The sequence below is a fragment of the Podarcis tiliguerta genome (genome assembly GCF_965153285.1).
Source record: "Podarcis tiliguerta genome assembly, chromosome: Z".
NCBI classification, from domain to species: domain Eukaryota; kingdom Metazoa; phylum Chordata; class Lepidosauria; order Squamata; family Lacertidae; genus Podarcis; species Podarcis tiliguerta.
Window position 1 is genome coordinate 19,069,697 of NC_139553.1, and position 141,677 is coordinate 19,211,373.

The following is a 141,677-nucleotide window of genomic DNA, read 5'->3' on the forward strand; positions in this document are numbered from 1 at the left end:
CTTGGTCTCTTCTTCTCAAAGCTGAACATCAGCTAAACAATGTCTCTTGGTTTCTCAGTTGCACTCCAGGTGGGGCTTGACAAAGGCAGAATAATAGTGGCACTATTCTGTCCCCCGATCTGGGCACTTGATTTGGATGTAGCCTAGAATAGCATTTGCTTTATTTGCTGCTGCATCACACTGTTGCCTCAGTGTGAGCTTGGGGTCTTCTTAGAGCCCTGGATCCTTTTCATATCTCCTGCTGTTTGCAGGGCTTCTCTTTGGGGCATCTGGTTGGCCACTGTGAGAAGAGGATGCTGGGATAGATGGGCCTCAGGCAGGTTCTTCTTACAGGGCCCTGTGTACAGAACGCCCCCCTCCACTGGGTGGGAGAAGCCAAGGCGGGGTAGTGGGATGTTGCAGCTTTGGTAAATTGTGCACAGGACGCGGGTGGCGCTGTGGGTTAAACCACAGAGCCTAGGGCTTGCCAATCAGAAGGTCGGCGGTTCAAATCCCCACGATGGGGCGTGCCAACCTAGCAGTTCGAAAGCACGTCAAAGTGCAAGTAGATAAATAGGTACCACTCCAGCGGGAAGGTAAACAGCGTTTCTGTGAGCTCCTCTGGTTCGCCAGAAGCGGCTTAGTCATGCTGGCCACATGACCCGGAAGCTGTACGCCGGCTCCCTCGGCCAATAAAGAGAGATGAGCGCCGCAACCCCAGAGTCGGTCAGGACTGGACCTAATGGTCAGGGGTCCCTTTACTTTTTACATAGGAAGCTGCCTTATACCAAGTCAAACCCTCACTCTGTCTAGCTCAGTACTGCCAACACCGACTGGCAACAATCCCTTCCAGCTCTACGATTCTATGATTCAAAGCCTATTGTTAGTTTAAAACATTTGGATTTTTTTTTTAAAGACTTTCCAGATAATGAATCATATTCTTTTCCTTTTCGACAGGTAGGGGGTGATTTTTGTTTATTTACTTTGGTTTTAATGTGGAGTCCGTTCAGGCAGGTCCCAACCTGGCTGCCCTTCCAATCTCCTGTGGTGACAGATGGTGGTCACTGCTCATCTGTAATTAATTGAACTCTCTTGACTGCAGTCTTCCTAATGCAGCTTGAATTATCTCCTGGGCAGGCCGGCTGCAAAGGCCTCGCCCCATCCAGCCCTTACATAAGGATTTCCCAACACCAGCTTAGTTCCACAGCTGATCTTTGTGTACCACTCGTCAACCTGGGAAGGAAGCCCATCTAGGAGAAGGAAAGCGCTAATCCTAAACCTTCGCTGCCTTGCGGGATATCTTCAGGTGAAGAAAAGGCTAAGGAGTAAACCCTACACAAGTCCAGAGTGGAGTCCCTAAACTGGCTGGATGACCCCTTGTATGCCTCCTTCCGGCAACTCGTGCAGCCAAGCTGGTGGCAAACATATAGTTCTGCTTTTCTTTGGACTACATCAGCGCAGCCAAGAGGGGAGGTTTTGTTGTTTCAGCAGCCTAGGACTGTTAATAGTGTTTTATAGACAGGAATTATTTTATTCATGATTTGTTGATTACCATATTTTTCGCCCTATAGGACGCACTTTTCCCCCTCCAAAAATGAAGGGGAAATCTGGGTGCGTCCTATGGGGCGAATGCAGGCTTTCGCTGAAGCTTGGAGAGCGAGAGGGGTCGGTGCGCACCGACCCCTCTCGCTCTCCAGGCTTCAGGAAGACATCCGCAGCCCAGGCAGCCCTGCGGGAGGTTTCTGCGGGAGGTTAACTGGATACAGAGTCAATTGGTAGGTATCCCCAAAAGCCAGCTAGTCAAACCTCCTGCAATTAAGTCTCTCCTATATATACCATTAAAGGGGACGCAGGTGGCGCTGTGGGTAAAAGCCTCAGTGCCTAGGACTTGCCGATCGAAATGTCGCGGTTCGAATCCCTGCGGTGGGGTGCGCTCCCGTTGCTCGGTCCCAGCGCCTGCCAACTTAGCAATTCGAAAGCACCCCGGGTGCAAGTAGATAAATAGGGACCGCTTACTGGCGGGAAGGTAAACGGCGTTTCCGTGCGCTGGCTCACCAGATGCAGCTTTGTCACGCTGGCCACGTGACCCGGAAGTGTCTCCGGACAGCACTGGCCCCCGGCCTCTTAAGTGAGATGGGCGCACAACCCTAGAGTCGGACACGACTGGCCCGTATGGGCAGGGGTACCTTTACCTTTACCTATATATACCATTCTGCTCTTTTGCCTTTCTCTTATTTTTATTGTATCTGTTTGTTTGTTTGTTTGTTTGTTTGTTTGTTTGTTTGATTCACTTCAAGAACGCCCCCCTGCTTAAGTGATAAACTGAGGAAGGCATTTCATGTTACTTTATTTAAATACAGAAAGAATAAGTTACAGCAACTACGAGTTAACTCCATAAGGCTTATCCACTCAGCTTGCTGAGGATTCCTTTAGGAAACAGGGATAACCAACTTCTCCATAGGGATCGTCCATCTGGGGGAAGATGCTTTCACTACTTCCAGATTCCTGGCCAGGGGAACCTGACACAAGCCCCCCCCCCCCAACAAAAAAACCCCTTCTCTTTTTGAAAACCTTCTCCTCTGGAGAGAGAGAGGGGTCCGCAGGGTGTGGGGCTCAATCCTCTGGTTCTTGTGGAGGGCGCTCGGGTCACAGGCTCCTCCTCTTGAGGAGGCACTTGGTCAGCCCATGTTCTTGCGGTTGCCGTAGCCCCTGGGGTGAAGTTCCTTCCACTCATCCCACTCCCGGGCTTTGCGCAAAGCTTCATCGTCATCCTTCTCCTCCGCTTTCTTCTCTTCTTCCTTCTGCTTTTCTGCAGCTGCTGCAGGACCGAAAAAGGGAAAAGCCAGACTGAGAGCACAGTAGGGAGGAAAACTCTGAATGCACTATGATTCCTGTATTGCAGGGTGTTGGGCTATATTACCCTTCTGGGTTCTTTTCAACCCAACAGTTCTGTGATTCTATGAACAACCACAACAGTTCTCTTACACTGTAGGATTTTAAACAGAGGGTGGGTGCGTGGGGATTCTTTCCTGCATCGCAGGGGGTTGGACTAGAGGACCCCATGGAGTTCCTTCCAATTCTGCTATTCTAAATCCTCAGCCTACTCTTATCTGCTGCTGCTGGAAGGCAGCAGGGAGACATTGTGGGGGAGACATTAATCAGGGCTTTGGCTAATTAATTTTCTTCAGCCTTTTAAATGTGTTTGTGGGAAGGGGGGGCATTATTTTGTTGTTTCTGTTGTAACTATTTATATGTGCTTTTATCTTATATTTTTATCAAATCAAATCAATCAATCAATCAATAAACAAATAAAACAAAGATATTCAGAGTGGGGGATTCCCAGTCTATGCTGCTCATAGACACAACTTATTTATCGCAATTCTGTCCCACCTCTGTTCTTCCAGGATCTCAAGGTGGCATACACAGTTTTCTCTCCATCTGCATTTCATCCCCACAACAACCCTGCGAGGTAGGTGATACTGAGAGGCAGTGACTGGTCCCCACAGTCACACCCAGGGAGCTTCACAGCCAAGTGGGGATTTGAACCCTGTCTCTCCCGGGCCCTAGTCTCTCACCATTACAAGAGGCATCCATCCCCAACACCCCTGACCCAGATAAATACCTGAGGCCGCTTGTGATATGCCCTGATCAGGAAGGGCTCCTTGCTTTCGATGCTGCTCATACCAGTCATCCACTGTCATTGTCGCCAGGCTTGGGTAGCCAGCGCCAAACACCCTATAAGAAAGGAATGAACATTTTTATCATTTAACCATTCAGCACAGTGGTGGAGCAGAGCTGTGCTCTAGTCCTAGCAAGATGGGAGTCTCTTTGGCTGCGGGGTTCCCATGTTCAGGAGACAGGTCTAGGATGGTACTCTGAAGGAACAAGTGTAGAGCTACAGGGTACTCCTGGATACATATTTGTCACTTACAGAATCACAGAACTGCAGAGTTGGAAGGTGTCCCTGAGAGTCAATGCATGAATTACAGTTCAAGAATACATGAAAGGCAGTCATCCAAGTGTCACTTAAAAATGTTCAGTGAAGGAAGATTGTGGTTGTTTTTGTTATTGCCAACATCATCACCATTATTCATAGAATCAGTTGTTTATTATTATGTTTATTATTATTAAAATTTGTATACCGCCCTTCATCTGTAGAGTGCAGAGTGGTTCACATGATTAAAATAACAAAAGCAAACCAATCCCACCACCACAACAACACATTTAAAAGAGCATTGGATGTCACCTAGCACTTAAAGGTGTATAATGAAGACACCAGGCGAACCTCCACAAACGGGGAGCCACTGTAGAAAAGGCCTGTTTTCATGTTGCCACATGAGGCACACAAAGAAGGGCCTCAGAATGGTGACTGGAGGGTGCAAGTAGGTTCCCATGGAAAGAGATGGTCCTTGAAGTACTGTGGTCCCAAGGCATTTAAGGCTTTATAAGTCAAAACCAGCACTTTGAATTGGGCCCGGACGCTAATGGGCAGCCAGTGCAATCAGGCCAGGATCGGTGCATTATGCTCAAATCATCTTGCCCTGGTGAGTAACCTGGCTGCCAAGTTCTGCACCAGCTGAAGTTTCTGAACTGTCTTCAGAACACATTGCATCAATCTAACCTAGAGGTTACCTGGAAAAATCCCCCAGAGCCATCTGGAAACCCATTGGGTCCATCAGCCTCTGAGAACGGACCATCCTCATAGGTTCCCCACCTCTGCAGAATCGTAGAGCTGGAGGGGGCCCCAAGTGTCATCCAGTCCAACCCCCTGTGATGCAGGAATCGTAACCAGCATCACACACCTGGAAGGAGCCAGCCCCCCCCGAATGCCCCCCCTGAAAAGAGCAGAGCACCCATACTTTGCCTGGGCACTATCCCGGGTCAGGATGAAGGGCTTCAACGGAGGCCCAAGCGGGCGTGGAGGCTGCGTCCCTGTACCCTAGAGAAGATAAAAAACACATTTCAGCACACAATCCAAAAGACACATTCTACCCTCCACAGCCAACTGAAGGGCCCCACCTCATGACACCCACCCAGTGACCACCCACCCAGTGACAGGTCACCTCAGATTCTCCCAAGTGGGGAAGGACCATAGGTCAGTGGTGGAGAATTTGCCTTGCAAGCAAAAGGTCCTGGGTTCAGTCCCATCGCCATCTGCAGGTAGGGCTGGAAGCCACTGCTGCCAGTCAGTGTTGGTGGTACTGAGTTGAACGGAGCAAGGGTCTGACTCAGTATAAGGCAGCTTCCTATGCTCCTACATACAATTTACCAAAGCTGCAACATTCAACTATCTGCCCTGCCCTGCCTCTGGCCGGATCTGGAAGAGGGGGCTGTTCTGTACACAGGGCCCTGTAAGAGGAGCTGGCCATCTCACCCAGCCAACCAGGTGCCAAAGGGAAGCCGGCAAGCAGGACACAAGCATTACAGAACTCTCCCCTCCTGCAGCTTCCAGCAACTGATATTCAGCGCAAAGTTAAACTGTGGAACTCGCTTCCATAGGGGGCAGCGATGGCCACCAATCTTTAGAACAGGATTAGGGAAATTCATGGAGGAGAGGGCTGTCGATGGCTAAGAGCCACAATGGCTCTGCCCTGCCTGCACATTCAGAGGCTGCAATGCTACTCTTGTGCTCTGAGTCTGCTTGCATGGGTTCCCTTTGGGGCACCCAGCTGGCCCCTGTGAGAAGAGGAGGGTGGACTAGATGGGCCATTGGCCTGATCCAGAAGGTTCTTCTTATCTTCTCTTGTGTGTGGGTCCTGCTTGCAGGCTTTCCGTAGCAGACATCTGAGTGGCCGCTGCGATGGGATGCTGGGCAAGATGGGCCCCTGGCCTAATCCAGCAGGGCTCTTCTTATGTCTTCATGGGTGTGGTCAAAGGGCATCTGGGGAGCCCCACTCTGTGGGGTGGGGAGTGGCATTCTGATAGAGGGCTCCCCTGTTTTTCACATGTAAGGGGTCACATCGCTACCACCACAACCACAGGGGACCACTCAGATGCTATCTCCCCATTGTAGAACCATATAATTGAAGAGCAGGAACAGATCCCAAGGGGCATCTAGTCCAACCCACTGCAATGCCTGAAGTGCTTTCAGGCCCCACAAACGCAGAGAGGGCGGTCCCCTCCCCCTGTCCCACCACCCTACCTGCTTCAAGGCATCCCGCCGAATGAGGATAGCAACTTCCTGATCAATGCTCTCGATTTCCTCCAGACTTGTGCTAATCCACTTCTTGATCTGGAGCAAGTAGAACTCCCGGATCTGCTCCTCCTCTGCCTGGCCACCGTCGATGAAGGGCTTCAGGGTGGCTAGCTGGTTCTCGAGCTCCTTCTTCTGCTTATATCTGTTTGGCGAAAGGACATGGAGGGGTTGGCTAGATGACTCTCAGGAGTCCCTTCTAACTCTAAAGATAGGTTGGTTAGGCATTTGTCAAGGATTCCTGCTTTGCTGGGGGCTGGACCGGATGATCCCTGAGGTGTCTTCCAGGATTCAAGGGATAAGGCTTTGAAAAACATTTATGTTGTCTGTGCGGGCCAGAGAGGGTGCCCCCGACTCGCCGAAGGGCCTCGCCGGCTTTCCGAGGAGGAGCGAGGCATCTCGGCCACTGTTCCGACCCCTCTTCCTCCGCCCAGATTGAAATGCCCTTATGAAACAGCTGTAGAACTCGCTGCTTTGTGTCTCCAAGGGGAAAGAGCCCTGCACAGGCAGAAATGTGCTACTTGAACAAAGCCAAATGGCTAGAAATGTATGGGGTGGATATGCATGTAGTTAAGGGAAGAGATGGTTGTGACTATGCTCTTGGGTTGACACCAACAGGGATCTTGATCTTTGAAGGGGCAAACAAAATAGGTTTGTTTTTTTTTTGGCCTAAAAGCACAAAAATGGACTTCAAAAAGAGCAAGCTGACCCTTGTGGTGGTCGAAGATGATGATCAGGGTAGAGAGCAAGAGCACACATTTGTTTTCAGATTAGACAATGCTAAAACGTGCAAGCATCTCTGGAAATGTGCAGTGGAGCACCATGCCTTCTTCCGGTTGCGCACACCTGCAAACAGTAAATCTAGCCGGTCAGATTTTATCAGGCTGGGATCCCGCTTCTGATTCAGTGATCGAACAGAATACCAGGCAACACGTGGATACAGACTATGCAGAGCCAGTACCTTTGAAAGGAGGCCCAGCAAGCGATACCCATCCCGAAGGCATTCAACTTTCAAAGCAAGCAACACTCTCAAAGCACCCCAGATTTGCACTAAAAATAACCAAGAAGTCCATAACTATCAGCCTCCGTATCACCCCAATATGCACCCTGGCCAATCACACTGGCACTCACATCCTCCTGTAAATCTAAGGCAACCCTATCAGGATGACAGGCTCTGTTGGAAACAATCCCCAAATGGAGAGGACAGCAATTTGTGGTATATTCAGGACCAGAACCAGAAGAACTTAGTTGGGATCCAGAGCCTGTTGTATCAGGATAAGCTCATGACAACCCTTTGAGAAAGAACCATCTCTCACCGGTTTATGCACCATCTCACATACTCATTGCATTCCAAATAAGTTTTTAAAATTGTGTCATAATCCATAGAGCATAAGGTGTAGTAGACAAAGACTTGCAAGCTGTAGTTCCATTACTTTGGAAAAAGCTAAGAAATATGCCCAAAATCCTGGGCTAGATTTGACAGGTAGTTTATAAAACTGTCATTATTTTTTGACTACTGTAGCCTTTGCATTTTTGTTTTGTTTCATTTACACACAGTTGCAGCTGTTCTGTGGTTTCATTTATGAATAAAATCCAGCAATGATAGTCTTTCGCTTTTTTTCTTTTGAGTTATACTGAAATCAGGAGTCAATATAATTGTAGTTATTAAATATGACTTAATGGCCAGTGATAGTCTTTCGCTTTTTTTCTTTTGAGTTATACTGAAATCAGGAGTCAATATAATTGTAGTTATTAAATATGACTTAATGGCCAGTGATAAAGGGATCCAGATGACTAATAATGAAATGCTTTTAAAAATTCTGTTTATCCCTGAAACAAATAGGTTTTTGCACCAGGTTAACAATTATACAAAAATCACTAGAGTTTATCTATATATATTTATATAGCGCATCTGACTCTTTGGATTTTATTGATCAGCTTATAAAGTAATGAACGGGTGTTAAGATGGTGCCTTAATAACTGGTGGTGCTGTCTTTCAGTAGACTTGTGTTCTTAGATGAAAGAAAAACCACCTTAGCCTGGTGATGCTTCTGGTGCTACTTCTTCTCTGTCCCAAATTTATTTGGCCTACATGTTCAGGAATCCCAGGCTCACACATTCCATTCCAACCACAGTTCCTGTCTGTAGTCATTCATTTTTGCCTTGGGTTGTGTGAGGAGCAGAGAGAGGGTTTATATGAGCACCTAAGACCCAATCCTGAGCTCATCATGCAAGGACATTAGCTGTCTGAATGCATCCCAAGATTTTGGTTCTAAAAGATAGTTTAGACCTATGTATTTTGACATGAGATATGGATAAACAAGTTCAGCTTCTACAGTTGGATATACATTCTTTAGCTACACACTCAGGTTCCTTAAACAAGACAGGCTAAACTTGTGATAGTTTTGGTTTTCTTGGTTTTCTTGAATATGGAGATAACAGTGCCAGCTTTGGTTCACTTGTTGATTTGGCCTTCAAGCTGTGATCTTTGAAATTGATTGAAATAAGGAATATCTTGCTATTTGGGGGTTATTTTAAAGTGCTAGTGTTGTTCATATGATTTTACAGAATCTAACTTTATAAATGAGGGTAAGTCTACTTCTCCTTCAGAGCAAATACATGATAGTTTAATTTTTTTAATTTAAAGTACGTTTACAAATGCTATTACATTTGTTTTGATCTTTGTATGTGCTGAGTACAAAAAAATAAATATGAATATTTTTTAAAAAAGAAAAACATTTATGTTCCTGTCTATTTTAAATTTGAGCACTTTGCTTTCCCTGTTTTACAAAACAGCTTCTTTGAGCCTGTTTTCTAAACTGCTGTCTTAAGTTTAGGTATTCAACCCCCTGCATTATTTTATAATTATGGTTTTTCCAATGAAATTATTGTTTTATTTCTGGCTTAATTTAATTATTGTTTATTCTGAAACATACCAGAATTTAAATATTACCTAAAAGGTATCATAGTAACTGAAAATATTTAAAATCAAAATGACTTGAAACTGACATTTGCCATCTATTATCCAGGAAGGCCTCCCCACTCACCTTTCGATCTTCGCCTGCCTGTTGGATGCCATGGCAAGGATAGCCGTCTGCTGATCAGTCCCCAGAACGGAGTTGATGTTGCTACCGGAGGACTCACTTTCATCCCCGCTCTCCACCTCCACCTCCACCTCCCGTGGGAGTTGGAAGCGCCCAATCCCATAGTCTTTGCAGACCTTCAGGAAGTCCATGAAGCCAGCACGGGCCCTCTGTACATGCTCCAGGCGCTTGCTGGGGTTGACCTGCTTCAAGATGAGGGCCGCCAACAGAGCAGGGACCAGCATGAACTTCAGATCAGCTGAGGAGATCTCCTCCAGCTCTTCGTTGCGGCTGAAAGGAGAGAGCAGAGTAAAAATCATAGAGTTGGAAGAGATGCCCCAAGGGCCATCTAGTCCAGCCCCGCTGCAATGCTGGAATTAGAGCTAGAGAATCTGGCCAAGCTCTGCAGAAAAAAACTCCAATGGAGGGGAGTCAACCACCAGTTTCCCTCCCTCTCTCATAATAATAATAATAATAATAATTTTTTATTTATACCCCACCCATCTGGCTAAGTTTCCCCAGCCACTCTGAGCGGCTCCCAATCAAGTGTTAAAAACAGTACAGCATTAAATATTAAAACCCACCCTATACAGGGCTGCCTTCAGATGTATTTTAAAGATAGGATAGCTGCTTATTTCCTTCACATCTGAAAGGAGGGTGTTCCACAGGGTGGGCGCCACTACCGAGAAGGCCCTCTGTCTGGTTCCCTGTAACCTCACTTCTCTCATATCACTGGAATGCATGGACAATTTTTTCAAAGTCCTTCTTCACACAGCACATAGCTAATTCGTGGAGTTCCCTACCACAGCGGAACACAGGTGGCTTTACAAGAGGACAGGTTCATGGAAGAGGAGAGGGCTATGAATGGCTACTAGTCACAATGGCTTAGGTAGCCCTCAGTGAAGCCTACACAGGGCGGCCATTGAGGCTCCCAGCCTCTGTGTGTGTGTACACAAATGCGTGTGGGGGTGCCAAACTGGGTCTTTGACATGGGCAAAATAAATCCTAGTTTTGCCCCTGTGGGCCACTGTGAGAACAAGATGCAGAACTAGATGGGCGATTGGCCTGATCCAGCAGCCAGGCTCTTAGAATTATATAACTGTAGGGACCATGAGGGTCAACTTGTCCAACCCAGGGAAGGGACCATGAGGGTCAACTTGTCCAACCCAGCGCAACATAGGAGTCTTTTGCCCAATGCTAAGAATCTCATGCACTATTTGCTGAACTATTTTAAAAACGGGGAAAAGCAATTTGTTGTTGTTGTTTAGTCGTTCAGTCGTGTCCAACTCATCGTGACCCCATGGACCAGAGCACGCCAGGCACTCCTGTCTTCCACTGCCACCCGCAGTTTGGTCAGATTCATGTTTGTAGCTTCGAGAACACTGTCTAACCATCTCGTCTTCTGTCGTCCAGAAGAACCAAATCAAACAGCTTTTATTCCATAAATTGGGGAAAACTGCATATGAAATGTCAGGATCTGAGCAGAGAATGCATGGTGGGGGTGGGCACCTCCCTCTTCTATTGTGAAGGGGTGAGATCCAGCCCAAGCAAAAGCTTGTGGCGGCGAGGAGCTGAAGGTGCCTCTGGGCAGATGCAGAGTGCCTCTCGAGCCAGAAGCTGAAGATTGGACTGCAGCACTGCCGGTTTCTAAAGGTCATCGGGCAGGCGCTGCCATCCCGAGTTAGACTGTGAGCCATGGACAGCCCCCCCCCATGGGGTGTACATGTGGCGCCCTCTGCACATGCTCTACGGCACCTGAAGAGCTGAAGCTCGGCGACGGCGCTGGCGGCGCGTTCCAGGAGGCCGATCCCGCGCTGCACCTTCCGCTGCACAGCGGGCGCCCCCGACGAAGGTTCCGCGGTGCTGCCATCCTCCACCTCCTCCAGCAGTCGCCAGCCGGACTCCAGCAGCTCCGACAGCCGAAGCGGCTCCTCCGTAGTTGTGCTCGCCGCCATCATGGGAGAGGCGGATGTGGAGGGAAAGGAGCGGACGGAAGTGGTACCGTCTTGCGGCTGAAGGAGGTGCCGCCATCTTTAACGAGGGCCTGCAGAGTGGGCGCCGTGACGCCCACGGTTTCCACCGGCGGAAGGAGGAAGAGAGGGTTCGGGCGGAAGCGGCGACACCGTACCGCTGAAGACGGCGGCGCCATGCTGAAAGAGGGCAGCAGAAGTGACAGCCGGCGCCATCTTGGTTTGGGGCTATTTCCCCGCCCCCCGGAGCGGCGCCGCCTCCTCGCTTTGCAGGCCCCGCCTTCCCCTCAGCAAGCGGAGGAGCCAATGGCGGAGTGGGAAAGGGCAGGGACTACCCTGCAGGGCTGTTGTGTCAGCTGATAGGAGGGTTCCAGAGAAAGGGGGGCTGGGGGGCGGGGTCCTGGCACTTGTTCCGCTCCCGGTTCATCATCATTACATTACTTATCATTATTGATGACGATGTTATGGGGGAAATTGGGGTTACGCTTTTACTGCCCCCCATCAAGGAAATGATAACACAATGAGACAACAAAAGAAAGCAAGGCCAGCGTTTGATCTTTACTGACCTGTTGCAACACACACCCCGCAGCCCTTGCAAGAAGGTGAGGGAATCCAGAACAAAAGCATGTTACAATTTTTTAACCCTTGGGTGGTACCTTCCTCTGTCACAGAAAGACCACTCCAAAAACGCCACAGATGCATCGTAAAACGGGTTGTCCATGTAAATCCGATCATGCTCAGGGTTCATGTTTCTCCAACATATTTGCAAGTCTGCCAATCAAGATGACCAACAATACCTGATAATTGCCCTTCCTGGTCTGTCTGAGAGATCCTTTTGAAATGGGGAATACCTTGACTCCAGAATCTGTTATCAATGACCTGTTTCATTCATGCAGATAGATATCTGCTCCTTTGACAAGTCTGCTTGGACAGATATCAGTACTTGTTAAACCAGGGGAGGCTCAGGAAGAATTTCCTGCTATGTGACTGGAGGAGTCTTGAGCTTGGCTTGGGGTTAAGCATGGCTCCTGTATTGCCCTCCGTTCTTTTTCAGCTCAGGTTTTACTGTTAAAAGTGATATCTCATTAATTTTTCTATAACAATAATGATGGACATTATTACGGTATTAATCACTGTGCTTGTTCACAGTGCTGTTGTTCATTTTTATTATTCATTGTTGCTGCTGTTATTGGTATTAATCATTTTTTTAATTATTTTTATATTTTATTGGATTTTAGGAGTTTAGAAAGATAGAAATGAAAATATTAAGTTGCTGGTGTTCTTGGCTGCATCTGCATCCCCACCATAATCTCAATTAACCCTCACAGCAACCCTGTGATGTAGGACTTATTGAGAGGCACCAATTGGCCAAAGGTCACCCAGTAGGCTCGATGGCCAAGTGGGAATTTGATGTCTATTTGCCCACATGGTATTTAGGCTTTAATATACCCCCAAATCTAAAACAAATCGAGCCAATTTTATATCCCTTAAAAAGTTGTTGTTGTTGTTTTTAAGAAAAATGTATTAAAACTGCCCAAAACTTAACATATCAAACTTGGGGAAAACAGCAGAAGTTAAAATGCATTCTTTCTTGAAAATGATGCATTTTTTCCAGGTGCCAGCTGTGCCCTCTGCCAGCTGATGAGGATGCACCTTCATCTAAGCCAAGGGAGTTGGACTTGATGACCCTTGGGGGTCCCTTCCAACTCTACAGTTCTGTAATTCTGAAAGATGTGGAAAAACTCGTAAGCCGTTTTTTAAAAAAATCAGTTTTCTGATTGAAAGATACATTTGACAAATCGCACCAGCGAAATCTCCTAAACCAGTAAGCTGATTGACAAGAGAGAAGGTCAGTCTGGTGAGATTTTAGCCTTGGCAAACCCAGTCTGTTTCGGCTAATTGTTTGTAAGAAGCTTGCAGATGATAAATGAGTCAGATCTGACCAAGAACCTCCTCTTGACTGCCCAAATTCAGAGAATTGTAGAGTTGGAAGGGACCCCAATGGTCACCTAGTCCAACTCTCCCCCTGAAATGCGGAAATGGCAGCAAAAGGAATCCCTGACTGACTGGCAGCCGACCTCTGTTGAAAAGCCTCTGAAAATTCATCGCATTGTAGGGTGGGAAGGGACTCCAAGGGCCATCTAGTCCAACCCCCTGCAACGCAGAGGGCTGTTAACAGTGGTAATAAAGGCCATTTTTAAAAAAGATAAAATTATTATTTATTGTTTACTTTGCTTGCTCCTGCACTTTTGGGTTGTTTAAAATGGTAATAAATGGCTAGATATTTGTTCATCTGGAGTTCTCTGCATTACTCCAGAAGAGCAAATGAAGATTTTGAAACGGGCTTAAATGGACAGAAGATTGGTCAAGCTAGTATTGTTAATATTATGAGCTCACAAGACAAGATGAGCACATAGTGAAAATATTTTTGGAGCATCAAAGCCGTTATATTGGGGGTCACAAGCTTGACCTAAAGTCAATTGTTTTGTTTTGAACCTTATCAGAATCTCATTGTTTGATAAATGCTGATACTTCATTACTTAAAAGAGTGATGAGCCGCAGCATTCTTAAAATTAGGTATTATTTCTGTAACAACTGTAATAATTTTGGTATATATACTTTGACACAACTTTGATAATATAATCAGAAACATTTATCTGAGTGTTGGTTGTAGTTCTACTTTTATTTTTATGTAATTGTCACGTGTCATATGCGGTAATAAGGTATATCTCAATGCCACCATGTTAAACAGTTGAAAAATGAAAATGAATTTAAAAAAAATTATGAAAAGAAATAAAATTAGATGCTGTTGCTGAAAAAAGTAAATGAAATACTGCCGTTTATAAAAAGTTACGGTAACTGTGATTTTAAATCTAAAAGAAATTTGAAAAAAATAAAATTAAATTAAATTACTATTTTTAAATATATATATAATTATGTATAAAATTATATATATAAATATATCTGTTTCTCTCTCTGTATATGAACCCTCTCGGTGGAAAGGGGTATAGCCTCTGGTCACTTGCAGATGCCCAGCCTCTGGTCACTTGCAGACGTGCTTTTCAACCACCTGCTGGCACTTCTTGCAGGTAACGTAGCAGCACCAGTGGTACCTGCAGCGGCACTTCTCCTCCACCTTCTCTACATATGTGTTGTAGCCCCGGCCGCAGCAGAGGAGGCGGCACCCGCCACTGCCCAATGAAGTCTTGTTGCAAGGCCTGTTGGGGGGTGAGAGAACATAAGAATCTGAGAAGAGAGCCTGGATGCCGGATCAGGCCAAAAGGGACTAATCCCGCCCAACATTCTCTTTTCACAAGTAGCCAAACACCCCTAAGAGCCTAGGAATCTAGGCAGACTGCCTCTGGGCCCATTGGTTCCATAAGAACATGAGAAAAGCCCTGTCAGATTTGGCCCAACATAAACAAAGCAAAATCAAAGAATCGTAGAGACGAAAGGGATCTCCAACTAATCCAACCCCCTGCGCTGGCAGTGGGATGACAGAGGTTCAGGGAATCAAGGCTTCTGTATGTATCATGCAAGGATTTACTCACCTATCCTGAGTCCCCAAGGAGCCCAGCTTGGGGTTCTTCAGACAATAAGTGGGGGAATGTACAAGGTAGGCCAGTTCGTCTGCCTTCAGGGGCCGGAGTCTGCCTCCTCTGGGTGCCAGCTGCCTTCTGCTGCCCACAAGCCAAGGCATCACCTGCGTGGCCTCCAGGTACTTGGATTTGAGCTCTGAGCCAATAGTGGCTAAATCCCGTAAGCCTTTCCAGCAGGTCTTGACAGTGCAAGATCCAGACACCCCATGGCACTTGCACGTAGTCTCTAGGGAGTCTGACAGGACCTGGGAGGGGAGGAGGAGGAGGAAAGATAAAGAGAAGGACTGTCAGGCACCCCAGTGGGGAGAATTGAACCTCCTGCACCCACAATTCTCTCACCTGGATTCTCCAGTACCAGATAATAAAATCAGGAACCCAGGGGTCATCTAGCCCAATCCCCTGCAGTGCAGGAATGACCCTACTCACCTGCCGGCCCACTGCATTGTTATGGAGGTTTAGGACCCTGGAGATCTGCCTCCCCGCCTTGCTGAACTTCATGGGGCCGTCAACAAAGGCAGAGCCCAGCTGGAGTCCGAAGGGGAGATTGTCCCCACAGCCACCCCACTGAAAGCTGGGGTGGGGTGCCTCAGAAGGAGTGGAGCCACAGAAGCAGAAAGGGACCTGCCCAGAAGCGCAGGCCCGGGCAATGGAGTGGCTGGCGGCGGAAGATGCCAGGGCGTAAACAAAGGCGGACTCCCTGGTGCCTGCAAGAAAAAGAGTCAATGAAATTTGTTTTATAAAGCAATGCACAGCATGGAGGAAGTGGAAAGAGGCAAGTATTATTTATTATCTTAATTAAATTGCTAGGAGGCAGCAAAGGCTACCAAAGAGGAGATGTAGTAGAAGTTTTAAAAATTAGGCATGACATGGAGGAAGTGGACAAAGGAATGTTTTCCTCCCTCTCTCAAACTTGTGGACCTCCAATGAAGCTGAAGTGGTGCATGATTGAGGACAGATAAAAGGAAGGACATATTAGTTAAAACTATGGAACTCACTCCTGCAGGAAGCAGTAAGGTAAAGGTAAAGGGGACCCCTGACCATTAGGTCCAGTCGTGACCGACTCTGGGGTTGCGGCCCTCATCTCACTTTATTGGCCAAGGGAGCCGGCTTACAGCTTCCGGGGCATGTGGCCAGCATGACCAAGCCGCTTCTGGCAAACCAGAGCAGCGCACAGAAACGCCATTTACCTTCCCGCCAGAGCGGCACCTATTTATCTACTTGCACTTTGACGTGCTTTCAAACTGCTTGGTTTGCAGGAGCAGGGACTGAGCAATGGGAGCTCACCCCGCCGCGGGGATTCGAACCACCGACCTTCTGATTGGCAAGTCACAGCGCCACCCGCAGCAGGAAGCAGTAATGACCACTAAACTGGATGGCTCTAAAAGAGGATTGGTCAAATTCAGGGAGAAGAGGGCTATCAAGGCAGCTAGCCACAATGGCTATGTTCTGATACCACAGAAATGGTACTGAACCCCTGTTTCTGGAGGGGAAGAGTTTCGCTTGTGCTCAGGTTGTAGGCTTCCTATAATGGGCATCAGGTCAGTCAGTATGAGAACAGAATGTGGGACTAGGTGCCCTTGACCTGATCCAGTAGGGCTCTTATGGAACCTTGAAGGGGGTTGAATTAGATGACCCCTGGGGTCCCTTCCAACCAATTCTATGATTCTAACTGGGGAGGGGGAACTGTCTAAGTGGCCCACGTTCCCACCTGGGCAAAGGAGGCTGGATCCAGCCATGGGGGCTTTCCTCAGAGAAAGGGACGAAGGGATGAAGATGGAATAAAGGTTGATCATTACCCCTCTGTAGGTCTGGGGCCAAGTGAGGCGCCCCCTCGACGGACGAGCAGTTCCACCGGGAGCTGGCAAAGGTCTGTTGGCAGACAGCCTTGGTCTGGCGTGCTGCTTCCACCAGGCTGGGCATCGCCTCCAGGTGCCTCCGGCATAGCCGGGCGAGGGCGTCCGATGCTAGAAGGCGGCAGTCCTGGGGGTTATCCCAGGCCACTTGAGTCCCATTGGCTGCCAGGCTCCTGAAGGGTGGGAGAGAAAAAGAATGAGAGCTGTCATGACACCTGTAGAAGACACCTGGTTTCCACTGCCCGCAACGGACCCGCAACGGACCCACAAGTGGACCCACCCATCTGTGGGTGGCGTCAGGGAACCTCCCCAGTCCCTGGGGGTAGGATGGCGAGGGAAGCTCCCTGCAGATGGCGCTGTCGCCTTTAGAAACCTAGGTGGGGGGCATAAAGGAGGCATCAGAGAGGCTTTGTGTTGATCCTGCAAGGCTGGCTGGCATTGGAGGGGCTGTGCCATCTGCCAGGGGTTCTTTAGCTCTGGTTGCTGCCTTGTGCTGGATTGGGCTACTCCCTTCCATCTCTGCAATTCTGCGCTTCTATGGCCTCGGAGTGCAGCGGCCTCACCCCTTCCCTTGAGGTTTTGAAGCAGAGGTTGGACGGCCATCTGCCAGGGCGATTTCAGCTGTGATTCTCGCATTGCGGGCATGCGATGGGCGGGGGGGGCGGGGTAGAGGGTTTGGACTGGATGACCCATTGGGTCCTGGGCTGTGTTTGCAAGGGGGGCTGGTGTGGAGGCAAATCCCCGGGACCTGGCGTCGTCGTCGGGGCTTCCCTGAACCCTGCAGAGCGGGCTGGTGAGGCAGTCCTTGGTCCCCCGCTGGGCTTGGGGACAGAGAAGACGCACCCCTGCCAGGACCCCCCTCACCCCAACCCACCTACCCACCCACCCCAACGGGACTCACAACCACTGGATGGCGGCGCAGAGGCCAAGGCTGGGAAGCAGCAGGGCAAGCCCCATCCAGGAGCAGCGCATGGCTGGCGGAAAGAAAGGCCGGGGAAGGGCGCAGAGGCCTCTTAAAAGGGCTGCTCCCCGACGCAATGGGCGGTCACCAGGCCCAGGTGGCGACTGGGAGGGTCGCCAGCCTTGCCGTAGGCAACTTTTGCCGTCGGGCCACTTTGGCGACGCTACTGCAGTTCTTCCGTGGCCCACTAGATGGGGTCCGTCTCCGCTTCCTCCCGCGAGCGTGGCGCTCCCGGGAAAAGTGTACGAAGGATTGGAACGCAGCCCAGGCCGGGTGTGGATTGAAGTGACCTGGGAGGGGAGTGAAACGGGGTGGGGGCACCCTCTTGGAAAGTGAAGATCCTAGAAATGTAGAGATTATGTATTTGTATTTGCATTTATACTCCATCATTTTTTCTTTTCTTTCAAGGAGCCTAAGGTTGTTGGTGTCCATCTGTCTGGAGAGACAATGGAGTGCACCTCCAGGGGTGAAGTCAAACTGCTCTCCAGGGAGCAAGACTGGGCAGTGTGTATGGATTGCGACTACCGAGAAGGCCCTCTGCCTGGTTCCCTGTAACTTCACTTCTTGCAGTGAGGGAACCACCAGCAGACCCTCGGAGGAGGATCTCAGTGTCCAGGCTGAGCAATGGGGGTGGAGACGCTGCTTCAGGTATACTGGGCCGAGGCCGTTTAAGGCTTTAAAGGTCAGCACCAACACTTTGAATTGTGCTCGGAAATGTACTGAGAGCCAGTGAAGATCCTTTGGACCAATGTTACATGGTCCCAGCAGCCACTCCCAGTCTCTCAGCTGCATTTTGGATCAGTTGTAGTTTACGGGTCACCTTCAAAGGTAGCCCCACGTAGAGCGCATTGCAGTAGTCCAAGAGGGAGATAACTAGAGCATGCGCCACTCTGGTGAGACAGTCTGTGGGCAGGTAAGGTCTCAGCCTGCGTACCAGATGGAGCTGGTAAACAGCTGCCCTGAACACAGAATTGGCCAGCGCCTCCATGGACAGCTGTGAGTCCAAAATGACCCCCAGGTATCACACCTGGTCCTTCAGGGGCACAGTTACCCCATTCAGAACCAAGGAATATGCCCCCCACCTGCCCCCTGTCCCCAGACAAAGTACTTCTCTATTGTCAGATTCAGTCTGTTGACTGCCACCACCACCACTCTAGACGCTCGCACAGGACATTTATCACCTTCCCTGGTTCTTCCACTGTGCCCTCAGTATGCAACGATTGGAAAGTTGTAAGACTACACTGAATATTTACGCATTCCAGGGACCTTTTAAAACAAATAGCCATTGAAATGCATCAAAATGGGCTCTGGTTCTGCTCCCCGGCCTGAAAACAGTCAGGATCTGGTCCATTAAGTTAAAGGAAGGATGAAGTATACAGAGGTTGGTGGGTCATCAGTCAGGGATGGTTTAGCTGTGGTTCCAGCATTGCAGGGGGTTGTGCTAGGTGCACTCAGAGCTTCCTTCCAACCCTAAAATCCTATGATTTTCACAGATGGACATTCAGCCCTGAGGGAATCATCTGAGCCTCAACATGTAAAGAAAAGCTGGATTTTGGGATCGGTAGGAACTCCCATCCCTCTGTGTGCTTCTAGGTGCTCTACCAGTGATGCAAAATCCCCCCCTGGAAGCCAGTGGGTTTTCCAGCTGGGGGATTACCTGAGAAATCCCTTGGGCTCCCTTCCCTCAAATAGCCGATTTCCCTTTGGGGCTAAGAGGCTCTCCCAGGTCCTCTGAGGTCCTTCCTTGGTTTTGCTTTCCCTTCTGGACTCTTCCCCCACTCCCCATTAAGCCTCCCAGTGCCTAGTCTGTGGCTTCTGTGGTCCTGAGAAATGCACAGCCCTTATCATCTCCCTGCAGACACCCAGGTCTATTTATACACCAAACCTCCTTCCTTTGGGACAGTGGAAGAGGCACTGCAGGGTGGCTTTTAGAAGCTGCGATGGGCTTCCTCCAGGTACACCTCCTGTTTTGGGTGCTGCTGCCTGTTTTTCTGAGAGCATGGCCTCGCCAAAAGGAGACCCCCAAACTTCTGCCCTGCTGGAAGGTAAGGCACCTAGAATCACAGGATTGTAGAGTTGGAAGGGGACAGTCATCCAGTCCAACCACTCATTGGAGTTTTTTAATACAGAGGTTGGGTCTGTATATATTAGAATCTTTCAAGAGGGCTGGGGACATCTATGGCCCTCCAGATGTCCTTGGACTCCAGCCAGCATGGCCAATGGTCAAGACTGATGGGATTTGTAGTCACGGGTTCCCTAGGCTTGCTCTAACCTATTGGACACACAGCCCTCTCAAGGGTGAGCTTTCACCTCTGTCAAAATTAAATCCCAAAAATATTGTACCAAATTAGATTTTGCCATCAATATGTACTGAGTTTATTGCAACCCGTCTGACAATTAGCTGATATGGAAGAAAACATATTTTGAAAAATGTATGGATTAACTGTATAAATAATGAATCTCTATAAAGAATAATTTAAAACAAAAAACACCATTATTATTTTTTACATTTACAAAGGGGTATGATGCCATCTGTGAATCAATTTCATTGAGCTTTCCCTAAGAAAGCTGGAAACAGATTTTTGGCAGTTCCCAAATTTTATTCCAATCCTCAGGGAATAATTTTTGTGCCGATATCCAGCTCCCGTATCTTTTTATGGGGTTCCATAGATCTGTAAGTTAAATTAAGCAATATGGAATACAATTTAGAAACTAATCTTCTTCCACCCATTGTGTTTAATAAATTTATAAATTGTGTTAAGGGTCTCAGAGTTTGCGTTTTTATGTTCTTTTGTAATAAAACTATGAATTTGATTAAAAGAAGCCATTTTGACTCTCCCAAAGGGACCTCAAATATTTATCTGCAGTGGGAATTACATTGTCCTAGTAGCAGGGCCATTCCTTTGAAATGGTAAATAGATTAGTTCCTAAATCTCTTATTTACTAGTTTACACCTATTGACAGTTTGCTCAGCTTAACAGAAACTTGCCAGACTGGATTTGCAGGAAGGGGGTAAGCCCCATAGATTCCAGACAGTTTTGTTAATGGGATTTGCAAGTGAAAAGACAATTGGAAGGTTTTCCCCATCCTCCTCCTACTACAGAGAAATATTTGAGGTCCCTTTGGGAGAGTCCAAATGGCTTCAAGGATTGCTCTCCTGTACTATTTCAGACATGTGGTTTATATACTTATGTATGTGTGTTTATCTTGTGCATTTATGAACATTTATTCTATATTAGAGACCTTAGAATTCTTATAACATTGGCTACTAGCCCTGATGGCTATGCTCTGCTTCTACAATGAGAGGCATCAGTGCTTCTGAACATCAGTTGCTAGAAACCAGAGGAAGGGAGAAGACTGAAATGTTGCTGTTTATGTGTTATTATATTTGTTATTGTGTGGTTTTACTATGTTATTATGAAAATGCTCTTTGCACTGTTTGATTTTGAAGCACTTTCTTATTAGCTTTGTTATAAGTCACTTTGAGTTTGATTTTTTGGGGGGTGGAAAAGGGGCATAAAAATGAAATGTATGAATGAATGAGAGAGCTCTTGTGCTTGGGTTCTGCTTACTGGTTTGCCTTTGGGACATCTGATTGGTCCTTGTAACTACAGGATGGTGCACTAGTTGGACCGTTGGCCTGATTGAGCAGACACTTCTGATGCTCTTCTGGAACTTCCAGGTCCAGAGGTATTTGACCACTGTGAAAACAGGATGCTGGACTAGACGGATCACTGGCCTGATCCAGCAGGGCTATTCTTATGTTCTCATGTTTGTCTGACTTCCTTCTTCTTACTCCTCCTCTCTCCAGACCTGGATTTCTGTCTCTTGCAGAGGCAGAGGCTTGACCACGTTTCCACAAGGACTCAGCTATGAAATCAAGCAGATTGACCTCTCCCACAATGCCATCTCAAACCTGACAGACCATGACACATCTGCTTTGGAACAGTTGGAGCAGCTGGACCTGTCATACAACCACCTGCACTCACTGTCCGGGGGAGCCCTGGGGCACCTTGCCCATCTTCGCTCCCTGATTCTGGCCGGGAACCAACTCCACCAAGACCATTTCTCCAATGGAAATGCCTTCCTGTCACTGGTGAGCCTGGCAGCCCTTGATGTCTCAGCCAACGGCTTAGACAACCAGATGGTGGCCTCATACCTCCACCACCTCCCAGCTCTGGAGTGGCTAGACCTGTCGGAGAACCACTTGACCTGTCTGGCAAATGGCATCTTCCAGGGGGTGCCCAGGCTGAGGGAACTGCACTTGAGGCGCAACTCCCTTGTTGAGATCGAGGAAGGGGCCTTGTCCCAGCTCAGGGCCCTGGAGGTCCTTGACTTGTCCATGAATTCCCTCCACTGCATCACAGGCTTCGGCCTAGCCCAGCTGCGAGTCCTGAACCTTAGCTACAACGCACTGGAGTCCTTTGACGGGGCAGGAGAAGAGGCTCCTTGCCGCCTCCATGCCTTGGACCTGAGCCACAACCGGCTGAATGCCCTCCCGCTGCTCCCCAGGAGGAACTGGCTTCGGTACCTCAACCTCTCCCACAACGCCATCACCACAGCGACTAACGAGAGCCAGAACGTCACTCAGAATGTCTCTCAGAGCTTTGCAAAACTGATGGACCTGAATCTCAGCAGCAACCGCCTGGGATCATTCCCAGTTGCGCTTCTTCGTGGTTTGGCTTCCCTTCGGACTCTAAGCCTGGCAAGGAATTGCCTCAGTGACATTGCCGTGGAGCTGCCCATGGATCACAGTTCACCAGGTCCCATTGCTGACAGGGCATGGCAAAAACAAACCTCACTGTCTGTACGGATGCTGGACCTCCAAGGGAACTCCATCAGACACTTGCCGCCACGTTTTTTCGACCTGCTTCCTGACCTGGAGGAGATGGACCTTGGCCTCAACCACATCCAGCTCTGTCGAGCAAGGAACTCCTCTAAGGGAGAGTGCCTCCATGCCAAAACAGAGGACTGCACTACCTTCCACTGCCTTCCACACCTCAGGCACCTCAGCTTACGCGGGAACAACCTCGGGCTGGTGCACGGATGCCTGTTCCACCGAACGCCCTTGGCCTCCCTGGATCTGTCAGAGAACCAGGGTCTGGTCCTGCCCAGTTATGCTTTGGAGGGTCTGGAAGCATCTTTGCAGGAGCTCTCTTTGAGAGGGAACCAAATGAAGACCGCCAGCCTGAATTTCCCTTGCCTGGTGTCCCTGAGCATGCTGGACATGTCAGGGAATGACCTGAGTGCCATCCCTCCCAGCTTGCTTTGCTCCCTGCTGGAGAAACTGGACATCCAAGGAAACCAGCTGGAGAGCATAGAAGAAGCCACAGCAAAGCAGCTAAGAAAGAGCCTCCGGTCTTTGTCTGTGGCTGGAAACCCCTTCAGCTGCTGCGAGCGAAAGTGGCTGCAAATCCTGGGCACTTCCGTGCTGGACTTGGGTGAGACGCTGTGTTATTACCGCAATGGGGAGGAAAGCTTCACAACTCAAATCAGTGGTGAACAGGCTGGGCAGCTTTGCCCTCGCAATGCGTACAAGGTCTATCTGGCTGTAACTGCATTTTTGGTGTGCACTGTGGGCCTCCTCTGCGCCAGTGTGCGCTGGTTCCTGAAAAGGGCTAAGACCTGCATGCTACTCTGCCTGGGCTCCCTAAGAAACAAAGTGGAGCCTGCTCCATCTCCAAGCAAGGAAGCAGACTCTACAATTTTATAATCTTTAAATATTCATCCTGCCCTTGTAAATGGCCTGTAGGATTTCTGCCTCTGCTTTCCCCTCTGGAGTGAGCAGTTGCTGTTTATTACACAACCAACTTTACATCTTTGCAAGCAGCAAAATTAATTTTTTTAAATTAAATTAAAATTTAAAATTAAATTAAAAATACTTCGTGCTTCTGAAAACATTTACAGAATATCAAATATGCTCATGGCCATAATTTCAAAGTAGCCGAGGATGGTACATTTCAGCCATAAAATACCTGGGTAAGATGTAATGAGCTGTGAGGTAGAGAAGGTTTCTGGTAAGAGGGGATAAAAGAAAAGGAGGGAAAAGGCAAATCTGAATTGAGGCAGGTAAGTGTAAAGTGATGCACATTGGGACAGTCTCCTCCCTCTCCTTATTTGCAACTCCTGCATTGCAGGGGATTGGACTAAAAATGCCTCTTGTGGGTTCCTTACATCTCTTTATGCATTATCCATCAGCAATAGCCTTCTGCAAACATCCCTGAGTTTGCAGTTCTGTTGTTGGCATGGTGAGAGTGGGGGATCCCAAACCCAAACCTCTACTCCCGCAACTCCAGGGAAAGGCTGCTGGCTGCCTCTATTTATAGCACTGTTTATGTACCTTCTAGATAGGAGCTAGAGAGGAAGTTGTAGTGCAGGTTCTCAGAGGGTGTTTCCTGCATAGCAAAGAGAAGCAGAATCCTGGGTGCTCCAATAAAGAAGGGGGAAAGGGAACAATGCTCAGGGAAGTCCAATGGAGCCCTGTTTAGAAAGGACTTCAAGGCGGAGGGAGGGGGCGGTCCTTCCTAGCTTTGGCATCCCATCTTTGCCCACCACTGGACCCAACGTAGCAGCAGCAGCAGAGAGGAAGGAGGCCAGGTGGCCACCCAGGCAGACCTTGGCCCAAGTCATGCCACCACCCCGTTTTATTCTGTTTTGAGGCAAGTAAAGAAATGTACACTTACTCCCTGGGAGGAGCTAACTGTAGAAAGATCCAAGGCAGGTAAAATAAAGCACTTCTTAGCAAACGGAAATCTTTCCCACAGGAGGTAGTAAGAGCCACCAACTTGGACGGCTTTAAAACAGGATTGGACACATTCATGGAGGAAGAGACAGTTATTGATGGCTACTAGCCATGATGGCTATGTTCTGCCTCCACAGTTGAAGGTATTCATGCTTCTGAATACCAGTTTCTGGAAACTGCGGGTGGTGTGTGTGTGCTCTTGCTCTCAGGGCTTGCTTGCGGGTTTCCCATTTCAGCATCTAGTTGGCCACTGTGAGGAAAGGATGCTGGACTCAGTGGCTTGATCCATCAGGCTCTTCTTACACTCCTAAGGAACATCCATGTCCAGGGGTAGTCTGTCTAGCTTCCTAGTCTCTTAGGGGCATTTGGTCCCTGTGAGAACAGGATGCTGGATTCGGATGGGCCATTGGCATGATCAAGCAAGGCTCTTCTCATGATCTTTAGGCCTCTGGCATCCCTCAGCCCACCCAGATTGAGCAGACCATTGTTTCCGCTCTGAGGAAACTGGTAGCCCTTGGGCAACAAAACTGTGGGTGGCCCAATGGGATGGTCTGGGTCAGTCCCGACCCCCTCCCGACATCAGGAACATACAATGGGCCCCCAGGCTCTCATCTAAACGATCCAAGCTCCCTGGGGTCCTTGAGGGCCAGTCACTGCCTCTCAGCATAATCTTATCTCACAGGGTTGTTGCTATTGTGGGGATTTATTTATCACATGCATATCTCACCTTTTCTTTCAAGCTCAAGCTGGATTACATGCTGTGAGGAAGGTTGGGTTGAGATGCATTGACAGACCCCCCACAGTCTCCCAGTGAGTTTCTTGGCTGAGCAAGGACTTGAACTCCACACAACAACCCTGTCTAGTAAATTAGGCAGAGTCAGTGACTGATCCCAAAGGTCACCTGGTGAGCTTTATGTCTGAGTGGGGATTCGAACCCTGGTCTCTTCAAGGTCATAGTCCAACAGTCTTTAACCGTTACGCCACCCTGGCTCTCAGTGAGGAGGGAGAGAACAAAGGATTCTTGGGAGGAAAATGCTGGGATACAAATGCAATCAACAGATGTGCCATCCTAGAGTGCAGGTAGCCACTGGTGGAAGATCTGTCTGCCTGGCCAAAGTCCAAAGATGTTCTTCTAGAGCTGAAGGTTGTGGTGGTGGGGGAAGCTGCACCCCTTCTGAGTTGAATTACTTTTTATTATCTTTCTGTATTTTAACTGTGCCATTTTCTCTTGAGTCCCAGTCTGGGAAAAAGGCAAGATATAAATAAATGTAATAATAATTGTAATTGGCAGCTGAAGCAACAACAGCAGATATGTTCCAATGTCTAAGACAATATTCTCCTGCTAATTGTGCTTCTAAATACATATTCTACATTTGACCCCCTTTAGAACAGCTTTACTTTGAAATGTTTTGCTTTTTTTTGTTGTTAATTTTGCTGTGTTAAATGTGCATTCTATACTTGACCTTTGTGTGTTATGTCCTACAGTGGTACCTCGGGTTAAGTACTTAATTCGTTCCGGAGGTCCGTTCTTAACCTGAAGCACCACTTTTAGCTAATGGGCCCTCCTGCTGCTGCCGCTCCGCTAGAGCACTTTTTCTGTTCTCATCCTGAAGCAAAGTTCTTAACCTGAGGTACTATTTCTGGGTTAGCAGAGTCTGCAACCTGAAGCGTCTGTAACTCGAGGTACCACTGTATTTTGAAACCTTTAACCCAAGATTATATTTTCCTCTTAGTTTTGAATGTATATTTTATCTTTTTCTGTGATGTTTTATTTTGGAATATTTTATTGGATGTTTGAATGTACCTTGCAAACCACCAAGAGATTATTTTGCTTAAAATCATAAAGCAGTCTAGGAAATAAATAAAAATAATGCAGGGATGGTTTTTTGTTGCGATTTCTGCATTGCAGACTAAGTGTTCCTTGGGGCTTCGTTCCAAATCCACAGTTCTATGATTCTAATGAATCCAATTCCTCTACAAACCTGATGAGCTGACTGAAAAGTTTTACATTGAAAAATGCTTCTTCCGCCAGGCATTTAAGGATAAAATTATTTGTAGGAGTTGTCATGAAGGGTCTGATGCTTCCTGAAACTCATTTCATGAAGAGGAATAGAATAAAATGGTGTGAGGATGGACTGAAGAGACTCAGAAAGCCTGTGAGGGAAATTATGTCACCACAGACAACAAATTTGCAAGTTGTACCATAGATTAAGAGTCTTACACCAAGGTGGTGCATGGAAGGGACACAGGTTTATGTCATGCTTGGGGCTCCAAACCAATGGATTCAAAACTGCTTTTAAAGATAGGTCAGATAGCCACCTGTCAAGGCTTCTTCTGCTGTGGTTCCTGCATTGCAGGGTGTTGGACTGAATCTTGGGGACGGGCCCTTTCAACTACGGGATCAGTGAAGGCAAGTCAGCATGGATCCCACTGGTCTGCCATCTGTTTCAAGGTTTTAGGATTATAGAAGCGTTAACTCCATACAAGTGATGGTCAGATTCTCTAGCTGGGATTCCTGCATCGCAGTGGGGTTAGACTAAATGAATTTTGGGGGTTACATCCAACCCTACAATTCTGATCTTTGACTCACTGGAGGTTTGTCAGCAGATGACGGATGGCCACCTGTCAAGGATTATTGAACTGTGGTTCTTGCCTTGCCGGGAGTTCAAACATCTAAAGGGCTGTCACATGGAAGATAAACCAATGGCTTCAAGTGACAACAAAGGAGACAAAACCTTAGGATGAACTTTCTGATGGTAAGCGCTGCTTGACCGTGGAACGGACTCCATCAAAAGGAGGTGAACTCTCCCTCATTGGAGGTTTTTAAACTGAGATTGGATGGTCACCTGTTGCTTCCACTGCTACAATCTAGTGGTTTCCGCATTGTAGTGGGCTGGATGAGATACCTTTCTATGATTTCCCCACACTCCGACTGAAGGCCTGACCATTCCAAACACAGCATCCAAAATCAGGTTGGAAAAAGTTTTATTTGCAATGGAAAATATCGACAATTCACGTAAACTTACATCCCTGTCTATGTACATTATGTATATTCTATATACAGACCATACAGTGGAGAACATGCCCGCCTGGCCGTTTCCCCTGTGCCCGTGGACCCTTCTGGCCACCCTAAGCTGCATTGGGGAGCTGAACCACCACTCTACCAGCATGGTCAAAACCCGAGGAATTTGCAGGGGAGGAACAATTTTTCATTAATCTATGGAATTCCCTCCCGCAGGAGGCAGTGATGGCCAACAACCTGGATGGCATTTACAAGAGGACTGGACAAATATGTAGAGCAGGAGGGGGCTATCAACGGCTACTAACAACTGTGGTTATGTTCCACCTCCACATCTGGAGGCAGCAGTGTTTCTTAATGTCACTTGCTGGGATGGTGGAGGTCCTTCTGAGTGGGCGGCAACTTTTGAGTACCAGAGTTAGAATTAAAAATATTTCCCCACAAATTGGGTAAAAGGTAAGCATCCAACCCATGTGCAGTGTCCTCGAGCACCAATTCTTTTCTGGGATCCTTACCAATTGCAGCCTGTTCAATATCTGACTATATCTGAACATGAAAAAGGTGTTCAGCAACCTCCTATTGAAGTACTGGCTTCTCTGTTTGTTTCCCCAGCTTAGGGTTGGTGATGCTGACACAAGTCTGCCTGCTTAGCCTGCAAAGGTCTGCATTCCCTCTTAAACTCAACTCGGGGGGGGGGCAGTGAATGGACTTAGGGGGCAGTGAACTGACTTAGGGACAAGTTACTGAGCACAGGGCACCTGAATATTCCACGACAATTGGCACAGATGGGCCATGGATCACAGGGCTCTATATCCAGGAGTCTCATTTTAAGATCCAACGTTTGCTTGTCAAAGAGAACCGAGTGATATGATCCCACCCCAGCCTCAGTTTTTCCTAGTGAATGCTAGGGGATCTCCTTTTCCCTAATGCAAAACCCAGAGGGGACCCCCTTTTTATGCCCTTCCTTCCTGCTGCCGCACCAATGAATAAATATCCCTTGTCCGTTCTCCCTGTCCAAGTCCCCTCTAGGATGCTGGAGCATCTCCCAGCCGTATGGCCCCAAAGAAGGTGGTGTGCTTGCTCATGTTGATGGAGATGTCTGCGTGGACCATCTTCACGGCGATTTTCTGCCGGGCTTTCAGGAGGCAAACCCCGGCTGTGTAGCAGGTGTTGAAGTTGGTCTTGCCCGTCTCGAGGCTCCGCGTGCACTGCAGGAAGGGCCTCTCGTCCACCACCACCTCGTAGCTGGCAAAGTCCGTGAAGTTGATATAATATACCTAGACAGGGGGGAAAGGGCATTATTTTAGGAAGGCAAGGGGGCCAGGCTACATGACCCCTGGTGTGCCTTCCAACTCTACAATTCTACCTCTGTTTCCAAGGGCAATTGAAATGCCCAAGTGACCTTCAATCAGCACATTCCTTGTTCAAACAAATGAAGAGCCCTAAGAGTATTTCATAAGAACGTAAGATTAGCCTGCTGAATCAGGCCCATGGCTCCTCTAGCCTGACATCCTGTTTTCATAGAGGCTGAACAGTTCCTTGTGGGAAGCAGGACAAGAACACAAGAGCAATACTGCCCCTTCTGCGGTTTCCAGCAACTGGTGTTCAGAAGCACTGCAACAGCATAGCCCAGCAATTGTGGCTTGTAGGCATCAAAAGTCCTCCAAGCTTCCTTGAATCTGCCTAATCCTCTTTTAAAGCCAAGTTGGTGCCCATCAACTGCCTCTTGTGGGGTGTGAATGTCACAGTTTAACTATAAACTGTGCCAAAAAGGTACTTTTAAAAACCTGTTCTAAACCTTCCAACATTCAGATTCATTGGATGTCCATGAGTTTCCAGTGTTAGGAGAGCGGGAGAAAAGCTTTTCTCCTTGCACTGTATCCATGCTAGGCATCATTTATAAACTCCTATAATGGTTGCCTCTTACTCGCTGTTTCTCCAAACTAATAAGCCGCAAACAACTGCAACTTTTCCTCACAAGAGAGTTGCCCTACCCTCTTGATCATTTCCTTTGTATTGCCCTACATTGCGGCAAGAGGAGCAAGAATGGCTGGGAGTCTTGCACCGCTGTGATAAAGCACGAAAACGTTTAGAAAGCCAGCCATAAAAAGAATGCCTCGGCAAGCATCGCTACCTCTCCCCTTTCAGAAAAAGCAAGAGGGTCTGATTCCGCTTGCAGAAGGGAAGCAACTGTTTTAAAACTCTAGGAAGGATGCAAGGACATGGCAGGCAGAACCTAGCAGATGTTGGAGGGTAATGCCTGATAGCCGTCTTCCAACATCCCTGGAAGGTGGAGCCAGCTTTTTTCCTGCTGCTCCAGAGAAGACCCAAACCAATGGAGTCAAATGACAAAACCTTATGAAGAACTTTCTGAAGGTAAGAGCTGTTCGAGAGTGGAATAAATGACCTTGGAAGGTGCTGGACTCTCCCTCATGGGAGGTTTTTTTAAACAAAGGTTGGATTGCCATTGGTGATTCCTGCACTGCAGGGGGCTAGACTAGATGTCCTCTGGGGGTTCCTTCCAACCCTACAATGCTTTGAGACCTGTCTTTGTACGCAAGCAACTGGACTGAAAACAAAGCACCTCCTTCTGTCACGGGATTCTCTCTCTGCCACCCTATTTTGGGAATAGGAACAGAAGGCCTTTTCCAGCGGGATAGCAGCATGGAAGCAACATGTCCCAGACTGGGAGGAAAAGGATTTGGTTAATTGGCCGAAAACCTTTCTGAAAAGCATTTCATAATCTAAAAGCATAATCTAAAAGGGCAGAGCTTGAATGAGCATTAAAAGAACTGTACTCCCCAGGGTCATCTAATTCACCCCCTGTAATGAGGAAACAACAGCTAACGTACTGCATAGTGTCTATGCAAATGTTTGGCTCGTCCAAGACTACACAGAGTCTTTATTCTTGCTAGTGATGGAACTCAGAGATGGAGAATACTTTTTATGTTTTAGAAAGCTTTATTACTTGTAAATTGGATCTTTGCATGAGTGATACTTTACTATCCCTTCAGAGCTGTGTTGGATACTTCTGTCCTTCCAGGCTGTGATGCTTTAAAATGTTCCATTTTTGTTTTAAGAAAACAAAAATGTTCCATTCTTGTATTAATTCTTTTTGTTATGTTTGCACCTTTTTTTGTTAACAAGCCAACAAAGTATTATTTTAATTTTTTTTAAAAAGGATGTTAACATTTCTTTATCTATCAAATTTATATCCCATCTTTTTCTCCAAGGAGATCAAAGTGGCGTACACGGTGTATTCTTCATTAAATCCCCCACAACAACCCTGAGAGGTAGGTGAGGCTGAGACTGGCCCTGCAAGGTCACCACTGAGTGAGCACCTTCGGCTGCATGGGTAAAGAGCACTAGGACCCAGGAGAGAAAAGGGTTCATATCCCCCAATTGCCTATTAAGTTCACTGGGTAAGACCTTGGGTGCCAGTCACTCTCAGTCCAACCTGCCTTTGCAGGGTTGTTGTGAGGATAAAATGGGGAAATATATGCATGCCACCTTGAGACCCCTGGAGGAAAGGTAGAATAGAAATAGATTTAAAAAGTAAGTAATAAAGACACATTCTGCTTGCTCCAAAGCCTCCCCCGCCCCGGACGACCCAGGCGGTTTGCATTTCAGAGGTACCATACTCAGACCGTACTCACTTCTACCTGACTATAGACGAAGTAGGTGCCGTCCACCAGCACCTCCAGCTCCCCGCTACGGGCATGCAGCTTGAAGACACGGGGGTTCAGGGCGAGGCGGGACCAGTCGTTGAGGACTCCCCCTGAAAGATCTCAGTATGAGAAAATGGCAGTCACTCAGTACCCGTTGGGATGAGGAGAGACAAAATACCAGAGCAACGTGAACACAGGCAACAGCCGCTTGGCAGGCAAGCGGATGGGGGCTTGGAAGGAAGAGGTTTTTAACCGGGGTCGGGGGGCCACCTGTTAGGAATACTTTAGATGCATTGCAGGGGGTTGGACTGGAAGACCCTTGGGGCTCCTTCCAACATCACAATTCTATGCTTCGTTGGAGGTTTTTAAATAGGTTGGGTGGCCATCTGTCGGGTTTTCTTGAGCTGTGACTCCTGAACTTGCAGAGAGTTGGACTAGATGACCCTGTGGGTCCCTTCCAACTCTACAATTCTGATTCATTGGAGGCTTTTAAGCAGAAGGTGGTTAATGACCTGTCTGGAGATTCTCTAGCTGGGATACCTACGTTTGCAGTGGGTTGGACTGGATGACCCTTGGTGGTTCCTTCCAACCCTATGATTCAATCATTCACATGATGTTTTTAAGGGATTTTTCAGCTGTGAGGCCTGCCTTGCAGGGGGTGAAACTAGATGACCCCTGGGATCCCTTCCAACTCTACAATACTAGGATGCTATGGCCACGTGGGATGGGCCTTTTCTCCCCACACCCACCTTGTTAGAAGATATGGAACCAAAGAAGGAAGAAGGGGTGCAGTTTCCAAAGTCCAGTTCCTCAGGATTCTTACCATTCTTGACTTGAATCGCTGATCCCTGCCCTTGAAGGTGAACAACAGCCGGCTGCAAATTAAAAGAGGACCGCTTGAAATTACTTTTGCTAGGCACACATAAAGCTGCTGTGCCAAAGATTCCTGTGTTGCTTGTGATTCCTGCACTTGAGAACTAGACAACTCTTTGGGTCCCTTCCATCTCGGCAACTCTAGGATTATATTAGAGGTTCTGGGTGACCAAGGAAAAGGTTCTTTGGGATTCAGATAGGCAAAGAGTACCACCAAAGTTGCTCTTCAACAATTTTTAGCTACAGGAAGAGTCTGTGTGCTTGTAACCTTCAGGAGAGGCTGCTGTTTCAGATCAGTGGGGCCCTACCTAGTCTAGTATGCTGTTCTTGCAGCAGCCAAATACCCTGAAGAGCCTAGGAATTGAGATAGACTGCCTCTGGACTTGGAAGTTCCATAAGAGCACTGGAAGAGCCTAGCTGGATGAGGCTCTCAGCCCACCTAGTCCAGCATCCTGTTCTCATAGTGGCTGACAAGATGCCCTAAAGGGAAATCAGCAAACAGAATTCAAGCATAAAAGCCCCCTCCCCTCCTGTGGTTTTCAACAACTAGCATTCATAAGTACTGCTGCCTCCAACTGTGCAGAGAGAACACAGCCATCATGGCTAGTGTCCATCAATAACTCTCTCCTCCTCCGCTAATTTGTCTGATCCTCTTTTACAGCTATCCAGGCTGGTAGCCATCATTGCCTCCTTTGCTAAGAAGGGCTTTTTTGTTGTTGTTCAATAAAGGCTAGCTTTCCATGTTAAGAAGGGAGAGCTTTTCTAGATGAGGATTCATTGTCATTCTTCCCTCAGGATAGATATCTCACCTGTACATCTCTAGGTCCTGCTTTATCCATGGCACCTGCAAAACAGAATGTGTATTAATATCGGGTGGCGCTGTGGATTAAACCACAGGGCCTAGGACTTGTCAATCAGAAGGTCGGCGGTTCGAATCCCCGCAACGGGGTGAGCTCCCATTGCTCGGTCCCTGCTCCTGCCAACCTAGCAGTTCGAAAGCATGTCAACGTGCAAGTAGATAAATAGATACCGTTCCGGCGGGAAGGTAAATGGCGTTTTCGTGCGCTGCTCTGGTTCGCCAGAAGCGGCTTAGTCATGCTGGCCACATGACCCGGAAGCTGTACGCCGGCTCCCTCGGCCAATAAAGCGAGATGAGCACCGCAACCCCAGAGTCAGCCATGACTGGACCTAATGGTCAGGGGTTCCTTTACCATTCTATTCTATTCTATTCTATTCTATTCTATTCTATTCTATTCTATTCTATTCTATTACAGCCAGGGATAGCCAGGTGGTTCAGCATTTGAACCACCATGACTGGCCTTTCCCCTTTGCCCAAATGTTCAATATCGACCCACCAGAAGCTCCAGTTTTGCCTGTGAGGCCATCTCCCCCCATTTGTGGTATCAGCTGATGGATGGAAGGATGGAGTTAATCCTGCCCTAGCTACACAGGCCTGTTTTGCTCTTATGATTGCCCTTTGCTGAAGCAGCACTTACCAGTGGGGCCTTGCAGGCCAGGGGGGCCTTGGGGGCCAGGAGGTCCTGGAGGGCCGGGAGGTCCCATCACGGCGGTGCCAGGAATCCCAGGGATCCCTGGGATTCCGGGGGGGCCAGGAGGTCCATGTGGGCCAGGCGGTCCTGGGGGGCCATGTTTTTTGCCTGTGGAAACAGTGCGTGTTAATTTTCGCTTCTGAACAGGCACCCACCTTTCTTCCAACACACAAACTGGAACTGATTGGCCACTACTCTCCCCTGCCACAGACTCTGGCCAACATAGGTTTTTTTCTTTGTTTCCTTTTTTTTAAAGGTTATATGAGATTCTGCAAAATACTATGTAATCAAGTAGCATCTAATGACAATATACACAGTCCATATACAATTATAGAGCACTGCCGAATAAAAATAGACATAAAATAAAACCAAAATAAATAAACCACAAGTACATGAATGCGTGGAATGTAGTGATTGGAACTATTTACAGCTTAGACATAATGGTTAAACAAGGCACCGTTGCAAAACATGGGCCCTATCATGCTACGGAAAAGGAATTCAAGAATTCAATGCCCTGAGTCACTGTTTCAGCCATATTCATTTGTGGGCCAAGCAGGGTCTTTTGCTACGTTCCTCCTTGCTTACAAATAAGATGAAGACCGACAAAACAGGTACAAAATCATCTGTTTTCTTTAGCCTCTGAGGACTCTCAGCTTATTAGTTAGTTTTTCCAGCAGGGCAATATCCATCAGTTTAGTGCACTAAGGAGTACGATCAGCCCCCTCTAAATTTTTCGACACAGCTCTTAAAATCTTAGAATCTTAGAATCATAGAGTTGGAAGGACCCTGAGGGTCATCTAGTCCTGCCCCTTGCAATGCAGGAGTTGCATCTAGATCATACATGACAGATGGCCATCCAACCTCTGCTTCAAAACCTCCACTGAAGGAGAGTCTACTCCTCTCGTGGGAGTTTATTCTACTTCTGAACAGTTCTTACTGTCAGGAAGTTCTTTCTGATGTTTATAGTCATAATCTCATTTCCTGTAACTGGAATCCATTGCTTTGGGTCCTTGATCTGGACACTATACTTATGTTGATGCAGCCGAGAATAACATTAGGGGTTTTTTTTGCTGCTGCATCACACTGTTGACTTATGTTAAGCTTGTGGTCCACAAAGACCCCTAGATCCTTTTCACATATACAACTGGCAAACCAGATGTCCCTTATCTTATATTTGAGCAGCTGGTTATTCCTGCCTAAGTGCACAACCTGACATTTGTCCCTGTTGAAATTCATTTTGTTGGTTTGGGCCCAGTTTTCCCATCTGTTAAGGTCTACTGTGGCATTAGCTAGCTCTTCCAGTTTGGTGTCATCTGCAAATTGGGTGAGCATCCCCTCAATACCTTCATCAAAGTTATTTATAAAGATGTTGAATAACAACAACTGGCCCAGGACAGAATCCTGCAGTACCTCACTTGCCCTTTTCCCCCAGGATGACGGGGAATCATTAGTAAACCTTCTTTGGGTTCCGTCAGCCAGCCAGCTACAAATCCACCTAACAGTTACTGTACTTTGTCCAGCCTACAGTTTACCAGCTTCTCCACAATAATACCAAGGAGGCCTTTGTAAAAAAAAACAAAACTAAAAACCTTTGAAGAGAAGCGGTAATAGCAATAGAGCTCTTGATTGGGCCTAGCATGAGTTTGAAAGGTTTCAACATTTGTGCTTCCTACAATTCCATGGAGGCCTTTGTAAAAAAAAACCCAAAAACCTTTGAAAAGAGGTGGAAATAGCAAGAGAGCTCTTGGTTGGGCCTAGCATGAGTTTGAAAGCTTTCAACATTTGTGCTTCCTACAATTCTTCATTTGGCATGGAAAAATCCAGTCAGAAGGCCAATCTGGCTCCACCAGGAGATACAACTTTGCCTGTGAAGACATTTTCACCTCAAGCCATGCTAGTCTGTCAGGATGTTCTGCTCACTAGCCTCCCTCTTGAGGGAGAGGGGCAGAGAATGTGGAAGCAGTGGCCTGGCCAAGACCTTTGTATGCCTCTGGGTTTGACCTCAAGGGAGAGGGGCCCTGGTTTTGCCCTGCTTATTTCTCTCCAGGTCTCCTGGGGTAAGGCGAGCATGGAGCGTAAAGCTCAGAGGCAGCTGTGGTTAGGGTTAAGGTCAAGGCAGAGGGGTTTCAGTCTGCAAAGGAGCTAAGCACAACCACCAGGAATCAACAGCTCTAATTCATGCATTGTAGGGGGGGCACTATGTGACCCTTGGGAGTTCTTTCCAAGCCTCCAATTCTAGGATTTTAGCAGCTATTCTTCCTGCTGGATCAATCATAGGCTATGACCGCTGTCTTACTGCGTTTGTTTATTTATTGCATTTGTAATTCACCTTTCTTTTCCTCCAGTGAGCTCAGGGAGTTCTCTCCCCTTCCTTATTTAATTCCCCACAACAACCCTGTGAGGTGGGTTAGAAAGAGAGGCAGTGACTGGCCCCCAGCGGCACCCTGTGAGCTTCATGACTGAGAGAGAGGATTTGAACCGTGGTCTCTCCTAGGTCCTTGTCCAACACTCTATAACTGCAACACAGTGGCTTGTCTCCCCCTTCCCATTTAATCCCCACAAGACTGTGAGGTAGGCCAGGCTGAGAGGCAACAACCAGCCCAAGGTCACCCATGGAGCTTCAAAGCTGAGTTGGGAATTCAAACCCTGGTCTCCCAGCTCCTAGTCCTCATTTAATCCCTACAACAACCTTGTAAGGTAGGTTAGCCTAAGAGGCAGTGACTGGCCCAAAGCAGGACAGAAGAGGTCTGAATTTCTGCTTACCTTTTTTCTTTTTTGTTGGGCTTGCACCTGCAAAAGAACAAGAAGAGATATTTTAGTCATGGGGAGACAGAATGACAGAATTCTGGAGTTGGAAGGGATCCCCAAAGGTCATCAAGTTCAATCCCTACAATGCGGGAATCACAGCTGAAGAGTCCCTGACAGAAGGCCTTAAAAACCGCAAATGAATCCTAGAATGCTATTAATGTGACTAAGTCCTTTTGATGATACCAGTGTAGATGTACTGTCGAAAGAGCTGGTCTTATAAATCATCTTAGCAGCTCATTGGATCTCGATGGAAGACAGCCCCAAATCTTACACTGGGTACTTGGTACCACTCACTCTGGAACAGAGCTAGAATTGAGAAAATGACACATAACTTGAGATTACGACAAGGCCCAGAGAACCTCCAGATGCTTTTTATAGGATTTGGCATTACTTTATTATGCACCCAGTGGAAGCATAGTTTTGAAGATAATCCTCCTCACCAGCCTAGCAAATTAATTTTCAACTACAAGTAGGAATGAATGATGAGATTTTGGTGCATTCATGCAGACATCTATCCATACAGTGGACATACTTTTTGTATCATCTATTAAGGATCACACTCTGGAAGGTTCCTGGTTTTCAAGTCAAATAAAGACCTCTGAGGGTGGCTGATGCCTTCTGTTGTGTGAAAGAGAAAGGGGGCACCGTCCCCATCTCTCCCCTCCCCCCATCAGTTAAGAGCCGGCTCTGGTTCCCCTTTGGCAAAAGTCATTCTAGTAAATGAAGCTTTTAGTGAAGCGTCTTGTGAAACGGCTTGACATCGCCTTCCAGGGAAAGGTGGCTTTAATTACCTGGCATTAAAGGAGCCCCTCTGACCTCCTTCGCAAAATGAGAAGGATAGTTTTCCAATTTTCCAGACACCCGGCGCCAGGGGAGAAGCTCTTCCTATTGTAAGTAAGTCGCTGGGCGAAAACCTGGCATCTTGTTTAGATTGGACTAGATGACCACTGGGGTTCATTCTAACTCTATGATTCTATGAAAGCAGATTCCTGCTAAATGTTAGGAAGGACTTTCTGGTGGCAAGAACCATTTTGACAGTGGCATGTTCTCCCTCGGAAGGTGGTGGGCTCTCCTTCCTTGAAGGTTTTCAGCAGAGGTTGGATAGCTATCTGCCAGGGCTTTTTTTAGTTGTGATTCCTGCATTACAAAGGGTCAGAGTAGATGACCCTTGGTGTCCCTTTACAATCATATGATTCCACAGAACTGGCAGTTCCCCAAGACCATATTGGCTATGAGTCCTGGGAGACCCACTCCCTTTTTTGCAGGCCTTTCCCATCTGGCCAGGGAGGATGGAGCTTTGACTCATTCCAGCTACAAAAGCTGAGGCTGCTGAACAGAATCTTGGGCTGGGGTGTTGTAGAGGGTTGTGTTTTGGGTGGCAGCAGGGGGGCTTTTTGCTGGTTTCTTCCTTCCTTCCTTCCTTCCTTCCTTCCTTCCTTCCTTTCTTTCTGTATCTTTATCTTAGATCTTGTAGTGATTCATGTGGACATTGTACAGCTTGTTGTGTATTTTTAAATGTTCTATTTATTGTTTATGACTACTTTTGCTATGTTGTATTTATGTATGGTGTGTTAGGGAGGGGTAATACCACTGGCGGAGGACACTTCATGCTCCTTCTGGGGTAGTTTGTCCACCTTGGGGCCCCACCCTGCACTCAGCTCTCACTTGTGGCTCCTAGAAGCTGTCAGCATATGACAGTGGCCACACACTGGGAAACAGCTCCAACTGGCTAGCTAAACCAAGTGAGGGTAGCCGATGGGTCTCAAACCCCCAGTAAGTTAGGGATTTCCCTTGTGTGCGAAGACAGCCTCTGGAGGATTGAGCGGATGAGACCAATAATCAGTCCAAGGGTCAAGAAGGCAGTTTCTGCATGTGCTGTAAAGGAAAGCAAGGGCCAGATAGGGCTCATCAACCTGGGAAGGTAGCCCATCCAGGAGAAGGAAAACTACAATCCTAAACCTTTGCTGCCTTGCAGGACATCTTTGGAGGAATAAAATGCTAAGGAGTAAACCCAACACAAATCCAGTGTGGGGTCCCTAAGACAGTTGGGTGTTGCCTTTTTAGCCTCCTTCAGGCAACTCCTGCAGCCAAGTTGGTGGCAGACATATTCCTCTGTTTTCCTTTGGACCACATCAGTGCAGCCGGAAGGACAGCTCGGGACCTCCATACACACTGCCCAGGGCTGTGCCCCAGAGAGGTTACCTGGGTACTGCTAACACAGCGATTTGACTTGACCGCTGGATGCGCACTCCATTGTCTCCCGAGACAGATGGATGGCAACAACATATGTATTTTTGCATGTTGTAAGTTGCCTTGAGCATGGGTTGAACAGTGGAAAGATGGCATACAAATGAATCTATGTGTGTATGTAATTCAGCCAGCTGTACAATATTCTGCATTTAGGCACTTCCTCATATTTCAAAGGCTACATTAAGACACAGCTATCAGTCCTTTATCTTTCACTGCCGTTTTCTGGTCTAGCACTCAGCAAAAACCTTTCAGATGGAGATTCTGGGGGACAAAAACAAAAAAACACAAAAAACACAACCCTCTTTTGTGGCCCACAAGCTTTGTTTTCCTAACTTCCAGTGAAGGAAGGGGACCCTTCTTCAAAGACCCACAGGCTATTTCCTCTCACATGTTTTGCTGTAGCATGGCCATGGATGTTCAGCCTCATTGGAAATTGATGGTAGGGCTGAGTTCACAAGAATAAAAGCAGTCAAATTTGGGTGCAGGAGTTCTTTAAGATACCCTGCTCACCCACCCCAACACCAATATCATGGTCAGTGAATTCCCAATGCAGGTCCTCAAGTCAACAGGGGGATGTATCCCTCTTAGAAAGGAGTTTATCTTCTGGTGGACCTCTCATTCACATGAACAATCTGACACTGGTAGGTCTGAATGGCCATGAATAAGGAAAATCCACTGGGAAGATCCATTGGGCAAGATCTCTTAGAAATATGGAATTGCATTGTTTGAAGAGACCCCATCTAGGCCAATCCCATGCAATACAGGAATCACAGAATTGCAGGGTTTGAAGGGATTAACAGGGCCCTCTCCTCTAATCACCTGCAATACAGGAATCACACTGAAGAATCCCTGACAGGCAGACATCTGACCTGTTTAAAAACCTCCAAGGAAGGAGAGCCCACAAACCTTCTGAGGGAGTCCATTCCGCTGATAAACAGCTCTTACTATCAGGAGGTTCTTCCTAATGTTTAGTTCTTGCCATTTGAATTCATTGGTTTAAGTCCTACCCCTCCAGAACAGTAGAAAACAAGCATGTTCCATCTTCTCTGTGATAGCCCTTCAGATATTTGAAGGTGGATAATAAATCTCCTCTCTGTCCTCCCTTCTCCACGCACCTCCAGGTAACATTTCAGCAATTTGTATCAGACTCCAATTATACCACCTGATTGCATAAGAACGTAAGAAGAAGAACTGCTGGATCAAGCAAAAGGGGGCTTGTCTAGTTCTCACACTGGCCGATAAGATGCCCCAAATGGAAATCCCACAATCAAAACTTGAACACAAATGCACTCTCCAGTTGTAGCCCCACCATCTGGTACACTGAGTATCAGGAACTGGCAGGACCATAAGGAATGGTGGGAGGCTCCAGCTGGAGAATCCCTTAGGGAAGTCTCAGAAGAAGAGGGCTCAGAGCCAGGGAAGGGGTGGGGGGACACGGAAGGCAGGTCAGAGGATGAAGTTGGGGCAGAATGGTTGGGTGTTGAACAAGCAACAGGCTTGAGTGAGAGTGAGGAAGAAGAGGGAGAAAGCACAACAGTTGAATGACAGACAAGCTCCAGGGGAGGTAGGAGCTGAGGTTGCAACAGATTCATATGAGCCTGCTGGTTCTACTGTATTCAACTCCCCACTTGTTCAGTGCTAGAAACTCAGATATATAAGCTAGGCGTCAAAGGCTCCTTTAACCAGGGTTATGGTCGCCAAAACAGGCATCTTCACTTGGGCTCAAGTAGCTGATAGCCAGGTGCAAAATGTGCCTGGCGAATTTCAAACACTGCCCTTGTAGCTAAGGACCTTTACATATAGCAGAACATTGAGGTTGCTGGGGCGGGAGGGGGCGCTCCCTGGTGGAATTTAAGACTGCAGGGAAAACAGCTGGACGTGGAGGAGACTTAAGAGGAAAGAGGGAGGACCAGATTGTCAGTTCTGGCAACTGCTTTACTTGGGCCAGTCTCGCTGTGTTTCTCTGTTTGTATTCTGTTTCCTTGAATGAAGAATCAACTTTACCGCTTGTCTCTTGAGTCTCTGTGCTGACATGCAGCTGAACCAGTCCTGGCATTGAGCTAGACTACCCCTGGCATAAAAGTTTCTGCTTTCACAGTCAATGTCCAGGCGAATGGACACCTATCTAGTCCAGCATCCTGTTCTCACAGTGGCCAACCAGATGCCCATTACAGGAAACGTGCAAGCAGGATTCAAGCACAAGACCAACTCTTCCCCGCCTGCGATTTCCAGCAAATGTGATTCAGAAGCACTGGAGACAGAGCACAGCTTTCATGGCTAATGGCCACCAATAGTCCTCTCCTCCTACATGAATTTGTCCAGTCCTCTTTTAAAGCCATTGAAGTTGGTGGCCATCGCTGACTCCTCCAACATTCAACTTCATTGGATGCCCATCACCATGAATTGGTCCGGACAGGTCCCCTTTTGGCCTGATCCTGTAGGATGTTCTTCAGATGTTCTTATGAACTTGAAGGCAGCAGGGGTTTCCCCAACCCAATAACCCGACATGGAAACAGAGTGCTGCAAACCTGTCCGTTCAGCCTGTCAGTGTTATGAAATTATATATGTGTGTGTTTATGTGCATAGATCACATCACACCGCAAGAATTATAAACAGAAGGAAAGCAGAAATAACTGTGAGGCAAATGCATCTGAAACGGACGGAGCCAATTCGCTTCAAAGGCAAGCTGAGGGGGAATGAGAACCATATGGGGGGGACGTCTATTACAAGATGTACATCTGTGCCAAGTGCGGTTGAGGGAAACTCTTGGACGGGGCAGGAGATTCTTCCCACAAACACATTTTTTAAACCCCAGAAGATGCAGGGAGCATGCCTGTGACAACCTCAGATGCCCGCGAGAGTTTGTGGAAATCCATAGAATTGTGGAACACAAGTCATCTAGTCCAACCCTCTGCAATGTAGGAACCATGGCTAAAGAATCACAGAATTGTAGAGTTAGAAGAGATCCCCGAGGGCCATCCAGTCCAACCCCCTGAAATGCAGGAATCCCACTTACGGTGGTAAATCTCCTCTCAGACTGGGGCACTTCAACCTGTAACAGAGGAGCAACTGACTTAGCCCTAGCAGGGCCCATTTCAAAGGGTGCTGCTGGCCACATGTGAGCATCCCACAGTTCCTTAATGAAGTGTTTCAAGATCAATGCAAAGGGAGCCTTAAAAACATGTGCTGCACCAATCCTACACAGAATCATAGAATTGGGGGACCCCAAGGGTCACCCAGTCCAACTCCCCACAATGCTTGGTAGAACTAGAAACTAAGAATTACAGAGTGAGCCTTTGAGGGGGGATTTTGAAGAGGTGAATAGATTCTAGGTGACCATGATGAGAGAGAGAGAACAGAAAGATCCTGCCAGAGTTTGACAAAATTGAATACTTTCCAAGGCCCTTGTTACACCTGTCCACTACCCCACTGGACGCCAATTTCATAGCATCCCAAATAATGAAATCATATTTCACAGGCTACATGAATGTCCTGGGATATTATTTTAAAGCCCTTAACATAAAAGGGGAACAAATGGAAGGAGAGGCAGATTCAGGACAGAGAAAAGTAAGTCCTTCTTCACACAGTGCAGGGTTAAACTGTGGAACTCATTCCCCTAGGAGTCATCCACTTGGGATGGCTTTAAACGGGGTGTGCACATATTCTTGGAGGAGCAGAGGGTTACGAATGATTATTAGCTACGATGCCAATGTGTATGAATACCAGTTGCTGGAATCCCCAGGAAGGGAGAAGGCTGCTTTTGTGTTCAAATCCTGCCTGAGGTTTTCCCATGAGAGCATCTGGTCAGTCACTATAAGAACAGGATGCTGGGCTAGATGGGCCACTGGCCTGATCCAGCAGCCAGACTCTTATGTTCTTCAATGGGCCACACCCTCACAAAGAACAAAGTTCATTATATAATCAGAGCAATTAAAAAGAAGAAGAATTTAAGTTCTTAATTAAACTCAGATTCTCCCCCTTTCCCCCTCATTCTATGACTTTATTGCAAGAACTGGCACACTTCTTAGCTGGGAACAAATTCATTGCAATGTTAAAATCATTTGCCTGGGCTTCCTTAGGAAGGTGGCCAAGTATTATGATCAAATTCCCTTTAGAGTGGAGTAAGACGAGCTCTCTCTTCTCAACTCCCTAACAGGAAAAAAAACTGAGAAGAGACTCTCCTCTGGTTCCAGGCAGTCATAGGATCATAGAACTGTAAGGTGTGGAGGTACCCCAAGGAATCAGAAATAAAGAATCTCCTACAGATGGCCATCCAACCGCTGCTCAAAAACCTCCAATGTAGGATGTAGATGACCCCTGGAGTCCCTTCCAACTCTCTACAATTCTAATTCAGGAGCAGCAGAACGAGACAGCTGATAATGTGTGTCCCACAGATACGTTTTTTGGTGTGTGTTGTGTAATAAGAGAACCTGTGGCACAGAAGACATAAGTCAAACCTCTTCTCATACTTCAGAGAATTAGCTGTAGCCTCCAGCTCATGAAGGCCTCGTCTCTCTTGGAAACATTCCCAGGGCGGAGAGGAGAGGGGGGGAAACAGCTGATAATGCAAGATGGAGAGAATAATACCTTTGTAGGCTTTTGGCCTTGGATATATGTGTAAATAAAAACATATATAGTGTCCTGAAGTCTCCACTGACCTTCCTTACAAATAAACTAAGCCTGGGTAAGCCTGGGAACCCTGGCCCAGAGTCTCCTATCACTTGGGAAACTGTGGTAGCTGCAACACTGGTGTTGGGTGTGGGATCATGTTTACTGGAGGAGGAAATGTGAGCCCTTTCAATCTATGGTCAGGTTGTCTATATGTGCAGATAAAACCACGTATCTTAAAGACACCACTGTCTCTGCTGACCTTCGCCCCAACAAAACTCAACCTGGGTAATTGCTGGAACCCCTGGAGTCTCTCAGGGTGGGGGCACATAAATGAACTAAAGAAGCAAACTCAGGGTCTAACTCTGAGTATATTTTTTCTTACTGTGCCACTCACAATAAGGAGAGGCTATAGAATTCAGTGGGAAGAGCCACAAGGAAGATGGGAAGTTGCTTTATGTAGAATTCAACCCACTCTTTATTTGGGGTTCATCTAGCTCAGTGTTAACTGGGATTCTTTCGATGGTATCCCTGCATTGTATGCAACTGGACTACATGACCCCTGGGGGTCCCTTCCAACTCTACAATTCTATGAATAACAATAATGACAATGAATTTTAGAGGATAAACTCTCTCCCAACAGTTTCAGGAAAAAGCCAAGCTGTGGCACCAAACAGGAGGTGCTTTCCAGCCAGGGACCAGTTTACCTGTGAGATTTTGCCTTACCCTATAAATACCCACACAACCACTTCAATCAGCGGAAGAAGCACTGTTATAGGTGCCACAAAATCCCTGTTCCAAATGTGCAAGGACGCAAATCATTTGGTGTTGCAGCACTTACGCTTTGGCACTCCCTACCTACTGATATCAAGTAGGTGCCTTCGCTGTTCCCTTTTTGGTGGCTACAAAAAACATTCTTGTTTCATTAAACCTGCCCAGATGCTTCGAAAGTTGATATGAGTTTTGATCTGTTTTAATATTTTAACTTTTGTATGTTTTAAAGTCTTGTAACTCCTTTCCTGGATTTTTATTTTTTTTTTGTAAACTACCATGAGGTTGTTTTACAATTAAGAGGTGTAATGTTTTTATGAAACAAATTTTTTAAAAATAAGCCTGTACAAGGCCTGAATTTTGGACAAGCAGCTGAGATTTGTTGGAAAGAGTCAGCCTCATCCTTTAATGTATACAGACCGAGAGAACCTCGTCAGTTCTCCAAAACATGAAGAAATGTCAAGTTAAAAAATAAAAAAGGTTAGGAAAACCTCAGACATGCAACTAATTACAAAATTACTCAAATACTTGTCCAATTCAGCCCAAACTTGTCAGCAAAAGTGTCTTGGCAGGAGGAAGGCAATTGTGCAATTGCAACCGCTTGAGCTCAGGGCTGGGGAGTTAAGACATCAAGATCAGGCTCATAACGGAAAAAGGAGCTGCAAAATCAGAAGGCTGAGCACGAAGCTGATCTTCATTCATCCACCAGTAAAATAAGAAAAAACTTCACGGTCTTGAGGATCACAAAGGAGTGGCACAGAGGAAGATAGACCAGGAAATATGTTTGCATGCAATGCTTCTGAATTGCAGTTGCTGGAAACCACAAGAGGAGAGAGTTGTTGTGCTTGGATCCTGCTTTCAGGTTTCCTTTTGGGGCATTTGGTTGGCCACTGTGAGGACAGGATGCTGGACTACATAGGCTATTGGCCTGGTCCAGTTTATGTTCTTGTCCTTACGTTTTCATATTCTGCAGATTAAGCACTTCTTGGATTTGCTCAGGAAATAACATGAGTGCACAAAACCCTGCAGTGAATAAGGAGTGATATGAATGAGGACTATAGATTCATAGAATTGTTGAGTTGGAAATAACTCTAGGGTCGTCTAGCCCAGTGTATCCCCAACAAGAGCCATATGGCCCCCTGGAGGAACCCAGGATATTCCAGGGGGGGAGGACAGGTGAAAATTGCACAAATGGGAGGCCACAGCATGAGGCTAAGGCACCACAGAGGGAAGTGAGAAGTGGGTGTGTGTGTCATTTTTTAAAAATCCTGATTGACTGGCTATCTGCTTGGCCAATCACAAGTGGGTAAGGGGACAGCCCACCAGGGCCTAGCACTCCTTTTTACCATGTGCATTTTCTTGGAGCAGTCCTGATTTGTTTCCAGCAGGACAGGGTGATTACTGAGGCTCCTGTTTTGACAGGTAGAGCTCATGATCCAGAACCCCCAGGTCAGGTAAGTGCCGTGGTAGGGTGGCAATGGGAGAGCTAGAGCTGCTTGTTGCTGCTGCAAGTGCTGGGCCCAGTGGCAACCTGGGCCTGACTCTGCAAGGCATAGGGTGCAATCCACCTCAGCGCCTAGTGGATCCGAGCCTTCAGATGTTGTCAAGCCAGGTGTCTCCCATCCTATATGTGTGCATCTAGTTATTTCTACCCAAGTGGAGAACCTGATATTTACCTATATTGAAACCAGTTTGCTAATCAAAACACAAAAGATAGAAGTGTCTGAGGTCAGTGTGGGGAAACTCTGGGCCTCTGGACATTGCTGAACGACAACTGCTATAAGAACATAAGAAGAATCTGCTGGATCAGGTTAATGGTCCATCTAATATAGCATCCTATACTCACAGTAGCCAGTCAGATGCCTGTGGGAAGACAGCATGCACAATTGAGCACAACAGCCCTAACCGCTCCTGTGGTTTCCAGCAACTGGTATTCAGAAGCATTGCTGCCTCTGGCCTTTAAGGCAGAGCATAGTTATAGTGGTTAGTAGCCATCAATATCTCTCTCCTCCTTCAGGAATTTGTCCGATCCTCTTTTAAAGCCATCCAAGTTGGTGGCCATCACTGCCTCCTATGGGAGCAAGTTCCACAGTTTAACAACTATTTATCAAATAGAAGTCCTTTATTTTATCTGCCCTGAATCTTACAACCTTCACTGGCTATCCCTATTGTTAGGAGGGAGGAAAGATTTCTCTCTCTCCACTTTCTCCATGCCATGCATAATTTTATAAACTTCCATCATGACAACTCCTGATTGCCTTTTCTTAACTAAAAAATCCCAAATGCTGCAAACTTTCTTTGTGGGGGAATCATTCCACCCCCCTGCTCATTTGATCTGCCCTTTTCTTTTCCAACTTTACAGTATCCCTTTTGAGGTTCAGTGAACAGTACGGACGACGGTATATTCCAAATGCAGTCACACCATAGATTTGTATAATAGCATTATGATACTGTCCACTGGCCATGCTGCCAACCCTACTGGGATTGTCCCAGGGAACCATTCCTGAACCTCAGTTCCAGCACCAGTCATTGCTCTACTGACTTTCAGCACGACTGCAAACCCTGAAAATCTCCTGCCCTTTTGCAGCAGGTTGCAGCTTGCAAGGATAGAGGTTTATTTCTCCAGCTCTCTCTTCACCTGTGAGCCACAAACAAAATATGAAGCAAAAAACCTGCTGACAGAAGGATTAGTCATCCCAGCCAGTGTTCAACTATGCTAGAAGTAGCCAGAAGTCTTTTTTAAAAAGTCTGAGACATGAAGAAAAATCTTCCCTTCCTATAAATCTGTTTTCCCTGCAATGTCGAATTAATGTCACATATTTTCTTCCTTAATTACGTGTTCATTCTTCCACGGTATCTTGCAGAGAATTGCTGATCTGCTTGGCGCAGTCCCTTGGCGCAGATTACCATCTATGTCTGGAGATGGCTGGGCGCCCCTTTTTGAATCAAGATGCTGGGCTTAGCCTTTTGAAACGGCACTGGTTTTAACAAATTTCAAAACCGCACCTACGAAACACTCTGGGATAGCCTCTAGACAAAGAACATGAAAACCTAAGTAGAGCCCGATGGATCAGGTCAATGGCCCTTCCACTCCCTCTATAGCAGACACTCACAGTAAGGTCACTGTTGTTTCTCCTTACATCATTTACTCTGTTATCAACTGGTTGGGCACTGCTTTTGTTTGGGTGAAGACAAAGGCAAAGTAGGGGGGCAGAACATTTCCGCCTTCTCTGTCACCCAATAGCATTTCTCTTTCCCTGCTAAAAACAAGATTATAATACACCTCAACTTCATAAACATCTGGACAGGCTTGTCTAAACAAGAATGTTTTTAGCAGGCACCAAAAACAATACAGTGAATGTACCTGCCTGGTGTCAATAGGCAGGGAGTTCCAAAGTCTAGGCGCTGGCAGACTAAACAAATGTGGGATGGGCTATGTGGTGCCTGTAACAGCACTAATTCTGCCCTTTTTTTGGCTCTTCTCTCTTTAGAGAATGATGCCAACCCCTCCATCACAAATAGACATCCAGTCTAGTTACTAGTGGACACCAGGTTATTTATTGCCATTTATTGGAAATTTCATGGTGCTTTACCATGTGAAGTATGTTCTGATAACGTCTGGGACATCGCTTCATCAGAAGGCTTGACCAGACACAGATATAGGGTGGTCTGGGGAAGAGGCTAAAACTGACCTTTTTGATGCAGATTGCTTTCCGTTCTTAGAATATATCTGCAGGGAGGGATCTTCCCATATCCGTCCACCTTCCCCCTCTCTCGTAACACTAGAGCTTGAATGTTTGGAGATTCAGGACAGATAAAATGAAGGACTTCTTAGTTAAACTATGGAACATCCCCCTGCAGGAGGAAGTGATGGCACTAAATTGGATGGCTTGAAAAGAGGATTAGACAAATTCACGGAGGGGAGTGCTACTAGCTATGAGGGGCATTGGCCTGATCCGCTTGCTGGTTTCCCACAACAGGAATCTGGCTGGCTACTGTGAGAACAGGTTGCTGGACTAGATGAGCCACTGGCCTGATCCAGCAGACTATTCTTATGTTCTTAAGTGTTCTGCATTAAGTGTTAGACAATGGAACAGAAACACAGCTGTTGAACTGCAGCTTGGATTGTTGAATTTTAATAGTGTGGCATTGAGGTGTTTGTTTTTTTTTTTTTTAAAAAAGAGAGCTGTGGTATATAAAAATAAACTCTTAATTCTAGCCAAGAGCCCTCTGGGTATTTTGTTGAAACACATGAGTCTGCATATGTTAGAACTGTGGCAATATCTGTCAGCTGCGTAACAGACAGAGCTCTGTTCGGATTCCCACCTCAACGCCTGCAGGGGAAGGCAGAACCGTGCGCGATAGATAGTTGTGGTGCAGCCTTTAACGCAAGCCGAAAAGAAGGATCCCGTTAAGCATGCTTCACCCCGCCTATGAACTATGAGCTGCAGGTTGCTTGCAACTTGAGCGCCTTTTAGTTTGCATGATTTCAACTTTACGTGTTTGATGGACAGCCAGTTGAAATAGCACAAATTAAGTGTGCAGAAAGCTTAGGAGCTCTTTTTGCGCAGGGTTCTCCAGGTGTGGAAAGAGCTTAGAAGCTCTCCACCTTGGTGGACTCTGGGAGGATCTCACAGAGCTGTCCTGAGTTTCTTGCCAGAACCTCCAACAAAGGAAAGACCGCCACCTGAAAGCCATCTAGATTGGTGGCCATCATAGCTTCCTGTGGGAGTGAGTTCCATAGTTTAACTATGCACTGTGTGAAGAAGGATCTTCTTTTATGTGTTCTGATGCTTAAGCTGAAGCCCACAAAAAGATGAATGCTGTGAATTCTGAAAGGCAACAATCAGAGGCTGTGCCCTAAGGGCTCTTGCATTCCTTCCCTGAGGAGCAGCTTTCAGAGAGAGGTGCCTGGCCTCAGCTGATGGCTGGGTCAAAGGCAGGTGGGATGGAGCACATGATCTTAGGACATCTCCCTGTTTAGGGAAAGAGAAAAGAGCCGATGTATAGTGGCTCAGAAGAATCATAGAGTTGTAAGGGAACCCAACCCCCTGCAATGCCTGACTGCTGGCTGTGAAGTGTGTTGAAATGCAACATTAAAACAGAAAAGGTAAAGATTCTCTCTCACCCTCTGATCCTTCGCTGTTCTTGCTCCGCTTATTCCTCCGGACACGGCGGCTTCCTTCCCCGAAAAAAGGCCTTTCTTCAGGGGAGAAGAACTTCAGCAATGCCACCTGGAAGACAAGGGGTCATAAGTTCCACCTTTGGGGCTGAAACACACATAAAAAAGCAGCTGGCAAAAGGGACAATGCCACACAGTTAACACTGCCTATGGCCATCTTTATATGAATGTAACAAGAGCCATGCTGGATGAGGCCAATGGGCCAACAGGTCCTGTATCCTGGCCTCACAGGGGTAGTTCTGGTGCTCCAATGGAAAATCCATAAGCAGGATTCAAGCACAAAAGCATTCTGCCCTCCAGCTGTTTATAGCAAGTGGTATTCAGAATTTTGGCTGCCTCAGATTGTTGAGACATAGTCATTGTGATAGCAGCCCTAAACAGCCCTCTTCTTGTTTAATCCTCTTCTAAAGCTATATAGTTGGTGGCCATCTCTCCCTCCTGTTTCCGGGCTCTTCATCATCTTGGTCACCCTCCTCTGCCCACCTTCCATCTTATCAATATCCACCATAAACTGGGGTGCCGGGCAGACTCTGTCCAAGGCTAAATAGAGCAGTACTACCATTTCCATTTATCTGGACACTCAGCTTCTGCTGATTCAGTCTAGAATTGCACAATACCCTTTTTTGCTGCTGCATCACACTGTTGGCTCACATTAAGCTTGGTGTTTCCTAAGACCCCCCCAGATCCTTTTCACATTGTCAAGCCAGGCGTCCTCAATCCTATAAGTGTGTGTCTGGTTATTCCTGCCTAAGTAGAGAACCTGATATTTACCCGTATTGAAATTAATACATCTTTAACTAGTTTGCTAATCAAAATAGAAAACACGAATGTGTCCACCCAAAGACAGGCCTGGAGGTATTCTGCATTGTCTGACAATGTGGGGAACCTGTGGGCCTCTGGGTGTTGCTTATGTTCGTATAAGAACATGACCCTGCTGAATCAGGCCAAAGTTGCCCCATGTAGTCTAGTCCCTGATCTCACAGGGGCCAACCAGATGCCTATGGGAAGCCAGCAAGCAGGACTTGAGCACAAGAGCCCTCTCCCCTTGTGCATTTTCCAGTACCTGGCACTGAGAAGCATTGCTGCCTCAGACTGTAGAGGCAGAGCATAGCCATTGTGGCTACTAGCCCTTGATACCCCTCTCCTCCATGAATTTGATGACATCTGCAAATCTGATGAGCATCTCATAATCATATATATATATCAGAGCACTCTGGATTCTTTGGCAGACACGTTCTTTGCAACAGCACAGATTACAATTTAGTGCATTGTAGGCTGTAAACTCATTACCCAGGTGCTGAGGCCGGTATAAAGTTTCAAAAAGGCGAGGATACCTCAATGCCGAGGAATGTGGGATCCCCTAAGGGAGGTCACTACACCCCAGATTTTACTTCTCATCCTACACCTGCCTTGAGTTGCAATACCGAAGGGACTTTACAGGTGGAGAAACAGCTTTTCTCTAAAAGAAAGTCAATATTCTAGAAATCTGCTCAGGCTAACACCTCTAATATGTTAGGATATCATATACCCATGTAACCTACAATATTTCTGCTTTGTTATCTAAAATATGTTATTCCAGAGAAGACCAAGAAACAGTGTTTATCCTCATAACTGCTGATGAGATTATAATAGCTAAAAAATTGAAAAAAGAAGTGTATCTCCTACTGTATCTGAATGGATTGAGAAAAGCTGGTCAATAGTAACTATGATTAAGCTAACTTCCTACAAAAATACATATAAGCCAGGTTTACGGGGAAGAATGTATTTTTTAAAAACGTTTTGAATCAAAGTTCAATGGTAATGTGCAACCTTATGCTGTAATAAGTAACAAAAGAATAGCAGCTTTCAAGGTCACCATGATCCAGAATTTGTCTTTCACTTTACATAACAGAGAACAGATTGGATGGTTGTTGCAGCATTATTATTGTGGCAGGGTAGCAATCATACACAAGGAAGCAATTACACCCAGAAAACTTTGACGAGTAAGTGGTGTGATAGCTGTTTGCAATGGGCAGCAATCACAACTCCACCATCCCAGTGGAATGAAGAAGTTGCCAGGGGAAACACTTTCACTGGACTCTCGGAAGATTTGCAAGAAGAGAACCCAGATCTCTTCCCGAGAGACACAAGGTGGGGTACAGTCGATGCACCCCAGGGGAGCCCCTCAGTAGCAAACCTCCCTGCCCCTGAAATTGTGGCATCTGCTCTGCAGCGAGATGGGTTCCACCCGCGTCAACATCAGGACCAGACAATGCTGCCTTGGAAGATCAGCATGAAGATAAGAAGAACCTGCTGGATCGGCCTGTGGCCCATCTAGCCCAGCATCTTGTTATCACAACTGGCCAAGCACAGTGGTGAGGGGAGAGCAGGTAATGGCTCTTTCCACCTGCATTACCCAGGAGTCTTCTTAAGGGAGCTGATTCCAAAGGAAGAACTATGAGGGAAGAAAACTCTGTTTGCCACCTATGCTGTCCTACCTCCAGCCCAAGGAAGGAACCTTCAGAAGGAAGTTGCTGCCCCAAGCAGTGTGTGTGTGTGTGTGTGTGTGTGTGTGTGTGTTTTAAGAAGCTGAACAGAGTGACGGATTATGAGTCAAGGGGGTGTTGAGTGTGTGTGTGTATGAACTTAACATGTTCATTTTTTGGTGGCTACTTTGCTGATGTTGTTAATATTGTTTTATAGATTATAAATGCTGTATTGATTTGTTAGTCATATGACTTTTGCTTCAATTGTGATGTTTAACTTTTTTTTTTTAAATTGTTACTTTGCTAACAGTGTTTTACAGACTGTAATTGTTTCCACTGACTGTTAATTATTCTTTATGGTTTAGGCTGTATTTAGGCTACAGTATTATGCCATTGTTATTTATTGTTTGTAAGCCGCTTTGGAATTCATTTGAATGAAAAGCGGCACAGAAATATAATAAATCAAATCAAATTAACCAGTCGCATGTTATGAACATCAGAAGATAAGAACCACCTGCTGCATCAGGCTGGTGGCCCATCTAGCCCAGCCTCCTGTTCTCAAAGTGGTCAGTCAGATGCCCCAGTGAGAAACACTCAAGCAGTATCTGAGTACAAGAGCAGAATAACATTAGAAGAGCCTCCTGGATCAGGCCATTGGCCCAGCCAGTCCCATAACCTCTTCTCACAGTGGCCAACCAGAGTCCCAGATGTCCTGCAACTAGCAAAGTTTAGGGACTTTTTCAATTCAGGGTGTGGAGGGGAGTACCATAAAGGCTGACTCACACCTACTAGCAAGCGGGTCAAGTCTTTGTTACCAGAAAAGAACAAAAGGAATAGCCCTGCAATGACAAGCAAGAGTCCTCTATGGAGCACCTGATCTGTTAATATTATGAGATGGTGGACAAACAAAACAGGAACTCTTTGGAAAACATAGCCTGAGGTCATCCAAACACAAATCAGCTTCATGGAGAACTCTTATAAATAAAACACCTGGCAGATTTTTTTAACCCACTCCCCCCATAAAAAAAAACCCCTGCAGCACAAAGTATAAATCTATCAGGGACACAGAAAGCTACCTGCTCCCAAGTCAAGACCGTGGACCCATCTAACTCAGTGATGTTTACTGGCAGCAGCTCCTCTCCAGGGTTTCAGGCAAGGTTTTCTATCCCAGCCCTACCAGGAGATGCTGCCAGCAGGGATTGAACCTGAGACCTTCTGCATGCCGTGCAGATGCTGGTCCTTCCCCTAAACATAAAATTCCAGTCCTCTTGGGGCCCTCTCACAGCACCTATCAGTCTCCTTCAGGCTAAATGGCTGCTGTTGCTGAATGTCAGGTCAGCTTGGAGTAAGATCTCCCTCATCCTTGATCTCATTGTGGAGGAGGCCGATCACTGAGGCCCGGATGGGTGAGCAGGATGACATCGGTCTCACCCAGTTGTGCCCACTTAGTGCAGTATCAGGGCAGACAAGGGTTGGGGAGTGGAATTGCTGTAGAAATTCCCTCTCTCTGTCCCATGGGGGCGGGCTGGATCTAGAATATGTGTTCCTGGCATTGGGCAATTGGAACAGATTAGGGATGCTTTACTGCCCAACTTGCTGCCCAGAAGTCTCCCTGCCTGAACTGACAGATGCTGGTCTCAAAGGCAGTGTTAAGGACTTCCAGACTTCTGGTTCTGGGGCACTTCAACATCCATGCCAAGGTGACTGGCTCTGGGATGGCTCAGAACTTCATGGCTGGCATGATGCCCATGGGGCTGTCCCAACATGTCACTGGCCCAACGTATGTAGCAGGCCAAACTCTGGACTTTGTTTTCTTAGCTGAGCAGCACACCGAGATCATCCTCTGAGGCCCTCCTTTGTGTGCCTCCTCCACAAGAGGTCCGGACGTTGGTAACATGAAAGTGGGCCTTTTTTGCAGTGGCTCCGTTTGTGAAATGCTCTCCCTGGGGAGGTTCGGCTGGTGCCTTCATTATACACCTTTAAGCGCCAGGTTCCTCTTCAACCTGTGCGGGGGGTGGGAGGGGCGGCCCGCTCCAGGACTCAGACAAACTTTGCACAGGCCTGATGCCAGGTATCCATATCACCAGGCAGGGAGCTCCACCCTTAACAGCAGCGGGAATCAGAGTTCATTTATGAGCTCTTTGCCTGGCAGCAGTGGCGTAGCGTGGGGGGTGCAGGGGGGGCCGGCCGCACCGGGCGCAACATCTGGGGGGTAGGGTTAGGGGGTGCAAATCCACGGGTTAGGGGGCGCAAATTACTTGCCTTGCCCCGGGTGCTGACAACCCACGCTACGCCACTGCCTGGCAGGACACATTGCTAAAGCTGTTCTAGGCTTTCTCTTTTTTACAATATTGCCCGCCCTCAAACACTGTTTTAATGCTTTCTTTTTACTGCCTTCTGAAGCTATCTATCCATGTATATATCAATTCATTTCCCACTACATTGGACCATGGGGGGGGGTGCTTTGCCAGCACCAACAGGAGGCAACATAAACATGCCCAAGGGCAGTGGATTGTGTCCATTAAGCTTCTGCCCGTGGTGCGCCGGGTAGCCAAATCACTCCTGAGGCTGTTGACAACAACTGACTTAACAACACCTTTTCTTCCCAAACACGGCCGTTCCTTGTAGCGCATTAAAAAACGCAGATTACATCCTTCAGAGGTGGTAATTAAGGCATCAACTGAATTTATGCTGCCAGATCACATCACTGCTCCAAATATATATTATAATATGTGTTGTAAAAACAGAGGAGGAAAGAATGGCGTTTGCCCGAACATGAACGGGGCTCAACTAGGAGTAGCTTGTTTGTTCAGGCTGTTGCCTTCAGTGCAGGGTACAGCTGTGCCAAACGCAGAGATTAAGACATAGAATCATAGAACTGTAGAGTTGGAAGTGACCCCAAGGGTCATCTAGTCTAACCCCCTGCAATGCAGGAATCGCAGCTAAAGCATCACTGATAGGTGGCCACCTAAGCTGTTTAAAAACCTCTAATGAATAATAGAATTGTAGAGTTGTAGTGTTCGGAGGGACCCAAAGCGAGGCTGTGACGACCACCAACTTGGATGGCTTTAAAACAGGATCAGATTTGTGAAGGAGAGAGCTACTGATGGCTACTAGCCATAATGGCTATGTTCTGCCTCAACAGTCAGAAGAAGCAATGCTTCTGAATGCCTGTTGCTGGAAACCAAAGGAGGGGAGAGGGATCTTGTGTTCAGATCCTGCTAGCAGGGGTTCCTGTTGGGGCATCTGATTGGCCACTATGAGAAGAGGAGACTGGACTAGGTTGGCCCTTTGCTGGATCTGGAATGGCTCTTCTGACATTCTTAGAAGTTCACATTCTGGTCACCAGGATAAACTTGATAGGAGAGTGACAGGGTGTGTTGTTGTTGTTGTTGTTGTTTTGGACATGCTTACTTTTATTGTCCAAGTGGTCCTCTGTACACTTACAGATATGGGACTCTTGTCTGCCCAGACCTCAGACAGAACTTCTGGAGATCCAGTCACATGTCAGTTCTTTAAGATCTCTTAAAAACACAAAGCAATGGCCTATCTGCTCTAGTATCCTGTTCTCAAAGTGGCCAACCAAATGCCCCAAAGGGAAACCAGTAAGTAGGACTCAAACACAAGAGCACTCTCCCCTCTTATGGTTTCCAGCAAATTCTATTCAAAAGCATTAGTGCCTCTGACAGTAGAGGCAGAGCATAGCCACCGTGGCTAGTAGCCATTAACAGCCCTCTCCTCCGTGAATTTGTCAAATCCTCTTTTAAAGCCATCGAAGTTGGTAGCCATCACTGCCTCCTGAGGGAAGGAGTTCCACATTTGAAATATGCACTGTTTCAATAAGTCCTTCCTTTTGTCTGTCCTGAATCTTCCAACATTCAGCTTCATGGGCTCTCCATGAGTTCTAGTGTTATTGAGAGGAGAGGAAATTGTTCTCTATCATCCTTCTCCAGGCCGTGGATCATTTTGTTAACGTCTATCATGTTGCCTCTTGCTCACCTTTTCTCTTAGGCAGGGTGCTCAACAAACCCAGTGATTCATTCAATTAATCTCTTTAAAAAAAACTTTTTATCTATCCCACTCTTTTTTCCTTTACCGATCTCAGTGGGTAAACTTCCTTGACACAGATAACGCTTCCTGTGCCTTGGCAGAAAACAGGGCTCTGCTGATCTATATCAGCGACTGCTTTCAGATGCAGATGAAATATATGGCGGCCGCCAAACCCCCCTTTGTTTCATTGCCAGAAGGAAGGTTTTCACAGAGAGGCCTTAATTTCACATGCACACTCTGCAGCAGTTTGGCTTTACCCCCAGCGGTGCACTCCATTGTCTCTGGAGACAGACAAATGCCAACAACTCAGGAACACAGGACTCAACCACAAAGCTACTTCAACTTTACTAATTCATAGAATCACAGCCCTTCATATATTTGAAGATGGTTCTCATATCCCCTCTCAATCATCTCCTCTTCTTCATCCAGCCAGGAACGATGCAAACAATATGAGCATTAAGGAGGAAGAGCCACACTAACCAAGGAAGCAAAAGGCTTGCATACTGATCCCAAGCCAGCCCTGATGTCAGCTTAGTAGAACATTAGCCCCACCAAGCACCCCCACCACTAGACTGGGTCTCCAGTCCAAACAGTCTGCAGCGAGTTGGGAGTAGATAACCCTTTGGGTCCCTTCCAACTCTATGGTTATATTATTCATTGGAGGTTTTTAAACAGAGGTTGGATGGCCACCTGTCAGGGATTCTTAGGCTGTGATTCCTGAATTGCAGGATGTTGGGCTACATGAAACTTGGGGATTCCTTCCAACTCTACAGTTTACCGTATTTTTTGCTCTATAAGACTCACTTTTTCCCTCCTAAAAAGTAAGGGGAAATATGTGTACGTCTTATGGAGCAAATGCAGGCTGCGCAGCTATCCCAGAAGCCAGAACAACAAGAAGGACCGCTGCTTTCACTGTGCAGCGATCCTTCTTGCTGTTCTGGCTTCTGAGATTCAGAATATTTTTTTTATTGTTTTCCTCCTCCAAAAACTAGGTGCGTCTTGTGGTCTGGTGCGTCTTATACAGCGTAAAATACGTTGCACATTCATTTTACAGAAACTGGCATGCCTACTTAGAGCTTGGATCAAATGGAGCTTGAAACGCTGATCCTAACAGGAGAGTCCTTCTCATTCTCCACTTGCTTCTCCAGCCAGCCAGCCTACCCCAAAGGCAGGCTGGTGGCCAATGACATTCTTGACTCAATAGTCCTGTTACTTTTTAAAAAACATCACCATTATTTTCTATTAACCTAATAAGCAAAAGTTTTTGAGACCTGAAGATAATAACTTGCTAACATGGAATGTAAGAATATACAAAGAGCCTGCTGCATCAGACCAATGTCCCATCTAGTCCAGCATCCTGTTCCCACATTGGTCAAGTGCCCTTAAGAATTTAGGAATCTAGATAGACTGCCTCTGGGCCTGGAGGTTCCATGAGAGCATCAGAAGAGTCCTGGATCAGGCCGATGGCCTGCCTAGTCCAGCATCCTGTTCTCACAGTGGCCAACTGAACTTTTCTCCATCAACTTTCTCCATATGATGCATAATTTTATAAGCCTTAGTCTACTCTTTAAAGTGGATGGAAAAAGGGAAGAGATAAAAGCTTTCCTCCCGCTGTCGTAACACCAGAACTTGCGGACATTCAATGAAGCTGAATGTTGATATTTTCAGGGCAGATGAAAGGAAGTCCTTCTAAGTAAATCTATGGAACTCATTCCCACAAGAGGCAGTAAAGCCCACAAACCAATACGGCTTTAGAAGAGGATTAGACAAATTCATGGAAGAGGACAGGGCTATAAATAACTTCTAGCCATGATACGTCTGCTTTGCTTCCATGGTCAGAGGCAGCAATGCTTCTGAATCGCCATTGCTGGAGAGGAGAGTGCTGCTTTTGTGCTCAGGTCCTGCTTGTGGGTTCCCCATGACAGGCCTCTGGTTGTCCACTGAGAGAACAGGATGCTGAGCTGGATGAACCATTAGCCTGATCCAACAACCAGGGTCTTCCTGTTTTTGTATGGAACCTCCAAGTGCAGGGGCAGTCTGTCTCAATTCTTAGGCCAATGAGAGATGATGCTGCTGGACTAGGTGGGCCACTGACCTGATCCAAGAGAACTCTTCTTATGTTCTTAGATGCATGAACCTCAATGTTTAGTTGAGCTCTTTGCTAGGGATACAGGAGTGTTGTTTGTTAAGCCCATTTGCCCGCGGCTATGTCTAAGACTCTTTCTGGCAAATCTAAGGGCTGCAATCCAGATCCAGTCCCGCATGCCAAGTCTGAGCTTGCTTCAGATCTCTCATCGATTCACCCTGTTGTGGCACGGAGTCTCAGCCTGCTAGTGTCTGGAACAGCAAAAACAAGGCTTATGAGTGGAGCCCAATGATTGACTCAATGTCCCATTTGGAAAGGTCTAGTTGCCCTTGGGGTCCCCCAGCAGCTTCCAGATCTAAAACTGCTTCTGGACCTTGGAGGTTCCATAAGAAGAACCTGTCTGTTGGTTTAGGCCAACAGTGGTCAATATAGTCCAGCATTCTTTTGTCACAGAGACGAACCAGACTATTGTAGGAAATCTGAAAGCAGTGTTTAAATGAGATGAGAAGGGAGGAAACAAGCCAATGTGTAGTGGTTAGTGTTTCTGTGTGACCAAGGGGCAATCAATGCCCCCCACCCCAATCCATCTCTGTGTTGTTGTGAGGATAACAGGGGGAGTTGGAGAACCATGTCCACCACTTCTGAGTTCCTCAAATGAAAAAAATGTTTTTAAAAATGTAATAAACAAGCAAGCTGCAGCAGACCAGAGGCCTGCCCGAGTTCAGCATCCTGTTCTTGCAGTGGCCAGCTGAGTGCCACAGAGGGAAGCGCCCAAGCAAGAGCTGAGAGCCACAGTGACTTGCCCTGTCTGTAATTGCCAGCATCTGATATTCAGAGTATTGTTGTCTCCGGTAGAATATAATGGACTCTTCTTCATTAGAGGTCTTAAAGCAGAGGTTGAATGGCCACTCCTCAGCGATTCCTTGGCTGTGAGCCCTGCATTGCAGGTAGTTGGTCTAGACGACTCTTGATGTCCCTTTCCAACTCTAAAATTCTATGATTCTGTGATAATCATGAGAAGCAGTCATGGATAGCCTTATTGACCACGAATGTACCTAACCTCCTTTTCTAACGCCATCCAAGTTGGACATGGAAGACTCTGCAACTGAAACCCAACAGAGACCCCAGTTTCAATCAACTACATATGGAGAACTCAATTAAGCTGTAGTTCTCTTCAACTGATGCAAGGGGAGGGTCCCCACTCCTCACTTTGCAAGCTGTCATTGACGTTCCTTCCCTAAAGCTAGTCCACTGAGCTCTGGCATTGCAGGGGGTTGGACTGGATGACCCATTATAGACCTTCCAGGTCTATAACTGAATGATGAATCTGTGATTCTTTGACTGTGATTCCTGCCTAGCAGGTGATTAGATTAGATGGCCCCTGGGAGATTGTTCCAACTCTACAATTCCATGATTCTATGTTAAAAGCTCTACTTCCTTCGTGTCAGACAAGCAAGCAGAGTGTTGGACAAGCTTTTGTGCCATAAGACACGGAGTATGAGCCAGTTAAGCACTACAGCATCGAACAGACTTAAAGCATCCAGATGTTTCCTCACTCTGCACTCCAGATGGCTCACAGCTGGGTGACAGCTGTCTGCATTAAAGAGCAACTCTGCATAATAAGTCGCTAGAGAAAAATTAATTTCCCGTAAAAACTTTGCTAGTGATAAAAGGAAAATCCCATTAAAGGTCTCTGACTCCGCAATTGAGTTCAGTTGCGGGGCTATAAAACGATTCCCTTTTGAAATCCCATGGCCCAAGAAAACCCAAAATAAAGATGTGGAGCAGCTTATCTGAGGAGGAGTGATTCCTCTGGATGCTTGCAGGAGCTTTTCCTCTTAAACCAAGACACAGAGAACATAAGAAAGTAAGAAGAACCCTGCTGGATGAGGCTAATGTTTCATCCAGTTCAGCATCCTGTTCACCCAGTGGCCAAATAACCCTAAGAGACTAGGAAATGAAATAGGCTGCTGTTGGACTTGGAGATTCCATAAGCACATCAGAAGAGCCCTGTTAGATCAGGCCAATGGCCCATCCTCACAGTGGCCAACCAGATGCTTGCAAGCAGAACGCTACCCTCCAGCAACAGGCATGCAGAAGCAATGCTGCCTCAGATTGTGGAGGTATAATCATAGAATTGTAGAATTGGAAGGGAGACAGAGGGCCATCTAGTCAACCCCCTGCAATGCAGGGGGCTTTCCAACCTTGGCTTTGAAGGCTTTGAAACCTCCAATGGTGGAGAGTCCGTTCCACTGTTAAGCAGCTCATAACCATCAGAATCAGAATCTTCTTTGTTGTAACTTGAAGCCTATTGGTTTGGGTCCTAAAATCCGGAGCAGGAGAAAACAGGCTTGCTCCATCTTGCATGTGAAAGCCCTTTATCACATTTGAAAATGGCTATCATATCTCCTCCCAGATTCCTCTTTCCCAGGCTAACCCTCAACTGTTCCTCATAAGGACTGATTTCCAGACCCTCCATCATCTTGGTTGCCCTCTTCTGTATACACTTCAGCTTGTCAATGCCATTCTTAAACTTTAGCGCCCAGAAATAGACACAGGACTCCAGGCGTTATCTGACTAGGGCAGAACAGAGTGGGACTTTTACTTCCCTTGATGCAGCCTATTACTTCTGTTGATGCAGCGTAGAATAGCACTCACTTTTTCTGCTGCATCACACTGTTGGCTCATGTTAAGCTTGTGGTCTACTAAGAACCCAGATCATTTTCTCATGTACTACTGGAAAGCAAGGTGTCCCCCAGCTTATCTTCGTGCAGCTGGCTTTTGCTGACTAAGTGTAAAACCTGACATTTGTCCCTATTGAAATTCATTTTGTTAGTTGGAACCCAGTTCTCCAATTTGTTAAAGTCATATTGAATCCCAGTTCTGTTTTCTGAGGCATTAGCTACCCCTCTTATTTTGGTGTTATCTGCAAATTTGATGAGCATCTCCTCAATTTCTACATCCAAGTTGTTATAATGATATTGAACAACAACAGGGACAGGACAGTACCCGGCTTGTTTCTTTTTTCCAGGATGTTGAGGAACCATTAATGAGCTTTTTCTGGGTAGAGCATAACCATTGTGGCTAGAAGCCATTAATAACCCTCTTTCTCAATGGATTTGTCTAATCCAGAGGTTTTCAACCTTTTTGAGTCCACAGCTCCCTTGAGCAACTACATTCTTTCTGGGGCACCCCTGTGGGGCTCAGAAGCCCAGTTATGTCACCCCTTGTCAGTAGAGCAGGCAGCCCCTCAGGCCTTTTCGAATTCCCTCCCTTGTGAAGTGTTCCCTCAGCCTCGCCTACTCTCTCAGTGGGAGTCCTCTGGGCAGCACCCCACCGCACTCCAAGGAGAGGTGCCTCATGTCGCCTCGCAGGGGCCTGGAAGAAGGATGCCCCCAGACTTAGGAGCCTGATGGAGATGACCAAAGATGAACCTGAGGCAAACAGCCACAAAAGCCTTTGGGAGGCAGAGACACGAGAGGGTATCAGAGGAGGGAGGGAAGGAAAGAGGGACAGAGGCCAGTGTTGCCTGCAGCACCCCGATTATCTTTTAAGAGAGGGAGAAAAATTTTCCTCTATCCACTTTCTCCATGCCATGTCTAATTTTATATCACATTGCCTCTTTCTCACCTTTTCTCAAAACTAAGAAGTCCTATAGGGTGCAACCTTTCTTCATAGGGGTATTGTTGAAGTGGCCTGTTGGACAGAGCAAACAGAATCTGCAGTCCACAACAACCTCATTCCGCTCCTCCTAGGGATTCCAGCAAACATGAGACCGGAGCAGGCTCCACAACTTTTATTTTTTAGTTTCTAGGCTTTCCATCATAGGAAGACGGCAAAGCCAGAAACATGATATTATCTACATTAGCCATTCCTTGTACCGCTTACTAAAGAGGATGGTATTTGCAAATCTGAGAAAAATCTTAGATAAACAATTTAAGGGATTAGAGGAATGAAGAAGAAGAAAACGATTCAGAGATGAAAAACAGCAAACCAAAAAGAAAAGCAACTTCACAGCCAAAGAACAAGTTGATGTGAATGGAATTCATTTAAGCAACAGCTTCTAAAATTTTGCCTCTCGGATGCTCAAGCAACCCAGCTAAGATGAAACGTACAAAATACATTCTATTCCCCCTTCCAGAAAAGAAGCCCAATGTTTCACACTCTATAACAGTTGTAAACACCTCATAGAATAGAATTCTAGGATTGTAGTGTTGGAAGGGACACCAAGGATCATCTAGTCCAACCCCTTGCAATGCAGGTATCACAGCTTAAGAATGCATGACATACGTACATTCCTACGCTTGTTTAAAAAGCACCAATGAAGGTCAGTCCAAGATGGATTGTAGTTTCTTGAAGCTGAAATACTGAATGTCCAAATGCAGGCAATTTCAACAAGAAAAGTGGGAGGTATCTAAAGAAACCAGTATAGCTGCATAAAGAGCTGAAAGATGAGCTGAGATTTAAGAAGGGCATGTATAAGAAATGTAAGAAAGTGGAAATCACAAAGGAGTATACACAAAGAGCCAAAAGTTGTAGGGTGAATATTAGGTGAGCTAAAGCTCAGAATGAGCTCAGGCTTCTTGCAAGGGAGGTTATTTGGCATAATTCAAGGCAAGAGGAAGAACAAGCAAGTAACAGGTCCTGTGCATGGAGAAGAGAAATGCTATTGGATGACACAGAGAAGGTGGAACTGCTCAACCTTCTTTTTGCCTTTGTCTTCACCCAAAAAGAAAGAAGTACCCAACCCAGTGATAACAGAATAAATGATGTAAGGAGGGAGCTGTAGCCCAAGATAAGAAAAGAGGTGAGCTACTTTAAATGAATTCAAATCTCCAGGCCCTTATGAGTTGCACCCAAGGGTACTAAAGGAGTTCACGGATATCATATCAGAGCCTCTGTCTATAATCTTTGATAATTCATGGAGAATAGGTGAGGTCCCTGCAGGCAAATGTTGCCTCCATCTTCAGAAAGAGGGGGAAAGACGACCCAGGTAACTTCTGACTGGTGAGGTTGACACTGATTTCAGAAAAGGTCCTCGAACAGGTAATTAAGCAGTTGGTCTGTGAGCTCTTAGAAAAGGATGCTGTGATTACTAAGACACAGCATGGGTTTCCCAAAAGCAAGTCATGCCAGACATGCTTCCCTGTTTTGATAGCATTGGTGGATCAGGGGAATGCTGTGGACATAGTGTATCTTGATTTCAGTAAGGCTTTTGATAAAAGTTCCCATGAGAAGCTGGTAAAATGTGGGCTGGACAAGGTAACTGTTAGGTGGATTTGTAGTTTGTTGACTGACAAAACCAAAGCGTGCTCACTAATGGTTCCTTATCATCCTGGAAAAAAGTGACAAGAGGGGTGCCTTAAGGTTCTGTCCTGGGCCTGTTGTTGCTAAACGTCTTGATCTTGATGATGTTGTTGATGATGATAATTATTACTTTATTATTTATATGCCATTCATCTGACTGGGTTGCCTAGGTCACTCTGGGCAGGCTCCCAACAGAAAATTAAAAACACAATAAAATCTCAAATATTAAAACCTTCACTGTACAGGGCTACCTTCAGATGTCTTCTAAAAGTCATATTATTGTTTGACATCTGATGGGGATGTCTCCACGGAGAAGGCATTTCTACTGAGAAGGCCTTCTGCCTGGTTCCCTGTAACTTCACTTCTTGCAGTGTGGGAACAACTTGGATGAATGAATTGAGGAGACGCTCATCAAATTTGCAGATGAGGCCAAACTGGGAAGTGTAGCTCATCCTGCAGAAGTCACTAACATAATGCAGGGTGTTCCTTCAGCAGGATAGCAAGTATTTCATATAAGAACAGCCTGCAGGATCAGTATGGGGAACCATCCAATCCAGTATCCTCTTCTCACAGTGACTGACCAGATGCCTATTAGAAAAAACTCACAAGCAGGATTCAAGGACAAGGACAACTCTCTCCTCCTGCAGTTTCCAGCAAGTGGTATTCAGAAGCATTGCTGTTTCTGACCATGGAGGAGGAGCATAGCCACCATGGCTAACAGTCATCAACAGCCGAGCCCTCCATGAATTTGTCCAGTCTTTTTTTAAAGCCATCTAGGTTTGCGGCCAGAACTGCCTCCTGCAGTAGATAGTCCCATAGTTTAACTAAGCGCTGATGGTAATGAAACAGTTACTGAACACGTTATCAGTTTCTGGTGCAGATACAGCATAAATGAGACCTATGACTCCTGGCTGGGTCCACAAGCCGCAGTTACATTTCATTTATCTGAAGCCCAAGCTAATTCTGCACATCGACTCTCACCATCAACATCTGTGTCGTGAGAGATGTCTCAATACGCTTTGAACTGTGCCGCGTCACCAGCCCTGGCAACCTTGGGGCGCTAATTCGAAGCAGTTCTTTAGGGATTTTTGCTTGCCATTTGTTGATATTTTTAGACTCCTCGCAGTCCTCCTGCAACTGAAGGAACAACGAGCCACGGATTGATTTACTGCTTGAAAGCAAGTTGCTGTACCCCCCTCCCTTAATAACAGATTTAACAAATTTGTTCCACCTGCTCAATTATGCACCCTCGGCCTTTCTTGTGGTTTCACTGGAGTTTTTTGCAGCCTAAACCTCAAAGGGGCCTGAGCTCAGCAAACTTTGCACCGTGCCTGCCACTCATAATGAGCCCCACTGGAACGCTGCTTCAAATTACGGCTGAGGTTTCGCCTCTCGATTGATGCAAGAAGTCAGATTGCAAAGGCTGATAGGTGCGGCTGGCAAGTAGCGTTCAGTTCTCCAGAACATTCACAGAATTTTAGGGCTGGAAGGGACCCCCAGAGGTTCATCTAGCCCAACCCCATTGTAATGCAGGACTCACAGGTGATGATTTTTCATAGAATCATGTTTTTAGCAGGCACCAAAAAGAATAGAGTGAGGGCTCCCTGCTTGATGTCAAAGGCAGGAAGCTCCAAAGTGCAGGTGCTGCCACACTAAATGACGGGTATTATGTGGCACCTATAACAATGTCACTGCTGCTGGTTGAAGCGGTTAAGTGGGCCTATATGGTATAAGGCGATCTGGCAGGTACACTGGTCCCTTTAAAAGCACAAGGAGGACCAGTAAGGAACAAGGAGCCGTCTTGCTGCAAGGGAAGGAGGTTGGCATTAAATTGTACAGTAGACAGTTGCTTGAGTAAGCAGATGGGGCTACAGCAGGGAACTTTAAGGATGGGCTCCTGGATAAGAATTAGCATGCACTCCTATAATCAGTGGTGTATGGTGCACTCTGACCTGGTGGGCAGCTGGGAGGGAAAAGAGGGGGTTGACTGGGAGGAGAAGGTGTCGGAAGCTGAAGAGGTAACAGGGTTTAGTGAGCAGGAAGAGGCTGTGGCAGAGAGTGGTCCAGAGGCAGAGGAAGGAGAAAAGGGGAGCCAGCAGATAGAGATGAGGCAGGCTGCTGAAGAACCCAGGGCATCTCCCCCTCCTGCTGCAACGTGGTCCCCCTTCCTCCTGTTCTCCCAGAACATGCAGAGAAAAGAAGAGGGTGGAGCAACGAGAGGCAAGAAGACAAAGCCTTGGGTTGCTGGGGGAGGAGCCTTAGACATCGTGGGAACATGGGGCAGTCCTCGCAACTGCCTCATAGAGGCAAGACCTACTGGGAAGAGTTGCTGCGATCACTAGGCCTGCACTAATTTATTTGAATTAAGAGTTAACTTCATTGACACCGGGTATTTTATTACTGACCTACTCTTGACTCTGGCTCATGACAGCCAATTAGTAATATAAAGAAGGAATACAAAAGGAGGTTCACCATAACCATCAGAAACACACTTTCCCCTCCACCTAGTTTGTGGTGTTAGGTCATCCATCATGGTTGCCAAGCCAATCTCCTTCCCATAACCTGAATGGACCACAGGACAGAGGCAGCAAAACCCTGGAATTGAGATGTGACCAAAATCTACTGAATGGAGAAAAAAAATACTATTCTGTCAAGTCCTGCACAAATGTTCCTTGCTAAAAGTTTAGTCTGCAATTCCTGTATGATAGGGGACTGGACACGGTGGCCCTTGAGGTCCCTTCTAGCCCTACAATTTTATGATTCATTGGAAGTTTTTAAACATAGGTTGGATAACTACCTGTCAGGGAATCTTAGGCTGTGATTCCTGCATTGCAGAGGGTTGGACTAGATGAACCTTGTGGGTCCTTTCCAACCAACCCTACAATCCTATGCCTGTATGAGCATTATGTCTGTTTCGAGCAAGTTGCCATCGGCACCAGATAAATACTCTTTTGTAATGGGGCTGAGACAAGGCTCCTTGAGTCACTTGTTATGGAAAAACATGCACTGGTGTTTGACAGGTTTAGCTCAGATATTTTTTTCTGAAAGAATAGTTTAGACTCTCCTTGGAAATAGTAATAGCTGGCAAGCTCTCAGCAGAGCCCCTTGAGTTGGAGACACTGTTGATTCCAGAATTCATCTCCTGGATTAGATCCATGAAGCCCAAAGGCAGGAGAGTTTGCCAAAAATCAGAATAACTTTTATATGTTTAGTAACTCAGTATGTGACGCCTCTACAGCACTTTCTGTTGGAAGAATTGTGTTGCATTTTGCACACAAACTAGGACTGCATTGATCTTGCAATGCGGGTCACTATTGTGCCCTTTGGGTTATGTCTCGAGGGGCTGTCAAAGCAAAGGTCCAGGGAGAATTGATGCAGAGGGGCCGTAGCCCAGGTCTGGATCATCCAATTCTCAGAAACAGTTTTGGGGTATCTCAAGCACATTTGCCATAATTAATAAAGTACCAATATTCCCTCTGATTATCATTTATGGTGGGAATGTAAGTAGGTGCAAGATTTGGAGGGGATTTAATTTTGACAGAAATGATAAATAATACTAAAGAAACCCTTGTTTCTTGTTTAAAATTAATGTTACTAAATATGTTTTATGTCAAAAGAATTGGTTGTATATTTGATCTTAAGAGCACAAGTAGTCATTGAAACACAATGGAAAACATCACAAAACCTTACGCTGGATGCTTGGTACCACTCACTCTGAAATAAACTCTAGTGGAGAAGATTACAGTGGTGCCTCGCAAGACGAAAAGAATCCGTTCCGGGAGTCTTTTCGTCTTGCGGTTTTTTCGTCTTGCGAAGCAAGCCCATTGACGGAGTAGCGCTATTAGCGCTATTGGCTAAAAAAGGGCTAAAAATGGCTTTTTTAGGGGGGGGGGGATTAGCGGTTTTGCTGCTAAAATGCTTTTAGCAGCTTAGCGATTCAGAATAAGGGGTTTTGGAGCAAAAAAAAAATTCACTTTTTTTTCGTCATTTTTCGTCTTGCGAAGCAAGCCCATAGGGAAATTCGTCTTGCGAAGCGCCTCTGCAGACGGAAAACCCTTTCGTCTTGCGGGTTTTCCGTCTTGCGAGGCATTCGTCTTGCGGGGCACCACTGTACATATAATTTGTTATTTTGACAAGGACTAGAACTTCCAGACACTTTGGGGGAAGGCTCTGGACATAGTGTATCTTGATTTCAGTACTGCTTTTGACAAAGTTCCCCATGACATTCTTGCAGAGAAGCTGGTAACTGTTAGGTGGATTTGTAACTGGTTAATTGACCAAACCCAAAGAGTGCTTACTAAAGGTTCCTCATCCTGGAAAAAAGTCCCAAGTAGGGTGTTACAGGGTTCTGTCCTGGGCCCAATGTTGTTCAACATCATCTTTATAATGTGTGTGGACTAGTGTAACCAAGATGATAAAGGAAACAAAATCTGTTTTTATCTTTTGCTGGTCTGTTGTAACTGAGAGAATGAGTATGCGTACCCCTTACTTCTATAGTTGCCCTATAGCATGCTCTACTTATGTATGTAGGTGCTTTTACCTTATGCCGGCCTATGACCATAATACAGATTCTTCTTTTTCAAGCCTTAGGAGGAACAGTGGAGGGATTTGGGTATGCTTAGCCTGGATAGGAGGACTCCGAGAGGAGATGTTATACCTAAAGGGCTTTCAAATCGAAGACAGAGCAAGCTTGTTTTCTCCTGCTCCAGAAGGACCTGAAACAATGGCTTCCAGTTACAAGAAAGGAGATTCTGACTAAACGTCAAGAAGAGCTTTCTGATGGTAAGAACTGTGGAACAAACTCGGAAGATGGTAGACTCTCCCTCCTTGAAGGTTTTTAAGCATAGGTTGGTTGGATGGCTACCTGCCACATATGATCTAGTAGAGACTTCTGCATTGCAGGGGGTTGGACTAGACAACCCTCAGGGCCACTTCAACTCCTCTATGATTCTATGAACTATGGAACTCATGATCAAAGGAGGCAGTGATGGCAGCCAACCAAGATGGCTTTAAAAGAGAAATAGACAAATTCATGGAGGGCTATCCATGGCTACCAGCTTTTACAGTTATAGCTGTGCTTCTGAATACCAGTTGCAGAGAACCACAGGTATCTGGTTGGCCACTGTGAGAACATGATTATGTAGATGGTCCATTGGCCTGATCCAGCGGGCACATCTTATGTTATATACTCCTCCTGTCCCATCATTGTATGAATGCCTTTCACCTGTGGTGGCTGGCAAGACAGTGGCAGCCACACCTGGATCAGGAGCTCGGCTGCAGTGGTCCAGCTACTGGAGACTATGAAGCTGGGAATTCCACTTTGTCTGGAATGCTGCAGACTGATACTGTCGACAGAGCATACCCTCTGTTTAGAGGCCTAACTGGCTGTGATTTGCCACCAAGCCAGATTTCATACAATTTATAGTGCTTCAAAGTCCTATCCCAGAAAGGTGGCCCAGCAGGATACCACGGTTGTTGGTATTGAAAGCTACCAAAAGCTCCAGCAGAACCAACAGGGACATGCTTCCCATGTCCAGTTCTCAAGATGACCAAAGCCATCTCTGTCCCATAACCAGGTCTGAAACCAAGTTGAAATGGATCTAGATAATCTGTCTCCTCCGGAAACCCCCGGAACTGAGATGATACGCTCCAGTAAGTTGCCCAGAAGTGGGATATTGGAGACTGGCCAATATTTATCCAATGCAGTGGGATTCAGGGAGGGCTTTTTCAGTAGAGGTCTTATAGCTGCCTCCTTTAGGAACACTGCATCATTGCCTAGTTGTAAGGAGGCTGTGACCACTCCCCTCACCCACTTTTGATGAGCCAGGAAAGGTACAGATGTGTTTGCTCTCACACTTCCAGGATCCTGCCCACATCCACAAATCGAAAAGTATCTATTAACACTGGACGGGCAGGGGCCAAGGTTACATGCATATCTACTCTAGCATCCAAGTCAGAACAGAGCAAAGCAATCTTCTCAGTGAACTGCTGAGCAAATTGTTCACAGCGAGCCATCAAGTGGTCTAAATTCTCCTCATGTGGGCCAGAGTGTAAAATACCCCTGACCATCCAAAACAGTTTTACTGGATGGCTCTTCGCTGATGCAAAGGTGGCAGAGAAAAAGATTTATTTGCTGCCACAATGCCATACAAAATAGGCCTTCAAATTGCCTGTGTTTGTTCGGACTCATTCAGAGCTGCATGATCACCAGCTCCCTAGAGAACCATGGGCCTGGTTGCCGCCCAGGTCATTTCTCCATCCCAAAGGTCTACCAGAGCTTGAAATAAGGTGAGCGTATGTCCGGATTTCCCCCGGATACGTTCTCTTTTTAAACTTTAAAATTTCTGCCCAGGTGGATTTTTTAAATAATGTAAAATGCCCAGATTTTTTCCTGCTGCCTGAGTACATCTGGTCTATGCTGTCCAGGAGGCCGCTGATGGCGGCTGCTCTGGGACGAAGAATGGGCATGCAATGTCCAGTGGTGGTGGTGCTACTGCTGCTTTGGAGAGCTCTGCAGCTTTATCATAGGCAGGTGCCGAAGTGGCAGAAGAAACTCTGGCAGCCGAGGCAGTGGCTTGCAAGCATCAGCAGTAGAGAGCAAGCAAGCGAGCAAGCATGGTGGGATGGGGCTTTCAAAATCGAGCGTGAGACATCCAAGGCCTTGCTTGCTGGGAAAGACGCCTGCGTTGGGCATGGGTGGAACTACCTTTATTGAAGGAAAAGAAAAGAAGAAGTGAGGGGAGGGTGCCACTGCCGCATGCCCCCACTTTCCCGTGGGTGTGCTCAGGAAATTGGGTTTTTCCAGCAGAGCTGAAGTGAGTAAGTCTTACTAACCTCGCTGCACCTAATGCCACACATGGGCACGAAAAGCACCCCTGCCGTTACAACACTGATTGGATCGTGAATGTTTAATCAGTGGTTTCCCCGCGCTGCTTCCTTTACCCAAATAGTCTCACTTTTGAAATGGTGTGGTGGTTGGCTGGAAGACTAAGGTGAGGAGGCTTAGACGTGAGGCTTTCACCCCAGTAGAAAGTCAGCAGGAAAGCACGGCATATTTGGACTGCGTGGCAGGGTGTGTGTACCAAAACGAAGCTATACCTTTCAAATAGGCTAAAGAGGATTTAAAATGTAGGTTGGCTGCTGTTGGGTAAAACTGTCTAATGTTTATTTGTCTGGGGGGGGGGAGGCAGGTAGAGAACGGAAGGCGGCCGGGGGGGTATTGAGGAGAGTATGGTGTATGCAAATAGGCAGAAAGGTAAGGCCCCAAACGCCTGCCGCATCCAGGTGGTGCATCATGCAGCCGTGCAGTGATGAGGGAGGGAGGTGGTGCGTTTCAGAAGAGTCTTTGCCCCGCTCTAGGCCCCAGTGCAAATGTGCCTTTGTTTTAATCAGGCTCTTGCCAAATTTTGCTTTCCTTTCTTAAAAAAAATAATAATCATCACGTCTTCTCTCCCCCCACCCTGCCTAACCCAGCCAAATGTGGCATGTGAGACAAGTCCGCCACTCGCCCTCTCCTGCAGCGGCTCCAGGTCTCCTTGGCTCTGTTCTCCTCAAGTGCCTCTCTCCTTGCGCAGTGGCTTAATGGCAGGCACGCCCTGCTTCCCCCCACCTGCATCTGCAAACCTGACAACCGCCTGTAAACATGGGGATTGAAAACTGGGTCCCACCAATGTCAGCTTGTGGCTGCTGCCCCCTCTGCCCTGCCTGCCCTTCTCTTCTGTTCGCCAGCCCCCTACCCCTCACCCCACAAGCACATGCTCATGTATTTTTTTTGCTACCTGCTAGCCGGAGGAGGAAGAGGTCTCAATCTCATCGGAATAATGGTTGAGCTGAGTTTTATGAGCAAAATGTTTGCCATTTTAAGGCACATTTAATGTGCACATGCCCCTTAATGAGCTTTCAGCTTTAAAAATATTTGTCATGTAATTTGTTTGTAATGCTTTTTCTGTTTCTGGGAATTGATTAAAACCTGCCTGAACATTATTTTTTTATAGGCAGACTTAACATATTAATGGCTGCCACTGAACCGAGTGGGCTATATTAGTGATTCTTAACCACTGCAGTGCTTGTTTTGCAGGTTGGTTGGCCTGGCAGGGGTTATTAACGTTGAGAGCTAATTCCCCAGTAAAAGGTAAAGGAACCCTGGATGGTTAATCTGGCCCCTGTGGCAGTTTATTTCCTAGGGTAAAATCCTAAAAAAAAACCCTCAACAACTTTGGGGTAAAAATCATAAAAAAGCTCAATCCGGCCCCTGTGGCAGTTTATTTCCTAGGGTAAAATCCTAAAAAAAGAACCTCAACAACTTTGGGGTAAAAATCATAAAAAAGCTCAACAACTTCAATCCTATAAAAAGATTAACAACTTTGGTCGGCCCGTACAGCCCTTCACTTCATCAAATCTGGCCCTCTGAGAAAGCTTGGACACCACTGGTAAGGCGACCAAGGGGTGTGGTGCTCATCTAACTTTAGGCCAAGGGAGCCGGTGTGTGTCCACAGACAGCTTTCCAGGTAATGTGGCCAGCATGACTAAACTGCTTCTGGTGCAACAGGGCATCGTGATGTGTGCCAGAGCACATGGTCGTAAGGCAAATGTATCCTCTTTTTTTGCTTGTCAAAATATGGCAACCCTACTTCAAAAAAAATGCCTGCCAAGGAAATAGGAAACTCCCCAAGAGCCACTATCGTAGTTGGTCCCCCACCACTGCAGAGGTTGAGTTCCAGTGAGTCTACACTCCACCGGGTAGTGATCTGACCATGACAATGGAACTATAGAAAGTTCCTCCACTCTTAAGGTTACCACCAACCAATTCAGGACAGGAAAACCAAATCCAGACTGTGCCCTGCAGCATGGACCGGGCCAGAAATTATTTCGGACAGACCCATGGTTGCCATGGCAGACATGGAGTCCTGAGCCACTCCTGATGCACCAAGTTATGTAAAGCAGACATGCATGTTAATATAATTTTTTAAATAATATATATTTTAAACTGCTGGTTTTATTCACATTTTGATATTTTTTTTAAGGAATACTTGATTTTAACTTCTTTTTTATTGATTATTTTAATGTATGTTTTGCATAAACTGCTTAGAGGTTTTTACAATTAAGTAGCGTACAAATTCTGAAAAGATGCACGGGGTGCTCTGCTCTCTGAAAAGATGCAAGAGGTGCTCTGGAAGAACTGTTTACAGATTTACTGTCAGTTTTAATAGACATGATATATGCAACTTAGCCTGTGGGTATTTCTTACAAAACTTGGCAATGGTCCATATACTATAAGCAAACAGAGTAAAACACCAGGGGAAGCTCTTAAGTGGCAAATTGGATGGGTTTTATCCTTTTGCTTATGAAGGTGCTTAAGAACATTATATCCCTGCATGATAAACCCACAAGCTCTTATTAGCTTGAAATTTGCTTGGCGCTTACTTGTTTATTTATTTGCATTTCTATTCCATCCTTTCATCTCCAAAGAGCCCAAGGTGGCATCCAGGGTTCTCTCTTCCTCCTCATTTGATCCCCACAACAACCATGCTGTGACAGGTGTTAGAAACTCAGATAGAGAAGCAAGGCGCCAAATGTCTCGTTAAACCAAGTCTGCAGTCGCCAAAACAGAACGTCTAGTTGCCATTTGTAGGAATGACAGCTCTAAGGTCTTACTTTTCGAATAATGACTGTGATTGATTCTCAGTTAAATATCTGGCTAGTTCAGAAGAGCTAGGTAAAGAGCTTTGAGAACTTAAACAAGAAAAGTCTCTTGAACCAGAAATTCATTCTGATTGTGCAGATGCAATATAACTGATAAGCGTTCTACAGGATGGGGTATTAGTGTGTGAAAACACAAGATCCAATGATTCCCAGAGGGTGAAGATGTCAGGCACCATCCTGGCACCCAGGCAACTTCACGTGGTCGCAAATGGTTGAAAGCCAGGTGCAAAATGCGCCTAGCAAATTTCAAACACTGGCTGTGAGGTAGGTTAGGCTGAGAGGCAGTGACTACCCCCAAGCTCACCTAGTAGGCTTCATAGTTGAGCCTAGCCTACCTCACAGGTTTGTTTTGAGGATTGGATGGGGAGGGGAAAATAATGCTCACTACCTTGAGCTCCTTAGAGAAAAAAGGTGGTATGTAAATGCAAATAAATAAAATAAGATAATGGATTATGAGTGGAAGCCAGGGGAACACAGACACAGGGAGCTTCAGTTTCCAAAATAAAGCAGTGCTTATATATCCATTGTCTACCTGCAGAGTGATATGCAGAATGCAGACTTATTTCATGGATCAGGGCAGGACCAGGACAATTTGTCAAGGGCCGGTCAGCCTTACCATGAGACTCTTTGTCATTTGCAGCTTCTATATGAATTGCTGTGCTTACATCAAATTATGAACAAGGGAAAAGAGCTGTAGTCTCCAACACACCCCACAGGGGGGCAATTTAATTTTTAAGGGGGGCAATTTGAGAATGAGTTATTAACAGTGAATGACCTTTTAGGCTTCCTCTACATGAATAGGAGTTCATTTTTTGAATAATAAGAATTATATGTCACAGAGGGGAGACACCAGGATTTTAGTGATGCTTACATGGGGCATGGTCAAAAAAAGTTGGGAACCACTGGGTTAGAGTTAGTGTGGTGTGATGGTTAGAGTGTCAGACAAGAACCTAGGAAAGACCACAGTTCAGATCCGCACGCAACCATGAAGCTCAGTGGGAGTAACCTTGGGGGCCAGTCACCGACTCTCTCAGCATAACCTACCTCACAAAGTTGTTGTGGAGATTAAATGAAATGAGGAGAACCGTGTTTGCCACCTTGAGCGCCTTGGAGAAAAAGCCAGGATATAAATGCAACAAATAAATCATGCCATTAAAAAAACACAGCTTCTTGTTATTCCAGAGCAGTGGTTTTCAACCAGTGTGTCGTAGCACCCTGGGGTTCCTTGAATGATGGTCAGGGTGCCACGGGCAACACTGCCCTCTGTCCCTCTTTCCTCCCCTCCCTCCTCTGATGCCCTCTTGCACATCTGCCTCCCAAAGACTTGTATGGCTGTTTGCTGCAGCAGCCCTGGCTATATAAGCTCCACAGGTGAATGGTGCCTCTGGGGCTGGCCAGGGGGTGCTGGCTGCCAGGAGCTGAGGCTGCCTCGGAGTAAGAAGCAAGTGGGTGAGGGAGCCCAGCCAACCAGTCTGTCAGCCTTGGCTGTTGGAAATGGGCGGACAAGTGGGAGGCCGGGCAGGCAGGCAGGCAAGCAAGCAAGCAGCGCACTGGCTTTTCTTGTGCTGGCTGTATGCAATCCCTGCCTCAGAGCTGAGTGCCCAGTACTCAAGAGGAGTCCTTCCACCATGCAGGCCCGGCAGCGATCCCTGTTGCCTCCCAAGGTGAGTAAGGTGCAAGTCTCATGTTCACCTTTGGCCAGTGTCTATCAGGCCACTATGTCTGGGGGCATCCTCTTTCCAGGCCCCTATGGGGCAACATGAGGATGCACATCTTTTTGGGGGGTGCTGCTGCCCAATGAGAGAGGAGTGGAGGCTGAGGGAATGCTCCACAAGGGAGGGTGTTTTAAAGGGTATGGGGCTGCCTGCTCTACAGGCAAGGGTCACCCAGCACCCAAGGGGAGACCTGCCATGCAGGCCCGGTGGCACCCAAAGTGAGGTGCAGGCCTCATGTTCACCTTTGGCCAGTCTCTGCTGGGCTGCTAAGGCTGGAGGCATCCTCTTTCCAGGCCCCTGGGGGGACACAGTGTGAGCTCTCTTTGGGGCAGGGGAGCAGCTCAGAGGCGGCAGCAGTGGCTGCCCTGAGGACTCCCAAGGAGAGGGGAGAGGAGAAGAGGCTAAGAGAACACTCCACCACAAGGGAGGGTGTTCAAAAAAGGTTGAGAGGCTGCCAGCTCTGCAGGCAAAGGGTGACATAACTGGGCTTCTGAGCCCCACATGGGAGCCGCACAAAGAATGCAGTTGGTCAAGGGAGCCATGAACTCAAAAAGGTTGAAAACTTTTGTTCCAAAGCATTGGGTCTTCAGCTGGGAGGTTAGGAGACACTAGCAGTTTGTGGCCTGATGCAAGGTAATTTGCAACAGGAGCCCTACCACCTTGCGGACATAGAGTAAAAAGAAGGTCCAGAAATGCATGTTTGGATTAAAAGTGGGTCCTGGTTTTGAAAAGGCTGACGATACTGCCAGATGACTGCATACAACTCTGCTGACCATAGTGGTAAATTTCTTCACCCATTTTTAAAAGACGGATAGCTCTTTTTAAGTATCAAATCATACCTACAGTTACAGTTTATTACAACAAACAAAGGAGCCCCCTTCATATCTAGGCTAAAACATGTTACTTTAAATGGGGGGGGGGGGCGGGAGAGATTAGATAGATAATACAGTGGTACCTCAGGTTACATATTCTTCAGGTTACAGACTCCGCTAACCCAGAAATATTACCTTGGGTTAAGAACTTTGCTTCAGGATGAGAACAGAAATTGTGTTCCGGCGGTGCAGCGGCAGGCCCCATTAGCTAAAGTGGTGCTTCAGGTTAAGAACAGTTTCAGGGTAAGAACGGACCTCTGGAACAAATTAAGTACGTAACCCAAGGTACCACTGTATAAGAGCATTAGAAGAATCTGGCTGTTTGATTAGGCCAGTGGCCCATCTAGTCCAGCATCCTATTCTCAGAGTGGCAAAATGCCCATAAGAACCCAGGGATCTAAATAGACTGTCTCTGAACCTGAAGTTTCCATAAAAGCATTAGCAGAGCCCTCCTGGATGAGACCGAAGGGGACCCATCCGGTCCAGCATCCTGTTTTCACAGTGTCCAAACAGACACCTCAATGGGAAATTTGTGCAGGATTCCAGCACAAAAAGAATAATCCTTTTAAAAATAAGAGTTAGATGGGGCTATTTGTCTTGAAATGCAACTTCTCTAGATCAGATCAGAAGAATTCAGAGTAACAGCCTGAAAGAACAGCAGCTGCCCATAACTATTTATTTGGTCTTTACCAGGAACCCAAAGTTACTGCTCATATTTGGGCAGACTTAAGGCATTTTTAAAGAACAACAATGAAAAGTTCATTGAGTACAGAAGAAAGAAACTGAGCCAGTCAGTTCATTTGGGCAAACAGAGCAGGATCCTCCTCAAAAGCTGAAAACAGGCATCTATTTCATGGCCAGTCTTTGCCAAGCACACAATTAATTAGCACAGCCTGGAAGTTGGTGGTGTTTTGCAACTGGAAACCATAAATTGCAATGTCTCATATTGGTATAATTATTGGGGGTGGTGTGGATAGAATGCCTCACCACCATCACCATCACAATGTTCACATTCACATGGGTGACACAATTACTTGTAGAACCTTAGAATTGTAGAGTTGGCTAAAAGGGTCATCTAGTCCAATCCACTACAGTGCAGGAATCTCAACTGAAGCATCCATGACCTATGACCTATGTCCTATGACCATCTGACTTCTGCTTAAAAACCTCCAGCAAAAAGAGTCTGCCAACTTCTTCAGAGGGAGTCTCTGTTCCACTATTCATGGCTCTTACCATCAGATGGCAGGGGTGCCAATTTGAATAAAATCTGGGGGACAGGTAAGCCCCGTCCCAAATAATTGAGCACATCATTTGAATGGCAATTAGGGCAATTAGGCCCTACAACTTAGGGGCAAAGGGCTAGACCCCTCAAATATTTTATGGGGGGGTGCAAATTGACCCTGGCCCCTAGGAGTTGGCTCCTTTGTCAGAAAGTAGTGTTTAGTCGAAATTTCCTTTCTTGTAATGTCAATGCAATGAATCACAGACACTCACTTGCTTATGTGCTAACGTCAGTAAACGAGCGCTCTCCTCGGGAGAAGGTGGCATCGTCTCCTCCTTCACTGGAGGCTTTTAAACAGAGATCGGACAGCGTCTGTCCGGGACCTTTTAGTTTTGAGTCCTGCATTGCAAGGGTGCTGGACTAGATGATCCTGCGGGGCTGCCTGCAACTCCACAAAAGTTACTGCCTGCTCTACGAAGCCGCCGCCCCGCCATCGCCGCCGCCACAAGGCGGGCTGCCAAACCACGATCTCCCTGAGGGTTGTTGGGGCAAACAGCGGCCTCCCGCTTCCCCATCCCTCTTCAGCTCTGGACCTGCGACCCTCCCGCCCTCGGACTCCAACTCCCGTCAGTCCCCGCCGTGGCGGCCAGGGACCAGGGACGCTGGGAGCTGGAGTCTGGCAGCCCCTTTGCAGCGGGCGAGAGCGCGCCGCAGGGCCCCCGTGCAGCCCCTCCAGCGCCACCTGCGCCCCACCGACCAACCGCCGGACCCACCTGCTGCTGCTGCTGCCGCTGCCTGCCGGACTCTTGGGCGAAGCGGTGCTTGGGCCGGCCGGGACCGGAGACCTCGCCCGCCGCCCCCCCGTCCTCGTCGTCTGCGGTCCGCGCGGCGCTGCTCTGCCTTGGCGGCCAGGCGGCCTCCGCCTCCCGGCGGCGCAGCTCGGAGCGCAGCTCAAGATAGCAGCCGAGCGTGAGGAGGTGCAGCGCCAGCGAGAGCGCGAAGAAGCCCGACAGCGCCCGCCCCACGCCCCTCCGGGCCCCGCCGCAGGAGCCGCAGCCGCTCCCGCCGCCACCTCGGCCTCCTCCTCCTCCGGCTTGCGGCTCTGAGCCCATGGCGCCGGCCCCTGGGGGCGCTACTGCGGCCTGCCCATCCCGGCTGCGGCCCTCCTGCTCCTCCGTGGCTGGGTGCCTGGCTGAGCGGCCGGCCGGGGCTGAGCGCGGCTGTCTCCGCCTCCCTCGACGGCCGCTCGGGGCGTCGGGGCTCCGGAGGCGGGGGCGGGGGCGGAGCCGGGGGGTGGAGCCTCCTCTGCGCCGGAGGGGGGCCCGAGGGGCCGCTTTGTGAGGGGCCCAGGAGTCGCAGCTCCCGCTGGGCTCCCCTTCGCCGGAGCCTTCTGAGCGGGCAGTCTGCTAGGGGCGCTGCAGCCAGATGGCCCTGCCTACTGCTGCCTACACTGGCTGGCAGCAGCGGCGCTCCGGCTTTCCAGGCAAGAGGACTCCTCCAGCCCTTGCCTGCAGCTGCCTTCGCGTACTGAGCCCTAGTGAAACCTTCTTACGAGGCTGCTGCTCAGCCGCAAGGGCCGCCCCCTCAGCGGTTGGAGGGCTGCCGCCAGACCGCCCCCGAGCCGGAGTCTGCCCACGACCCCCTTCGCTCCCGCACCTCTTGCTGCCAGGCGTGCGGGGAAGTTGCGATGCTGGAGTGAACCCAGGCGCCTTTTGAGGGACGGCAGCGCCTCCTTGGGGCTCATCCCCTCCTCCCTTACGTTAAGGGGAAAGTCGACTCCTCTGATCCGATGCCCTCTTCAGGAGTGAGACAGAGACGAACTCTTCCAACAATGGGAGAGCAGAATAGAATCATCTCCTCGGGCAGAATAAGAGCGGAGGTGCAGCCTCTCCCGTTTTTCCGGCTTAGGAACATAAGTAGAGCCTGCTGCATCAGGCCAAAGGGGACCGGCTAGCCCAGCATCCTTGTCCTCCCAGTGCCCTTTATGGGAAACCAGCAAGCACAATTCCAGCACGTGAGCACTTTCACCTCCTCTTGCAGTTTCCAGCAATTGGGATTCAGAGCATTGTTGCATCTGACCACGTAGGCAAGGCATAGCGTTATAGATTTGGGTTTAAAATAATAAATGGTAGGATTTTGATGATTTGGGATGTGGAGGAAGAAATACAAACTGCAAAGGAATTCCTGGGCTAACCTACGCAAAATGACTTGGTCAAGCTAGGGCCATTAAGAAACAATAGAGGGCCTTTGAGGGCCATTGGTAATGCTAGAGTATTGTCCTTACCCCCTGCCCTGAGGTGTGAACAGAGACAGGGATTTGGAAGGTTGCCAGGGTAACTGTGTCTTTGAGTTGACAGGAAAAGGGAGTCTGGAAGCAAGGGGTTCTGGGAAAAAGAAGAAGGAAGAGATCCATCTTTGGGCAGCCTGGCTGCAGAACTGACTGGGAGAGATGCCTTGGGCTCCATAGCTACACTGCTGTGGGGGACAAGCCCCTTCTGCAATGACCATGCCATAAGATCTGGACTCCCTCCCTGCAGACTGAAGGTGTAAATAGGTAAATAAAACATATTTCTTACACTGACGACAGTCTCCACGGTGCCTCAATTATCCAAAGGACCACAGACCCTGGGTGGGTGCCTGGAACACCACAGGCTTTTGCCGCCACTTGGCAGCGAGGCGAGGGGAGGCACCCAACTTTTGTAACAATAGGAACTGTGGGGAGCAGCCATTGATGGCCTTCTCCTCTTCCACAAACTTGTCTCATCCTCTGTTAAAGTCATCTAAGTTGGTGGCCATCACTGCCTCCTGTGGTAGGAGTTCCATAGGTTAACTTTGCACTGCATCAAGAAGGACTTCCTTTTTTGTGCCCTGAATCTCCCAACATACAACTTCACGGGATGCCCATAGGTTCTTCTGTTATGAGATTGGAGGGGAGGAGCTTTCCTGTCTCTGCCTTCTCTATGCCATGCATAATTTTCCACACTTCTATCATATCATCTATTACTGTACTTGCCTTTTCTCCAAACTAGGTAAAGGGTAAAGGGACCCCTGACCATTAGGTCCAGTCGTACTGACTCTGGCGTTGCGGCGCTCATCTCGCTTTATTGGCTGAGGGAGCCGGCATACAGCTTCCGGGTCATGTGGCCAGCATGACTAAGCCGCTTCTGGCGAGCCAGAAACACCGTTTACCTTCCCGCTGGAGCGGTACCTATTTATCTACTTGCACTTTGAGGTGCTTTCGAACTGCTAGGTGGGCAGGAGCAGGGACCGAGCAACGGGAGCTCACCCCGTCGTGGGGATTTGAACCGCCAACCTTCTGATCGGCAAGTCCTAGGCTCTGTGGTTTAACCCACAGCGCCACCCGCGTCCCTTATTTTCTCTGAACTAAAAAGTCCCAAATGCTGCAGCCTTTCTTCATAGGGGAGCCATTCCACCCTCTGGATCATTGTAGCTGCCCTTTTCTGAATTATTTCCAACCCTGTACAGTGGTACCTCTGGTTGCTGACAGTTTCTGTTCTGGAGCTCCGGTCAGATCCCAAGTTTTCTGCAACAGGAGTGACAGCTTCCACGCATGCGCGCGGCGAAACACTTCCAGGTTTGCCGTTTTCGCAAACCAAGGGTAACGTAAGCCGAGGTGCTACTGTAATGTGCTTTTTGAGGTGAGATGACCAGAACTGTCCACAGAATTCCAAACACAGTCACACCATATGTTTGTATAACGGCATTATGATACTTTATTTTCAAATCCCTTTCCTAATCTCTAGTATGGAATTTTCCTTTTCCCTCTCTCTTTTTTCTTTGATAGTAATGTAGCCTCAGAAGAGCACTCAGACTGTCGTGATCCAGATATCAAAAAATCTGATCACTCATTCAAATGCACATCCATGCACGTGGTAGGAGAGTGAGAGGATTCACCTACAACATAATCCCAGAGTCAAATTCGGTACAGGGTTTTCAAGCAAAAAAAATTAAACTCGAGGGAAGAAGGTTTCATAAATATTACAATTACTCAGCCGACTTTCAGCACCTAATTAAAATGCAATTTGGCACCTGCCACAGCTGGGCTTGCCAACTCCCACATTTGAGGGATTGCAGCTCTGTCCTTCTCCGAAGCCAAGAAACTCCACGTCAACACCTGTTGAGTCATACGCCTGAAATTCCAGCCGCCTGCTTGCCACATGATTCCTCTTCTTGCATTCTCTTGTATCTCTGAGCGGGACACTGCTGGCTTCTTCAACGAGAAAATCAGTTTAAGATGGTCTCTCTACGTTCTTTGAAGGCATCTCTGATGGAGATCGTCATCATTCATCCACTGCCAATTGCTGGCTTGCCCCGACAGCTTGGCTAGTTCTGTTTCTTGCTGGCCACCAGTGCTTAGATTTCTAATCAGGAGGAGCTCAGGCTTAGGCCTTTTGGGGAGGCCTTTCTGCCTGGTTCCAGGCTAAGGATGTCGCATAATCAAAGTGGAAAGGCTTTGACAACACAGTGCTGCACTGAGGCAAACAGCTGTAGGTGAAAAGAAAGAATACTGCAGAAGAATAGAATCATATAATTGTGGTATTGGAAGGGACCCAAATAGTTATCTAGTTCTATCCCCTGCAATGCAGGAATTGTGGCTAAAGAATCCCTGGTGGATGGAGAACCAACCTCTGCTTAAAAGCTCCAATAAAGGAAAGTCCACTACCTTCCCAACCACTTGAAGAAAATCGGGATCATTTAACAAATAACCACACACCTAAACCTCGCCCTACCTTTAAAAATGCAGGGAATGTTATATATCCTGGAAATTGAGATCTGTTCTGCAGAGACCCATGAATCAAGGTCTTCATTGGAATTACACCAGGCACCTGCAGCCAAGGTTTCATAGAACTGTAGGGTTGGAAGAGAACACCAAGAGCCATCTAGTCCAACCACCTGAAATGCAGGAATTTTGATGTATAGACAACCAATTTGTTTAGCAGTTGCCTCAGAGTTCCATTGGCCTCCCATTATTTTCAATGTCTGCATGAAACTGCTGACAGAGGTCACCTGGGTCCCTGGGCTGAGTTGTCACCAGTACACACTGGTCTTCCTCTTGTCTTCTGCTACTCAGGGGGGCAGTGGAAGTCTTAAAGAGACACCCTGAAGGAGTTCTAAAATGGATCAGGGTGAAGACCTGTTGTTTGGCCAGAGCTCTAACCTACTTAGAGATTTGCAACCTAACACATCAGATCCACCGTTTGGGGAGTCCACCTGTGATTTAACATCATTCGGAGGTAGGGATGAATTTAGCAGCTGTGACAGCTTCTCCAACTGCAACCCAAAAAGGAGAAAGCAGACCTGCACTCATTTACTATCATGTTTAGGGTATGTGGGATGCGGGTGGCACTGTGGTCTAAACCACTGAGTCTAGGGCTTGCCGATCAGAAGGTGTGACGGGGTGAGCTCCCATTGCTCGGTCCCTGCTCCTGCCAACCTAGCAGTTTGAAAGCACGTCAAATTGCAAGTAGATAAATAGGTACCGCTCCAGCGGGAAGGTAAACAGCGTTTCCAGCGGCTGCTCTGGTTCACCAGAAGTGGCTTAGTCATGCTGGCCACATGACCCGGAAGCTGTACACCGGCTCCCTCGGCCTATAGAGAGAGATGAGCACGCAACCCCAGAGTCGTCTGCAACTGGACCTAACAGTCAGGGGGTACCTTTACCTTTAGGGTATGTTTAGCCTGGAAAGGAGGAGACTGAGAGGTGATAGGATAGCCATCTTCAAATATCTAAAGGGCTGTCACATGGAAGATGGAGCAAGCTTGTTCTCTCCTGCTCTGAAGGGGAGAATGCAAACCAATGGATTCAAATGACAAGGCCCTTCCAATGATGCATTAGGAATAACTTTCTATTGGTAAGAGCTGTTTGACTGTGGAACAGACCCCCTTGGAAGGTGGTAGGCTCTTCTTCACTGGAAGTTTTTAAGTAGAGGTCAGATAGTCATCTGTCAAGGATTCTTGAGCTGCAATTCTTACATTGCAAGGGGGTTGGACTAGATGATCCTTCCAATGCTACACATCCATGATTCTGTTAATACTAGACAGCACTGGCGTCTTTCTATATCAGGTTGCCTTTAAAGGCAGACCAGAAATTTCAGCTGCTGCAATATTCAGCTTCCTGAATGCAGTGGGGTGGGGTAGGTGCTTTGATACATACCACACTGGCTTTGCGTCAGTTGAACTGGTTACCCATTCTTGTCTGGGCTCAACGTAATGTGTTGGTACTGACACTTAAAGTGCTGCATGGATTGGGACTACCTACAACGATGCAAACCCGTATAGGCCCCTGGGAAATCTGTTCTCTGGCCCACTGCTGAGGCCAATCAGGCTGGGGCGACAGGGCCTTTTAAGGAATGGCTCCACAGTTGTGGAATTCTGTTCCCTGAGAACCGCCCTTCACGCTTCTCTTCTGGCTTTTACATGGGGACTTATTTATTCCTCTAGCCTTCTTTATTTCTAGCCTTCTTTATTCCTTCTTCACTTTTTATTCATCTTTTTGTGGCCCTGTTTTAAATCTTTGGTTGCTTATTAGCATGTTTGTTCAGCTGTTTTAACATTTGTGTTGCATGTGGTTTTGCAAGGCAGCAATGCTGCTTAATACCGATTGCTGGAAACTGCAGGAAGGGAAAGTGCTCTTATTTTGTTTTAAAAGTAGGAAGTGTAAATGAAAAAGTTAATAAATAGCAAAACAAGGTGTGAAATAATTGTGGGCTTTTTCTTGCTTCTTAAGGATTTTTTTTAAAAAAAAATATTTATATGATAGACAGGGCCTTGCAGAGCCAGGCAGAGGCCCGGACCAGGTAGATAATGTGCCCCCGCTTTTTTTTTACCCTGGGGATAACTGAAGTCTTATAAATTAGTAAGTATATAAATAATTTTCACAGAAGTTATGCTGACAAATAATTTTATTTCAAGGCTTGAACCGTATCTGCATATAAAGACAAAATGGAAAATATAGATATACAATATGCTGACCGAGGCCCCCTTTGGAATTGGAGGTCCGGGCCAAGTGGCCCATATGGCCCCCCCTCTGTCTGGGCCTGATGATAGATGATACAGTGGTATCTTGGGTTAAGTACTTAATTTGTTCTGGAGGTCCTGAAACTGTTCTTAACCTGAAGCACCACTTTAGCTAATGGGGCCTCCTGCTGCTACCTGAAGCACTATTTCTGGGTTAGCGCAGTCTGTAACCTGAAGCGTATGTAACCTGAGGTACCACTGTATGTCTCTTTTTAGAAATACCAGTTCTCATGATTCACTTGTTCCCCCATAGTGCATAGTGCAGGTATGGAACTCGCTGCTGCAGAAGGCAGTGATGGCCACTAACTTGAATGAAGATTCAACAAATTAATGGAGGAGGGAAGGCTTCAGTGTCTACTAGCCACTTGGTAAGTCTCATTGAGTCTGTGGGTAAATATGTATAGGATTGCAGGCTATTTAGCATTCAGCTATTCCATGCATCCACCTTCCCTTTTAATTTTTGAATCAGCTCAGAACCTTCTAGATCTAGTGTCATTGCCTCCTTTTCTTTTTTTTAAGAGCACAGGAGTAGAATAAAATGCTTCCAATAGATCCCATTCTGCTTGCCCCTCCTTTGCTCACACCCTGCCCTTACTCAGTCTCGTACACCTGTTTTGACTTGCCCCACCTGTGACTTGTATTGACACATGTTCCTGGGGTTAGGCAGCCTGGAGGCATCCTGTCTGGTAGCTGCTTCTGCGCCCCAAGCCCCCAGTTACATAAATAGCCCAGATGTTGCAATGGAAACCCACAGGCTTTCTAACCCTTGCTTTTGGGCAAATAAAAAAACAAAAAAACAAAAAAATCAGTTAGTTCAGAATTAAATCACTCCTCTACAAAAAGTCAAACTCTGCAAACCCTTCCTAACAAGGCCTGCCAATTCCGCCCCCCCCCCCCAAGAAAGCATGCAAAATGCTGTGGGGAATGAAGTATGCATTTGAGAGCACCTCACAGAAAACTAGTAATTGAGCCAGTGGTATGTGTGGATTTTTTTTTTTTAAAAAAAGATTTTAGGGGGTTTACTAGATTGCGAGCAAAACATGAATCAGCAACGCTAAAAAGACAAATGTGGTTCTAGGTTGCATCAACAGCAGTACAGTGTCCAGGCTGTGAAAAGTAGAATCATAGACCTGTGGAGTTTGTAGGCACTGGTCCAAATCTCTGCAGTGCAGGAATTTGTTGTGTTGTTGTTGCTGTTGCTGTTGTTTAGTCATTTAGTCGTGTCCGACTCTTCGTGACCGCATGGATCAGAGCACGCAGGCACTCCTGTCTTCCACTGCCTCCCGCAGTTTGGTCAAACTCATGCTGGTAGCTTCAAGAACACTGTCCAACCATCTTGTCCTCTGTCGTCCCCTTCTCCTTGTGCCCTCCATCTTTCCCAACATCTTTTCCAGGGAGTCTTCTCTTCTCATGAGGTGGCCAAAGTCTTGGAGCCTCAGCTTCAGAATCTGTCCTTCCAGTGAACACTCAGGGCTGATTTCCTTAAGAATGGATACGTTTGATCGTCTTGCAGTCCATGGGACTCTCAAGAGTCTCCTCCAGCACCATAATTCAAAAGCATCAATTCTTCGGTGATCAGCCTTCTTTATGGTCCAGCTCTCACTTCCATACATCACTACTGGGAAAACCATAGCTTTAACTATACGGACCTTTGTTGGCAAGGTGATGTCTCTATGGACAGCCAATTCATTTGGCTGTTACCTCACGGTTTTATTCGTCTTCCATTCTTTTCAACATGTGCATGAAACTGCTGGGAGAGGTATTGTGGAATCTTGGACTGAGTACATGCAGGTGTTCCGTTAGTTTCCTGCTACTGATCTCAAGGATGCCGGACTAGATGGGCCATTGGCCTGGTCTTATGTTCTTAGAAAGGCCTTTGGTCTGATCCTGTTGCTGCAGGCCTCTTCCTCTGTTCTTATGGCCACCAGAATTGGTATTCACAAGTCTGGGAACCCAGCCTTTATTTTAAGTGTGCTTTTAAAACAGAAAAACCCCTCTTATTTTACCTTTACAATAAAACAGCAATTGAAAAGAAAGCAGCACCTGTCCGAGGACCAATGAAATGTTGCCAAATGTCTCGTGGAAATGTTTGGAATTTACTGCTCTCTGTAAAGCTATAAAGGGACATCATCAAAGGCATCCTCTGGGGATCCCACAGTTTCTGGGAACATGTCCTTTGTTATGCCCTTGTAGATTTATTTTTGTAAAGTTTTTGTTGTTATTTTAAATTCCTTTTACAATGTATGTAAAACTGAGGAAACAGTTCTAACAACAGATGAAAATCAAAAGATGAAAAACCTATAAAAGAGACACATAGAATGAGTACACTTGCACAGGGGTTAAAATAACGAAGTCTGAGTAAAGAACATCAGCATTATCGATCAAATGTAGTTCTAGATTTGCCAGGATTGTAATTAGGCTTGTCTTGAAAATGATGGTTCTGTTGTAATAAGGGAATGCCAAATAAAAAAAACAACAACACCTGGAGGTTCTAGTCCTTTTTGAAATCTCAAAATATGTGCAAATTTCCTCCATTATAGCTCTGTTCCAGAGTGAGTGGTACCATCCAGAGTTAGATTTTGGGCTGTTTTCCATACTGTTGCAATAACTATTTGAGTTGCCAGGATTATATAAGACCAATTGTTTTTATCATATATATTTACTGGTATCATCAAAAATATTCAGTAACGTTAATCTTGAACAACAAAAAGGGTTCTTTAGTAATGTTTGTCATTTCTGACAAAATTTAAACTCCAAAACCTTAAATCAATTTACATTGCCACAACAAATGACATGTGCCCTTGTGCATTTTACCTATACGGCTGAGGGAGCATTAAACAGGGCCCCTCAGATAATGTATTTGTGTTGTGAAATAACAATAGAATCACAGAATTGTAGGGCTGGAAGGGACCTCAAGGGTCATCTAGTTCAACCCCCTGCAAAAAGAGCAATCCTCCAATTCGGGAGCTAATTCAGGCTGAGGGCCATGAGCCACTCAGGACTTTGTCACTACCATGTGGCAGAGGGTTTCCTTCACCTTTAAAGAGCACCAGTGTGGCTTGAAAAAGCAATACCCTACAGGCAGCAAACATATCATCTCATAATTTCATTTTCATATCTCACTGTGAATAATGAATAAATATCACATTCTTCTCCACTGGACCTATGCCAGTCTTCCAGTGATAAAGGCTTTTGGAAGGCCCCCAAAACCCATCTTTCTTCCACTGGCCTTTCAAGCATGAGGTTTATTACCTGGGCAATGGTCTGATTGAGTTATGTCTCTTCTGGCTCAGCTTAAGAATATTGTGATGAGTTTGAGGGCCTGAGTTTGGTTGATACCCCTGGATCCAAGCCTGTGATCATAGAACTCTAGAGTTGGAAGGGATCCCCAAGGGTCATCTAGTCCAAATCCCTGCAGTGCAGGAATCACAGCTAAAGAATCCCTGACAGGTGGCCACCTAAAAACGAAATAGAGTCCACCACTACTGATAGAGCCCATTCCACTGTTGAACAGGTCTTACTATCACTAGACCAGCAAAATACAAGTTTGTTCTATCTTCCATGTGACATGTGGCAGTCCTTTAGATATTTGGAGATTACTCTCATGTCACTTCTCAGTCTCTCCATCTTCAGGTTGAGCATCACCAACTCCCTCAACTGTTCCACACAAGGCTTGGTTTCCAGATCCTTCACCATCCTGGTTTTTCTCCTCTGCCCACTTTCCAGCTTGTCAATATCCTCCTTCAATTGAGGTGCCCAGAACTGGACGCTGGATTCCCTGTCTCGGTGTCTGACCAATGCAGAATAAGAGTGATACTATGACTTTCCCTTATCTGGACATTCCACTTCTCTTGATGCAGCCTAGAATTGCATTAGCTATTTTTGCTGCTGTTGACTCATGATAAACTTGTGGTCTACTGAGACCTCCTAGATCTGTTTTCACATGTCCTGCTGTCAAGCCAGGTATTACCCCATCCCAGAGTTGTGCATCTGATTTATTCCTGCCTGTGCAGAACTGACATTTGATCCTATTGAAATTCCTCTGGCTAGTTTTGGCCCAGTTCTCCAATCTATTAAGGTCCTATTGAATCCTGGATGCAGAGCTCCAGGTGTGGCCTGACCAAGGCAGAACAGAACCACAGTATGAGGCAGCTGGGTGCAAAGTGAAGATTCTGCATTTCACAGGATCTATGTCATGGGTAGGTAAACTAAGGCCTGGGGGCCAAATTCGGCCCAATTGCCTTCTCAATCTGCTCTGCGGACGGTCCAGGAATCAGCGTGTTTTTACATGAGTAGAATGTGTCCTTTTACAGTGGTACCTCGGGTTACATAAGCTTCAGGTTCAGACTCCGCTAACCCAGAAATATTACCTCGGGTTAAGAACTTTGCTTCAGGATGAGAACAGAAATTGTGCTCTGGCAGTGCGGCGGCAGTGGGAGGCCCCATTAGCTAAAGTGGTGCTTCAGGTTAAGAACAGTTTCAGGTTAAGAATGGACCTCCGGAACGAATTAAGTACTTAACCCGAGGGACCACTGTATTTAAAATGCATTTCTGGGTTGTTTGTGGGGCTTGCCTGGTGTTTTTCCATGAGTAGAATGTGTTCTTTTATTTAAAATGCACCTCAGGGTTATTTATGGGGCATAGGAATTTGTTAATCCCCCCCCAAAAAATAAAGGTCGGCCCCCCACAAGGTCTGAGGGACAGTGGACCGGCCCTGCTGAAAAAGTTTGCTGACTCCTGGCTCTAGTTCATGGGTAGGCAAACTAAGACCCGGGGGCTGGATCTGGCCCAATCACCTTCTAAATCCGGCCCATGGACGCTCCGTGAATCAGCATGTTTTTACATGAGTAGAATGTGTGCTTTTATTTAAAATGCATATTTGGGTTATTTGTGGGGCATAGGAATTCATCTTTCCCCCCCAAAATATAGTCCGGCCCTCCACAAGGTCTGAGGGACAGTGGGCTGGCCCCCTGCTGAAAAAGTTTGCTGACTCCTGATCTATGTGATGTGAGATGCTAGTACTGTTTGGGCAACAGAGCAGGGCCCCTTTGATTGATCTGGAGCACTGGCAAATGCTCAGTCTTGCCAGCCTCTGTAAGTGGACCAGCATAGCTGGAAATCAACAGGGACTCCTAAGATAGATCTGGGCAATGGTCAAATGTGAAAGAGTGAAAAGGAAAAACAGCCAGAAGGAAGAAGGATGAATGAATGAGAATACAAGATCATTTACTTAAAGCTGAATCTGGCTGACACCACAAACCCTTATTTACCAGGCAGTTCCTGTTTATTTATCTGGAACTACCTTCCAAGGAACTATGTCTAGGCTTGCAAGCCGATTGCAGGATCCAAGGCACATTCCTTGGAAGCAAGTTCCGGTTTCGAAATCGGTTATTTGGAATATTTATAAACCGCTAAAACATTACAAAACGCCATAGCAGTTGTTCTCAAAAGGATCAGATATATCCATCCTGGTGGAAAGCTTGGGGTAAAAGCTTGGGGAACGAATCATAGAACTGTTGGGTTGGAAATGACCCCAAGGATCATCTAGTCCAGGGGTCAGCAACCCGCGGCTCCGGAGCCGCATGTGGCTCTTTTACACCTTTGCCACGGCTCCGGGGCAGATACTAGCGAGGGGAGGAGGCGCATTGTGCGCCCCGACACTTCCCACTGTGGTGGCCGCTGTACTGGCTGTGACGTCGCATGGGGGCGGTGCGTGCGTTAGTCACGCACCGTCCCGACGTCACCTTCCCGCCCGCTGTCAGATCGCGGCTCCGGAGATATATTTGTTTTAAATGTCGCAATGGTTTTGCGGCTCCCAGTTTTTCCCCCTTCAGAAACGGGTCCAAGTGGCTCTTTTTGTCTTAAAGGTTGCAGACCCCTGATCTAGTCCAACCCCCTGCAATGCAGGGACACAGGTAAAGAATCCCTGACAGCTGGCCATCCAACCGCTATTCAAAAGGAGGTTTCAGTGAAACTGAAAGAAAATTTTAAAGTGCCATCAAGGAAGTCTCATTGTAGATAACCATTTGCCCTTTCTGATAGGATCAGGGCTCATCAGTGTTTTTTGCAATGTGTGCCTCCAAGCCATATGACAGTTTCAAGCACAAATGGCTCAAGTCGGCCTCATCCAGCATGCCACTCTTCTGAAGCAGGCCCCAGGCAGGAATGCTCTGGGAACGTTTTGCAAAAGAAAACAACCCTCTTGGATCTCATTGCTTTTATTCATGGACACAAACTTGACATTTCGGCTTTAATCAAATCAGTTCTGTGGCGCTAACGTATTGTGAAAGCAAACAAGATTCCCTTCCCAAGCTCTTCCTTGCCAGGGTGAGTCAGTGCAATATAATGTCATCACTTTTCCTTGATTAGGAAGGGGGGGGGGGTGTTGAAAAAAAGCTTTACTGGAAAGGAGGCTGCGATTCCAGCCTGGCCCTTTCTCAGTTACCAAACAGTTTATTATACTGTTTCAGGAGGGGCAGGCAGAGGGAGTGCAACTGGCTGGCTTGAGCCATTAACAGCTCAGAGTAAGTTCTAGGCAGGAACAGAACCAGGATTCAATATGGCCTTAACAAATTGGAGAATTGGGCCCAAATTAAAAACATGAATTGCAGTAGAGACAAAATTCAGTTTCTGCACTTAGACAGGAATAACTAGATGCACAAGTATAGGATGGGGAACACCTGGCTTGCCAGTAGTACATGTGAAAAAGAACTGGGAGTCTTTGTAGGCCACAAACGTAATGTGAGTTAAAAGTGTGATGCATCTGCAAAAAAGGCTAATGCAATTCCAGAGTGCATCAAAAGTGTTGAGCTCAAGGGAAGTCAAGTCTGCCTTGGTCAGACTCTACCTGGAGTGCTGTGTCCAGTTCTGGACACCCCAATAGCATAGTCTCCAGCTGCCCTGAAAATGTCAGGACTGTCATGGAAACCCTTAAGGCGTCATGGCTTCTCACTATGTCATGCAGACACCTGAATTCTGCAAGTGGGGAAAGGGAGTGGGGAATAGCATGGTCAATGGGGGAGGAGGAGGCCCGGCCTCTCATGGTTGCACAGCAAGACCCACGGGGAGGGGATGCATCTGACTGCGGTGATGGTGGCTCGTATAAAGGGTTGTCACATGGAGGAAGGAGGAAGGTTGTTTTCTGCCACTCCTAAAGGAGTACCCAAACCAATGGCTCACCTGGCAGGTATTTTTGAGCTGTGATTCCAGCACAGGGTTATCGAGTCCAGCCCCCTGCAATGCAAGAGTCACAGCTGAATAATCCCTGACATATGGTTAGCCCACCTGTTTTAAAACCTCCAAGGAAGGAGAGTCCACCACTTTCTGAAGTCTTCGGTTCCACTGTAAAACAGCTCTTATCCTCAGAAAGTTCTTCCTAATGTTTAATTGGAATCCTATCCTGATGGTTCAAGTCCTCCACTCTGGAGCGGCAGAAAACGAGCTTGCTCCATCTTCCATATGAGCAGATATTTGACAATGGGTCTGATACTCTCTCTCCATAGTCTTTTCTTAAGTCTAAACACCCCCCCAACTTAATTGATAAGAATCTATGTTACTAAACACTGATAATTTATGATTTACATGATTTATGGTGCATTAGATGACTTGTCATAGTTTAATTTTAAAATGAAAATTTTCCCCATCCTAGAATGAGATTCCCAGTCGTTTTCTTAACTGCAGGAGATCAGAACAGTTTCACATATTCAGCATGACTAGGGTTGTTCTTAACAGCTGTAGAGTGAAATGTTTGCTTGGTTAAATGTCTGTTTCTCAAAAGAACGGGAGAGACATCAGTGCCACCCAGTGGATTTTGGGGAGACCAACAACTAGGGAGGTTTGCAGATGGAAGAAGTTTGAATGTTAAGTGTTGGCCCAGCCTGTGTTTCACCTTGGCAGAATATCCAGGTAAAGTCCCAATGATCCATGACAGCCAGGAACTCCTCCTCTCCATGGAAGAGGGGGCTATCAATGGCTACTAGCCAGGATGGCTGTGTTCTGTCACCACAGTTGGAGGTAGCAGTGCTTTTGAATACCAGTTGTTGGAAACTGCAGGAGGGGAGAAGGCTCTTGTGTCCAAATCCTGCTTGCTGGTTTCCCACAGGCAACTGTTCGGCAGTCACTATGGATGTTGGACTAGATGGGCCATTGGCCTGATCTAGCAGGCTTTTCTGATGCTCTTTGGATTGCATTGCAAGGAGTTGGGCTAGATGACTCTTGGGATCTCTTCAAATACTGTATATGATTCAATGACTTCTTACTTTGCCCCTTTTCTGCACAAGCCCCTTTTCTGCAAATGAAGGAAGTGGGCCTTAGCATGATCAAGGCCACAGGCCTTGTCCATTGCCTACCTGTGGCAGTCCCAGAAGCCGACGAGATGACAGGAGCTTTCACCTGTGAATCCTGCATTGCAGGGGGTTGGGTTACATGGCCCTTTGCGGTCCCTTCCAATCCTACCATTCTGTGATTCTCTTAAATCCTACAGAACATTTCACTTTTACCGTGAGAAGAAGTGGCAGGCGCAAAGAGAATCAGAAGGGGTCCCATTCCTGTCCCTCTGAGGGTGTGTGTAGGGGGGACATGGGACTCATAGCTGGAAGGACAGCAAGGGAAGCCCAGGACATATTTCAATTTCTTTTTTCCACTTTGAGGCAGCTCTCAGATCACACCGTTTTCTCTTTGACAGAAGCCTACTTCATTTGTGGGCCTTACAAGAAAAGTCTTAACTCGGTGGTAAATTGAGTTTTTCCACGGAAAGTTGGAGAGCTCTAAATCAGCCCTCTTTGGATTTGTATCAAATCCATAAGATTTGCCTGGAGACCAAAAGAAGCCTAGAAATGGAGTGAGATATTTTTAGAGGAGGTGGAGAGGACTATTGGGGGCTACTAGCTATTATGGCTATGCTCTGCTTCTACAGGAAAGCTTCTGAAGAGCTGTCACTGGAGACCACAGGAGGGCAGAGAGCTCTTCTGCTGAAATCCTGCATGCCGGTTTCACCCTGAGGCATCAGGGTGGCCACTGTGAAAAGAGGATGCCTGACTAGATCAAGCACCTTCTGATGCTGTTATGGAACCTCCAGGCCCAGATGCAGTCTATCTAGTTTCCTAGGCTCTTGGGAGCATTTGGCCACTGTGAGAACAGAATGCTGGGCTAGGTGAGCCCCCTTCGGCCTGATCCAGCAGAGTCATGAATTCTGTCTTCTGTTCTAGAGGCCTTCTGTTATACAGGCAACACCCCATTTACGTGGGGGCTGTGTTCCAAGGCATCACACATTTAAGTGAAATTGTGTATATTAGGAACACCACTGAAAAAGCTTGCAAACACCCTCTAAACTTTTGGAAACCATGGAAAAACCCTTTAAAAAACCAAAAATCCACCAAACTCCACCACAATTGTTTCCTCCAAACTTCCTTGCTCAAATTTCAACTCTCCAAAGAACTGAAAGGTCTGTGCAAAGGTTCCTGGGATTACACTAGCAAAGGCTTGCGATGGTATTGCCAGCTGGTATTTTCACACTCTTTTAGGGCTGTTTTTGCCCCTTTTGTGCCACATCCGGGTTTGCGGCAGTACACAGTCACATGTGCCTTGAAAGCGCGTAAATTGGGAGTTGCTTGTACAAATCAAATGTGAAACAAAATGGAGGTGCTTAGCACCACTACCAGACCAGTTTCTTTGCTAAGAGAGAAAGAGAGAGATAGAGGCAGGCCAGATTTCATCAGCATCCTTTTGCTGGGCTCTTTCCACCCATCTCCTCCTGCTGCTGCTCCTCACCAGGATGTACCTGTTCCCAGTGAAATTCCAAAAAGGTCCTGCCTGGTCTTGCTCAGGTGCTCTTCCTTTCTTAACAAGCTCCATGAAAGGCTACACAATTAAGGCTCCAGTCAGACTGGGCGCAGCTCCTTCCATCATCCTCCCTAATTAATTAAGTAATTAGGATTTTACAATGTTCCTCTGGGCTCATTCAGAGGGAAAACATAAACAGAAGCCTCGAACAAAACAAAACATTGCTAATTTATTGTTCTTTCCTATAAAGGGGCATTGTTGCCAGGGATTATTGAGCCACAAATCTTGCATTGCAGGGGGCTGCAGTAGAGGACCCTTCCAACCCTATAATTCTAGGATACTCTGCACATAGACTTTTCTAATTAGTCCACAACAAAATTCCTAAATTGAAACTAGAACTTATTATTATGGCCAGATTCAACCTGGATTGTCTAGAAACTTATTTTCTCCTCTCTTTTTGAGGGAAATTTTAATCCCACAGCCTACCCTTTTTCAATGGAAACTTATTTTATTGATTTATTCATTGCATTTGCAGGAATAAATCTTTTCCTCCAAGAACCTCGAGGTGGCTTGCATGGTTCTCTGCCTCCATGTTTAATCCCCACAACAACCCTGTGAGGTAGGTTAGGCTGAGAGGCAGTAACCGGCTCCCAAGGTCACTAACTGTGAGCTTCATGGCTGAGTGGGGATTTGAACCCTGGTCTGACCACTACACCACACTGGCTCTCAATTTGGGACTGGTCGTTTTAAGTGTCATTTGGGTATCTTGCTCCCCAAAACCGAAGTATTTTTTACGTGCTTCTGATGTGATTTCGGAGGTGCAGTAAACTGGTGGCTCATCTCCAATCAGAACTGACATCTAGCGTCACTCACTCAAGAGGATTGTTGTGGAGATCACGTGAGGGAGAGAATCACATGCTACCTTAAGGTCCTTGGATAAAAAGACTATAAATACAATAAATGAATGAACCAAGGCTGAATGGTGGTTGGAAGGTGGCAGACTCTCCTGGAGATGTCTTAACAGAGGTCGGATGGCCATATGCCAAGGGCTCTTTAGCTGATATTCCTGCATTGCAGAGTGGGATGGGCTAGATGACCCCTGGGGTGCCCTCCAACTCTACCTTTTTATGATCGGCCCTTACAGCCCCCGTTTTGCCGAGACAACTTGGCCTTGTGTAAACCTCAACAGGTGGCAATTAAAGCATAACAGAGCCTGCTTCTCCATGTGCTCCCCCTCGACTCTTCATGCTTCTGCAAAGGAGGTGCACCCAGACAGCTGATATTAAGACAAATTGGCTTCTTTTGAAAGAAGGTGGTGTGTGTGTGTGAGCATGCATCAGCGGCAAAGCAGCGGAGGACGTCCCCCCAGGGGACAAAACATCGAGCAGGTGACAGATGATATGGATCAGGTGAGGGCGGGTGCATGTCTGTGTATGGAGTTGGCCAGGAGCCCGCCAGGAGGCATGCTGGGGCCTTCCTCCGCAAACCCTGGCCCCACCCCTCTCCGGTAAAGCAGCTGATTGGCAGGCACCCAGCTTTCGGGGGAAATGAAGCATCATACACCTGGCTCAGCCTGCCAGCCTGGGTTGCCTTTATCATAGTTTTGTAGCATTGCAAGGGAACCCCAAGGGCCATTTAATTCAGGATTCACAGCTAAATAATCCCCGACAGATGGCCATCCAACCCGTATTTCAAAACCTCCAAGGAAGCATGATCAATGAGATCATATGCAGGAGCATTATTGGACATTTCCCCAATTGGTAAGGTTCATCTGATAACAAGAAACAAAGCCTCTGCACATAGAACTCCCTGCCACTGGAGATTCAGCAGTTGCCTTTTGTGACAACTTCTAAACTGCTGCTGAAATATTTTCTGTTCTGCCAGGCGAGGAAGAAGATATCCTTCCACAATGATTAATTGATACCTGTTTTTAACATTTTTATATGCTTTTTATTGTATGCCTTAGTTTTTATTGTATGTTTCCAAGTGCAATTCAAAGTGTTAGTGCTGACCTAAAGCCCTAAATGGCTTCAGCCCTGTATACCTGAAGGAGCATCTCTACCCCATTGTTCAGCCCAGACACTAAGGTCCAGCTCCAAGGGCCTTCTGGCAAATCCCTCATTGTGAGAAGTGAGGTTACAGGAACCAGGCAGAGGCCTTCTTGGTGGTGGCACCTTCCCTGTGGAATGCCCTCCCAACAGATGTCAAGGAGATAAAGAACTACACAACTTTTAGAAGAATCTGAAGGCAGCTTTGTCTAGGGAAGGTTTTAATGGTTGATATTTTACTATGTGGAAGTGGAAACTCAACTTGCAAAGCTGAAATAATGCACCAGGAGGGAAAGTTATCATCAATTCTTAACATTTTATTTCTTTACTGGGTTAAACAAGGAGCAGAGAAAACCCCTGATCCAAAATACAATGGAACTGAAAGCGTTACAGGTACAGAGACTACTGAAAACACAGAGTAGGATAATAGTTTTAATACAACTGAATTATAGCATGGTTTTGTTGTTTGGGTTGGTTTTTCCCCCTTCCCCCCTCCCTCAACTCCCAAACTGTTTTTGGAAAATAAATGTAATAGGAACTAGTGCAAAAAAGTTCTAAAGATGAAGCACAGTGTGTCAAGTGGCGTAAGAAAACCGTCCCACCCCCTTCCAAAGACACAGTCGCTTTATTATGACAGTTGGCTTGTCTGCACTTTCACTAGACCCTTATTTGGATTATATTGTGCCCCAATTAATTCCTCTGGGTCCAAGAGCTTTTCTCATTCTTCCACGGTTGCTCCTTGCGAAAATCCAGTACCACTTACCAAATCACATTTTGCCAGCTATGCAGAAAGTCCAAAGAGAGATTTTGCTTAAGGGCTCCTCCACACTTCCACTCGACCCATATTTGGATTGTATTGTGTATCAATTAATTCCTAGTTTCTTGTTCTGTGGCCACACCTTGCATAAATCCAATCTTACCTCTGAATCAGATCTTTATCAGACATGTAGAAAATCCAGAGATTTTGCTTAACTGAGCAAATAATTTTGAGGGTAAGAGCTGTTTGACAGTAGAACAGACTCCCTCGGGAGGTGGTGGACTCTCCTTCATTGGAGGTTTTTAAGCAGAGGTTGAATGGCCATCTGTCAGGGATGCTTTAGTTGTGATTCCTGCATTGCAAGGGATAGGACTAGATGACCCCTAGAATCCCTTCCAACCATACAATTCTATAATTTTTTCCTATGATCTTTAATTCAGTGGCTAAGATCAGATTTTCACAAGGCACAGCGGTGGATCAACAACAAGAAGTCTCAGAATCATGGGAACGAATAGCAGCACGATATGACTGAAATATGGGGCAAGCAAAAGGGTAGACAAGCCCTCTGTTAAGCAACACTTCCACACACTGGTGAGATCCAATTCAGCAGTTAAGATCAGACTTTTTGCAAGGCACGGCAGTGGAGAAAATGAGAAAAGCTCTCGGACCTGGAGGAAATTAATTGGCACATGACACAATCAAAACATGGGGTAAGCAAAAGTGTGGATGAGCCCAGAAAGGAGAAAGTAGGACAAAAACAAGGCAGGGAGAGAGTAGAAAGGAGGTTTTAAAATGTTGACTTCAGCAACATGACTTTAATCTTTTAAACCTCACCACTATGTACTGTAAAAAATGACTTGTTTTCCCCCATGGCAGGCCTGGCCTTGGTGCCTACAAGCACTTGAGAAGGGTTCAGCAGCAACCAGGCCCCGGGTCTCTGAATGACATTCCCCCAACCTCTCTTAGCTCACCAGATCTCACTCAGTGGAGTGACAAGAAGAGGCAGGCATTGTTTCAATGTGCTGGGGCTCTAGTCCACCACAAAGGCCCTTGAAGTATTTTCAAATGAGATCATTAAAATAAAAATATATAAAACAAGCATTGTAAAGCAACATTTAAAATGAACCCACACAACACATTTTGAATACTAGATCAGAGCACCCCCCCCACCCAATTGCCCTTGCCAGTTCCATTGGCTGCCTGGCCACCTCCCACCTCCAGCTTGTTTGGTTTAAGGACTAGAACTTTAAATCATAGAATTGTAGAGCTGGAAGGTGCCCCAAGGGTCATCCGGTCCAACCCACTGCAATGCTTCCTGGGGGATGCTTCTCCAGAAATGTCCTCTTGGACCTGGAGGAAAAGTTAGAAGTGCCTTTTTAGGGTGACTAAAAATTGGGGGTGGGTGGGTGGGTACTGCTGCATTCTTGGACTGGAGAGTATCACAGTAAAGCCATGTCCTTCTCAGAAGGTGACAGTGTTTGTATTGCCAACCATCAACAACTCGGGGCAGAAAATGATAGGGCTCTAAACACATTTTTGCACTGAAAAGGCAGGTTTTAAACAAAAATGCAAACACCACCAGCCAGGAGGTGAGGTGGTAGTAACAGCAGAATCAAGACCTTGGAGTCAAGGCCCTGTGCATCCTGCCTTGTCTCATTCGGGCTGTAGTAAACAGTTCCAAAGAACTGGAAAATAGAGGCAGAAGCATTTTCTCTGCATCACAAATGATGTGAGAAAGTCGGATTTCATAGAATCATAGAGTTGGAAGGTATCCTCCAAGGGCCATCTCATCCAACCCCCTGCAATGCAGGAATCTTAGCTAAAGCCCTGACAGATGACCCATTGCCCCCCAACCTCTCACCTTGATGTGAAAGACAAAAAATACCCAAAATAACTTTAAAAGAAACACAAAACTGTGCATATACAGTGGTACCTCAGTTTATGAACTTAATCTGTTCTGGAAGTCCGTTCTTAAACCAAAACCGTTCTTAAACTGAGGTGCGCTTTCCCTAATAAGGCCTCCCGCCACCGGTGCCCTTCCACCGTTTGGATTCCGTTCTTAGAGCGAGGTAAAGTTCGCAAACCGGGACACTACTTCCAGTTTTGCGGAGTTTGTAAACCGAATCGTTCTTAAACTGGACTGTTCTTAAACTGAAGTACCGCTGTACATGTAAAAGAATGGGGTCTTAACAGGCCACAAACTTAACATGAATCAACAGTGTGATGCAGCAGCAAAAACGGCTAATGCAATTCTAGGCTGCATCAACAGAAATCTATGGAGTCCAGAACAAGGGAAAGAATAGCACCATTCTATTCTGCCTTGATCAGACCCCACCTGGAATCCTGTGTCTGGTTCTGGGCACCCAGGTTTAAGGAATTTGGCAAGCTGGAAGGTTTGCAGAGGAGAGTGACCAAGATGATTAAGGGTCTTGAAACCAAACCTTGTGAGGAACAGCTGAGGGAGTTGGAGAAGGGGAGACTGAGAGGCCACATAAGAGCCCTTCAAATATCTGAAGGGCTGTCACAGGGAAGATGGAGCCAGCTTCTTTTCTGCTGCTCCAGAGGTGAGGATCCAAACCAAAGGATTTAAATTTCAAGAAAGAAGGTTCCAACTAAACATTAGGAAGAACTTTCAATGGGTAAGAACTGTTAGAAGGTGGTAGATGGACTCTCCTTTCTAAACATGAGATAGATGGCTATCTGTTGGGGATTCTTTATAATGATGATGATGATACTATGATTACTGGATGAACTTTGGGGAAAATTCTCTTTAGCAGAGCAGGGACAGTTCAAATAACAAGGAGAAACTCAACGTTCAAAAGGGGAATCTGTCTCTTGACCGTTCTGGGCCAAACGAGACCTGACTTTAAAGACTTCCTTTAAAAAATGGTTTCTTTAAAAAGCCTGGCTAGCAGCAATGGAAAGGGTGGGGGTTTTTTTTTTAAATCAATATCAGGATCACAGAAAGTGGGAAGGCAGGAGTGATTTACTGTATTGGATTCCTGCATTGCAGGGATTTTACTAGAAGACCCTTGGGACCCTTTCCAATTATACCATTCTATAAATTTAAATTTATAAATTTAACAGTTCTGCCAATAAACACTTACTTCAAATATGAGGGAACTCCCAGTGATTGCCAAACCAGTTCCAAAAATGGAAAAATTGGACCACACCAGCGGGGGTGGGAAGAGGAGCAGGAGTGGACCTGCTGTTGGTGGCATGTCCTAGGACATCTCCTGGAGGACAAGGGTGATGCAGGCATGCCCTCAATTTAAGCTCTTTAAGGAGCAAGAGAATCCCACTTGAAAAACCGTATCATAGTAGAGCTGGAAGGAACCCAAGCGCCATCTAGTCCAACCCATTGCAATGCTGAAGAGCCAACCCATCCCTTAACATGGCTTGACCAAGAGCACTGAAAAGGTTGCTTGGGAATTATTAGTGACTGATGGAGGGTCCTACAGGTGGGGGCAGGGGGCAGCAGGGCAGTGCACCATCACAATTATAGTTTGGATTGGGCTTAGAGGATGATGGGGGAGGGGAAAAAAAACAACGGATCTCTGCCAAGCCGTTTCTTTTGCCCCTAGGGCAAGTTACCCAGTATGGGGAAGAGATCACTGTGGCCCCATAAACGAGACATGTTATGTGTGGTGGCGGCCAGAGAAGTGGCCCTTGGTGGGCCGGGGGGGGGTTGCCTTTCCTAAGAAGGCAGTTCTTTCCAAGCCCCACTGTGGGCCTTTCCTCTGCCTCTGAGCCTCTATGAGGCTGAAGGCCAACAGCTTGAGGCCTGCTGCCGACAGAACCATTTTCCCCTGCAGAGACCCAGCCTGAGGTCTGCAGCCGATCAAACCCTTTTCTCCAGAGGCCATGCCTGAGGCCTCCTGCTGACATAACTCTGTTCTCCAGAGGCCCAGCCTAAGGCCTGCTGCTCACTGAGCCATTTCCCCCCCAGAGACCTAGCCTAAGGCCTGCTGCTCACTGAGTCATTTCCCCTCCAGAGGCCCAGTCTGAAGCCTGCTGTTGAACAATTGCTTGTTCCCACAGCCCCCCAAACGCTTCAGAGACTCACCCACTGCAGGGCGGGGCCTGCGACGACCTGCTCTGGGGGGTGGGAGGGGGCTCTGCGTTGGGGTGGCTTTGTCTGTGTCACCCCCAGTCCTGTGCCGCCACCCCCCACTGTAGGGAGAGCTTCATTGTGCCCACCCAAACCCCTTCTTTCCTCCAGGTGAGAAAAGAGCTGGAGGTTTCCTTTTTCCCTGCCTTGCAGAGGAGGTTCACTCGTCCCTTGCGAGGGTCTCATCCATGGTGGGGTAGGCCCCCAAGCTTAGTCCCCCGCTGCTGTGCACGCTCGAGAAGGACACCATGGTGTGGAGGAGCATCAGGACCAGGACGCAGAACCGGATCTTGCTGTTGCTGAGGCGGGACCCTGCAGACACTGGCAGCAGGGACGGGTGGTGGTGGTGGTACTGGGTGTGGTGATAGTAGAGGTTGTAGTGCTGCTGCTGCCGTTGCTGGTGGTGATGGGGGGTATTGTGGTGTTGGTCGTGGAATGGCTCTGATTTGGCAGATGCATTGCGATAGCCTTCCAGGTGCCGGTCGCAGGAGTCCCACTGCACATCACAGCACTTGGCTTCCTGGTCAGGCAGCTCCCTCTCTAGCAACCCTGGCAGAATGAGAACAGAAACAAAGGAGGGGAAGGAAGAGGTGGCATCAGAAATGGCACAGGTCTGCTAAACGCTACCTTCAGGTACCTTCCTGTACCTGGTGTACAGGAAACCAGGGTTGCACTATAGGAACCCTCAAACAGGCAGTAAAAAAAGCAAGAAGCAAGCATTTGGAGGGAATGTGGCTTCCTTTCTATACTAATGCACAAGGCATGGGAAATCAACAGGGTGAATTTAAGCCCTTAATCATAGAACTGAAGAGTTGGAAGGGACCCCAATCATAGCTGTCAACTTACAGATTTGAAAATAAGGGACCAGCAGCCAAAATAAGGGATTTTAGTAAACCAGATGAAATACGAAGTTAAAAGGGACCAGATAATTTTGGAGAGCAGCGCCAGTTTTTAGCCCTTCGTTTCCAGAGGTTGCTGCTCAAGACACCAGCAGATGAAACACTGCAATTACCATATTTTTCGCTCTATAAGACGCACCAGACCACAAGACGCACCTAGTTTTGGGAGGAGGAAAACAAGAAAAAAAATTCTGAATCTCAGAAGCCAGAACAGCAAGAGGGATCGCTGTGCAGTGAAAGCAGCAATCCCTCTTGCTGTTCTGGCTTCTGGGATAGCTGCACAGCCTGCATTCGCTCCATAAGACGCACACACATTTCCCCTTACTTTTTAGGAGGGAAAAAGTGAGGCTTATAGAGCAAAAAATACGGTAAATAACTACAAGCAGCAACCACTTTTCGTGCAAAACGAAGTCTAAGCTACGAAGATGCTGCTGCAGTTCTGTATCTTTTCTCTCGTGTTCCATCTGCAGCTCTCAATTCCATCAGGTGGGGTGGGAAGAGGGGGGGGGGATACCCGAAGTAAACCCGCAGATCAGACCATCTATGCTAGTCTACCACTACAAATCTATGGGAGAAGTGCTTGTGGTCCTTCCCTTGTAGCCCTTGGAACACCTGCCCATGCCTCCACCTCCACTTCCTCCTCTCTCTGAACTGCTTTCTCTATGGTTGCCCTCGCTCTCCTCTCAAGGCTCCTCAGCAATTCATAGGCCATGCCAGGCTGCCCATCTCATGCGGGTCCTTCGGCAGCACAGCCGCAGTACAGCCGAGCGGGAGCGGGAGCGACGGGCAGAGGGGAGGCCCCAGGCAGAGACGCTCAGTTTGACGGCCACAAGGAGGATGGCGGCGGAAGGGCCCGAGGCTCCCATCAGTCCCGGCGGGGAGGGGCTCCCAGGGGCTGAGGCTGGTGAGAGGAGGCCGGAGGGGGGTGGGCCGGGCAGCCAAGCAACACAGTTGGAGCCTCCCTCCTCCCTGTCCAGCAGGGAGGGAGGGAGAGGAGCTGCTTCCTTTGAAACCCGGGAATTTTAAGGGACATCCATCAATAAGGGACAGCAGCGGGGCATGGTGCTGGAATAAGGGACTGTCCCTCTAAATAAGGGACGCTTGACAGCTATGGCCCCAATGGTCATCTGCTGCAACCCCCTGTAGTGCTAGGGTTTCAATGGGCCAGCAGTGGAAAAGCTTGAAAAATATGCATTTGGCTGGGTGGTATAAGAACTTAAGGACTTTGGCTTTTGTGAAAAAAATGACACATAAGCTATGTGTTTCCAGGCTGGGGGATCCAGGAGGCTTCTATGCCACCTGGTTGGACTTTCATTTCCAGTGCTTTGGACACAGATGCTCAACATTTACCATCCATGCCAACTTGGGAAGTAGGAATGTATCAATTTTTATCAGTGTGTCTCACCATTTCTTTCTCTTTTCATTTATTGTTTGCTTGCTTGCTTTGGATATGGATTGATGCAATACCCTGCTACTTCACTTTTGGGTTGGTAATTGTGTTAATATCTTTATTTTTTTAAGAAAACAACAACACTAGGCAGGCTTTGGACAAGTCCAAGGCTAACTCCCTGTGGATAGTATCTTGGACAAGCAGAATATATTTTGTCCAAATATACAAATCCAACAATCCCAATGATCAGGGAATACAAGCTGTTTGACAGTAGGACAGACTCCCTCGGAAGGTGATGTGCTGTCCTTCATTGGAAGTTCTTAAGCAGAGGTTGGATGGTGTCTGCAAAGGATTATCCAGCTGCAACTCCTGCATCACAAGGGGTTGGAATAGATGACTCTCGGGTTCCAATTCTACAATTCTATGATGAAGGTGGTGGGCTCTCCATCAGTAGAGGTTCATAAGCAGAAGTTGGATGGCATTCTGTCAGGGATTTCTGAGCTGAGATTCCTGCATTGAAGGAGGTTAGACTAGATGACACCTGGGGGCACTGCCTCACTCTACAGTTCTCTGATTCTATAACATAGATTCTAAGCCTCACCTGTGCAGATGAAGCCAGGCAACCCTCCATAGATCAGCTCGTCATTGTCGGGCAAGACGAAGGGACATCTTGTTTGCACCTCCAGGCAGTATTGCTTGCATGGGATCCGGTGTTGGCACTGCAGTTGGGTCACATTGAAGTACTCAGAGCACAGCCATGCCTTGTAGACAGCCTGCAGGAAGGGCAGAAGGAGAAGGGGGCTTTAGAAAAATGGGATCCACAAGGTTGACACAGGTGTGGACGCAACAGGGAGCAGCCTTGCATGCTCTGAAGGTAGGAATAAAGAGAAACACTGTACAGAAAGAATGTAAACCCAGCACCCCTGCAACTGGATTTATCTCTGGTGCAACAGGCCAATGGCCCAGCCGGTCTAGCATCTTGTTCTCACAGTGTTCAAATGCCCCTAACCATTGAGGAATAAAGGAATGCCTCTGGACCTGGACTTTTGCACGTTCTCAGTCAGGCAGACAAACAGAACAGGTGCTGCAGATCACTGCAGCAGCTCCCTCACCATCCATGTCTCTTGGTCCCACGGACCCTGTGAGACAGCATTCCAGGCATCCCCCTCAAACTCTTCTGCTAAATGCCCTGTTTACAAGTTATGGTCATGAGAGCTTCTTCTGCTGGACTTTTTCCTGTAATATTTCAGCCTTCGCTGATTGTGGGGGTCCAGGGTCTAGCAGGTGACGCTGCTGCCTCTTGCTCCTACGTTTGAACACTAGGCTGAGCAGTTGAAACCTAACCGGAACGCACTCATTTTTGCTACCAATTCAAAGTATAAGCACAGAGGTTAGGAATAAGAAATAAAGCGTCACGGTATCTCCTCTTAGTAGTTAGTCAATGTGCACAGGTCCCACAGAGGGTAAATAAAATCTATCTTTTAAACTTTCCTCTCCATGACACAGTTCAAGTTGGCACCAGAGTATTTCCTTTCTCTCTCAAAATATTGCCCCTGGCTTTACAAATAATGATGCTCTACTACAGTTATTTACTTCCAAATGCTACCCTCCCCACTGCCGGCAGCCTCTTTCTCTCCCCCCCTTCTCCTTTGTCTAGCTTTGTCTACACTCCTTTCTGCACCATCATCCTGCTTCGTTTCATGTTTGATTTCATTATCTGTCAAAATGGGTGTGGGTGTGTGATAACTCCATTCAGGAGAGAATGGATAACTAAAATCTGGGATGTAGTTATGCATGGTTAAGCTTCCATATATTGTGAGAACCAGAGTTGGTGGACAGCAAGATAACGTCTTCATCAAGAAATGGAGTCATGTTATAACGGAGTAGCACAGTAATACAGCACAGCTGTGATTCCTGCGTTGCAAGGGGAATTCCTGCATTGCAAGTTTAGACTAGATGACCCTCATTGTCCTTTTCCAGTTCTATGATCTAAGAACACCAACTCTCCTTGTAGAAATCTCCTCACTGGAGATTTCTAACTAGGGGCTGGATGGCCATCTGTCAGGGATTCCTTCGTTGCAATTTGTGCACTGAAGGGGGTTGGACTAGATGGCCCTCAGGGTCTCCTTCCAACCAGGCATGATTCTACATTATGATTCTATGATTCTACATTATGTAAACCAGTGAATAAATGCACTAAAAAATAATGCTAACACCACCATCAATAAAGGGCTTCATTTAGCAACGACACCATCAATAAGGAGCATCAGGCTGCAAATGTTTGTGGTGGTGGGGATATCCTTCTTGCCTCTTTTTCGGTGACGCTAGAGAAGGGGAAGTTTTGAGAGGGGCTGTTTCTTCCCTTCCCGTCCTTTGCTTGTGGCTACCACTCGCTTGCTCACTCCCCCAAACTTGGTTGCGCTGCCCTGACGTGCCCACCCCCACATGCATCCTGCACATTTCTCTGGGAAGCAGATGTGGTTGCCATGGCAGCCATGAGCTGAGTGTTGCGGCTGGACCAGGATTTCCCAGCAGGAGAAGGAAGCTGGCGGCTTTCGAAGGGAAATGACGGACAATCCTGCTTCCTATGCAATTCATAGAATTGTAGAGCTGGAAGGGACCCCCAGAAGGGTAATTGGGACCAACCCCTTGAAATGCAGGAATCACCACTAAAGAATCCCTGACAGGTGGCCATTCAAACTCTGCTTGAGAACAATCAATGTAGAGTTGTAAGGAAGGTGCCCCAACAGTCATCCAGTCCAACCCCCCCGTAATGCAGGAATCACAACTAAAGCATCCCTGAAAGATGCTATAAAACTCATGGAAATGTGAGGTGTGGACCTGCCCCACCCACAGGTTGTGCTGCCTAAGAGAGTGAACTCTTCTCTAGCCTGCCTTGAAGGGCTACCATGTGTGCCGAGCTTGCACAGATGCTCAAACATCTCATTAGCAGTGCTCATTTCCCTGCATTCATGATTTATGAGACAGACCCAATCCAGATGCTCTGACCGCAATAAAATTGCAATTCCCAATAACTGCTGTCTTTAAAGGATAATTTTCTTTTTCTTTTTTTGCAGGTGGTGGTGGGGGTTGCTTTGCTTCTCAGAATTATATTGTTGTTTTTATTGCTCCATTTTAATCCATGTATATTTTATAGTTACGTTTCTATACTCAGGAGTATTTGAAGAGCAAGCATCGAATAAACTGAAATGCTGCAATGCAAATATGTGCGGAAGAAATGAAGGAGGCGGCTCTGCTTTTCAAGGGAGGAGCAGGCAGCTAGAGCAGCACTGAGGAATCATAAGAGGATTTCCCTAATCCTCTTTTAAAACCATCCTGTAGGAGGGAGTTCCACAGCTTAACTCTGTGCTGCATGAAGGACTTCCTTCTCTCTGAATCACATCCTTGCAAAGGATCAGACAATGGGGATAGAGAGATATGTGGTCCCCTCCCATTTTTAACATACAAGGAAGCTGTGATTCCTGCACTGCAGGGCTAGATGACTGTTGGGGTCCCTTCCAACTTTATAAGGCAAACCTCTGCCTCTGGGAAACGGATGACGCTGTGGGGGAATGCTACGTGCTGCTGTCCTGACACCACAACATGGATACTTGGGATGAACTGGTTCAGGAAGAAGACATTCCCCCAAAACTAAGTCAGTGCCCCCTCCCTGGCATCAGTGAGGTGTAGTGGTTAGAGTGTTGGACTAAGGACCAGGGAGAGACGGGGGTTCAAATTTTCTTCCAGCAGTAAAGCCCACTGGGAGTGACCTTGGGAGCCAGCCACTGCCTTTTGGCATGACCTACCTAACAGGGTGAGGGATGTGGGTGGCGCTGTGGGTTAAACCACAGAACCTAAGATTTGCCGATCAGAAGGTCGGCAGTTCGAATCCCTGCAACGGGGTGAGCTCCCATTGCTCGGTCCCAGCTCCTGCCAACCTAGCAGTTTGAAAGCACGTCAAAGTGCAAGTAGATAAATAGGTACTGCTCCGGCGGGAAGGTAAACAGCGTTTCTGTGTGCTGCTCTGGTTCGTCAGAAGCAGCTTAGTCATGCTGGCCACATGACCCAGAAGCTGTATGCTGGCTCACTCGGCCAATAAAGCGAGATGAGCGCCGCAACCCCAGAGTCGGTCACGACTGGACCTAATGGTCAGTGGTCCCTTTACTTTTACCTTACCTAACAGGGTTGTTGTGGGGATTAAATGAGGCCTAGGACCTGGAGACCAGGGTTCAAATTCCCACTTGGCCACAAAGTTTGCAACTAATCTCACTCACCTCACAGTGGTGTTGTTAAGGATTAAATGAGGAGGGGGAGAACGATCAAAGCACCACCTCAAGCTCTTTGGAGGAAAGCTGGGGTGTAAATGCCCTGAGTAAATAAGCTAAATGATGGTAAGATGTAATTTGCACTTCTGGAGGCTGGAAGCCAAGGAGAGTGGTGGGGCTCCTGTCCCTTCAAAAGGAAAATGAGGCTAGGGTTGCCACTCATAAGAATATAAGAAGAGGCAATGCCCCATCGAGTCCAACGTCCTGCTTACACAGGAGCCAACCAGATGGGAAACCCACAAGTAGGATCCCAGCACGAGAGCGATTCTTTCCACTTGTGGTTCCCAGCAGCTGGTATTCAGAAGCATTGCTACCTCCAGCTGTGGAAGCAGAGCAGAGCCATTGTGGCTAGTAACCATTGAGAGCCCTCTCCACTAGAGTGGGCATCAATGCCTTCTGTGGGAATTTCTTTCATCTTTCGCAAATCTTCCCACATTGGGAGCTGATGAGTTTTAATGATGAGTGAGAGAGGAGAGCTTTTCTCGATCCACTTTCTCCATACCATGCATCATTTTATAAATTTCTATCATGTCATATCGTCCTCACCTTTTCTCCAAATTGTCCCAAATTGCTGCAACCTTTTCTCCTTCAGGAGCCGCTCCAATTGCCTTGACTGCTTTGCTTGCCCTTTTCTGAACCTATCCCAACTCCACAATATCCTTCCTGAGGTGAGGCGGCCAGAACTCTACACAAATGCACTGTAGATTTGCATAATGGGGCATTAGGATACCTGCAGTTTTCAATTTTCAGTTCCTTTCCTTATGACCCTTAGCATTGAGCTTGCCTTTTTCACAGCCACCAAATACTAGGCCTCCTCATTTGGATGAAGAATTTGCAAGAACTCGTCCCACAAAGATCTTTCAGATACCACCACAAAAATGGGCTACCTAGTCCTTGGTACTTCAAAGGTACTTCAAAGGTTTTGGCCTAAAAAGCCTTATGTGCCTTAGGATCCCAATACATCCCAATTGGAACCACCCCAGACCCTATGACCATCATTTGAAGCCCTTTTCTGTGCTCCATTTCCATGGGAGGTCTGCAGGTTGGCCATGTGTCAATAGGGCTTTTTCAGTAGTGGCTTCCACCTTGTGGAATGCTCTCCCCAATGAAAGCTCTCCTGGCACCATCATTACATAACTTTAAGTGCTAGGCAAAAACATTTCTATTCTGCCAGGCCTTTTTGGCTTTTAATTAATAATAGAATTGTAGGGTCTGAAGCGTTCCAGGGCTCATCTAATCCAACCCTTGCAATGCAGGAATCTCAGCTAAAACACCCCTAACAAGTGGCCATCCAACCTCTGTTTGGAAACCTGCAATTGAGCCACCTTAGTTAACATAATGATAATTCTATGATACTATATCTTTAACTCCCAGGCAAATATAAATAAATAAAATCCTATTTTGCCAGGTCTTTGGCTTTTAACTACGACCTTTTTTGCACACATGATAAGTTTTAATCTAGTTTGTGTGTGTGTGTATATATATATATATATATATATATATATATATATATATACAGTGGCGGGGGGAGTATTTGATTCCCTGCTAAATTTGCCCGTTTGCCCTCTGATGAAGAAATGACCAGTCCATAATTTTAATGGTAGGTTTTTTTGTAGCTGTGAGAGACAGAATAACAACAGGAAAACCCCCAGAAACCCAGAAGACAAAAGTCAGAGATTGATGTGCATTATAATGAGTGAAATAAGTATTTGATCCCATGCTAAATCTGCCCATTTGCCTCCTGACGAAGAAATGACCAGTCCATAATTTTAATGATAGGTTTATTGTAGCTGTGAGAGACAGAATAACAACAGGAAAACCCCCAGAAACCCAGAAGACAAAAGTCAGAGATTGATGTGCATTATAATGAGTGAAATAAGTATTTGATCCCCTATCAACCAGCCAGATGTCAGGCTACCTGGTATCTTCACGGTATGTAATGAGCTGAGATTAGAAGTGCCTGCTGTGGAGGTCTTACCTATAATCCCAGCTCGTTATAGTACAGTGGTACCTCTGGTTACGTACTTGATTTGTTCCGGAGGTCCGTTCTTAACCTGAAGCTGTTCTTAACCTGCAGCACCACTTTAACTAATGGGGCCTCCCACTGCTGCTGCGCCGCTGCCACGCGATTTCTGTTCTCATCCTGAAGCAAAGTTCTTAACCCAAGGCACTATTTCTGGGTTAGCGGAGTCTGTAACCTGAAGTGTATGTAACCTGAAGCGTATGTAACCCGAGGTACCACTGTACCTGTACAAAACACACCTGTCGACAGAAGCAATCAACCCAGCAGATTCCAAAGTAGCCACCATGACCAAGACCAAAGAGCTGCCCAAGGATGTAAGGGACAAGATTGTAGACCTGCACAAGGCTGGACTGGGCTACAAGACTATTGCCAAGTAGTTTGGTGAGAAGGTGACAACAGTTGGTGCAATGATTCGCAAATGGAAGACACACAAAACAACTGTCAATCTCCCTTGGTGTGGGGCTCCATGCAAGATCTCATCTCGTGGAGTTGCAGTGATCATGAGAACAGTGATGAAGCAGCCCAGAACTACACAGGGAGAACTTGTCAATGATCTCAGGGCTGCTGGGACCATAGTCATCATGAAAACAGTTGGTAACACACTACGCCGTGAAGGACTGAGATCTTACAGAGCCCGCAAGGTCCCCTTGCTCAAGACAACACATGTACAGGCTTGTGTGCAGTTTGTCAATGCACATCTGAATGACCCAGAGAAGAACTGGGTAAAAGTGTTGTGGTCAGATGAGACCAAAATTGAGCTCTTTGGAATCAATGCAATTCGCCGTGTTTGGAGGAGAAGAAATGCTGCCTATGACCCCAAGAACACCAACCCCACCGTCAAACATGGAGGGGGACATATTATGCTTTGGGGGTGTTTTTCTGCTAGGGGGACAGGACACCTTCACTGCATTGAAGGGACGATGGACAGGACCATGTATTGTCAAATCTTGGGTGAGCACCTCCTTCCCTCAGCCAGGGCATTGAAAATGGGTCGAGGATGGGTATTCCGGCATGACAATGACCCAAAACACATGGCCAAGGCAACAAAGGAGTGGCTCAAGAAGAAGCACATTAAGGTCCTGGAGTAGCCTAGCCAGTCTCCAGACCTTAATCCCATCAAAAATCTGTGGAGGGAGCTGAAGGTTTGAGTAGCTACTCATCAGCCTCGAAATCTTACTGACTTGGAGGGTATCTGCAAAGAGGAGTGGGACAAAATACCTCCTAGGATGTGTGCAAACCTGGCGGCCACCTGCAAGAAACGTCTGACCTCTGTAATTGCCAACAAGGGTTTTGCCACCAAGTACTAAGTCATCTTTTGCAAAGGGATCAAATCCTTATATCACTCATTATAATGCACATCAGTCTCTGACTTCTGGGTTTCTGGGGGTTTTCCTGTTGTTATTCTGTCTCTCACAGCTCCAATAAACCTACCATTAAAATTATGGACTGGTCATTTCTTCGTCAGAGGGCAAATGGGCAAATTTATCAGGCGATCAAATACTTTTCCCCCTCACTGTATATGATTGCTTTTATTTGCAGTACAGTGGGATCTCGGGTTAAGTACTTAATTCATTCTGGAGGTCCATTCTTAACCTGAAACTGTTCTTAACCTGAAGCACCACTTTAGCTAATGGGGCCTGCTGCTGCTGTCGCGCCGCTGGAGCACAATTTCTGTTCTCATCCTGAAGCAAAGTTCTTAACCCGAGGTACTATTTCTGGGTTAGCGGAGTCTGTAACCTGAAGCGTATATAACCCGAGGTACCACTGTATATATCAGCAATAAGCCAAGATTCATACACAGCTGATTTTTTTTTTAATTAAAAAAATGGTTTCATGTATTTATGTTTGTTCATTCCTTTAAAATATTATATGTCACTTTGAGACTAGTACGGTATATTTAATTAATAATGATAGCATTAATAACGTTGCCACAGGACAGAGCTGTTCACTTGCTGCTGGACTAAAACTCCCACCCTCCTTCCTGACCTCTAGACATGCTGACAACTGGGGCTGATGGGAGTTGGAGTCCAGCAGCATCTTGCAACAGGGGCACATATGCCTGCGGGAAACCAGCATGCGGAACATGAGCACAAGAGCATAAGAAAAGCCTGCTAGGTCAGGCCAAAGGCCCATCTAGTCCAGAATTCTCATAGTGACCAACTGGGTACCCCAAAGGGAGATCTGCAAGGAGGACCTAAGCACAAGAGCAGCTCTCCCCTTCGGTGGCTTCCAGCAACTGGTACTCAGAAGCATTGATGCCTCAGATACTAGAGGCAGAGCACAGCCATTCTGGCCAGCAGCCATCAATAGCTTTCTCCTTTTCAAAAATTTGTTCAGTCCTCTTTTACAGCCACTCACCACTGCCTCCTGCCTGAGTTCCATAATGTAACTGGGTGCTATGGAAGACACATGAACTTCTAAGAGTTGGTTTCCAGCAACTGGTATTCAGAAGCATTCCTGTCTCTCACGGTGGAGGCAGAGCATAGCCATCATGGCTAGCAGCAACTGATGGCAAACCTCTCCCAATTCACTGACCCTCTGTTTTCCCTGCTTTTCCTGTTTTCCTGTGCTTTTACTACAATTCCATGATTCTGCACCTAGATCCGAGCCATGTTACCTCCCACACAACCTGGACTCATCCCTCAAGCAGGGATACAAGACCAGCAGCCCCTCCATATCTTCCCACACAGGGGCCCCACATGGTACTTCAAATGAGTAAGGTAGGCAGGCAAATGGGGTTATATTAGTCACCCTTGAGCTCAAAACAGGGTCTGCTAGCCATCCCTGAAGCAAAACAAGTAACTTACTCCCAGAAAGCCAGTGTGGTATAATGGTTAGAAGGTTGGACTATGGACCTGTGGGAGCTCAGGGTTCAAACCCCCTCTCAGACTCCAGGAAACTCACGGGGGGCAGGGAACACAGTATCTGCTTGTCAGTCTAACCTACCTCTCAGGGTTGTTGTGGGGATCAATGAGGATGAGGACCTGAGGAACCAGGGTTCAAATCGCTGCTCAGCCCTACAGCTCACTGGGTGCAACCTTGGGGTCCAGACACTGTCTTCTCTGAAGCTAACCTACCTTGCAGGGTTGTTGTAGGGATTAAATGAGATGGGGCTGGCCCCTAAAGTGGAAATAAGTGCAATGAATAAATGTAATGAAATAAGAGAAAGCCCAGATTCCTTCCATGGGAGAGGAAGGAGCCTGGAAGGCAGTCTCAGCTCCTGGGGAGACCCCCCCATTCTACAAATTCTCACAAGTGAGAGCAAGTGTGGTGTATAATAATACTATAATAATAATTTATTATTTATACCCCACCCATCTGGCTGGGTTTTCCCAGCCACTCTGAGCAGTTTCGAACAAAATATTAAAATACAATAGTCTGTTAAACATTAAAAGCTTCCGCTCCGGGGTTGCATAATGGTGTAGAGGTTAAAGGGCTGAATTATGAGCTGGGTGATACCAGGGTTCAAATCCCCATGCGGCCATGAATCTCATTGGGTGTGACCTTGGGAGCCAGTCTTTGCCTCTCAGCCTACCTTGCAGGGTTCTTGTGAGGATAAAACAGGGAGAAATGTGGTATGTGCGCCACACTGAGCTCCTTAGAGAAAACAGGGCAGTCTATTAAATGTAATTAACAACAACAACAGAAGCAACGATGACGACGACAACCCTACCTTGCAGTCTCTCAGGCAGGAGCGCACGGAATAGTCCTCGGCCTGCAGGTACTTCTCCAGCAGCTCCTCGAACTCCTCGTACTTTTCCTGAGCGTGTTGGTCCAGCCTCTGGTAGGCCTCGAGACAGCTGCTGCAGGCCTCCCCGCGCTGCGCCCCGCCTGCCGCCGCTGCCACGTCGGCCAACAGGCTCCGGAGGCTGCAGTCCAGGCTCTCCGCGGCGGCCATGCCCAGCAGCAGGTCCCAGACGGTGTAGGCTTGGCAGAAAGGGAGCCGCAAGCCGCGGAAGTGCCGCTCCAGGAAGGCTAGCTGCGGCGGGGACGCCTCAGCAGGCGCGACGGCCGGGAAGGCGGACCCGGGCGGCCCTTGCAAGAGGCGGCGGTGGCTGCAGGCAGAGCTTAAGTCCAGGCAGGGCTGCGCCGTCGGGGCCGCGCCGTCGGGGCTGCTCGCCGCCGCGGCTTCTGGTCCGGGAGGCGCGGCCGGTTGGCCACAAGCTGAGCTCAAGTCCTGGTTGGGGCAGAGCCGCGCCTCCGCTGTCGGGGCTGCGCCTCCACCGCTCCTTACCGCGGCCTCCGGTTGGGCGACGCTCCTATCCTGGGCTCTGAGCTGGGCCCCGGCGGCGGCGCAAAGCCAGAGGCGGTCGGAGAGAAGGACGGTGAAGAAGAGGAGAGAGGCCAGCGACAGGCGCCATTTCTGGGCCCGCTCCGAGTCGGCGCACGGTTTCTCGGGGGGGTTCGGCGGGGTTCGGATGCAACGGCGGCGGTTCTGGGAGGCGGCGCCGCCGGTCATATTTTTGGAGGGGGCGGCGGCGGCGGGGCTCCGGCTCCTCTTCCTTCTCGGGGCTCCTCTCCGCACCCCCTCCCCGGTAATGTCACCGGCCTCCTCCTCCTCCTCCTCCGCGGCATGGTGGCTCGGCGACGACGGGCGGCGGCGGCAGAAGCATCCCCGGCCACGAGGCGACGCGCGGCAGCGGCGCCCCCCGTCCGCCGCCGCGCCCTCCGCCGCCGATCCCCGCCCCGAGGGCGCCCCCAGCCTCTTCCTGCCGCTGCCGCCGCGGGGCTGCTGCTGCTGCTAAGGGCTCCCGCCGGGCAGGGCATGGTGCTGCGTCGCCGCCAACGGGAGGCCCCTCACCATGGCCGGCCCCGGCGCGTCGGCATCCCCCGGCTCCGGCTCCGTCCGTCCGTCACCGCTCGGCCCTCCTCCTTCTCCCCCTCCCCCCCATCCCCGCTCAGCTCCGACGGGGCCTGGCCGGCCGGCTCGCTCCCGATCGCTTGCCGCGCGCCCGCTCCGCCTTCGCCCGCTTCTTCTCCGGACAGCCGCGTCGCGGAGCAGGAGCCTGGCGCCGGGGGGAACTCCGCCTGCCCATCGCTCGCCTTCAAGCCGTCGCCATCTTCCGTGAACACCTTGAGGAATGGGGTGGGGAGTGGGCTGCTGCTGCTGCTGCGCGAGGGCGCGTGCGCGCTGCTTGCTACCGGCCCCAACACCCCTCGAGCCGGCGGCGCGCTTCCTCCTTCCCTTGGCCGGACAGCTAGTGGGGCAGCGGGCAGAGACTCCTTCTGGGGTCCCCCTCCAATCTGGCTCCCCTCAATAAACCCCCCTCAAGAAACCCCCCTCCGTTACCCCTTCCAGGCACCCTCTCCGGGCAACTTTTTCCCCGGGAGGGACGGAGAAAGGGCCTCGGGCTTCCGTCGACGGTTCCCGAGCATCTCCATTGTCGCGACAGCCTCTCTCCGCTGGCGCTGTGGTTCTGAAAGGACAGCTCCGGCCAGCCTTCGGCCAAGAAGCACGCGCCGCCGCCGCCGCTCCTACATCGCCTGGACGCCCACTCTCTCGACTGTGGAAGGGACTCCCTGCGAAGGTGGCGAGTTCTCCTTTGTTGGAGGTTTTAAAGCAGAGTTTGGACGGTTACCCGTCAGGGATCCTTTAACTGTGATTCCTGCATTGCATGGGGTTGGACGAGATGAACCTTGGGGTGCCTTCCAACTCTAGTATTGTATGAAGCACCTCCACACCCCTCAAAGGCATCCTCCTTACAAAGGAGGGTGCTTCCAGTTCGTCTGCCTCCCAGAACCTGTAGAGGCCCATTTCCCCTGCCAGCTGGTTAGGGGGGGGATCATGACAATTGTGGGTCCCCCTCTGTTTGGTCTCTATCACATCCTGTGCCTCCCCCATCTGAGAGTCTGAAGCAGCCGAGACAGTCACTCCTGCTTGTTTGAACTTTGCACTCTGATGGGGGATAATGATAGTTATCATTTTTCATTTATGACAGTAGAACAAGGCCTTTTCAGTAGTGGCTCCCCACCTGTGGAAGGTTCTTCCCTGGGAGGCTCGCCTGGCACCATCTCTAAGTGCCAAGCAAAACAAAAACTGTTCCTTTTTCTCCATGCCATTGATTCTTAGCTTTCTGTGGCCTTTTGCTCATGGGTGGGATGTTTTAATGCAGTTTTTTAAAAAAAGATTTTTAAAAGTTTTCATTTTTTATTTTTAATGTAGATTTTAATCAATGCACATGCTCCTTTTGTAATAATTATTTAATAATAATAATTTGTATTATAATTAATAGTAAAGAGAATTTAAATGTAATAATAATGACATACTCCACATCCCCCCCCCCCAGGATCTCAAGCTGGAATAATGGTTCTTTCCCTCTTTTAAACCTCACATCAATCATGTAAGGTAGGACAGGCTAAGACGCAGTGGCTGGCTGTGCCCACGTTCCCAGAATGTTGAATGTATGAAACACATTTTATTATACTGTAGTCTGTATAACCATGTTAGACAGCTTCTAATTAAACCAATATTAACAGAACAACCTGGATTTGCTGACTCCTTTTATGTTAAAGTTCTCTTTGAGGATAAGACTGATTCTATTACACTGGCTGCAGCACAATTTCTGTCAGAGGCAGGAAGAATCAGAAATCAGTATCTATGGGCTAAAGCTCCTCTGTTGGCTAGCAAAGCCACTCTTACACCTTAATAACTGTTGATATATGCCATTTGTTTTACTGTGCATTTTGGGTCTATGGACTACAATAAAGCTGTGTGTGTGGAAACCAAGCCAGATGAGGAATGGTTAAGGGAGTTGGGGATGTTTAATCTGGAGAAGATTCAATGATTCTATAACCCTGTGAGGTGGGTCAGAGTGAGTGACTGGCCCAAGGTCACACCAAGTGACCTTCATGGCTGAGTGCAGATTCAAATCCTGGGCTCTCTCAGGTTTTAGCTAACCACTCTAACCACTATGTCACCACAGGCTTTTTGGTTTGTCTAGACTTCTCCTCCTCCTTCTCCTTCTCCTTCTCCTTCTCCTAGTCCACTTTCCCCCCAGACTGGGACTCAAGGCTGCTTATGATTAAAACAGTGTGGTTGAAATACAGATAGTAATAACAGCACTATTCAAAACCTCTTTTCCTTAAAAAAACCTCCCCAATAATGATCAGTTCCCCCAAAGCTTTGGCATTTTTCATACCAATACTTTCTTCAAAATGCGCAAGAAACTCAAAATAATCACTTTGACATTTTTAAAATCCATTAAGCAGTTGTAAAATGGTATGCTTTTTTCCTTAATCCAAGTGCCCATCAACAGCAATTGCATCACAGCATTAAAACAGCTTCATCCTGCAGAAGGCCATTCAAGGTGGGGAGCAGCAGGTGAGACATAGGAGGGAGCCTCAGAGCCCAGATATATCTCCCCCGCTTGGTCTTGAATTGGTCTTTGACCATAATAATAAATTATTACCACTATTACTCCCCCTGCTTGGTGTTTTTCTGGGGACCTCTGCCCAGGCAAGAGAGCCTCTGGGCATGACTTAGGGGGCTGGTCACTGCCTCTCAGCCTAACCTCCCTTGCAGGGTTATTGTGTAGGTTAAATGAGCAGAAAAGCCATGTATGCCACCTTGAGCTCTTACAAGAAAAAGATGGGATAGAAATGCAATTCATAAATACATTGCAATGGGATTACAGGGTTGATTACCTATTGGAAGCCTTTTTGGTATGCAGAGTGAGCAGCTTGTGAACTAGTGAATCTTTGTTAGAAAGTCGGCTTGGCTTGTTGCAAATACACGCCTGTTGGTAAGCAAATGCTAAAGTTATTTATTGTGGGAAACACATAGTAGCTTGGATGGAAAAGTTGCTGCATTGCACGGGGTTGGACTAGATGACCCTTTGGCTTCCTTCCAACTCTGCAATCCAATAATTCTATGAACGGGTTTCCAATTCCAGTTTAATTAACTAATCTAGAGAAGAACATGGCTGGTATGCTTGCTCCTTTGGTCTCTTAGAGGGTAGTTTATTTTATTTGTAGAAATATTTGTATACTGCTGTACAATGGTACCTCGGGTTACATACATTTCAGGTTAGATACACATCAGGTTACAGACTCCGCTAACCCAGAAATAGTACCTCAGGTTAAGAACTTTGCTTCAGGATGAGAACAGAAATCGTGCTCCGGCGGCATGGCAGCATCGGGAGGCCCCATTAGCTAAAGTGGTGCTTCAGGTTAAGAACAGTTTCAGGTTAAGAACGGACCTCCGGAACAAATTAAGTACGGAAGTGAAATCGGCTATGATTAAATGGGCTCAAGACGTTGGCCATAACATAATGTTTGCTGACTGGGAAAGGTTGTGGACCACTGGAATAAAGTTTACGGCATGTAATGCCTTAAGAGAGAACATAATGAAAATGATATATAGGTGGTACATGACACCAGTCAAGCTTGCAAAAATGTACCATATGCCTGATAACAAATGCTGGAAATGTAAAGAAGCAGAAGGTACCTTTTTTCACCTTTGGTGGACGTGCCCAAGGATTAAGGTCTTCTGGGAAATGATTTATAATGAATTGAAAAAAATATTTAAATACACATTTAGAAAGACCCCAGAAGCCTTTCTCCTGGGTATGGTAAACCAACAGGTTCAAGTGAAGGACAGAACTTTTTTTATGTACGCTACAACAGCAGCAAGAATACTCATCGCGCAATATTGGAAGACGCAAGATCTACCCACGCTGGAAGAATGGCAAATGAAGCTCATCGACTATATGGAACTTGCAGAAATGACCGGCAGAATCAGAGACCAGGGAGAAGAGATGGTGAAGGAAGACTGGAGGAAATTTAAAGACTATTTACAGAAGCATTATAAAATTACGAACGTTTGAGGTTATCAGATTGAATGTAAAAGAATGTTATTATAAAAATGACAATGTTAAAGAAAGTACATTTAATAAGACATAGGGAAATGTAAGGATAAATAAGACAATAATATTAATCTGAACCAAAGATACGCCAGAGGGAAAGAGTTTACTACCAGAATATAAGACCTAGAATACAGAGTGGGAAGGCATGGGGAAGTCGCAGACCTAAGTTTATGCTGAAGAATATAATGATACAATATTTGTTTTTAACTTTTTTATTCTTACCGTTTTCATTTTTCTTTTTGTTTTTGTATAATGTATGTATTGTTTTTCTTTTGCTTTTTTCCTTTTGATGTGTTTGTCGATTTGTTCTCTTTTTTGTTTATTGAATGTGGAAAATAAAATATTATATAAACAAATTAAGTACGAAACCAGAGGTACCACTGTACTGTAACGAGCTGGGATTATAGGTAAGACCTCCACAGCAGGCACTTCTAATCTCAGCTCATTACATACAGTGAAGATACCAGGTAGCCTGACATCTGGCTGGTTGATAGCGGATCAAATACTTATTTCACTCATTATAATGCACATCAATCTCTGACTTTTGTCTTCTGGGTTTCTGGGGGTTTTCCTGTTGTTATTCTGTCTTTCACAGCTACAAAAAAACCTACCATTAAAATTATGGACTGGTCATTTCTTCATCAGAGGGCAAACGGGCAAATTTAGCAGGGGATCAAATACTTTCTCTCTCCCCCCACCCCACTGTATATATATATATATATATATATATATATACACACAAACTAGATTAAAACTTATCATGTGTGCAAAAAAAGGTCATAGTTAAAAGCTAAAGACCTGGCAAAAGAGGATTTTATTTATATTTGCCTGGGAGTTAAAGATGTAGTATCATAGAATTATCATTGATGTTAACTAAGGTGGCTCAATTGCAGGTTTCCAAACAGAGGTTGGATGGCCACTTGTTAGGGATCTTTTAGCTGAGATTCCTGCATTGCAAGGGTTGGATTAGATGAGCCCTGGAACGCTTCAGACCCTACAATTCTATTATTAATTAAAAGCCAAAAAGGCCTGGCAGAATAGAAATGTTTTTGCCTAGCACTTAAAGTTATGTAATGATGGTGCCAGGAGAGCTCTCATTGGGGAGAGCATTCCACAAGGTGGGAGCAGTGGCGTAGCATGGGTTGTCAGCACCCGGGGCAAGGCAAGTAATTTGCACCCCCTAACCTGTGGATTTCCGCCCCCTAACTTGTGGATTTGTGCCCCCTAACCCTAACCCCCAGATGTTGCGCCTGGTGCGGCCGGCCCCCCCTGCACCCCCACGCTGCGCCACTGGGTGGGAGCCACTATTGAAAAGGCCCTATTCACACATGGCCAACCTGCAGATCTCCCTTGGAAGGGGAGCTCAGAAAAGAGCTTCGAATGATGGTCGTAGGGACTGGGGCGGTTCCAATTGGGATGTATTGGGATCCTAAGGCACATAAGGCTTTTTAGGTCAAAACCTTTGAATTAACTTTGAAGCACCAAGGACTAGGTACCCCATTTTTGTGGTGGTATCTGAAAGATCTTTGTGGGACGAGTTCTTGCAAATTCTTCATCCAAATGAGGTGGCCTAGTATTTAGTGGCTGTGAAAAAGGCAAGCTCAATGCTAAGGGTCATAAGGAAAGGAACTGAAAATTGAAAACTGCAGGTATCATAATGCCCCATTATGCAAATCTACAGTGCATTTGTGTAGAGTTCTGGCCGCCTCACCTCAGGAAGGATATTGTGGAGTTGGGATAGGTTCAGAAAAGGGCAAGCAAAGCAGTCAAGGCAATTGGAGCAGCTCCCCAAGGAGAAAAGGTTGCAGCAATTTGGGACAATTTGGAGAAAAGGTGAGGACGATATGACATGATAGAAATTTATAAAATGATGCATGGTATGGAGAAAGTGGATCGGAAAAAGCTCTCCTCTCTCACTCGTCATTAAAACTCATCAGCTCCCAATGTGGGAAGATTTGCGAAAGATGAAAGAAATTCCCACAGAAGGCATTGATGCTCACTCTAGGGTAGAGTGCTCTCAATGGTTACTAGCCACAATGGCTCTGCTCTGCCCCAGCTTTCCTCCAAAGAGCTGGAGGTGGTGCTTTAATTGTTCCCCCCCTCCTCATTTAATCCTTAACAACACCACTGTGAGGTGAGTTAGGCTGGTGGAAGGTGGCGACAGGCCCCTAAGGTCACACCCAGCAAACTCCGTGGCCAAGTGGGAATTTGAACCCTGGTCTCCAGGTCCGAGGAGTCATTTAATTCCCACAACAACCCTGTTAGGTAAGGTAAAGGTACCCCTGACCATTAGGTCCAGTCGCGGACGACTCTGGGGTTGCGGCGCTCATCCCTCTTTATTGGCCGAGGGAGCCAGCGTACAGCTTCCAGGTCATGTGGCCAGCATGACTAAGCCGCTTCTGGCAAACCAGAGCAGCGCACGGAAACGCCATTTCCCTTCGCACCGGAGCGGTACGTTTTATCTACTTGCACTTTCACGTGCTTTCCAACTGCTAGGTTGGCAGGAGCAGGGACCGAGCAATGGGAGCTCACCCCGTCGCAGGGATTCGAACCGCCAACCTTCTGATCGGCAAGTCCTAGGCTCTGTGGTTTAACCCACAGCACCACCCGCGTCCCTCACCCTGTTAGGTAGGTCATGCCAAAAGGCAGTGGCTGGCTCCCAAGGTCACTCCCAGTGGGCTTTACTGCTGGAAGAAAATTTGAACCACCATCTCTCCCTGGTCCTTAGTCCGACAATCTAACCACTACACCTCACTGATGCCAGGGAGGGGGCACTGACTTAGTTTTGGGGGAATGTCTTCTTCCTGAACCAGTTCATCCCAAGTATCCATGTTGTGGTGTCAGGACAGCAGCGCATAGCATTCCCCCACAGCTTCATCCGTTTCCCAGAGGCAGAGGTTTGCCTTATAAAGTTGGAAGGGACCCCAACAAATTAAGTACTTAACCCAAGGTACCACTGTATCATAAAAACTCCTGCCAAGCTAGCAGTTCGAAAGTATGTCGAAGTGCAAATAGATAAATAGGTACCGCTCCGGTAGGAAGGTTTCCATGCGCTGCACTGGTTTGCCAGAAGCGGCTTAGTCATGCTGGCCACATGACCCAGAAACTGTACGCCGGCTCCCTTGGCCAGTAAAGTGAGATGAGCACTGCAACCCCAGAGTTGTCCGTGACTGGACCTAATGGTCAGGGGTCCCTTTACCTTTATATCATTGAAGAGCGCAGGGGGCAGAAAGGGCCCATCTGTCAGTGATTCCTGCATTGCAGGGGCAGTATATCCTGCTTCATCAACTGAGCCAAAATGGGAAGTTGCCTGCTCTCCCCCCCCCCCCCATGCCGAAGCATGAAGCTCCGCCACTGCCTAGGCTATAATAATAATAATAATAATAATAATAATAATTTATTATTTGTACCCCACCCATCTGGCTGGGTTTCCCCAGCCACTCTGGGCGGCTTCCATAGAAACAAAAAATACAGTAAAATATCACAGATTAAAAACTTCCCTGAACAGGGCTGCCTTAAGATGTCTTCTAAATGTCAGGTAGTTATTTATCACTTTGACATCTGCTGGGAGGGCGTTCCACAGGGCGGGCGCCACTACCGAGAAGGCCCTCTGCCTGGTTCCCTGTAGCTTTGCTTCTCGCAATGAGGGAACTGCCAGGAGGCCCTCGGAGCTGGACCTCAGTGTCCGGGCAGAACGATGGGGGTGGAGACGCTCCTTCAGGTATACTGGGCCGAGGCCGTTTAGGGCTTTAAAGGTCAACACCAACACTTTGAATTGTGCTCGGAAATGTACTGGGAGCCAATGTAGGTCTTTCAAGACTGTGTTATGTGGTCTCGGCGGCCGCCCCCAGTCACCAGTCTAGCTGCCACATTCTGGATTAGTTGTAGTTTCCGAGTCACCTTCAAAGGTAGCCCCACGTAGAGCGCATTGCAGTAGTCCAAGCGGGAGATAACCAGAGCATGCACCACTCTGGCGACACAGTCCGCGGGCAGGTAGGGTCTCAGTCTGCGTACCAGGTGGAGTTGGTAGACAGCTGCCCTGGATACAGAATTAACCTGTGCCTCCATGGACAGCTGTGAGTCCAAAATGACTCCCAGGCTGCGCACCTGGTCCTTCAGTAGGCTACTCCACTTGTGAGGCCCCTCCCAATCCCTCACCCTCACAACTAGAAGAAAATGGAAGAGTGTTATAAACAAAATTGAGTGAAGCCAAGGATGATGACGGGTATCTAAAATTCTGCAATTCACAATTTCTCTTCTAAAGGACATAAGATATTATTGTTAAATACCATGGTGATTACAGTGGTACCTCTGGATGCGAACAGGATCCGTTCCAGAGCCCGTTCGCATCCTAAAGCGAATGTAACACGCAACTGCATGTCTGCGCAGGTCACGTTTTGCTGTTTCTGCGCATGCGCGTGATGTCATTTTGAGCGTCTGCGCATGCACGAGTGGTGAAACCCGGAAGTAATGTGCTCTGTTACTTCCGGGTCGCTCCGGAGCACAACCCGAAAGTGCTTAACCTGAAGCGTATTCATCCCAAGGTATGACTGTAAAAAAATGCATAAATGTTAAAATTAACACTGAAAAACTTTTGCAGTAACTGAACTTTGTAAACTTTTCGTGGAATAAGCATTAATTTTTAGGAAAATGAAGATCACCCTGTTAATGTGGGTGATCTGACATTAAGTAAAAGCGAAACAAAAGAAGTGCCATGGTCAGATCACTTCCTGGTGCAATTGGACTTCTCCGCTACCCTTCTTCTCTGCAGGGAGGTGGGACCAATTCTGATGGTCTGCCCCTGCCACTTAATGGATCCAAATGGTTTCCAGAGAGTGGTAGGGGATGCTTTATCCTATGTTGATGGCCTTTCAGCTGATTCCCTGGTGGCCTGCTGGAATGCGGAGCTAACCAGGGCTATCGACTCTCTGGCTCCAAAGCACCCTCTCCGATTGCATGGAGCCCAGACAGCCCTGTGGTTTTCCACGGATCTGAGGGCGAGGAAACAATCGCTGAGACAGCTAGAGTGCCGGTGGCAAAAAACTCATTTTGAATCAGACCAGACACAGGTTAGAGCTCAACGTCGAGCCCACCAAGTGGCAATAGTGACGGTGAAGAGGATTTTCTTCACTGCCTCTATTGCATCTGCAGAAAATAGTAGCAGGAGACTCTTTCACATGGTTCACAATTTAATGGAACCACCTTTGCCCTCAGGGCCTGGTAAAGACCCCAAGATCTCCTGCAATGACTTTGCAAAGTTTTTTACAGATAAAGTCGCTCAGATTCAGAAAGAAGTAAACTCCACCATAGAAGCGGGGCTAGAGCCCTGTCTGGTCGAGTTGCATGGAATCAATTCCAATCTGTTACCTCCAAGGATGTGGACAGGCTGCTTGGATGAGTGAAACCAACCATCTCCTTGATCCTTGCCCATTCTGGCTAATAAAAGAAAGCCGGGAAGGGCTGGGTGATGGGCAATGCGAGGTGGTGAATGCTTCCTTCTGTGAGGGAGCCTTCCCAGACATGCTGAAAGAGGCAGTCATTAAACCACTTCTTTAAAAAACCCACATCTTTAGACCCAGCCAATATGGCCAACTATTGCCCAGTCTCAAATCTTCTGAACAACTCCAAGCACATCTGGAGCATGTGGATCATTTGGATCCCTTCCAATTGGGATTCAGGCCTTATCATGGGACTGAAACTGCCTTGGTCATGCTGGTTGATGATCTCCGGCAGGCTAGGGACAAAGGTGAGAGCTGTTTCCGAGTTCTGCTGGATCTCTCAGCAGGATTTGATACCACCAGCCATAATATCTCTATGGATCGTCTAAAGGAGCTGGGAGCTGGGGGCACTGTTATACAGTGGTTCTGCTCCTTCCTCCTGAGCTGTGTCCAGAAAGTGGTGTTGGGAGATGAGTGTTCAGACCCCTGGGCTCTCACTTATGGGGTGCCTCAGGGTTCTGTCCTCTCCCCCATGCTTTTCAACATCCATATGAAGCCTCTGGGAGAGATCATCAGGGGGTTTGGGCTGGGTGTTCATCAGTATGTGGATGATACCCAGCTCTACCTCTCTTTTAAATCAGAACCAGTGAAGGCGGTGAAGGTCCTGTGTGAGTGCCTGGAGGCGGTTGGAGGATGGATGGCAACTAACAGATTGAGACTGAATCCTGACAAGACAGAAGTACTCTTTTGGGGGGATGGGGCGGGCAGGGGTGGGGGACTCCCTGGTCCTGAATGAGGCAACTGTGCCCCTGAAGGAACAGGTGCGCAGCTTAGGAGTCATATTGGACTCACAGCTGTCCATGGAGGCGCAGGTTCAATTATGTGTCCAGGGCAGCTGTCTGCCAGCTCCATCTGATACGCAGGCTGAGACCCTTCCTGTCCGCAGACTGTCTTGCCAGAGTGGTGCATGCTCGAGTTATCTCCTGCTTGGACTACTGCAACACGCTCTACATGGGGCTACCTTTGAAAGTGACCCGGAAACTACAACTAATCCAGAATGTGGCAGCTAGACTAGTGACTGGGAGTGGCCACCGAGACCACATAACACAGTCTTGAAAGACCTACATTGGCTCCCAGTACATTTCTGAGCACAATTCAAAGTGTTGGTGTTGACCTTTAAAGCCGTAAACAGCCTCAGCGCAGTATACCTGAAGGAGCGTCTCCACCCCCATCGTTCTGCCCAGACACTGAGAACCAGGCAGAGGGCCTTCTCAGTAGTGGAATGCCCTCCCATCAGATGTCAAAGAGATAAACAACTATCTGACGTTTAGAAGACATCTGAAGGAACCCTTTTTTAGGGAAGTTTTTAATGACTGATGTTTTAATGTATTTTTCATCTTTGTTGGAAGCTGCCCAGAGTGGCTGGGGAAACCCAGCCAGATGAGTGGGGTATGTATGTATGTATGTATGTATAAATAAATAAATAAATAAAGTAGTAATAAATCTTCTTCTTCTTCTTCTTCTTCTTCTTCTTCTTCTTCTTCTTCTTCAAAAAACACCTTGAATTTACAAATTATATTGCCTGGGAAGTGTAAATAATATGATCATGATTACCTAACAGTGTGGCACTTTTAGAATCTACTTTATGGTGTCATTAAACAGTCAGTTTTAAAATACATAATAAGAAGTAAACTACATCCATCAAATACAGTAAGACTAAAAATGTTTTTCCCCCTAGCCTTCCTCATAACAAAATAATCCAAAACTTCATTAAAATATGTTTGTCTAAGTTTGTCACTTTCAATGTACAAAATGCTCAATGCAGACAACATCTCTTGAGACATCATGGCTCTTAATTCATTTTTAATTCTTTTGAGTCTTGAAAAACTCCTCTCTCCCAAGCAGTTGGTGACCATAAAGCTAAGAAATAGCCGCAATTTTGCTTCCACATGAGGAAAGGCCAGTTGAATTTTTTCCTTGTACAGTGGTACCTCTGGATGCAAATAGGATCCATTCCGGAGCCCCATTCGCATCATGAGCAGAACGCAACCCGTGTCTGCGCGTTGTGATTTACCGCGTCTGTGTGTGTGCATGACGTCATTCTGAGCGTCTGTGCATGCGCGAGTGGCGAAACCCGGAAGTAACCCATTCTGTTACTTCCGGGTTGCTGCGGGACGCAACCTGAAAAGATTTAATCTGAAGCGTCTTTAGCCCGAAGTATGACTGTATATAATAATAATAATTTATTATTTGTACCCCGCCCATCTGGCTGGGTTTCCTCAGCCACTCTTGTGGTTTCCACAAAGACCAAAAATACACTAAGATGTCACACATTAAAAACTTCCCTGAACAGGGCTGCCTTAAGATGTCTTCTGAATTTCAGGTAGCTGTTTATCTTTTTGACATCTGATGGGAGGGTGTTCCACAGGGCGGGCGCCACTACCGAGAAGGCCCTCTGCCTGGTTCCCTGTAGCTTTGTTTCTGGCAATGAGGGAACCACCAGAAGGCCCTCGGCGCTGGACCTCAGCATCCGGGCAGAACGATGGGGGTGGAGATGCTCCTTCAGGTATACTGGGCCAAGGCCGTTTATAATTTGATAAAGTTATAATACAATAAAAAGGTAAAGGTACCCCTGCCCGTACGGGCCAGTCGTGTCCGACTCTAGGGTTGTGCGCCCATCTCACTTAAGAGGCCAGGGGCCAGTGCTGTCCGGAGACATTTCCGGGTCACGTGGCCAGCGTGACGAAGCTGCTCTGGCGAGCCAGCACCAGTGTAGCACACGGAAACGCCGTTTACCTTCCCGCTATAAAGCGGTACCTATTTATCTACTTGCACTTGGGGGTGCTTTCGAACTGCTAGGTGGGCAGGAGCTGGGACCGAACGATGGGAGCTCACCCCGCCGCGGAGATTCGAACCACCGACCATGCGATCAGCAAGCCCTAGGCGCTGAGGTTTTACCCACAGCGCCACCCGCTTCCCACTATAATATAATATAAATTGATAAAGTTATAAAGTTATATTTATTTATAATATAATTTGATAAAGTTCTGTATGAGACAGAGAGTGCTCTGCTGTAAGCCTATGGCTTTGTCTCACGTACAAGTGAAAGTGCAAAAGTTCATCAAGAAGTTTCAGGTCAATATCTTCTGGGTATGTTTCCATCAGCAGTTCAACCCCTTGCTGAATTTCTTGTCAGATTAGCAAGAATGGAAAACAATTGTGCAACATCACTGTACACAGTACTTCTTTTTAAATTGGCTACAGGTGCATCTAATAAAGGAATCAGATTGAAGAACTTTCCTTCTGTTCTACCTCAGTGGGGACTTTCCCTTCGACAAAGTGTAGGAATGAGTAGGTAACCTAAGGCCCGGGGGCCCAATCGCCTTCTAAATCCGGCCTGTGGACAGTCCAGGAATCAGTGTGTTTTTACATGAGTAGAATGTGTGCTTTTATTTAAAATGCATCTCTGGGTTATTTGTGGGGCATAGGAATTCATTCATCCCCCCCAAAAAAATATAGTCTGCCCCCCCCCAAGGTCTGAGAGACAGTGGACTGGCCCCCTGCTAAAAAAGTTTGCTGACCCCTGGTGGATCATGGCAATGAAAATAATGAATAGAGTTGGGGCAATAACACAACCCTGTTTAACACCTTATCCTACTGTGAATGGTTCAGTTTGAGATCCATTGTTATCTGCGATTGTTGCTGTCATATTATCATGGAGGAGCTGAATGATGTTTACAAATTTATCTGGGCAGCCAGTCTTCAGAAGGACAGTCCACAGGGCGTTACGATTTACAGTGCCGAAAGCCTTAGTCACGTCAATAAACGTGAAATACAGGGGATGGTTTTGCTCTTCATTTTCCCTGAAGCTGTTGAGTGGTGAAGATCATGTCCACTGTCCCCCTAGAAGGCCGAAAACCATTTTGGGATTCAGGAAGGGTCACCTCAGATATTGTTAAGAGACGGTTTGCTAAGATCCTTCCAAGAATTTTGCCAGCCGCAGCTAATAGAGAGATGCCTCGATAGTTTCCTCAATCAGTTCTGTCACCTTTTTTTAAAAAAAGAGATTGATAATTTTGGCATCCCTAAAGTCTTCTGGGATCGCTTCTCTTTCCCAGATTTTTTCGATGTGCATGTGAAGTTGTGTAACTTCAATTCCACCCACTTTGAAGATTTCAGCAGGTATCCCATCAGGTCCACTGGCTTTGTTGTTTTTCATTTGGAGATACTGCAAGCTCATCTCTAACTTGTTTTTGCAGAATTTGTGAGAGGACCTCAGCAGCTACGGGGGAGTTGCGGTTAAGGAGATGTTGGTAGTGTTCTTTCCAGCGCAGTGCAATAGCTTCTTTATCTTCTAGAAGTGTGGTACCGTCTGCTGAGAGTAGGGGGCATATGCCATGATTTATTGGCCCATAGATGGTCTTTGTGGCTTTAAAGAAACTCTGTGCATCATGAGTGTTGGCTAAGTGCTGGATCTCTTGAGCCTTTTTTATCCACCAGTGGAACGAGTGTCCCCACTGTGGAAGGATGTGTGGATCCAGAATTGGCCTCCACAGTCACTTATGGACTCATTGTTAAAACCGTGTTTATGGAAGAAAATCTTACTTGGCTACGAGTGATTGCCAAAGGAAAAAAGAGAATAAAAGAATCAAGGATTTTATCCTAAACTTACCAGTATCTCTTGAAGAAAGTACATCAGGTGCACTTCTGTCATTTCTTTGCCGTTCCCTCACTCTTTCTCTCCTTGTTTTGTGGTTAACATTTGGCAAGGTGGCTTTTGCTTGTTTTTCAGGCTCATCAAAATCTTCTCTAATTTTCCTTAAAAAATCCAGAAGTGAACTGTACAAACTTGCACAAGAACTCAATAACAGGTCTGATTTCTGAAGGGCTTTGCTGACCTGTGAAAATGGCCTACATAACTATCAAGTGTCCCTTATTTGAAGGGACAGCCCCTTATTCCAGCGCCATGTCCCACTGCCGTCTCTTATTGATGGATGCCCCTTAAATGTACTTAAATGATGTCCCTTAAATTTCAAAGGAAGCAGCTCCTCTCCCTCCCTCCCTGCCAGCCAGGGAGGAGGGAGGCTCCAACTGTGTTGCTTGGCTGCGTTGCTCACCCAATAAGAAGTCTAAGAACGACTGGGGGGGTGGAGTTTGCATGCCTTGTGTGTGGCTTGTTAATGCAAGTGCAAAGCCAGGCCGGGGAGCCATCTTAAGTTGAGGCTGCGTAGGCCTTGTGGTGCATGTGATTCAGATTCTATTCAGTTAAACCTCTGGTTACAAAGTTGGTTGGACAGTGTTCTCGAAGCTACCAGCATGAGTTTGACCAGATTGCAGGAGGACAGGAAGACTGGAGTGCCTGGAACAGGTGAGGCTGCAGATCCCTTATTTTGGCTGCTGGTCCCTTATTTTCAAGGCTGCTGGCCCCTTATTTTCAAATCTGTAAGTTGACAGCTATGATGGCCTAGCACATAGGTCCAAAAATGCACCATAAACACAAATTCCAGTTCTTCCATTTTCTACAAAAGATTGTTAGCTTGAAGTCTGGTCTCCCCCTTCCCATTAATGTCAAAGTAGAAATGACTGAGGGCATTAGTGTTAGCACTGTAACTTTCCAAAACAGCTTCTGTAGCTTTTGCGTGTGCATCCCACCTAGTGTCTGACAAATATTTAGGCACTTTTGAATCAGGTGAAAAGAAGGTATAAATTTCATTGATAATGCCAAAACAGTTCATTGCATCAAGGCAGCAATCCACAGCTGAACAGTAGTGGGCAGAGCGGGGGAGACTCCATGGTCAGAACACCAGACTGGGCTTTTAAACAAAGAACAAAGATTTTATTGACTATTTATAAATAACAGGCTTTTAAACACAAAAAGGCACGTTAAATCAAACACAGAAAGGAAAATGCCACCAGGCACACAAAAAAGAAGACAAAATGCAGTTCCTCTGTCCCTGAACAGATCCCTATACTTATTTTCCCTCGGGAGGAGGTCCAGTTACCAACCTGTAGCCTGGCCTCCTGCCTTCTGCAGGTAGCTCTGGATCCCTCTGAGGATCCATTCCCACTGCTGTCTTCCCTGATCCCCAAGGCCTCCCTCTGCCTGAAGCTACTGAAGGTAGGTAAAGGTAAAGGGCCCCCTGACCATTAGGTCCAGTCGCAGACTACTCTGGGGTTGTGGCGCTCATCTCACTTTACTGGCCGAGGGAGCTGGCGTTCAGCTTCCGGGTCATGTGGCCAGCATGACTAAGCCGCTTCTGGTGAACCGTAGTAGCACACGGAAATGCTGTTTACCTTCCCGCCGGAGCAGTACCTATCTACTTGCACTTTGACGTGCTTTCCAACTGCTAGGTTGGCAGGAGCAGGGAGCTCCTCATCACGGGGATACGAACCGCCAACCTTCTGATCAGCAAGTCCTAGGCTCTGTGGTTTAACCCACAGCGCCACCCGCGTCCCATTACTGAAGGTAATGGGGCGCTTTATATGTCCAGCTGTCCTTTGTCAACAAAAAATTGTCACTATTTTTTGTGTTGAACAAAAAATTGTCACTATTTTTTTTTGTGTTGAATATGCTATATTGTAATTTATGGACCTAATAGGTATCTAAAACCAGTGATATTTTAGGGAGCAGGCTAGCAGGTGGGACCCATTACTTACATCATAGGAGCCTACACAACACAAAACACTGTTGCTGTATGTAGGTGGTTTTATTTGTTTTTTATCTCATATTTTGGAAAAGTGCATCTAGGTTTTTCCCCTTTAATTTTTTTTTGGGCCCCCCAAGAGAGTGGGGCCCTAATCTATAGCTTGTTTAGCTTATACATAAATCCGGCACTGCCTGTGGGCAATCTGCAGTGTATGCTGCAGGCACCCGCAGGGCTCTGTGAAGTGTGAAAGATAGACTTCCCTGCCTGGGAGGGGTGAGGCCAGTGCCAGTCACATGTGCTTGCCTTGCTCTGTTCAAGCCAAGGAGGAGGGAAAGAATGGAAGGGACTTGGGAGAGCTTGCTTGCCTGGTCTATCTCCCCCAGCCAGCCCCCCACTCACACTCTCCCACTGATTAAAGTGCAGCACATACCACTACTGACCTGACCCTTGAGCTGGGGAAGGCTGTGCAACTGGTTGTTGACTCTGTGCCTGCTGGCTCTGGAGTCTGTACTCTGAATAGTGGCACCCGGGACCTAGAAGGGGCAGGTATTGTCAGTCCAGCCCCTGCACAGTCTCATCAGGGCTGGCCTTAAGGCAATTGGAGCAATTGGACCAAATTGGCCCCTGTGCACTAGGGCAATCTAGATGAATTTTATTTATATCTCTAATACGCTGGTGGTGCTGTGGTCTAAACCACAGAGCCTAGGACTTGCTGATCAGAAGGTCGGTGGTTTGAATCCCTGTGACGGGGGAGCCAACCTAGCAGTTTGAAAGCACGTCCAAGTGCAAGTAGATAAATAGGTACCGCTCCAGCAGGAAGGTAAACGGCGTTTCCGTGCGCTGCTCTGGTTCGTCAGAAGTGCCTTGGTCATGCTGGCCACATGACCCGGAAGCTGTACGCCGGCTCCCTCGGCCACTAAAGCGAGATGAGCACCGCAACCCCAGAGTTGTCCGCGACAGAGATAAAGTCAAAGACAAAGGTAAAGTCAGAGATCACTTTACCTTTACCTAAGATTCTGCAGACTTTGGCTGTGAACTGGGGCCCCACAAAAAAATTCAGGTTGGGCCCTAGAGTTTCAAATAGGGAGGGGCCACTAGGGGCGCATCAGAAGATGGCTGACAATAACATCTCTCCGACCCACACAAGGTTATTTGGAGGCTGTGATGGGAGTAAATAGCCTCTCTACCCCCCCAGGATTGGGGGGGGGGGCTGCCCTTGCCTGCTGTGCCCTATACCACCCCCGAATTTGTGGGGATGGGGGCACTAGGCAGAATGCCCTCCTGTGGGATTTCGGCGCTCCTGGACGCTGCCTGTGATCCACGCCTCTAGCTGCAAGAACTTCAAAAGAAACGATTAGGATGAAGTGAATGCACGTATTTCAAGGAAGGAGGGGGAGTAAAGACTGCTAACAGAAGAGATCTCTGATAAACAAGACGAGTCGGAAGAACAAGAATTAACCAGATGAAGATACACCAAGACTCGGTATGGCAAAAGGCCTGGATGGGGGAGGGGGAAAAAAACTTTCCTTTCTTTCCTCTATGTGATTAAATAAGAATCCCCACCCTCACAAGTCAGAAATGTCGTTTGAAGGACTTAAGCTGTGGATTTATGTCTGTGTGGAGATAAACTTTCTAACCAAAGCATGCTTTAAGAAGAGCGTGGAATGTATAAGGGCTTTGGAATGACGCAGTTAAAAATACCGTCACCATATTGGGAAATTCTGTCGGAGGACTTAAGTCTGGGAGGAGAAATAGAGAAATAGAGCTGTTTTTATATTGTGGGTGAAACTTCTCAGAGGGACTTAAGAACGACAGTTTTGTGATTAATGATGGAAAGAGCGATGTTATCTATGAATGTATATGGAAACCATCTCGATTTGAGGATTGGATGAACGGAAAAATTCACACAGGATTATTATTGGTGTTTATCGGCTTAAGGAGATTATCAGCAGAGATCACAAAGAAAAAAGAGAAAATATATGAACCTGATGAGATGTGGAAACAGCAAGATAAGACTGGATAGAATTATGAACTTTGTTTGGACTGATTTGGACATTAACGCAGTAGCAAGAAGATGATCAGAATCCCCCTTCGGATCTTGAAATATGGGTCCCCTCAACAAAATTTAAAATTCGGCTTTGTAATTCGGAATTTATGTGATGTGATTTGATTTGATAGATAGATAGATTCTTTATTGTCATTACACAAGTGCAACATTGCACAAGTGCAACGAAATTGGATGCCATCCCTTAAAAACAACAAAAGCAAAACAACAACAACAACCAAACAAACCACATTCCAGCCACACCCACACCAACACCCATCAAACTCCCAGGTCACACTATCGAGTTACAGCATTCAAAAAGGCCACAGCTCTTGGATAGAAACTGTTTTTCAGTCTATTTGTCCTTGACTTGATGTTTCTATATCTCCTGCCAGAAGGCAGTAGTGCAAACAGACTGTGTCCCGGGTGAGATGAATCCTGCAGGATGTTGTTTGCTTTCCTAAGACAACGGGAACCGTACAGTTCTTCCAAAGATGGGAGAGGATGACCAATAATCCTTTGGGCTGTGGTTATGACCTTCTGGAGCACCTTCCTCTCCCTAGCTGTACAACTGGAGAACCAAGCACAAATACAGTATGTAAGAATGCTCTCTATGGAGCCTCGGTAGAAGGACACCAGCAGTCTCTCACTCAGATTGTTCTTCTTCAAAAGTCTGAGGAAATAAATTCTCTGCTGGGCCTTCTTCACCAGAGCAGTGGTATTTGCGCTCCAAGTCATGCCCTGATCGATAGTTACTCCCAAAAACCTGAATTCCGCCACCCTCTCCACCCGTTCCCCGTTGATATACAAGGGCTGAATGTCCGCCTTTTTTTTTCTGTAATCCACCACCAATTCCTTGGTCTTAGCCGTATTAAGAGCCAGATTTGGTTTGATTGGTCGGTTAATAAAAATTATTTTTTTTAAAAAAAGTTTCAAATAGGGCCCCACTGGCTGGCCCTGAGTCTCATAGTTGCTGGGCCTGAGTTGCCCTGCGCTCACATGAAGTCTTGGGTTTGCAATTTTGGGAAAGGGGAAACTGCCCACTGGGGGGCAGGCAGGCTGGGGAGGCCCCCTAGATTTAGAGGCACTAGGCTTCAGCCTACTTAGGTAAACGGTAACCCACAGTGCCACCCGCGTCCCTCAGCCTACTTAGCCTATCCATAAATCCGGCACTGTTCAGTCCACCTCATGGGCATATTGTTATGTTCTTTCCAATTGGAGAATTCCCTGGTTCTCTGGTGCAGAGTTCAGCCACTGCAATTGAACCAGTGGCCACTAGAGGGTGCAAAAGGACAGGGAAACAAGCAAGGATCCCGTTTCAGCTGGCAGGAAGCCAAGAAGTTCTCCCTGTGGCCTTCCATGTGCTTTTTTGCTCGGGTTCCCAGAGTTCAGTTAGGAGTGCCATGGAGCAGGATGCCACCCACTCCGTCCTTCAGCTGCAAAGCCCTCGAGTAACTTGCATGCAAAAGCAGCAACGCAGATGCTCCTCAGATTGGAGATCCCTTTTGCTGAGAGTTTGCCCCACTCTTCAGGTCTTAGCCAATTGCAACTTGTCCCCTCTTTACACCTAGAATGAATATAGAGATAAAAACGGAAGAGAATGACTGCTGGTGCTAATGACACTTCTTTGAGGACCAGCAAAAAGGCCTTGCAGGCTGGGTGTTGGACCACTCTGACTTGGTAATTCAGGACTGTGTAACAAAGAGAGCAGCTTTGTCAGTAGGTTAGAGTGTGGTGCTGATAACACCAAGGTTGCAGGTTTGATCCCCATATGGTACAGCTGCATATTCCTGCATTGCAGGGGGTGGGACTAGATGATCCTTAGGGTCCCTTCCAACTCTTTAATTCTATGATCTATGAAGGCTAGAGCCGGGCGATATATCAGTACATTGTCTGAAACTGGTTTGAAGATTAGATTGTGGTAACAGCTTCAGAATATTGAGCTGGCAATATATCGTGAATCCCTTTTGGCTCCCTGGTCACTGCCAACAGAACAGATTTCACTCCTGAGTGACGCTTGTGCCCTGTAAGGCCACTTGATGCTCTCCCACTCCCTCCCTCCCACAGCCTCAGCAGAGGGAGCCCAAGAAGGTGTAGCCCACCCACCCATTTATCTGCCTGTGCCTTCGCTGGAGCAAGTGGGTTGCCTTGTTCCTCCTGGTTGCTCCTCCCCCTCCCCCCTCCCTCTCCACTGCAATTGACCCTCCTTATTTCAGATGTAGTGATATTTCACTATATCACAATGGTTAGGTAAAGGTAAAGGTACCCCTGCCCGTACAGGCCAGTCTTGACAGACTCTAGGGTTGTGCGCTCATCTCACTCTAGAGGCCGGGAGCCAGCGCTGTCTGCAGATACTTCCGGGTCACGTGGCCAACGTGATGAAGCTGCTCTGGCTCGCCAGAGCCGCACATGGAAATGCCATTTACCTTCCCGCCAGTAAGCTGTCCCTATTTATCTACTTGCACCCGGGGGTGCTTTCGAACTGCTAGGTTGGCAGGCGCTGGGACCGAGCAACGGGAGCACACCCCGCCGCGGGGATTCGAACCGCCGACCATGCTATCGGCAAGTCCTAGGCGCTGAAGTTTTACCCACAGCGCCACCCGTGTCCTGATCACAATGGTTAGCTGGTAATATATCACAGTGTTGAAGAACAGGTATTGCCCAGCCCTAGTGGTAGGGTTCTTGTGATGGTCCTGGCATTTCGGGGGCAGATGGAGACTATAGATTAAGTGGGCCATTGGCCTGTTCCAGCAGGCCACTTGTGGTGCTGTTGTGGAACCTCCAGGCTCAGGGGCACTCTATCTTGATTCCTAGGCTGTTAGGTTAATTAGGTGAGTCTCTTCATATGTCCTTAACAATGAGAAAAGTTATCAGGCCTGCGGAAATTAATCAGTACAGGATATGATCAAAATATGAGTCCAGCGAAAGCATGGCTGAGTGCTGGATCTTTATCTCTCCCAGGTATTCCAGTGATCCTTTCTGCCTACCTTCATTCTTTAGCTCCAGTTCCTGCATTGTAAGGACTACATGGCCCTTGGTGTCCCTGCCAACACCATGATTCATTATACGTTTTTATACAGAGGTTGCACAGCCACCTGTTGGGGATTCTTAGGCTGGCTTCCTTGAATTGCACGGGGGTTGGACTAGCTGACCCTTTGGGATCCCTTCCAACTCTGCAAGCCTATGGCAGAAACACCCCTGCCTCATCAAAGGTACGGCCCATCAGTCTTGCAGAGACCAAGGAGGGTGGTGGAGGGCAGAGCCTGGATTTGGCCCCACTGATAAGACGGGGCCTGGTTCAGAAGAGGGCAAGATACCTAGAAAGGACCAGGGGCTTATATCATGGAGATAAGGGAGGCAGGGCTCAAATCCCTAGATAACTCTCTGGCAGATATATGGCCTCCTGTCCTAGAGCCAATTGAGACAGAGAAAAGCCAGCTGGGTGTAAATTCACAAGTCAGATTCAAAAGTCTCAACCCCATAGCTCAGTTTTTCTTTATTTTGTCCGTTTGTTGCATTTGTATCCCACCTTTGTTTTTTTCCTTCCAAGGATTTTGAGGCGATGTATGTGATGTCCCCCCTCCTCATTTAATCCTCACAACAACCCTGTGAGGTGGGATATGCTAGTGTGGTGTAGGGATTAAGGGTGTCAGTCTGGGACCTGGGTTATTGTTTTGTATGTTATGTATTTTTGCCTTTGCTTGAATAATAATAATGATGATGATGATAATAATAATAATTTATTATTTATACCCCGCCCATCTGGCTGAGTTTCCCCAGCCACTCTGGGCGGCTTCCAATCGAATGTTAAAAACAATACAGCATTAAATATTAAAAATGAAAGGTGAATGAAAGGTGATACATAAATTTAATAATAATAAATAGCAGATCTTTCATTCTGTTTTACGAATAATTTCCTTTTTTTCTTTTCCGTAGTATTTTTTAAAAGAGTATTTTTATTCAATTTTAGCCATATAAGGCAAACAACATCAGAGAACTTCATGAGACATACATATGAAAACTAAACCAAACCAAAAGCTTCTATAACATGGTGAGAGTGCCTGGGAGGACATCTGTTTTGATCATGGGGTAGGTTGGGGTTGAAGGGAGTGTACTTTTGACCGGAGCACAGTTCGACCGAATCCCCACAGAGTTGAATGTCACAGGATGCGGGGGTGGGGGGGTGGGTGGGGAGGGGGTGGGGAAGAGAGATGTTTGCTAACGTAAATTTAGTTGAAAAAACATGAGCTGCTTTGACCGTAGAACCCCTTAAAAGGACATGGGAACTTGATACTGGCAAACAAAATCTTCACAAGAATTGGAATAAAATTTTGAAATCTTAAAATCTCTTTCCAGTTTTCTTCGGAAAAACTCCGTGGAATTACTACGCAGGTATCATTACATTCCTTTGCCAATGTAATCCCCGCCCCCCCATACCAGCTAATTGTTGGAGGGGCTGCGATAAACTTGGAATGTATTATCATGGATGGAGGGAATCTAAGTTGCTGCAAGATTTGACAGAAATGATAAATATTATAGAAGCATAAAATTGTAGAAGGACCCTGAGGGTCATCTAGTCCAATCCCCTGCAGTTCAGGAATCAAAACTAACACATCCATGACAGATGGCCATCCAACCTCTGCTTAAAAACCTCAAAGGAAGGAAATTCCGCTACCTTAAAAAGGAGTCAATTCTACTGTCAAACTGCTCTTGCCATCAGAAAGGTCTTCCTGATGTTTACTCAGAGTCTACTTGCAACTGGAATCCGTTGGTTAAGGTCCTATCCTCCAGAGCAGGCAAAAACAAGCTTGCTCAGTTTTCCATGTGACAGCCCTTCCTTCGGATATTTGAAGGTGGCCATTGCATCTCTCAGTCTCCTCTTTGGCAGCCTAAACATACACAGCTCCCTCAGTCAGACTCCATTTCCACACCCTTAATCATCTTGGTCACCCTCCTCTGCACATGCTTCAGCTTGTCAATATCCTTCTTAAATTGTGCTGCCCAGAACTGGACCAAGTAATATACAGTTAGAAGATTAGGAGAGGTTATGGAAGGAAGGTTTTAACTTCACAGCATGCAGTACGCTTAAAGAAAATGTTATGAAAATGATGTATAGGTGGTATTTAACACCAGTTAAACTGGCGGGTGGCGCTGTGGGTTAAAGCCTCAGCACCTAGGACTTGCCGATCGAAAGGTCGGCGGTTCGAATCCCCGTGGCGGGGTGCGCTCCTGCTGTTTGGTCCCAGCGCCTGCCAACCTAGCAGTTCGAAAGCACCCCCGGGTGCAAGTAGATAAATAGGGACCGCTTACTAGCGGGAAGGTAAATGGCGTTCCGTGTGCTGCGCTGGCTCGCCAGATGTAGCTTGTCACGCTGGCCACGTGACCCAGAAGTGTCTGCGGACAGCGCTGGCCCCCAGCCTCTTAAGTGAGATGGGCGCACAACCCTAGAGTTTGGCAAGACTGGCCCGTACGGGCAGGGGTACCTTTACCTTTACCTTTAAACTGGCCAAAATGTATAGAACAAAAAATGGATGTTGGAAATGTAAGGAAAAGGAAGGTACTCTTTACCATATGTGGTGGACATGTAAAGAGGTAAAAGCTTTCTGGGAAATGATATATAATGAGTTAAAGAAAATGTTTAAAAACAACTTTGTTAAAAAATCCAGAAGCGTTTTTATTAGGTATAGTGGGGAGAGAGATACCGAGACAAGATAAAAAATTGTTCTTATATGCAACAACTGCAGCAAAAAATTTGTTAGCCCAAAGATGGAAACAACAGGAGTTACCAACAAAAGAAGAGTGGCAGATGAGAATGATGGACTTTGCAAAACTGGCGACACCTACGGGAAGAATCCGGAACCAGCGAGATTAAGCATTACATAAGGGCTGGAACAAATTTATATTATATTTGAAAGACAACTGTAAGCAATTAACATCATTAGCAGGGTTATCTGAAGATCTGTAAGGTGAAATTGCTACGTATTCAGGTTGAGTAATATAATATTCTAGGTAATGATATAACAAGGATAGGAAACGAAGCAAAATGTAAAGATGTAAAGTTTAATTTTGTAAACCATCAGATGGGAGGGTGGGAAGTCGTTAGGCTCAGTCGAGCCAAAGAGATAAAACAAGAGGGTACGATGTTACGTAATGTGACTATATGTAAAACCAATAAAAATTATTTATATATATATATAAAAAGAACTGGACCCAGTATTCCAGGTATGGTCTGACCAAGGCAAAATAGAGTGGTACTATGACTTCCTTTGACCAGGACACTAGACTTCTGTTGGTGCAGCCCAGAATAGCATTAGCTCCCCCCTTCCCCCCCACTGCTGCTGCATCACACTGCTGACTCATGTTCAGCTTGTGTTCCATCAAGACCCCTAGATCCTTTTCACATGTACTATAAGCAAGCCAATTATCCCCCATGTTATATTTCTGCAGCTGGTTCTTTCTGCCTAAGTGCAGAACTTTACATTTGTCCCACTTGAAGTTCATTTTCTTAGTTTGGGCCCAGTTTTCCAATTTGTTAAAGTCATTTTAAACCACAATTCTGTCTTCTGCAGCATTAGGTAGGTCTTCCAGTTTGGTGTCATCTGCAAATTTTATTATTATCCCCTCAGTTCATTCATCCAAGTTGTTCATAAAGATGTTGAACAACCACAGGCCAGAACAACACCCTGCAGCACCACCCGTGTCCCCTTTTTTCCAAGATAACGAGGAACCATTAGTGAGCCTTCTTTAGGTTTGGTCTGTCAACTTGCTACAAATTCACCCAACAGTTACCATATCCAGCTTCTCTGGAAAAAATATCATGGGAGACTTTGTCAAAAGCCTTACTGAAATCAAGTTACACTATGTCCATAGCACTCCTCTGATCTACCAAGCTAGTAACTCTATCAGAAGAAGAAATGAGATTCATCTGGAATGACTTGTTTTTGAGAAACCCATGTTGGGTCTTAGTAACCACAGCATCCTTTTTCTAAACACTCAAAGATTTTGACTGTATAAACGTCAAGCTCACCAATTGGTTGTTACTTGAGTCTTCTTCTCCCACCCCTTTTTGAAGACGGGGACAACATTTGCCTGCCTCCAATCTGCAAGGACCTCATCTGTTCTCCAAGAATTCTCAAAGATTATATACAGAGGTTCTGAGATTACATCCGCTCCTCAGGCCCTCATCAGATTTTAATCCATTTAAAGTAGCTAGCTGTTCCTTTACCACCTCTTTTCCTATCTGAGGCTGCAGCTCCGTCCTGGCATTGTTTATTCTGTGATGACCAGGTTGGACAATGCTTTCCTTTTGGGTGAAGACAATTGCTATATAAACTATTATTTGCTGTCCAAAATGAATGTTAATTGAATATTGTTAGGAGTTTGTAGTGGGGGGGACAGACTTCCAAAAAAGAAAAAAAGGTCTGTGTCAACACAAAGGAAACACATGAGCGGATCACTAATATCTGCTGAAACAGAGGTGAGGGGATTGAACCTCAAACCTCTGAGGAAACCTGAGGGAAATGACCTTTGTACTGATGCAGGATGCAACCTCTGAGCTTCCAAAGGTTTGGGGGATGTTTGTCCATCAAGTCAGAACCTGTCTGCCACTGAAGATAATTAAACAGAGGTTGGGTGGCTACCTGCCAGAGATTATTTAGCTGTGATTCCTGCATCGCAGGGGGTTGGACCAGATGACCCTTGGGGTTCCTTCTAGCTGTAGAATTACAATGGTACCTTGGGTTAAGAACTTAATTCGTTCTGGAGTTCTGTTCTTAACCTGAAACTGTTCTTAACCTGAGGTACCACTTTAGCTAATGGGACCTGTTGCTGATGCCGTGCCGCTGCTGCGCGATTTCTGTTCTCATCCTGAGGTAAAGTTCTTAACTCGAGGTACTATTTCTGGGTTAGCAGAGTCTGTAACCTGAAGCATCTGTAACCTGAAGCGTCTGTAACCCGAGGTACCACTGTATCTGGAAAAGAGTAAGGTCATGGGCATCTGCCTCTAGCACCTGTGGTAACACCATCCTACCCGCCCCCCCCCCCCGACAATTAAACACTGGAGAATTGTCAGAAATGCTTCCATGCTCCCCTCTCCCGCATTTTATCTGGTATTAGGTTTCAAATTCCCCAGCTCCTTACAAGCCATGGGAGTTGTGTTTATCTAGCCTGAGGCCACAGCAGAGTGGAATCATGGAATCAGAGAATTGAAGACTTGGAAGGGATCCTCAAGGGTCATCTAGCCCAACCCCTGCAATGCAGGAATCACAGCTAAAGAATCCCTGACAGATGGCCATCCAACCTCTGTTCAAAAACTTCCGATGTAGGAGAGTCTGCGACTGTCTGTTCCACTGCTGAACAGCTCTTACCATCAGAAAACTCTTCCAGACCCCATCTGAATCCATTGGAAGAGTTCATGGGCTATTAAGCCTGGCCAGTGTTGTTATAATGAACCCCAAACTGGCACAGACTAGGGGACAGGGCTACATGACTTTTGGGGTCCCTTCCAAACCTACAGTTCTCTGGTTCTCTTAAAAACAGTCCCCACTTTCGCAGCCTGTCTCACATCTCCTTTCCCTTCCCTCACTGTGAACCTTTTCCTGATGCCTCCCCAGCAAAAAGATAAGAGGCAGTTAAATTTATCTTCAAAGATCCCCCTCCCTGACCTGCATCTCAAAAAAATGTGGGTCTTTAACCCCCTGCCCGCTGCCTCCTTCCTCTGCGAATAAATCTTGTCCTTATCGCACCCTGCAAAGGAAAAAAAACGGGAATGAGGGTGGGGAAGGTAGAACCAGTGGGAGGAAATGCAGCAGGATTTTCTGAGCCAAAGAAAATTTCTGGTTTGTATTAAGGAGGAAGGATGAAAGAGTGCAAAGGGCCCCATGGAGAGCATAAATTAGGCAGGATGGGCCACGGGAGAAGGTTTACAGGAAGGCCCTCCCCACTCTCGGAGAAACAGCAATGAGACGCACACACAAAAATCCTGCAGTCACAGCCAGGAAGGCACCAAATTGGGCCTTAAAGAATTGTAGAGCTGGGAGGGACATGAGGGGTCATCTAGCCCATCCCCTTGCAATACACGAATCACAACTAAATTCAGGAGTCACCACTAGCTTGTCTCCTTCACACCGGCTTCACTACCTTGCACAAGAGCTGGCTGGATGCAGAAGGTGTTGTTCGGAAAGGGATTCAGAATAAATCTGCCAATATCACCATGCAGTTATAGAAATCTATGGCATGGCTGCATTTGGAATATACTGCGTACAGTTCTGCTCACCTCACCTGAAAAAAGAGAGGTTGCAGAGTTGGAAAGGGATCACAAAAGGGCAACCAAAATGACCACCTTCCAAGGTAGTCCCTTCCACTGTCAGAAAGCTCTTCCTAATGTTTAGTGGGAATCTCCTTTCTTGTCTTTTCAGTCTGTTGATTCATGCCCTCCCCTCTGGAGCAACAGAAAACAAGCTTGCTCAGCTTCCCTGTAGCAGCCCTCTAGGTATTTTATAGAATCATAGAGTTGGAAGGGCCCCCAAGGATCATCTAGCTCAACCCCCTGCAATGCAGGAATCACAGCGAAAGAATCGCCAACAGATGATGGCTATCGGACTTCTGTTTCAAAGAAAAGAAAACTGAGTTGTTCCTAATGTTTAGTCAGAACCTCCTTCCTTGCAACTTGGATCATTGGTTCAGCATTGAACTGAGTCATGTCTGGACTGAGTTGCATTAATTATTCTAACATTCTTTGCTGCATTTACCTATCATTGTGTTTTATATTGCGGCAGAGACACAAC

The 141,677-nt window shown here is 47.0% G+C and overlaps 5 protein-coding genes, 1 long non-coding RNA gene and 1 pseudogene across 12 annotated transcripts in view; 3 read left to right on the forward strand and 4 right to left on the reverse strand.

Moving 5' to 3' along the window:
* Positions 1-2,309: 2,309 nt before the first annotated feature.
* IGBP1 (immunoglobulin binding protein 1) lies at positions 2,310-11,237 on the reverse strand. Its single transcript, XM_083423245.1, has 6 exons — positions 11,011-11,237; positions 9,220-9,546; positions 6,122-6,317; positions 4,839-4,918; positions 3,602-3,714; positions 2,310-2,797 (listed from the first exon to the last, which is right to left on the reverse strand). Exons 1-6 carry the CDS (start codon positions 11,211-11,213, stop codon positions 2,658-2,660), a joined length of 1,059 nt encoding a protein of 352 aa, XP_083279371.1. The 5' UTR covers positions 11,214-11,237; the 3' UTR covers positions 2,310-2,657.
* LOC310669909 (band 4.1-like protein 4B) lies at positions 6,335-7,858 on the forward strand (annotated as a pseudogene). The gene is made up of 2 exons: positions 6,335-6,342; positions 6,660-7,858. The product of its transcript is annotated as a band 4.1-like protein 4B (transcript).
* A 2,860-nt stretch (positions 11,238-14,097) lies between the features above and the next one.
* Positions 14,098-17,948, reverse strand: LOC310669401 (protein Wnt-11b-like). Its single transcript, XM_083423246.1, has 5 exons — positions 17,579-17,948; positions 16,621-16,850; positions 15,251-15,528; positions 14,777-15,069; positions 14,098-14,443 (listed from the first exon to the last, which is right to left on the reverse strand). Exons 1-5 carry the CDS (start codon positions 17,647-17,649, stop codon positions 14,269-14,271), a joined length of 1,047 nt encoding a protein of 348 aa, XP_083279372.1. The 5' UTR covers positions 17,650-17,948; the 3' UTR covers positions 14,098-14,268.
* A 1,526-nt stretch (positions 17,949-19,474) lies between these two features.
* LOC310669492 (transforming growth factor beta activator LRRC33-like) lies at positions 19,475-26,259 on the forward strand. Its single transcript, XM_083423678.1, has 2 exons — positions 19,475-19,683; positions 21,450-26,259. The coding sequence occupies exons 1-2, from the start codon at positions 19,579-19,581 to the stop codon at positions 23,349-23,351; spliced, it is 2,007 nt and encodes a 668-aa protein (XP_083279804.1). The 5' UTR covers positions 19,475-19,578; the 3' UTR covers positions 23,352-26,259.
* Positions 26,260-27,348: 1,089 nt separating this feature from the next.
* Positions 27,349-78,148, reverse strand: EDA (ectodysplasin A). 6 transcript variants are annotated; one of them, XM_083423916.1, is made up of 8 exons: positions 77,302-78,147; positions 49,056-49,161; positions 36,254-36,280; positions 33,437-33,598; positions 32,750-32,784; positions 31,891-31,942; positions 31,056-31,177; positions 27,349-28,676 (listed from the first exon to the last, which is right to left on the reverse strand). In XM_083423916.1, exons 1-8 carry the CDS (start codon positions 77,638-77,640, stop codon positions 28,425-28,427), a joined length of 1,095 nt encoding a protein of 364 aa, XP_083280042.1. In that variant the 5' UTR covers positions 77,641-78,147; the 3' UTR covers positions 27,349-28,424. The 6 variants fall into 6 exon arrangements, with proteins under 6 accessions (XP_083280042.1, XP_083280039.1, XP_083280040.1 ...); XM_083423914.1 differs by having other exon boundaries at positions 28,287-28,676; positions 31,056-31,186; positions 77,305-78,148; XM_083423917.1 differs by having other exon boundaries at positions 28,287-28,676; positions 31,062-31,177; positions 77,302-78,148.
* Positions 78,149-95,690: 17,542 nt separating this feature from the next.
* On the reverse strand, positions 95,691-113,503 carry NALF2 (NALCN channel auxiliary factor 2). Its single transcript, XM_083423829.1, has 3 exons — positions 112,573-113,503; positions 103,153-103,324; positions 95,691-100,811 (listed from the first exon to the last, which is right to left on the reverse strand). The coding sequence occupies exons 1-3, from the start codon at positions 113,356-113,358 to the stop codon at positions 100,423-100,425; spliced, it is 1,347 nt and encodes a 448-aa protein (XP_083279955.1). The 5' UTR covers positions 113,359-113,503; the 3' UTR covers positions 95,691-100,422.
* A 13,071-nt stretch (positions 113,504-126,574) lies between these two features.
* Positions 126,575-141,677, forward strand: part of LOC310669788 — a 546,967-nt gene continuing 531,864 nt past the window's right edge. Inside the window, exon 1 of the long non-coding RNA XR_014507390.1 lies at positions 126,575-126,736. This is a non-coding gene — a long non-coding RNA (uncharacterized lncRNA). The remainder of the gene's footprint in view (positions 126,737-141,677) is intronic.

Bases quoted from the DNA above. Each gene is read 5' to 3' on its own strand.
- IGBP1 (XM_083423245.1), bottom strand. From the start codon at position 11,213: ATGATGGCGGCGAGCACAACTACGGAGGAGCCGCTTCGGCTGTCGGAG. The intron at 3,715-4,838 runs GTATGGGTGCTC...CCTTTCTTATAG, and splicing joins CGGGATAGTGCCCAGGCAAA to GGTGTTTGGCGCTGGCTACC. The intron at 2,798-3,601 runs GTATTTATCTGG...TCGGTCCTGCAG, and splicing joins CATATCACAAGCGGCCTCAG to CAGCTGCAGAAAAGCAGAAG.
- LOC310669401 (XM_083423246.1), bottom strand. From the start codon at position 17,649: ATGCGCTGCTCCTGGATGGGGCTTGCCCTGCTGCTTCCCAGCCTTGGC. The intron at 16,851-17,578 runs GTGAGTCCCGTT...CCCACCCTTCAG, and splicing joins TGCGCCGCCATCCAGTGGTT to GAGCCTGGCAGCCAATGGGA. The intron at 15,529-16,620 runs GTAATGATCAAC...TTTTTCTTGCAG, and splicing joins GGCCCCAGACCTACAGAGGG to GCACCAGGGAGTCCGCCTTT.
- LOC310669492 (XM_083423678.1), top strand. From the start codon at position 19,579: ATGGGCTTCCTCCAGGTACACCTCCTGTTTTGGGTGCTGCTGCCTGTT. The intron at 19,684-21,449 runs GTAAGGCACCTA...TCCTCTCTCCAG, and splicing joins AACTTCTGCCCTGCTGGAAG to ACCTGGATTTCTGTCTCTTG.
- EDA (XM_083423913.1), bottom strand. From the start codon at position 77,640: ATGGGCTCAGAGCCGCAAGCCGGAGGAGGAGGAGGCCGAGGTGGCGGC. The intron at 49,162-77,301 runs GTGGGTCCGGCG...CTTGTCTTCCAG, and splicing joins AGCGGCAGCAGCAGCAGCAG to GTGGCATTGCTGAAGTTCTT. The intron at 28,677-31,890 runs GTAAGAATCCTG...CCCCCTGTCTAG, and splicing joins AGCGATTCAAGTCAAGAATG to GTATATTATATCAACTTCAC.
- NALF2 (XM_083423829.1), bottom strand. From the start codon at position 113,358: ATGACCGGCGGCGCCGCCTCCCAGAACCGCCGCCGTTGCATCCGAACC. The intron at 103,325-112,572 runs GTAGGGTTGTCG...CCCTTCCTGCAG, and splicing joins CCTGCCTGAGAGACTGCAAG to GCTGTCTACAAGGCATGGCT. The intron at 100,812-103,152 runs GTGAGGCTTAGA...TCATTCTGCCAG, and splicing joins GCCTGGCTTCATCTGCACAG to GGTTGCTAGAGAGGGAGCTG.